This window comes from Moschus berezovskii, chromosome 9 (genome assembly GCF_049115385.1).
Source record: "Moschus berezovskii isolate FMDL1 chromosome 9, NW_MosBer_1.0, whole genome shotgun sequence".
Taxonomy (NCBI): Eukaryota; Metazoa; Chordata; class Mammalia; order Artiodactyla; family Moschidae; genus Moschus; species Moschus berezovskii.
The window spans coordinates 86,319,215-86,463,393 of record NC_142468.1 but is presented as its reverse complement, the minus strand read 5'-3'; the positions used below and the strand labels follow the sequence as shown (position 1 = coordinate 86,463,393).

Genomic DNA, 144,179 nt, shown 5'->3' with positions numbered 1-144,179 from the left:
TGGTGATGGACAGGGAAGCCTGACCTGCTGCAGTCCATGGGGTCGCAGTGAGTCAGACGTGACTGAGCGACTGAACTGAACTGAACTGAATCAGCTCTGAATATTCACAAGGCAGGCAGGGCTGGAAAGGACACCTGCCCGCAAGTGAAGTCCTTGGGGTAAATCACCAAAAAATGAATTGAAAACAGGGTTGATGTTCAAGAATCCAATTTCAACAGGCAAACTGTACTCACACTGTATAGGATCAAAAAGCACATGGAAACATAGTCCACATGAATAATTATCAAATCAATGCAAATCAAAACAACACTGAGGAATCACCTTACCATGGTCAGAATGGCCATCCTCAGAAAGACCCACAAAGAATAAATGCTGCAGAGGTCAGAGACAAAAGGGAATCTTCCTTCTTTCTTGGTGGGGGTGTAAATGGGTGCAGCCACTGTGGAAAACAGCATGGAGGTTCCTTAAAAAACTCAACACACAGGTACCATATGATCCAGCAATCCCACTCCTGGGTTCAGATACAGAGAAAATCATAATTTGAAATGACCTGTGCACCCCTATATTCAGAGCAGCACTATTCATTAGAGCCGAGATGGAGAATCAACACACATGGCCAGAGACCAAAAAAGGAAGACTGAGTGAGACCACTAGACACCAGAATACTCCTCACTCATGAACAGAATTAAATAATGCCATTGGCAGCTGCAAAGATGGACCAAGACATTACCAAGTGCAGTGAAGTAAATCAGAGAGAGAGAAATATCATCAGGTATCACCCACAGGAGGAATCTATCAATTTATACCAATGAACTACTATAAAAAAGCAGAAAAAGAGTTACAAACTTTGAAAACCAACTTACAAGTACCAAAAAAAATTAGGGAGAAGGGTAAAGTAAGACCTTTGCATTATCACATACACACTCATATATATCCAACAGATGATCATAAAGAACATACTGAGTTGCACAGAGAACCTACTTAACACACTGTTCGGAGCAAGAATAGATACACATCTAGATACATCCAAATCACGTTCCTGGACACCTAAGACAGCACAGTGGAAATCTGCACTATTCCAATATATAATAAAGTCAATACCAAAGAATGTTCAAACTACCGTACAATTGCACTCATTTCACATTTTTGCAAGGTAATGCTCAAAATCCTTCAAGTTATCCTTCAACAGGATGTTAACCTAGAAATTCCAGATGTGCAAGCTGGATTTAGAAAAGGCAGAGGAACCAGAGATCAAATTGCCAACCTCCACTGGATCGTAGAAAAAGAAAGGGAATTTCAGAAAAACATCTGCTTCACTGACTACACTAAAGCCTTTGTTCAGTTCACTTCAGTTGCTCAGTCGTGTCGACTCTTTGCAACCCCATGAGCTGCAGCACGCCAAGCCTCCCTGTTCATCACCAACTCCTGGAGCTTACCCAAACTCATGTCCATTGAGTCGATGATGCCATTCAACCATCTCATCCTCTGTCGTCCCCTTCTCCTCCTGCCCTCAATCTTTCCCAGCATCAGGGTCTTTTCAATGAGTCAGCTCTTCGCATCAGGTGGCCAAAGTATTGGAGTTTCAGCTTCAACACCAGTCCTTCCAATGAACACCCAGGACTGATCTCCTTTAGGATGGACTGATTGGCTCTCCTTGCAGTCCAAGGGACTCTCAAGAGTCTTCTCCAACACCACAGTCCAAAAGCATCAATTCTTTGGCGCTCAGCTTTCTTTGTAGTCCAACTCTCACATCCATACATGACCACTGCAAAAACCATAACCTTGACTAGATGGACCTTTCTTGACAAAGTAGTGTCTCTGCTTTTTAATATGCTATCTAGCTTGGTCATAACTTTTCTTCCAAGGAGCAAGCATCTTTTAATTTCATGGCTGCAGTCACCATCTGCAGTGACTTTGGAGCCCCCAAAAATAAAGTCAGCCACTGTTTCCACTGTTTCCCCATCTATTTGCCATGAAGTCTTGAACATCTGTCCATAGTTCTTGAGGCACTCTATCAACCTTTGAATCTACTTTGAACAGTATGAAAAGGTGAAAAGATATGACATTGAAAGATGAACTCCCCAGGTCGGTACTTGCCCAATATGCTACTGGAGAGATGTGGAGTAATAACTCCAGAAAGAATGAAAAGATGGCGCCCAAGTGAAAGCAACACCCAGTTGTGTATGTTACTGGTGATGGAAGTAAAGTCTGATGCTGTAAAGAACAATATTGCATAGGAACCTAGAATGTTAGGTCTACAAATCGAGGCAAATTGGAAGTGGTCAAACAGGAGATGACAAGAATGAACGTCAACATTTTAGGAATCAGTGAACTAAAATGGACTGGAATGGGTGAATTTAATTCAGATGACCATTATATCTACTACTGTGGGCAAGAATCCCTTAGAAGAAATGGAGTAGCCCCCATAGTCAACAAAAGAGTCCATAGTGTAGTGCTTGGGTGCAGTCTCCAAAATGACAGAATGATCTCTGTTCATTTCCAAGGCAAACCATTCAATATCAAAACAATCCAAGTCTATGCCCCAACCAGTAATGCTGTAGAAGCTGAAGTTGAATGGTTCTATGAAGACCTAAAGACCTTCTAGAACTAACACCCAACAAAGATGTCCTTTTCATCATAGGGGACTTGAATGCAAAAGTAGAGATACCTGGAGTAACAGGCAAGTTTGGCTCTGGAGAACAAAACGAAGCGGGGCAAAGGCTCACAGACTTTTGCCAAGAGAAAGCCCTGCTCATAGCAAATACCATCTTCCATCAACACAGGAGACGAATCTACACATGGACATCACCAGATGGTCAATACTGAAATAAAATTGATTATATTCTTTGCAGCCAAAGATGGAGAAGCTCTATACAGTCAGCAAAAACAGTACTGGAAGATGACTATGGCTCAGATCATGAACTCCTTCTATATGAACCATGCATATTTATTGAAGAAGAGAAAATAAAACTCAACTATCAATAATGAGTTAATGTTGAAATTTACTGTGGGAATAAGCTCCGTAAAAGGGCACAGTATCAGACAAGCTTTGTCAGGGTTGGGTGCCAAGAAGAAGGTCAGATTAGTGGCAGGAGGTAGGACACAAAATCCAGAGGTTGCACAACTCTCTAAATAGGCTCCATCAATGTCTTTAGAGCTAGAGTGTTTCCCAACCAAATCAAGACAAGGAGTTCATGACCAGGTTATGATCTACGTTAGAGAGTATGGGGATCCATCTTGTGCCTGTTATTTTGATAAGCACAGCTTCAGCAATATAGTATACATCCTGCTCTCTCATTGTCTTTTTCCCTCTCACTCTTAGGTTCTTTCTCTGTGTTCACTAAACAATTTGCAATAAGGTATACTAACTACTTCAGTTGCCCTTTGTTTTACAAGTCAATCACTACCCTGCTGGCCTTTCAGGTAAATAGGACTTACCTAAAACACTTAGCAAAACGTTAAGACTTACATAGTTACAGAAGAATCAGGCTTGTCCTCTATCAGTTGTAAAATTTCTATTGTTTGTAAGCATGAAATTAGAAGATGCTTGCTCTTTGGAAGAAAAGCCATGACAAACTTAGACAGCATATTAAAAAGCAGAGAGATTACTTTGCCAACAAAGGTCCATATAGTCAAACTATGGTTTTTCCAGTAGTCATTATGGAGTGAGAGCTGGACCATAAAGAAGGCACAGTGCCAAAGAATTGATGCTTTTGAACTGTGGTACTGGAGAAGACTGTTGAGAGTCCCCTGGATTTCAAGGAAATCAAACCAGTCAATCCTAAAGGAAATAAATTCTGAAAATTCATTGGAAGAACAGATGCTGAAGCTGAAACTCCAATACTCTGGCCACCTGATATGAAGAACTGACTCATTGGAAAGGATGCTGATGCTGGGAAAGATTGAAGGCGGGAGGAGAAGGGGATGACAGAGGATGAGATGGTTGGGTGGCACCTCCAACTCGATGGACATGAGTTTGAGCAAGCTCTGGGAGATGGTGAAGGATAGGGAAGCCTGGTGTGCTCCATGGGATCACAACGAGTCAGACGTGAGTGAGCTACTGAACAGGAACAACAGAGCGTGAGAGTCTATTCTCAATGTGCAAGGGAGAGAATGGATTTTTTCCTACGATTTAGCAGTTATTTCAATAAAATACTTAAGAATTGTTTCAGGAAAAGTAAAGAAACAAATGTTGACCAATATTCACTTGTCCTTTTAAAATGCACCAATAAAAATTTGAATCATCAGCCATTCTGACTGATTCTGACGAGATCGGGCGCGTTCAGGGTGATATGGCCGTAGACTCTGACTGATTCTGAACCAGGTGGAACCAACTTATGCCCTAGCATAATTATTCTCATTTCTGAGGATAGGTGGGCATATGTAATCCCCTAAACCATAGCTTTTGCTCTCAACAAAAGATTATAATCAAGAAAATATAATTATCGACAGATCAGATGTATTACTTCTGTTAGAAAATGTAACAGAGTGGGAGATATTCAGGAACTCTTACAAGGACCAAACAAATTTCATCGGCTTTGCTAAATGCCATCTTGCTTTTTTATTTCTTCTTTCTCCCTTTCTCCTTTCCTTCCCTCCTTTCTCCTTTCTTCAGACACTCATACTGAGCACACTGATTTCTAAGCTTACTTTAAAATTGAAGCATAGTTGATTTCCAAAGCTGCATTAGTTTTCAGGTGTACAACAAAGTGATTCAGTTTTGCATACATATCTATCTATCTATCTTTTTCAGATTTTTCCTTTAGAGGTTATTACAAAATATTGAGTATAGGTCCCCATACTACATAATAGGTCTTTGTTGATTATCTGTTTTATATATGTCAGTATACATATGTTAATCCCAAACTCCTAACTTATTCCCCCTCCCTCCCCTTTGGTAAAAATGTTTGTTTTCCATGCCTATGGATCCATATCTGTTTTGCATATAAGTCAACTTGTATAATTTTATTAGATTCCACATATAAGTGCTGTCATGTGATATATGTCTTTTTCTGTCTGGCTTACTTCACTTAGCATGAACATAGGTCCACCCATGCTGCTGCCAGTGGCATTATTTCATTCATTTTGATGGCCAGTAATATTCATTGCATATGCTTCCTAGGTGGTTCAGACTGTAAAGAATCTGCCTGCAGAGAAAGAGACCCAGGTTTGATCAATGGGTCAGAAAGACCCCCCGCTGGAGAAGGGAATGGCAACCCACTCCAATACTCTTGCCTGGAAAATTCCACAGACAGAGAGCAGCGTGGCAGGTCACGGGATCCCAAGGAGTCACTCATGGCCAAGTAACTTCACTTCTCAAGAATCAGACTGCTTGCCCCTTCTTGCTGGGAGGTCATCTGACAGTATGTTTCACCTAATCAGGGCAAACACAGGCATGGTCATCCACATTCCCAGAATTTCTCCACCGATATCTCCACAGATATTTTTGTTCAGAATCGGTGCACTGTGTGTATGCTACGAGTGTCTTTACACAGCTCTAAATGAGGAGGGAAACGTGTTATCTTCAAGCTGGAAATCCAGGCAGTAAGGAAAATCACTATATTCTTCCTGTGAAACCTGGATTGTTGCAGCGCTGCTTGCCACTTCCTAGTGGGAAGTCATCACCCACTGCACTTTCACCAAGTTCAGCTGAGAACAGGTGTGGAAGTCAGCACTCACAGAACACCCCCAACTGAACTCTTTAATCAGCAAATGGTGCAGTCTGTCCTTGGGCTCCCTTACACAGCTTTCTAACTACAGGGACATTTGCTTTCCTTAACACGGGATTTGGAACCTAATGGTAGAAGCAGCATTTCTTCGTGTGGCTGCAATTCCTTGCCTCTGGATCATTTCTAGTGGAATGTAAACTCCTTTGATAACAAAACTAGATGGCACTCAGCACTCTCAGACACACAGCCTGTTTCCTCATGGACAGACCCAGTATGACCCAGAACCCAGTATGGGTTCACAAGGCTCAGAAATCAAGGAAATATACTGGTTGTGACTTTAGAAATTAGGGTGTCTGTGCAAACCTGGAGTTCTCACATCTTAGAATCTAGACGGTTGCTGATTGACAGATGCCTGAAAAACACTCTCTTTTTTGCCTTTCATTCACCACAGGAACATTTATTTCACAGCATTCTGTTGCTGAGAGTAACAGACTGCTCGGATTTTCTTGCTTGGAGGTCATTTTTAAGTAAAACTTTCCCCTCACCTGTGTCACAGTAGGGAAAGCCCCCACACTCACAGGGAAAAGCAAACAAACATCAAAATGTCTGTTCCATTAAGTTTTCTCTGTAGTGATCCTAGGTCTGTCTGGAAAATTCTTGGATACTGCAGGGACACATACTGAGTGTAAACCTGGATACTAGACCTTCTTGGCAAAATTAGCATTTTCTCTCTGTTGGCCCTAAAAAGGTGCCGCCTAGCAGTTGCCTGAAAATCCATCCAATTGCTGTTTTCTTACTTGTGACAGTGATATCTTTGGTCAAACCTTTGGGATTTCTGAAGTAAGCAGGTGGCTTGCAACTCCTTGTGGCAGGATCGTTTCCATCGGAATGTCAACTAATCTAGGCAACAATAGGATGGCACTCGCACTCTTAGACAATCTCCCAAAGCCTGTTTCCTTGTGGCAGGCCCAATGTGACCTAGGAATGCATTCACAAGGCTCAGAAAGTGCAGGGAAACATACTGGCTATGAGTCTGGAAATTAGGGCCTCTGTGCAGACCTGGAGTTCTCACATCTTAGACTCTAGACTGCTCCTGATAGATGCCTGAACAACACTCCATTTTTATGTCTTTCATTAGTCAAAGAAACATAGCTTTCCCAGCATTCTGTGTGCTGAGAGTAATACACTGCTTGAAAATCCTTGCTTGGAGGTCATTTTTCAGTAACAATTTCCCCTGACTGTGTTACCATAGGAAAGGTCCCCACACTCACAGGGAAAAGCAAACAAACATCCAAACATCTATTCCATCAAGTTTTCTCTGTAGGAGAGATTAGCGATCCTAGGTCTGTCTGGAAAATTCTTGGATACTGCAGGGACACATACTGAGTGTGAACCTGGATACTGGACCTTCTTGGCAAAATTAGCATTTTCTCTCTGTTGGCCCTAAAAAGGTGCCGCCTAGCAGTTGCCTGAAAACCCATCCAATTGCAATTTTCTTACTTGTGACAGCAATATCTTTGGTCAAACCTTTGGGATTTCTGAAGCAAGCAGCCAGCTTGCAATTCCTTGGTGCTGGATCGTTTCCATCGGAATGTCAACTAATCTAGGTAACAACACTAGATGGTACTCAGCACTCACAAACACACTCCCACAGCCTGTTTCCTCATGGGCAGTCCCAGTATAACCTAGGAATGGGTTCACAAGATTCCAAAATGCGAAATGCGGGGAAACAGACTGACCTTGACTCTGAAATTAGGGTGTCTGTGCAAACCTGGAGTTCTCACATCTTAGAATCTAGATGGTTGCTGATTGACAGATGCCTGAAAAACACTCTCTCTTTTCTTTTTTTTTGGCCTTTCATTCATCGAAGGAAAATGGTTTTCCAGCATTCTGTGTGCTGAGAGTAACACACTGCTTGAAAATCCTCATTTTTAAGTAAAAATTTCCCCTCACCTGTGTCACAGTAGGGAAAGCCCCCACACTCACAGGGAAAAGCAAACAAACATCAAAATGTCTGTTCCATCAAGTTTTCTCTGTAGGAAGGATCCAGTGATCCTAGGTCTGTCTGGAAAATTCTTGGTTACTGCAGGGACACATACTGAGTGTGAACCTGGATACTGGACCTTCTTGGCAAAATTAGCCAATTTTCTCTCTGTTGGCCCTAAAAAGGTGCTGCCTAGCAGTTGCCTGAAAATCCATCCAATTGCTGTTTTCTTACTTGTGACAGCGATATCTTTGGTCAACCTTCTGAGATTTGTGAAGCAAGAAGGCGGCTTGCAACTCCTAGCCGCTGGCCCATTGCCAGTGGAATGTCAACTAATCCAGGTAACAGCAGTGTGGCACTCGTGCTCCCAGACACACTCCCGCAGCCTGTTTCCTCACGGGCAGTCCCAGTATGACCTAGGAATGCGTTTACAAGGATCGGAAAGTGCGGGGAAACACACTGCCTTGACCCTGGAAATTAGGTCCTCTGTGCAAACCTGGAGTTCTCACATCTTAGAAGCTAGACAGTTGCTGATAGATGCCTGAAAAGCACTCTTTTCTTGCCTTTTATTCTTTGAAGGAATGTACGTTTCCCAGCATCCTGTGTGCTGAGAGTAACACACTGCTTGCAAATCCTTGCTTGGAGCTCATTTTTAAGTAACAATTTCCCCTCACCTGTGTCACAGTAGTGAAGGATTGCATAACTACAGGTAGAAATGAAGAAAAAAACCCCACGTTTCATCCGTTTTTCTCTGTAGGAGGGATCCAGTCATCCTAAGTCTGTCTGGAAAACTCTTGGATAGTGCTTGGACACATACTGAGTGTGAACCTGGATACTTCTTGGCAAATTAGCATTTTCTCTCTGCTGGCCCTAAAAGGGTGTGGGCTAGCAGCTGCCTAATAATCCATACAATTGGTGTTTTCCTACTTATGACATCAATCAGTTCAGTTCAGTTCAGTCGCTCAGTCGTGTCCGACTCTTTGCGACCCCATGAATCACAGCACACCAGGCCTCCCTGTCCATCACCAACTCCCGGAGTTCACTCAAATTCATGTCCATCGAGTCGGTGATGCCATCCAGACATCTCATTCTCTGTCATCCCCTTCTCCTCCTGTCCCCAATCCCTCCCAGCATCAGAGTCTTTTCCAGTGAGTCAACTTGTTGCATGAAGTGGCCAAAGTATTGGAGTTTCAGCTTTAGCATCAGTCCTTCCAATGAACACCCAGGATTGATCTCCTTTAGAATGGACTGGTTGGATCTCCTATCTGAAATATGCAAGCAACTCAAACTCAATAGTAAAAATATCAAATAATCTGATTAAAAATTGGGCAATGGACTGGAATAGGTACAGGTACAAGAAAACTCAATATTGCTGATCATCAGGGAACTGCAAATTGAAACTACAATGAGATATCTCATTATACTTGTTATGAAAAAGACAATAGATAAGACTAGCAAGACAAATGCTTGCAAGGATGTGGAGAAAAGAGAACCCTAGAACGCTGCTAGTGAGGATGTAAATTGTACAGTCACTGTGGAAAACATTATGGAGGTTCCTCAGAAAGTTAAAAATAGATCTACCATATGATTCAGCCATTCTACTTCTCAGTATATATCTGAAGGAAGTGAAATCACTATCTGGAAGAGACACCAGTGCACCTTCATAGTCATTGCAGCATTATTTACAATAGTCAAGACATGGAAACAATCGGTATGCGTACCAATGAATGAATGGATAAGAGAGCTGTGAGATGCATAATGGAACATTATTCAGCCATAAAAAGGGAAATCCTGCCATTTCTGACAACATGGATGGAACCTGAGAGTGCTATACTATATGAAATAATCTGACAGGAGAAGACAAGTTCTGTATGCTCTCACTTATAAGTGGAGTCCAATAAAAGTGAATCTACAGAAAAAATAAATGTAGATATTGAAAAAGATGGGTGATAAATGCTATCACTGAATCTGCCATTTTTAACCTCAAACCTCTTCCCTTGTGTTTTAAAATTCTTTCATCAGGATGGAAATATAAGACAAGCCTCAACATATGAGCTATCCTCATCCTGAGGTGCCCTGGTAACCCCTTGTCCTGATTTGGGCATAAGAGCTCAAAATGGGACATAATGGGGTTCCCTTGCCCCTGCCTCCCATCTCCTAAGAGCTTGTAGTTCTTGGCTCACTCACTTCCCTGAAACCCAGGGACTCCCGTCTATGGTAGTTTTACTATGGTAAAACTGAAGCCCAAAAGTTCATATCTTAGCAATTTGATTCTATTAATATCTGAACTAACAGCTATTCAAAGGCATGTTTGCCCTCTGTATAACTCCCTATAAAACTCCTGTATATTTCCTGTATAACTCCTGTATAATTCCCTGTATAACTGACTCATAGATAACTCTGATTAGGTTGTCGATGAGAAAATATTCCTTGCCACATCAGTAAATAAATGATGTTGCAGCCATTAAGACATCACATTATAAGGCCCCCGAGGGAACTCAGGATAGAAAGAGAATGCCTGCCATCTAGCAGTCAGCTGCTGCAGTCACCCTAATGGTGCGCCTTGCGGAGACTCAGGATGAGAAAGTACAGGATACTGGCTCCAGACAGCTGAGGAGTGCTTTCAGTGAGCCCGGACTCTTGCATCTTAGAAAAGTGCTAAATGTCTTATCTTGAGATGTCTCGTTGTGTTTAATTAAGAGTAACCTTTTGCTATTCTAACCTCCTGGTCTTTGTTGCAGAAACATCTATACATTCTGGCTCCTCCCTTCCCTTCTCAGAGTAGCCCCTTAGAGCTGCCTGAGAGGCTGTGTCCCAGGCTTAAGTCCTCCACTTTGTCTGCCAAGTAAAACATTATTTTCAATTTTCAAGCTGTGCATTTTTTTTTCAGTGAGCAAGGTCAGATATTGTCTCTTCTTGGAGATTTCCATGGAGCAGGGCTCAAGAAAAGACGGCAACAGGCATTACCTATTGACCAGGGTCCAGGCTGATCACCCCCTGCATCTGGTTGCAGTGGACATATACGTGGGGTCAGCATAAATTTGGCATTCTTACAGACATAAAAGCCAGAAGACTTTACATTTACTGGTATTTCTTTCTCCTAAGCCCTGAACGTCACACCTATTCTTAGGGTAGAGGTTAAAACATTCTACTCTGTCTACTCCTTTTCCAAAAGTCTCTGTGTTCCAGAGGAATTGAAAAGAAACAGCAGCAGGAAATCTAGTACTTCTAAAAGGGAAATCTCCCTAAGTTATCTCAGGATGAAAGTATGAAGTCATTCTGTCAACTTGTCAGGGACTAGAAGGTGAATCTGGAGACTGACTATGTACAGCACAGGCACTTGACAAATTGGTATCTAGGCTTTTCCTTGGGGGAGATTTTTTTTTTAATTAACTTACTTATCTGTAGTTTTTGGCTGTGGTGGGTCTTCGTTACTGCATGCGGGCTTTCTCTGGTTGCAGCAAGCAGGGGGCTACTATTCGTGGAGGTGTGCAGGCCTCTCATTGCAGTGGCTTCTTCTGTTGCAGAGCACAGGCTCTAGGCACGTGAGCTTCAGTCATTACAGCTTTTGGGCTTAGTACCTGTGGTACACAGGTGAGCTCAGAGGCACATGGGTTTGTATCAGACTACAGATAGAATCGGGGTCGCCTGCATTGCAAGGCGGATTCTTAACCATCAGACCACCAGGGAAGTCCCCTTGGGGGAGATTTTAGTTGAGACTTTTCTCAGCTACATGGACAGTCCTCTGCTTTCCTCCTTCTCTTGTCTCTACCTCTACACCTGTAAGTCTACAATGTGGCCTTAACTCTGCATTTTTTTACTTATTGCCCTTCAGTTCAGTTCAGTTCAGTCGCTCAGTCGTGTCCAACTCTCTGCGACCCCACGAATCACAGCACGCCAGGCCTCACTGTCCATCACCAACTCCCGGAGTTCACTCAAACTCATGTCCATCGAGTCGATGATGCCATCCAGCCATCTCATTCCCTGTCATCCCCGTCTCCTCCCGCCCCCAATCCCTCCCAGCATCAGACTCTTTTCCAATGAGTCAACTCGTCGCATGAGGTGGCCAAAGTATTGGAGTTTCAGCTTTAGCATCAGTCCTTCCAAAGAACACCCAGCATTGATCTCCTTTAGAATGGACTGGTTGGATCTCCTTGCAGTCCAAGGGACTCTCAAGAGTCTTCTCCAGCACCACAGTTCAAAAGCATCAATTCTTTGGCGATCAGCTTTCTTCACAGTCCAACTCTCACATCCATACATGACCACGGGAAAAACCATAGCCTTGACTAGACGGACCTTGGTTGGCAAAGTAATGTCTCTGCTTTTTAATATACTATCAAGGTTGGTCATAACTTTCCTTCCAAGGAGTAAGCGTCTTTTAATTTCATGGCTGCAATCAGCATCTGCAGTGGTTTTGGAGCCCAAAAAAATAAAGTCTGGCACTGTTTCCACTGTTTCCCCATCTATTTCCCATGAAGTGATGGGACCAGATGCCATGATCTTCATTTTCCGAATGTTGAGCTTCAAGCCAACATTTTCACTCTCCTCTTTCACTTTCATCAAGAGGCTTTTGAGTTCCTCTTCACTTTCTGCCATAAGGGTGGTGTCATCTGCATATCTGAGGTTATTGATATTTCTCCCGGCAATCTTGATTCCAGCTTGTGCTTCTTCCAGCCCAGCGTTCCTCATGATGTACTCTGCATATAAGTTAAATAATTGCCCTTACATTCCAGCCAAAAAACTAAACACAACAAAACATTGGTGCTTGTTCCCTTCCTCAGTTTAATGTGACTCAAGCCATGTGCCCCCATTTTGGATTTTATACTTTGAAGGGTGGGTCAGAAATGAATGTGCCTAAGACTGATGCTAAAGCTGAAACTCCAATACTTTGGCCACCTCATGCAAAGAGTTGACTCACTGGAAAAGACTCTGATGCTGGGAGTGACTGGGGGCAGGAGGAGAAGGGGACGACAGAGAATGAGATGGTTGGATGGCATCACTGACTCGATGGACATGAGTTTGAGTGAACTCCGGGAATTGGTGATGGACAGGGAGGCCTGACGTGCTGTGATTCATGGGGTTGCAAAGAGTCAGATACGACTGAGTGACTGAACTGAACTGAACTGAACTGAAGTTTCCATTGATTTCTTCAAACGATGTAGTCCAATTATGGACCAGGAGCCCATTGCTTTTAAATAAAGTGAAGGAACAGGAGTGTTTAATCTTGCTTTCAGTGCTAGAATCAGCATAAGAAAAACAAAAGCACAGAAAAGTATAAAAAATTGTTGATTCATGATGTTAGTTCAATAAATGCATCCTTTCTTTCCCCCTTAAAGCAGCTGTGTGTTTTTTTTGTTGTTGTTATTTTGTTTTGTTTTTTAACTTTTCATTTGGGTCAGAGTTATTAACTTTCATTGTTGGGGCCACTATGAGGAAAGCAGGAGAGACTCCATCTTGAAGCCTGTCATCCATCTTAAAGGCAGGATGTAAACTGGGCTTGAACCCTGCCCAAGAGTGAGGAAACTATTGCTAATGAAAACCAGGTCTCCTGGAGACTTCCCTCCCTACAGATGGCAAATGGGGATTGTAGTTGAGGCCAGGCTGCCCCTGTTAGATTAACCATGAAACATACCCCCTTGATGTGTAATCATTGTTCTCCCCTTAACCTTTTTTTTTTTTAATTTTTTTTCATTTTGCTTGTAATTTTGTTTATTTCTTGTTAATTACCAAGAATTTAAAAGGCCCCCAGATTGCTGGTTCCTCTGACTGTAGGAGTTGCTTCATTTGGCTCTGCCAGGACTCTGATCTGGGGGCTCACACCTGGCCTCAGGTGTGGTTTGAGCAAAGAATCTGGAAAGAGGCTCAGTAGACCCACTTCTCTGCCGTATTAACAAGCCACCCCCGCCCCCCTACCCCTGACACACACCGCTGCAGCAGGCAGAGGCGATGGGAGCAGGCTCCTAATTGCTGCGGCATGCCTGGGCAACCATTGCTTTCTTGGATATCAGCAGAAGCCACGGAGTATAATAGGAGAGATCACTGCTGACTGGGGTCTGATCATCTCTGGAGCATATCGGGCTGCTGATCTAAAGTAAGCCTTGATGTCTGAAGCGCAGAAGGACTTCTTCCAGAATTGGAAAGAGAAGCTTGGAAGGAAACTTGAATGGCAGCTTCTGTAATGTTCCCCGCCATCCTTGCCCTATTTTTGTTGAGATAGTCCTTTATCCTTTAGTGCCCTTGAGTGATTTAACCCCACTGGATAGAACTGTCGCTGAGGACCTACTTTACAGAGGAAACTTGAGAAAACCTACATTATCAAGTACGCTTGGTCTCTTAACCTGTGCTTGTCTTAAAAGTGGCTCTGCATCTAGATGTGTAGGATGTTTTTTTTAATTGTAAGATACAGTATATGTAGAAAAATGTTCACAAAACATTTATAAACAGTGTAAAGATTCATATAAAATAAACACCAGGGGATCACCGGTCAGTCAAGAGGTAGAAGACTGAAGAATCTTTCGCCTCAGAACAATCCCTTCCTTTCCCTCCAGAAGGAACCACTATCCTGACATCTAAAGCAATCATTTCACTGTTTTTCATGCTTTTAGGCATCACTAAATGATATTGTTTATGGTAGCCAGTTTTGAGCTTTGTATAAATCTGGTAAAAACATCAGTCTTTTTATGACTTGCTCTCATCATTGTTGATACCTGCAGCTGTAGCTATCTGTATTTTGCTGTTTAGTTGCTAAGTCCTGTCTGACTCTTGTGATCCCACAGACTGTAGCCTAGCAGGCTCCTCTGTCCATGGGATTTCCCAAGCAAGAATACTGGAGTGGGTTGCCATTTCCTTCTCCAGGGTCCCCTTAACCTTAATTGCTTGTCCTCCCAGCACCTACTTGTTGTAAAATTCAATCATATACAACAGAAGGGTTGCTATCATGTCACCAGTCACCTAGCGGGGGGGGGGGCGGGTGGGTAAAAAACTGGGCCTCTCAGAAACATCAGGGTCCTTGTTGGGAACTGATTCCCCTTGGACCCGCGGGCGTAATAAACTGTAGTCCACTATCTTGAGTGTCCTCCAAGGTGTGTTTTGCGACTCCGGATTCCACATTTCTGGTGTGTTGGCTAGGAAGCCCTTGGAGAGAAAGGCCCGTTGAGCCTCCGCCTGTGACTCCCTGGGATAAGAGCCTCCAGGAGGGGAAGGCACTTCCCGCTAAGGATCGGCTCGTTTTAGTGACTTGTCCTTCCAGGCAGACTTCACAAGACTGTTGTCGACAGAAGGGAAGCGCACAGGTAGGTCCCACTGTAACAGTGGAAGAAGGAGCCTGATCAACCCCTTGGGGCTGGATGAGCGTGTGGTGGCTGTGTCCTCATAGGCTTGGTGGGGAATTGTTTACTGAAATAAGTGGTACTCTGTTAACTAGGCCTGTACTGACTGTTCATCAACGTATCTTTTGGTTTCCAAGGGACTGCCCCCTTTGCTGAGACACCTCCCGTTCTCCTTAGGGACTCTGGGATCTCCCAAGCATTGTTTGGGGTTGAATTGGGAACGGTGGCTTTGGACGTATGTTTGCCTGCACCAACAAGGATCAGACTTGTGCAGAGAGGAGTATGTGGAAGCCTTAATTGATTGGATCTGGCTGGCTTCCAAGAGAGCAAGAGGAGCACGAGAGGTAATGCAGAAGGAAAGTGAGAGCAGGATGGGCAGTGGAGAACCCAAGCCAACCGTTCTTGGATGATGATTAAAAACTTCAGAAAGGGCTTTGGACGAGAATGTGGTGGAAAGTTAACCCAGAATAAGCTTAAAAGCTTTGGTGAGATAAACTGCCCATCCTTTGGCGTAGGATGACCCTCAGAGAGAACCCTAAAATTGGACAAAGTTCGGGCTGTGTACTCTGTGGTAACCGCGTAGCCAGGCCACCCAGATCAGTTTCCATAAATTGACTCATGGCTACTAACTGCACAAAACCCACCCCCTCGGACCCGGGTATGTTACCTTGACAAAGAAGAAAGCAAGATTTTGCTGGCGCAGGCAGAACCCAGGCAAGAAAAGTCGAAAAACAAATATATCAAGATCCAGAGGAAGAGGAGCTTCCACTTCCTCCCCCATACTGGGAACACATGTGGACTCCCAGAGCAGGAGGAGGAAGTAAGAAAAGAGAGAGATTTTCCTCCCCCACCTCCCCCAGTGGAGATGGCCCCTTTCCCTCCTGCTGCGCCACCCAGTACGATGGGAGTGACTGTGCCAGCATTATACCCCCTTCCTGGTTCAGAGGAAGGGAAAAGGGAGAGCCGAGTGTTCAGAGCCAGATGAGGTCTACAAAGAAATCTCAAGAGAGAGAGGTTTTGCAGATGCCTCTTAGGGAAGTCCAGGCAGCACCGCAGGTGGGGTCAGTTCAGTTCAGTTCAGTTGCTCAGTCGTGTCCGACTCTTTGCGACCCCATGAATCGCAGCAAGCCAGGCCTCCCTGTCCATCACCAACTCCCAGAGTTTACTCAAACTCATGTCCATCGAGTCGGTGATGCCAGCAAACCATCTCATCCTCTGTTGTCCCCTTCTCCTCCCGCCTTCAATCTTTCCCAGCGTGAAGGTCTTCGCATCAGATGGCCAAGGTATTGGAGTTTCAGCTTCAGCATCAGTCCTTCCAATGAATATTCAGGAATGATTTCCTTTAGGATGGACTGGTTGCATCTCCTTGCAGTCCAAAGGACTCTCAAGAGTCTCCTCCAACACCACAGTTCAAAAGCATCAATTCTTCAGCGATCAGCTTTCTTTATAGTCCAACTCTAACATCCATACATGACCACTGGAAAAACCATAGCCTTGACTAGACGGACCTTTGTTGGCAAAGTAACGTCTCTGCTTTTTAATATGCTGTCTAGGTTGATCATAACTTTTCTTCCAAGGAGCAAGCATTTTTTAATTTCATGGCTGCAGTCACCATCTGCAGTGACTTTGGAGCCCCCCCCCCCAAATAAAGTCTGTCACTGTTTCCATTGTTTCCCCATCTATTTGCCATGAAGTGATGAGACTGGATGCCATGATCTTAGTTTTCCGAATGTTGAGTTTTAAGGTGGGGTCAGATGGGCACATTCATCCTGGCCCCACTGCTCTTTCAGTTCAGTTCAGTTCAGTTCAGTTCAGTCGCTCAGTCATGTCCGACTCTCCGCGACCCCATGAATCACAGCACGCCAGGCCTCCCTGTCCATCACCAACTCCCGGAGTACACTCAAACTCATGTCCACAGAGTCGGTGATGCCATCCAGCCATCTCATTCTCCGTCGTCCCCTTCTCCTCCCGCCCCCAACCTTTCCCAGCATCAGAGTCTTTTCCAGTGAGTCAACTCGTCTCATGAGGTGGCCAAAGTATTGCAGTTTCAGCTTTAGCATCAGTCCCTCCAATGAACATCCAGGATTGATCTCCTTTAGAATGGACTGGTTGGATCTCCTTGCAGTATAAGGGACTCTCAAGAGTCTTCTCCAACACCACAGTTCAAAAGCATCAATTCTTCGGCGATCAGCTTTCTTCACAGTCCAACTCTCACATCCATACATGACCACGGGAAAAACCATTGCCTTGACTAGACGGACCTTGGTCGGCAAAGTAATGTCTCTGCTTTTTAATATACTATCAAGGTTGGTCATAACTTTCCTTCCAAGGAGCAAGCGTCTTTTAATTTCATGGCTGCAATCAGCATCTGCAGTGATTTTGGAGCCCCAAAAAACAAAGTCTGACACTGTTTCCACTGTTTTTCCATCTATTTCCCATGAAGTGATGGGACCAGATGCCATGATCTTCATTTTCTGAATGTTGAGCTTCAAGCCAACCTTTTCACTCTCCTCTTTCACTTTCATCAAGAGGCTTTTGAGTTCCTCTTCACTTTCTGCCATAAGGGTAGTGTCATCTGCATATCTGAGGTTATTGATATTTCTCCCAGCAATCTTGATTCCAGCTTGTGCTTCTTCCAGCCCAGCGTTCCTCATGATGTACTCTGCATATAAGTTAAATAAGCAAGGTGACAATATACAACCTTGACGCACTCCTTTTCCTATTTGGAACCAGTCTGTTGTTCCATGACCGGTTCTAACTGTTGCTTCCTGACCTGCATACAGGTTCCTCAAGAGGCAGGTCAGGTGGTCTGGGATTCCCATCTCTTTCAGAATGTTCCACAGTTTATTGTGATCCACACAGTCAAAGGCTTTGGCATAGTCAATGAAGCAGAAATAGATGTTTTTCTGAAACTCTCTTGCTTTCTCCATGATCCAGCTCTTTACTACCAGCCATTATCCATATATAAGGAAAGGGGACTATTAACTGCAACTAAAGAGATAAAAAACAGAGAGGAAATTCTGCTGCTATTGGAAGCATTGTGGGAACCCGCTGCAGTGGCAGTAATGCACTATAGAGGCCACCAGAGGGCAGACACAGCTCAGGCGAAAGGGAACTGTCTGGCCAACTGAGCGGCAAAGCAAGCAGCCGCCCAGGACAGTATAGCAACCAAACTTATGGTGATGCCTGTGGTGTCTAGCCTACTAACCGCCCAAGCGGCCCCACTCTATGATGAAGATAGAACCACCTGAGCACGAACTGAGCAAGATTTTAGCTCGGTATTTTGTCATACCATGTCTAATAGCCTTTTGTGCAGATGCAAGCCGCGCATGTGTAAACTGTGCCAAGAATAAGGGAACGAACGTTCCATTTAAACATCTAGAAGTGGACTTCACCGAGGTAAAGCCATGCCAAGGATACAAATATCTGCTGGTGATGGTATGTACTTTTACAGGATGGGTAGAAGCTTACCCCACCAAGACTGAAAAAGCAAAGGAAGTGGCCCGATTCTTGCTGAGACACATTATTCCTAGGTTTGGGTTCCCTCTGAGTATAGAATCAGATAGTGGGCCTGCATTTGTGGCTGAATCACTCCAACTGGTCTGCAAAGCAGTAAATATTAAATGGAAACTACATGCAGCATATAGGCCACGAAGCTCAGGAAGAGTTGAGAAAATGAACCGGATCATCAAGGTGACTTTGGCAAAATGGCTGCAAGAAATTGATTCCCATTAGTGCTAATGAGGATCAGAATGACCCCCTGGTCCCACGGGTATTCCCCCTATGAGATAATGTTCGGGAGGCCTTCTCCACTTATTCAGGAATAAAGGGAAATTTATTCCCAAGAGGAGGGATGAGGTGTCACTGCAACTGGAACAGTTGGGGGAGGTAATCCATGATATCATCCCTTATGTTCAAGAAAGGATTCCATTTTCCTTAGGTACTACTGTATACCCATACTCACCAGGAGATTTAGTATTGGTAAAGGACTGGAAACAGCAGACGGTATCCCCCACCTGGAGAGGGCCATACACTATTGTACTAACCACTCCCAGTGTAGTTAAAGTTGCAGGTATCACTCCCTGGACTCTCCACACTCGGCTTAAGACAGCGGCGGAGGGAAAGGGACACTGGACCACCCATACTAATCCAAAAGAACCGCTGAAGACCCGGCTCATCTTCCATTGATGACCACAGACCCAGGATGGAGCTGCTGCAGATGACTCTGCTATTCCTAATCAGCATGACAACCCTACTGGGACTGTTTCTGTCCTGGGCCCACTTGGATGTGAACTTCCATAACACTTCTAATTGCTGTGTTTGTGGGGCCATGCCTTTGTCAGTGATCGATGGACTTCCTTGGTGGGTGTCTCCCCTCCACAGAGGGGACTTTAGCCCCTCGGTTCTTTTTTTGAGACAATAGCAGGAAACATTTCTTTGGTACCTCACAACCTGTGGCTTCTTTCTTGGTATAAACTGGACTCTAATCAGATTGATCAAGGCCATGGGGTGACATTTAAAGTAAATGCAAGCTTTCCAGAAGTAACAAAAGTCTATACATTTTACTTAAAAAATTAAAAAAGATAAAAACTCTATGGCCAGTAAAAAGGGCCAATCCATCAGGTACTTTGAACAATTTTACCAGATATGGGATAAATATATTTGGATGACTCCAGACAAAGGCCAACCTATTGTCCCAGCCCCTATCTGTTGGGAGCAAAGAGAACAAAAGATTGGATTTGGTGACTGCCCCATAGATCCAAAAGAATTAAAATATGTGGGATACTTGTCCTCTGAGCAATGTGAACAAACATAAGAGGTCACTTATTGCCCAGATTTAGCAGCTCGCTGGCCTGGCTCAGACTGGAAGTGCAACACTGGGATCTGATGGGTGGCCCCAACAGCACCCAATGATTGTATGGATTGAACTTATGGCCTTGGCTTCCAGTCAGTTGGGTCAGCCGCTACACTTTAGGATTTGCCTTTGCTCATGGCAGTAAGCCATCCTTATAACAAACCCCAGTAAATTTGCCTTATTTACATGCAGTGGGCAAGGTCTGTATTTCAATGGTATGATTACATAGCTGCCTTGTTTGTACCAACTATAGAAATAAAAGATACTATGATTAAAGTAGAAGCTCTAACTAACTTCATGAAACAGGCCCTTGTGGACAACACAAAGGCAATCCAAGTTTTAAATGAAGAACAAATACAAATGAGAAAGACAGTGATTCAAAATTTGATGACTTTTGACATACTTGGGCTTCCCTGGTGGCTCAGAGGTTAAAGCATCTGCCTGCAATGAGGGAGACCTGGGTTCAACCCTGGGTCGGGAAGATTCCCTAGAGAAGGAAATGGCAACCCACTCCAGTATTCTTGCCTGGAGAATCCCATGGACGGAGGAGCCTGGTGGGCTACAGTCCATGGGGTTGCAAAGAGTCTGACATGACTGAGCAACTTCACTTTCTAACTTTCACTTTCTTTGACATACTTATAGCCACCCAAGGAGGGACCTCTGCTATAATTAAAGTTAAATGTTGTGTATATATCTCTGATTTATCTGGCAATGTATCAGCTGCTCTAGACAACATGAAAAAACAGGTAAAAGCTATGTCAAATGATAATCCTCCTTATGGACGTTGGTATTTTCCTGGATCAAAGGTGGTTGGTGGAAAAATCCTTTCGTAATTATCTTGTTAATCATTGTATTACTAATTTGGGGGCCTGTATTCTCCAGTGTATAGCCTGCAGACGGACAGCCCTGCTGCAGTTACATAGTCCCCGTGTGCAATACCTACCCGTGACTGATGCCCATCGTTAAAGACAAGATGAGCACCAAGAGGGGGCAATGTTGGGGCCAGTGTGAGGAAAGCAAGACAGACTCCATCTTGAAGCCTGTCATCCACCTTAAAGGCAGGATGTAAACTGGGCCTGAACCCTGCCCAAGAGTGAGGAAACCATTGCTAATGAAAACCAGGTCTCCTGGTACAGATGGCAAATGGGGATTGTAGTTGAGGCCAGGCTGCCCTGTTAGATTAACCATGGAGACATCCCCCCTTGATGTGTAATCATTGTTCTCCCCCTTTAACCTTAATTGCTTGTCCTCCTAGCACCTACTTGTAAAACCCAGTCATACACAACAAAGAGGTTGCTGACGAACATGTAACCAGTCACGTAGTGGGGAGTAAAACCTGGGCCTCTCAGAAACATCAGGGTCCTTGTTGGGAAGTGATTCCCCTTGGGCCCGCGGGCGTAATAAACTGTACTCCACTGTCCTGAGTGTCCTCCGAGGTGTGCTTTGCGACTCCGGATTCCACACAATAGTAAGATTGAATAGTGATTTTATAATGATTATTTGCCTGATTTACCTGAATATTTATTTCTAAGAGAAGAAATTGGAAACTTTCAAAAATCTACTCAAAGCTTGCTACATATTTTAATTAGAAAGGCAAAGCCTCTCTATACTTTTCCACTGAATTTTCTTAATGTAACTCAAATCTGAGTATATATTACACATCTCAGAGATGGTGGGGTAGGGTGGGGAACACATACATATTATATACGAAGAATACACATACATATTTGTCAAATTAAAAAATCGTCACAACCTAAAATTTCAGAGTTATGTTTGACTTGGTGGGCATGTTTAGGACTGCAAGCCTGGAACACCAGCATCTCAAGGAACCCTGAGAGAGCTGTTCTGAGGAGGTGATGAGAGCGGCCAGGTTATACACAAGTTTTGAAACAAAGGGCAGGTAGTCTGAACATCAAAAGACTGTTGTTAATTAAAGAAAACCAGATATCTCAAGTTAAGGCATTTAGCGCTTTTCTGTATATGGGAAGATGCCAAGAGTCTGGGCTCACTGAAATCTTTCCTTTCATATGCATCTCAGCTACCTAGGGCCAGTATCTTGTGTTTTTTCACATCCAGAGCTCCCCTTAGGGAGTGGGAGTCCTATTGGCTGCTAGTTATCATGTATGTTTCTCCTTCCAGAGTGCCCATAGGGCTCAGGGACTCACACGGAGGGCTGGAATCGCTAATGACTTTGACATCCTTATTTACTGAAAAGGCAGGAATACTTCATTTCTCCGAGTTTTTCCACTGAAGACTAGGCCCTTAGTCCAAGAGAACTTTAAACATATTTATTTGTTCCCAGAAGGGTTGAGCAATGCTGAGAAATCTGTTGAACAATGCTCTACCCTCTTCATTAACTTGGAATTTGTTTCCCTGGGGTGTTACACAGGAGTATTTTCCTTTGTATTATTTATACTCAAAGGACTTATCAAGCAAATTAATATTGTGAAATGGATTAAAGGTAAAAATCTTTAAAATACTGAGGCAAAACTTTTAAAGCACCCATTTGAGGCTTGAAAATAATCATTAGTTTTCTATAGGCACAAAATAACAGGATGATTACAAAAGATTTCTTCAGTTTCCCAAAGCATCTACCCTAAAAATCTTGACCAGGCAACATATGGTTAGCTTATTTGTTGTCATTACCTGAATTTGGAAAAATAAAAGCACTTTTCTTTAAAAATTCCTCTAAATGGGAATTAGTGGAGAGATAAAAAGACAATGATTTTAAGGTGTTAAGGCAAACAGGAGGAGAAACTAGGGGTTCCAGTGACCTCAGAAGCTGCAGCTTCAGTGGCCTGGAAGGACAGAAGCCACACCAGAGAGGATTCGGGAGAGCGGAGCACCAAACTGTGTTTTCTAGAAATTTTAAGACAAAGAAAAGAGGAATGGGTGGTACTGGGTTAAAATGAGGTTGCTTGTTGTTTAAGAAAAATCTGACTATGCTTGTAGCTTGAGGATGGTTCAACAGAAAGGAAAGACTTAAAATGCTTGGAAGAGAGAAAATTGAGGAGACAGGAAGTAATGGAAGTAAAGGTAGGATGAGGGTACAACGAAGTGATGAGAGTTAAAAAAAGAAGCTGAATAATTTTTAAGTTGGGCAGGGCAAGGAAGGTCAATACAGGGTTAAAAAATTTGGGGGGTGGGGAGGTTGGAGTTCTAAGGCTGCTAATGTGCTCGCCAAAGCAAGGGAATAAATCAAGAAAGAGGACTCCAGAAGGCCAGATGCCCAAGAAGAGAGTGGCAAGGGTGAGGCACAAATTGTTAGGTAGTCAGTAGGATTGAGAGCCTCGCTCTTCTTCTAATTTCAACTTTAATTTCAACTTATTCCCTCACGTAGATGTTTCGCTCCGTTAGCCCAAAGCTCCAGTTTCCAGGCATTCAGAGGAATGCCTCCCTGGTCTGGAGGGTCATAAAACTTTTAGACCCAGGACAAGACAATCATTAGCTGCTGTCCAGTATATCAAAGAGAACTGCAGGTAAATCATTAACTCCTAAACATGCATCTGGTTCCTAAATAATGGTCTGGGGTCTTGAGATAGGGTTGAGGGATGGCGTCTCAATGTCTCGGAAACTGAGAAACTGGGAACCAAAAGAAAGCCATAAAAATGACAAACTGGACATTGAAACATTCAAACTGATTGGTCAAAAATGACATATATTAAAGTCATAAGCCAACCAAAAATGTACAGATCAATACTCGTAAAGATATAAGAACTGCTGTTATCTCCTCCTTTTGGGGTCTTTTCACCCTTTCTTAGCGTCTATGTTGAGAAGTTTGTATCTCTATCCTTTAAAATAAACTTTGCCTGTGTGTTTGTGAGTTTGAAGAATTCATTCTTTGGCTCCACGAACAGAACTTGGTTTTCACATCTCAAAGGTAATGCCAGGAGGGCAACCGTCAGTAGCAGCCTGGAGGGATCCAGGTTGCAATAGTTTGGAGAGCTCTTAGGGAAAGAAAGGGCTCTTGGGGAAAACGGAATTGATAGATGACCTGATATTGTCGATTATCTGGGAGAAAAGAATTATGACAGATCAGATGGACAAATGGAAAAGAGTCAAGATTAGGTACCAAGAAAACCATGCAAGTCAAACATAACTTCAGACACCTAATACATGGTGGATGCTATTTAAATACTTTAATATGTATACTTTTTTTTTTTTTTTTTCGTGTAAGATAAATTTTATTTTGTAATCCAAGAGGGGAAGCACAGCAGCTGCTTGCCATTCTGTGAATAATTTCATTCGGTGCCTTCCCTGTTGCTGAGCGTCCCTAGGCACCTAGCTGCCTCAAGACCCCACTTGTAGAAATGACCCAGGAGCACCTTTGCCAGGGCGAGTCAGCCTCGGGGAGCGCGCAGCGGAGAAGCAGCCATCTCTGAGTACCCGCTGGCGCTGCCTCCCAATCCCAGGCACTCTGACCAAGTGCTCGCATCCCTGACGGGGCTTGTGGTCCTGTTTATTACCGTCCTTCGATCCAGCTGTGGGCCCGATTCCTCAAATGGGTACAATGTGGAAACTGGGACTTCCATCACAGGGATTTTCCCTAAACACGGAGTCAGGATCAGTGTGGTCAGTAAATGTGCAAATAAATATTTTTTAAAAACCCCAAGCCGACATACTGATTCTGCAGTCTGCTGATGTTATCTGTCCCCTACCCCCCAAGTTATTATCTCTTTAATAGTCACAACACAGACTACAGAATAATGTGGTCGGTTTCTTTAAAGTTGGCTGAAACTGCCATCTGGCCTGCTGTATACTTTTATTAATCCTCCTCATTTAAAGAGGAGGAAACTGAAGGACAGGGAGATGAAATCAGTTGCTTAAAATCACAGATCTAATAAGTGACAAAAGCAAAGGTCTAATCCCAAGGTCTGGCTCCAGAGTCTTTCAACCTAACCACTAAAATAAACTGCCTCTCCAGGGAAGGAGAATGAGAACGAACAGCAGAAAGAGACAAGAAAGAAATGCTATCTTTATACACTCTGTGGCTATGCAGTGAATAACTTTTACTAGCCATAACTACATATTAACTTCCTATTAATTTAAAAAATTAATTATTTTATGAAAAACATGATGTGATTAGACTGTCAAGATAGCAGACAGAAGTGCTCAATGGGTTAAGCTTTCAGCCCACATGCAACATAAAAGGTAATACTCAACACGTATAGTCAACAGGTCAGGAAATAAAAGCAGAAAATATTAAAAAAATATGGAGTTGGGACTTCCCTGGCAGCACAATGGTTAAGACTCTGCTTCCACTACAGAAGGCATGGGTTCAATCCTGGTGGGGAAACTAAGATTCGACATGCTGTGCAGTGTAGAAAAAAATAAAATAAATGTTAAAAAAAATATGGAGGTAATAAGGAAAAACTGCTCGAATAATTGAAAGTGATTACCTCTGGGGAGGGGACTGAAAGGAAGGATCTGAGGGAGATGCCACTTCTTTTTATTTTATGTTTTATAATATTTGCAACATTTAAAAAACATTGTGTAGGAAATCTCCTGGTGGTTCAGTGGTTAGTGCTTCACACTCTCACTGCTGAGGGCCTGGGTTTGATCCCTTATGGGGGAACTAAAACCCCACAGGCCAAGTGGTGTGGCAAAAAACCACAAACAAACAAACAAAACCATCGTACACATATTAATTTAATAGAAATGAAGGAGAACGCAATCACCATAAGGACTGGGGTGGGGGCACTATTGCACTTGGATTGTTTTTTGCCTGAGTCCCAAAACTTATAGCTATTTTTTCCTAAATGAATACTTCCTTGTTTACCTGTAACTGAAATTAATTAAACTTTCACTATCAGACTGAGATCCCAGGAGCTTTATAAGTGATGACTGGAGAAATTTCTTCTTTTATATTTAAATATCAATAGAATGCATCACTAGGTTTTCTTTTCAAAGCAGAGAATATTTTAGGGAATTAGAATAATTAATTTTGTTGGCTTTTAAACCATTCTTGAACTGGAAATTAAAATTTGCAATGAAGTTTTCTAAAATCAAAAGTTATAGCAAGTGTATGACTTTTTTTTCTTTAATAACATACGTGTATCAATATTGTTTTCAGTTCAGTGAGTGTTTTTAAACTCAATATTGCCTACTCCTTCCTAAAAGGGAAAAAAAAAGAAAAAAAAAACCTTCAAATTCACAAGGAGAAAAAAGCAAATTATAAGCTTGTTATTTATAGTATGTAATATATATATGCATGTATAATTAACCTGTATAAAAGGAGCTAATTTAGTTAATTTAAGAACATTTTTGTGGGGGGAATATTTCACATGGTCTGCCAAGAGCTACAGTCTTATTAAACAGGCCTTTTATTGCTTATTCCTGAGAAAATCCACATCACATGGGACAGACTGTGAAATTACCTACATTGGAGGAACACTGTGCAAGCGTCTTTCTTAAAAAGGCCTGCAGAGCACTCAAATGAAATTAAGGTGCCACTGTTTTCCGTCATGTCTGCTGACATTACCTCTACTCTTTCTGACTCACCACAGATGCAAACGATGTTACCGACCAGACCTTAAGTAGTAACTGCAAAACCCTCAGAACCAGGAAAGGAGGAAACCTTCAGACTTGGCATGAAGAAATAAAAGAGTTACCAGCCAGTCCATTTCTACAGAGATCAAGCCAATAGGCACTGTCACCCACCAACAGTGCACCCAGAAGGGACTTCAGGATGGAGAAAGCCAAGAAGCATTCTGCATTTTACCCCAGAGATAGTTAAGATGCTGCTGCTGCTGCTAAGTCACTTCAGTCGTGTCCGACTCTGTGTGACCCCACAGACAGAAGCCCACCAGGCTCCCCTAAGGTAAAACATCCTGGCCCCTATATAATTAAGAAGCATATCTACGAAAAAATTTCAAGAATCCCAGATTCTTACATCTTCCCATTCATAGAAAAGTATTAAAATAATTACCTTGAGATTAGTAGTTATCTTTTTATGTTTGACCACGGGTTCCTTTTCACATTTATTATTTACTTATTATATATTTATTATTTACATTTATCCTGGCTTTCCTCTTATTTCTCTGAAGCCAGTTTCTCAATTTGGTGTTATCTGAGAGGCCATCTCCTGGGCTATGATTCAGTTAGGTCCCTGAATACAACCAAACTCACTTTATATTGTGTATTTTTCTTTCAGTTGACAGTGGCCATATTCCTTTGAGATCTTCAGCAGACAGGAAGAATCAGCCTGCATAGATTATTTAACATTTTCAAACTGGTTTATTAATACCAGTCATGTCTGACTCTTTGCAACCCCATAGACTGTAGCTGGACAGATTCCTCTGTTTATGGGATTTCCCAAGGAAGTATACTGGAGTTGATTGCTGTTTCCTACTCCAGGGGATCTTCCCCATCCAGTGATTGAACCCTCGTCTCTTGTGTCTCCTGCATTGGCAGGTGGATTCTCTATCAAATTAATTTAATTTAATGCACGGTTAGTCCCCATTTTCCAGATGATAAAACTGAGGCTCAGAGGTCATCCAGCCAGTTTTGGTGAAGCTAAACTTTATAACTTTATAGCTTCAGAAGCTCAGCTTCCAGTATGTTTTTCGGGTACCTTGGGCACACTCTACAAATTCTCTGGTCATTAAGTTGTGTTGTCTCTTTGCCAGCTGATGTTAATATCATCATAGAATCCTTCCACATTTGACATAGATTTGAAAAAAGAAAAGCTCAGGATTCAAGGGGCCTGGATCCTACTACCAGCTCTGCCTGTAACCCAGTGGTGTGCTCCAATTTCCCTAAAAGGTGAGGAGACTTCATAGCCCCAGCAGGCTCAAACTGAAGTAGATTTCACACCTTCTCCTCCCCAGAAGCTGCCTGACTCTTCCCAGGGGAACAGAAACTCCTGGCACCTAAGTAGTCTCCTAGGGTGAGAAGTGGGGCCATGTTAAAAAAAAAAGCAGTGGGGCCAGAATGACCATCCCAAACAACAATGAACCTGACTAGACAGTCTCAGTGAGATCCTCGGCTTCTGATGAGTCACAGACAGCCACCAAGCAGGTGGCTGCAATGGTCTGATACTGTTTAGGCTGGTTTTGTTGTTGTTGCTGTTTCAAATTATTATTTAAAAAATTTTAGTTGGAGCCATTTCTCATTACTTTCCATGACTCTGAGTAGGGCCTGCTCCATTATTTCTCTTCCTCTAAATGCTGGCACCTGAAATTCTAGGAGATTTCTGTTACTGACCACTACCCTTGGACCCTTTTCATCAATAGAAATTGATAAGGGGCCAGAGGAGAATTTCAGGCAAGAAACTCCAGCCCTAATCAGCTCCAGCCCCAATAAAGGTTGAGAAACATCACAACCTCAGATATGCAGATAATACCACTCTAATGGCAGAAAGCAGAGAGGAACTAAAGATGAGGGTGAAGGAGAAGAGTGAAAGAGCTGGCTTAAAAAAAAACAAAAACAACTAAGTACATGGCATCTGGCTCCATTCAGTTCAGTTCAGTTCAGTCGCTCAGTCGTGTCCAACTCTTTGCGACTCCATGAATCACAGCACGCCAGGCCTCCCTGTTTATCACCAACTCCCAGAGTTCACTCAAACTCATGCCCATTGAGTCAGTGATGCCATCCAGCCATCTCATCCTCTGTCGTCCCCTTCTCCTCCTGCCCCCAATACCTCCCAGCATCAGTCTTTTCCAGTGACTCAACTCTTCACATGAGGTGGCCAAAGTATTGTAGTTTCAGCATCAGTTCTTCCAATGAACACCCAGGACTGATCTCCTTTAGAATGGACTGGTTGGATCTCCTTGCAGTCCAAGGGACTTTCAAGAATCTTCTACTTCATGGCAAAGAGAGGGGGAAAAGGTGGAAGTAGTGACATATTTCCTCTTCTTGGGCTCTAAAATCATTGCAGATGGTGACTGCAGCCATGAAATCAGAAGATGTTTGCTTCTTAGAAGGAAAGCTATGATAAACCTAGACAGTGTGTTGAAAGGCAGAGACATTACTCTGCCCACCAAGGTCCATATAGTCAAGGCTATGGTCTTCCCAGTGGCCATGTACGGTTGGGAGAGCCGGACCATAAAGAAGGCAGAGCACCAAAGAATTGATGCCTCTGAACTGTGGTGCTGGAGAAGGCTCCTGAAAGTCCCCTGGAGATCAAACCAGTTAATCTTAAGGGAAATCAACCCTGAATACTCATTGAAAGGACTGATGCTGAAGCTCCAGTATTTTGGTCATCTGATGCGAATAGCTGACTCATTGGAAAAATCCCCTATGCTGGGAAAATTTAAGAGTAGAAGGAGAAAAGGGTGTTAGAGGATGAGACGGCTGGATGGCATCACCAATCCAATGGACATGAACTTGGGCAAACTTTGGGAAATGGTGAGGGACAGGGATCCTGGCGTGCAGCAGCCCATGGGGTCGCAAAGAATCAGACAAGACTGGGTTACTGAACAACAGTTTCATCACCAGGGAATAGAAGCAAGAAACAGGTATCCCTGCGAGCTCTTGGAGGGAAGCTACGTGGGTCCTTGACTGGTGTAACAATAGGGATGAGTGGGTTTGGCAAATGGTGTACCTTATTATGGGCTTCCTAGGTGGCACTAGTGATAAAGAACCCGCCTGCCAATGCAGGGGATGTAAGAGATGTGGGTTCATTTCCTGGGTAGGGAAGATCCTCTGGCAAAGGGCATGGCTACCCACTCCAGTGTTCTCGCCTGGAGAATCCCATGGACAGAGGAGTCTGGTGGGCTACAGTCCATAGGGGTGCACAGAGTTGGACATGACTGAAGCGACTGAGCACGCACACAGGTACCTTACTATGTCTGTCTACCCCTTTGGTGGTGCAGTGTACAGGGATCATGCATAGTACCCTGCTTTAGCTCCTGGCACCCCCAAAGCTTGTAGTCTGTGGCTTTTTTGTATCCTCTTGCTCAAGGTTGTCTCAACTGTGCATGTGTGCAGTTATTTTTAGTCACTTATAATTTCTTTGAATCCTGTGTCAATTCTAAAAGAGTGTGCTGCTCATAATCCAAGCATTGGTTCCCATGGACTTTTCTCTTAGTTTCCATCTCAACTGCTGACAGACACTACTTAGCCAAAGGTGAAGGTCGAATTTGTGTCATGCCCCAGGGGATCAGACACGTGCATTCCAGTCCCTGTATTGCTTTTTCAGCTTTACTCTTAAACTTTGGGCAAGTTATTTAAACTGCCTGGGCTTCAGTCGCCCCATTTCTAAAATATAGAGAATAGTCCTTATTTTAGGAATGAAAGGAATTTGGCACAAAGTTTGCACTAACAGAAATTCCTCTTCTTGGGGAAGTGGTCATGAGGAGAGCAGATTTAGGTAGGGAGAACTCTTTGTCCGTGCTCATTGGCATCCGACTCTTTGTGACCCCATGGCCTGTAGCCCACCAGGCTCCTTTATTCAAGGGATTTTTCCAGCCAAGAATACTGGAGTGGGTTGCCATTTCCTCCTCCAGGGGATCTTCCTTCACCCAGGGACTGAACGGGCGCCCCCTGTGTCTCCTACATTGGCAGGTGAATTCATTACCTCTGAGCCACCAGGGAAGCCGGAGGAAGGAGAGGGATGCAAACTAAGTCCCTGGGCGAGGATGCGCTCTCCTGTGGGTGGTGGAGGAGAGACTGGAAAACAGGGAAGCACAGAAAGGGTTCTTCCTGGATCCCTTAAGGTGCCATGGTAACGTGCCAAGACAGCTAAGTGGCCAGGGATTCGTAGCTTGGGCAGAGGGAATCTTACCAAAGTTTGAGAAATTTTATTGGGACTTCTGAAACAGGGATCCCGTGCATACACCATTTCGGCGCAAGGCCGAGTACAGACTAGCACCCGGCCATCCCTATCGCGCCGGTTCAGTGCAGAGCACTCGGAATCGCTCACTAAAGGCTCTTAGCTTCATTGGGGTCAGCAACCAGCTCTTCCACCGGGGCCGCGGATTGGGGGCGCTGCTCCCTTCGGGGCCGGGGACCGAGAGTGCCGGGCCAGCCTGTCGGCGGTCGGACTTCGCAGTCCAGCGCAGCACCGGGAAGTGATGACCACCGCCTGCTGCTTGACGCCAGCGGAAGTGCGAGCCGGGGGAGAGCGGGTTCGGAGGCGGGGCCCCGGGAAGGGGCGGGAACGGGGAGGGGCTGAGGGCGGGGGCGGCCGGCCGGGGCGGGGCCTTGGGCTGCGGGGCGGGGCCTGCAGCCGAGGGGCGGGGTTTGGCGGAGGTTGTTTTCACCCGGGCCTAGGTCCCCCAAGCCCAGCTGGGGCTGCGCGGCGTGGAGGTGTGAGCGGTCCGCGTACGGACGCTTGAGGCCGGAGCTAGCCAGGAGCGCCGGAGGGAAGCTGCGAGCGGGCGAGCGCGCGGGTGGTGGTGGTCGTCCGCCGCTATGTCAGCGAGGTGCTGTGCGGGCCAGGTGAGCAGAGGGAGACGGATCGGTGGAGACCTGGCCAGGAGCCCGAGGCACCGCGGGCTTCCCTGGGTGTGCGCCCTGCTTCCGCCGCCGAAAGTGGGGCGGGTGATCCCGCGCCGCCTGGGTGAGTGCCCCGGGCCGGAGCGCGGCGCTCGGCCATCGGGGAAACGCTTTGCTTCGGCGGGCGGACCAGAGGCACACGGGGTCAGCCCGAGAGACGACCCCGAGGTCTTCTCGTTGGGCGTTAGGTAGGAACTTGGCTTAGGGCGGGGCAGGCAGTGTTCGGGCGGAAGGTGCCGACTGTTTCTGGAGCGTGTCGCCTAATCCCCAGGGCACGAGTGTGTGGAGCCGAGCTCCGTAGGCCACCGGGCTCTGCCAGCCCTGTGAATCCAGGAGAAGACGCGGGTTTGGGCAACCACTCCTCTCCCATGCCCTGAACGAAACTCGGCTCGTTTGGCTCAGGCGGATTGCGCTTGACATCTCCCAAGGCTCCAGAGCTCTGGCTCTGTTAATTCGAGAACAGAGAAGCCTGCTTTCCAAACCGCAGGGCTCAGGTCTGGGCGCAGGGAAGAGTCAGCCCTGCTTGTTGAATTTCCCGACCCAACCCTGGCTGGACACGAACGCGCCGCCTGGGTAGGAACCTCGAGCCTTCTCAGCCCCCTTTCAGCTGTGAACTTGCCCGAGCCTGTTTGTAACTTTCGCGTATTAAACTCCCGAGATCTTAAAACACCTGTGCCCGCTTGGGATCGGCAGTGCGTCAGGGCAGAATTGGTAGTAGGTGTTAACCTTTAACGCTGCTTTCATTCCTTCTTGCAGAGTTAGAAAGGAAGAAGAAGGTAAAGTCTGCCAGACGTTGGGCTCCCACCTTTCCAGACATGTTGATTATCAGCATTTCTTTACAGAGTTTTAATGGTTCTTTTTTTCCAGTGAGTCTAACCCGGCTGTCGCTGCTTGCTGGTACATTCAGCCTTGCGACAATCAGGCCAGCCCATAAGGGATGCAGGGGTTAAGCTGTGGGTTTCTGTATAGTCGCCGATTAGGCTGGTAGATAATCCGACCTCTTTCCAATGGCCCTGTGAAGTTATCGCTTGGTTTTTGAGGTCTAATACTGTCCTTGGAATGAATTCAAGCTGGTCTTTTCAGAGATGAGGAAATTGAGGTTTTTGACTTGAGGTGGAATGACTTGCCCTCAATCAGGCAAAGCGACAAGAGAGGGCACTTAACATTTCTCAGGGCTCTGGAGACCAAAGTGGACCTCAGAAGGTGGCTTTCAGAATATTCCAGATCTCAAGAAGGCTTTGCAAATCGTTCATTGTGGTTGTTTTGAGGGAGTTCCATTTTGACGTGACTCCTCATTATATAGTGATTAGGTTACGGATATTTCGAGGCACCTGTCCTCCAGTCCCTTGAAAGCCCCTTGAGGCTTTCTGTAGCTCCCAGTGGGTAATTTAGAGCTCGGAAAATTATTGCCAGTACTCAAGTGGGTCTTGTAAAAGAATTATTGGTATGGTTGATATTTTGGCAGGGTTTTATGACTTGTTTCTAAAATCCCCCTCTCAGGACTTTGGAAAGAACCAAATCCTGGCTGTTCATCACAGGGAAGTTAACTTCTGCTTTCTTGGGACTGCTTGAGGCTTCACTGTGGTGGGTCTCAACGCTGGGAGGTGGGTGATGACTCTATGATTTCATATGAATGAAACTGTTGAATTTACATTAAAAAAAAACACAGCACCATCAGAAAGTATCTAAGTCTAGAAATCCTTAAAACTTTTTTGAGCACATGTGCATTGTTTTTACTTATATCACTTCTGACATCAATGTATGGACCCCCACCTCCTCCCACTCCACACCAATCAGTTCTCCAACTCCCTGGATATTAATTGGATGTACAACAATACAGTTTAATTCTGACATCACCTGGATGTCAGATATCCCCCAGGCTAGGGGCCTAATCCCACAACACCACCCTCCTCCCTGTCTGGCACCCCTCACACTTCAGCTGCCAATATCAAGTCTTCTGGGCCTTCCATCCCCAAGTAGAAGACCAAATAAATATTCCTGATTATATCACAATATCACAGCACCTACTATGTGCCAAGAGCTGGAGATAGGGCAGTGAGCCAGACAGACATCATCTCTGCTCTCAGTGATTGGTCCCACTGGGGCAGGGATGGGGTGGCGTTGTTTAACGTTGGAGCAATGAAACAATAATATACTGTAATCAGTAAACAATACTGATACTGTAACAGGTCCTCCTGGTGGGCAGAGCGGCCTCTGCAGGGTTCTTGGGGAAGTCTGTCTGAGAAGATGCCCTTGGAATTGAGACTGATGGAGAGGCACCCGTGTGAGGGTCTGGGTAGGGAGCCTTCCAGGGTGTTTGAGGAACAGTGAAGTGCTGGAAGAGTCCAGGAGGCTGGAGTGTTGTAGATGAGATAAAGAGGCAGGTAGGGCCAGGTGCGGTCGGTCACAGATGGAGTTTGGGTTTTATTTCTCTTACAGGGAAAGGTTGTTGGGGGATTTTGAGCAGGTGAGAACTGTGGCTTGATTTACACTTAGAAGATAATTTTGGGCTCCATGAAGATTTGAGTGTGTCAGGAACTAGTGTGGAGGTGAGAGCAGTCAGAACTGTTCATTCCGTGAATGCTTTTAAACTGCCGCCTCCTGGCTGTGAGCAGTGTTCTAGGCTTCAGCAGTGAACCAGAATCCTTCCTAGTGGAGCTTGAATACTGGCAATCTGCTATTGCTGTAGGCCAAGGAGAGGGTGTACTCCCTTAATTTAGGGCGTAGAAGTGCTGACGGTGGGATGCTGTTGGCCTCTGGGCATATTTTAGAGGTAGAGCTGGACTTTTGCATGGGTTAGAATTGGAATGTGGAAATAAGAGATTCTTATTCCGGGCAAGCTGAATAGATGATTGACACCACCCTTATGGCAGAAAGTGAAGAGGAACTAAAAAGCCTCTTGATGAAAGTGAAAGAGGAGAGTGAAAAAGTTGGCTTGAAGCTCAACATTCAGAAAACGAAGATCATGGCATCTGGTCCCATCACTTCATGGGAAATAGATGGGGAAACAGTGTCAGACTTTATTTTTTTGGGCTCCAAAATCACTGTGGATGCTGATTGAAGCCATGAAATTAAAAGACGCTTACTCCTTGGAAGGAAAGTTATGACCAACCTAGATAGCATATTAAAAAGCAGAGACATTACTTTGTCAAGAAAGGGCCATCTAGTCAAGGCTATGGTTTTTCCCGTGGTCATGTATGGATGTGAGAGTTGGACTGTGAAGAAAGCTGAGTGCCGAAGAATTGATGCTTTTGAACTGTGGTGTTGGAGAAGACTCTTGAGAGTCCCTTGGACTGCAAGGAGATCCAACCAGTCCATCCTAAAGTAGATCAGTCCTGGGTGTTCATTGGAAGGGCTTATGCTAAAGCTGAAACTCCAATACTTTGGCCACCTCATGCGGAGAGTTGACTCACTGGAAAAGACTCACCTGCTGGGAGGGATTGGGGACAGGAGGAGAAGGGGACGACAGAGAATGAGATGGCTGGATGGCATCACTGACTCGATGCACATGAGTTTGGGTGAACTCCGGGAGTTGGTGATGGACAGGGAGGCCTGGCATGCTGTGATTCATGGGGTCGCAAAGAGTCAGAAACGACTGAGTGACTGAACTGAACTGATTCCGGGCAACCTGAATAAATGATAGTGCCTCACGGAGGTGAGGAAGAAGATATTTGGTAAGGAAAACCCATCGTTTTCTTCTGGCTTTGCTACATTTGAAATGCCTATTAGAATTTAAATAGAGATGGCCAGTCATCAGTTGGATTTTTTAAGTTGGGAGAAGTTTGAGGTTGGAGATTGAAATTCAGGGGACCTTAACTGAAAGAATGTGTAACCCAGAAAATAACCTGGGCTTTGGACTCAGGTCTGGGTTTGAATTGGGAAATTTGGGCACTGAGGGCTGGTATGACTGTGTGTATTATTTATCCTCAGTTTTCCTCAGCTGTTGAATGGGTATGATAATACCTCCCAGGGTAATTGGGAGGATTACATGCAATAACGTCTCTAGTACAGGATTTGGTACAGAGTAAGGGACCCCCCAGATCTTGGTGGCCATTACCCAGTTGCCCTTGGACAGTTTCCAGGTCATTTTATTTTTGCTTTGACACTTTAGATTTTGCTTGGGTTCTTGGCATCTCGTGTGTTAGTTGCTCAGTCATGTCTGACTCTGTGACTCCATGGACAGTAGCCCACCAGGCTTCTCTTCCATGGAATTCTCCAGGCAAGAATACTGGAGTGGGTAGCCGTTCTCTTTTCCAGGGGACCTTCTTGACCCAGGGAATCAAACCCATGTCTCCTGCACTGTAGGCAGATTCTTTACCATCTGAGCCACCAAGGAAACCCCAGTGGATGCTAATGGAAGCAGAAATCACAGGAGGGTGGTCACTCTACACTTTTTTCTGGGTACCCAGCACTGTGCTAAGGCCTCTGGTCAGTGAACAAAGTGCATCCTTGCTCTGTTGGAACTTAAGGGCTAGTTGGGGCTGGAAGTGTGAGGTAGGCTCACTACTGAAAAATGACAGGACGCCCTTTCAGAGGTGAAATATGTAATTGGAAAATCAAGATAACTGCTATCAAGACAATTTGAGAGTAAGGCTTGGCAGATTTTACTCCAGGCAAGTGTAAGCATTAATGATAATAGTAACAATAGCTGAAGCTTATTTCATGTCCACAAGTGTGCTGTTTTTACGTATATTATATCACTCACTTCACAGGAACCCTGTGCACTCGAGGAACGTTCATTTTGGCTTCCTTTTGCAGGTGAGGCAACTGAAGTGCAAGAGATAAATCAGCTTGACTGATGTTTACATGGCAGTGGAGCCAGGCCTTCAACACTGCTCCACCTGACTTGAGTCGGATCTTTTAACTGGGAGACTGCTATTCCTTATTATTCTAAATACAATATGAATAAATCATAAGGAACTGCTGCTGATTGTTGTTGCTCACAATGGCCCTAATAGCTTAGTTGGTAAAGAGCTATAATGGTTCCCTGATAGCTCAGTTGATAAAGAATCCACCTGCAATGTGGGAGAAAGTGAAAGTGAAGTTGCTCAGTCGTGTCTGACTCTTTGCGACCCCATGGACTGTCGCCTACCAGGCTCCTCTGTCCATGGGATTTTCCCGGCAAGAGTACTGGAGTGGGGTGCCATTTCCTTCTCCAGGGGATCTTCCCGACCCAGGGATCGAACCCGGGTCTCCCGCATTACAGGCAGACGCTTTACCGTCTGAGCCACCAAGGAAGCCCGCAATGTGGGAGAGCCCAGTTCAATTCCTGGGTCGGGAAGATCTGCTGGAGAAGGGATAGGCTACCTACCCCCCTCCAGTATTCTTGGGCTTCCCTTGTGCTTCAGCTGGTTTCTTTAATCTGCCCGCAGTGTGGGAGACCTGGGTTCGATCCCTGAGTTGGGAAGATCCCTTGGAGAAGGGAAAGGCTACCCACTCCAGTATTCTGGCCTGGAGAATTCCATGGACTGTATAGTCCGTGGGATCTCAAAGAGTCGGATACGACTGAATGACTTTCACTTTCATAGTGACTCTAAGGCAGTGTTAAATACATCGTTATGAGGATGTCTTGTAGTTATTGGCAGTTGTCAGGAGTTTGGTGAAGTTTAGCTTCTTCCTCACAGCCGTCCAGGTTATAAAGACAGTGAGCCTCAGAACACATTCTGCCACTGGTGCAGATAGTTATCGGCAGGTAGGCACAGAACAGGTACACAGCCTGACCTGTGGCTTCTCGAAGTTGCAGCTCTTTGTCCTTCTTGGTGAACCTACATGCAGCTTGCGTGTTCACCTGGGGCAGATAACCTTCTAGACGGAAGAACTTGCCCAGGACTGCCGAAGCATAAGACCTCTTGGATAGATCAAACCCACGGTGCCCCTCTCAGGCAGAAGACTCACATTGTCCTTATAACCAGTTCATATAAGGGCAGGAATGCCAAGGTATTTCCAGCCAGATCATATTACTTGATTCCTGAGATTTTCCCCAACAAAAGTCTGTTTCTAACGTCTGTTATGTTAATTGTCAAAAGTCACCCAGAGACTCCCCATTGTCAAAGATAAATAAAGCTGGACGTCAGTTAAAGCAATGAAAACAGATTTTATTCGGTAATCACTCATTGACGGAAAGAGCTGAGCTGCATTCTGATTTACGGGTGCCTGGGAGTTTTAAAGGGAGGAGTGAGTGGGGGCCCAAGCAGAGTTAGGGAAGTGAGACGTGTTTGTTCATATGGGTGGGGGGATGAGGGCAGCAGGGTCTCCTAGCTAGCAAGTTAGATTCTGTTCTTCCACCGAGACTGGGAGATAGGCCCTATCTTTTCAGAGGACTTCATTTTAAAGGAAAGGAGTTTAAGTCCTTGAGAAAGACATTCCACACTTGTTAGGAAATGTGTCTGCCTGTTGCTGTCTGCAGGAGCGGAGGAAGGATATACAATTGTATAATGCTCTTAAGAAAGGGAGGTCAGGGCTTATCTTAACTGTATAAATTTCTTTTCCCAGCCCTGAACCTTTCTGCACAAGGACTCAGAAGGCAGCTGGGTCATCCCAGGCAATGGAACCTTAGGCTGCTAGAAGCCCTGTTAAAGTTTGTTCAAGTTTTTCATGCAGGGGTTTGGGCAGAGTTGCTGTATATCGAGAGTTCTTGCAATTTTCACCAATTCTCATCATTCCGCTGGTTAACAAAACCTGGGGTCATGGGAGTTAGAGATAACTGAAATCCCCTCAGGAGGTCCTTAGAGGGTGACCTCTGTTAACTGGAATTGGTCTATCCTCCTTATCAGGGCATCTTTTCATCTCTAGATTGTAGTTTAAAACAGATAAGCACACACACTTCAATCAATCCATGAAGACTTCTTTGAAGAGTAAATTACATACCAGATAAAGGTACTGATTTCCCTGAGGTGTCTCTCCTTTTTCTCTGTAAAACCCAAATCTCTGCATTGAAGGCCAAGCTCAAGGAGCCCTTTCCTCAGAAATGACCTTTCCCTTACTTTTTGAGTTCCCTCAGAACTTGCACCCAAAACCTGTCCATACCACCTACAACATGGTCGTCTGACGCACTGGAGTTGTTCCCTGGTTACTGCGTGGGTGCACTTCCTCTCTCCTCCTAGACAGAGCACGTACTGTAGACTAGCTTAACCCCCTGTTGTGTGTTTTTGGTTACACAACTCTTTTTCTCTACGACTCTTTGTTTACAGTGATTGGAAATGTTAGGTTCACATTATATCACATGTTGCTTCCACACTTGGAAGGGATCCAAGTGCAAAAGTTCATGCTTTTCACAACTGATGCTCTTTTGAACAGTGAGGGGATATTTATGAAATACATATCCTCGCCCAGAGAGAAACGTACTTAATATTTTGACTCAGATTTAACATATAATTTTATTTTGCAGAGTTGGGATTATGTTGTAGGTACTATGTTTGATTCAACTCTTTACTGAATTACAGGGCGACCAAGGCAGTTTTTTAAATGTACCAGCCACTCATTTGCAGCCACGCTTTTTATGCTTATACCCAGAAAATAGTGTAGTAGTCCTCTACGTTCAACTATGGAAATTTTTCCAGAGGCATTAAGTAAAAGTGAAAGTCAGCTAATAGGCTTATGTATTAATAGGAGTGTGTATGTATGGGTGTTTCAATTCCCAAAAGACTAAAAATAATGAAGAAAATCCCAATTTCAACTTTTTTAGATACCATTGACAGTATGGTGCAACCATTTTCTTCCTCTTTTTTTTAAATAGTCTTTGTTGAATTTGTTGTCATATTGCTTCTGTTGTGTACGGTTTGGTTTTTTTGGCCACAGTGAGGCAGGTGGGTTGTTAGCTCCCTAACTAGGGATTGAACCTGCACCCTTCAAACCTTCCAGTGCACCTTCCTGCATTGGGAGGTGAAGTCTTAACCACTGGACCACCAGGAAAGCCTGCTGGTTCAGCCATTTTTAACATCATCTTTAACTTTGGTCTTTTTCTTTACAGCTGCTTGTGCAGATACCATCTGTCTAGATGGTGTTTGGATCCCTGTTTTCTTGCTGTGTGAAGGACCCTGTTTTAGTTGCATTGAGTTTGAGTCCTGTGCTTATCACTCGTGTTGGCAGTTTTTTCTATTCATTTTAGAAAATGCAGTCCAGATGCAGTGAAATGGCTATATTGCTGCTCTATCTTACTGACAAAGGTGGTGATTTGACCTAGGTTAAAAAGTTACTTATTGCTAATACAGAAAGAGTAGTCTGGAGATGTCTCTGTGTAGTTAGCCAAGTTCAGGTTGTTGGAAAGGAGTCTATCACTGACCTTAAACAGTAAAGAGAGTGAAGATCACCATTGTAGGTGGAAAGTCAACATGAAAGTTGCTCATTCAGATTTGTTTTCTTGGGGAGCTTTCAAGCTGACCTGGCGAGCTGACAAATGGCTTAGGGCTGAGGCAAGTCTGAGTGGGCTTACTTTGCTGGGATCGGGCCGATCTGTTGGGAGTAGAAGGCAGCCTCCAAATCATCTCTCTGCTAATGAGGTAAAAGGGAAAAACATCTTGCTCAGTGCTTGCTTCCCACCTCTGTTTTCTCTGTCAATATCACCTGTAGATTTCCCAAAGATATTTAGTGTCTGCAAGTGTGTTAAATATGAGACTCAGAAGCTTTTCAGTTTCCCAGGTGTTTTCATGTAAATCACCATGTAGAAACCTTAGAAAGGACAGAGCAATAAGGCAGACATCATCTACTTGTATTTGAGAGCAGGACAAGTGATATGTGGCCTGTTCATCTATGATAATTTGACATTAAAAAGGAAGTCCTTGTACAATGTGGTACGTCTGCAGAGCTAGCCATTGGACACAATTCCATTTTATCCTTTGACTAAGCTGCTTTCTGTGTCTTTAATTATAATGGTAATTATAGATAAAGATCTTGTGTTCTTTCCTTCTCCTAAGTCAAGCAGCATTGTAAGTGAATTGTCATTACATATTGCTGTTGTTACTTGGATTTATGGCGAGATTGGGTACTGAGAGCAATGTGAATCAAGTACTCATCTAAAACACCTTGATTGTCCTTAACGATCAGGTTTTTCAGGTAGTCCAAAGTGAACCTTTGCAACCCTCATTAAAATGAATGTTAAAACATTTCCAGTGAGGACGTTCTCTTATTTTCTACTTAGTGTTTTAAAGATTTTAAAACATAACCTGGAAGTCAGTGTAGTGTGTGTACAGGAGATTCAAATAGTGGATTGTTTTGATTACACAAAACATCTGTTTGAATTTTGAAGGAAACAAGACTTTACTTTTGGCTTTTCTTGTGTAGTTTGCCTTGTGAGATTAAAGTTGAGCTGATGTTTAAGGAAAGCAGCTGTTATGGAAAAACTTAGGGTAGGTCTTTATCACAGAATAAACTTTGAAACAATTTGTGGGTTTGAAGTAAGGTTACAGGGTATAGTGATTAGACAGCATTTTCCCGCTCATGAAAACTGTCTAGTCAAAACAAAAGTAGGAAAAATGCATACACACAACCCCTTAAATCTTATTTATGCAAAGATAACTAGGAAAGATGGAAAATCAGGCTAATGTTTGTTTAAGTATCATTTTTTATAAACTGGCCAACTGCTCTTTGAAACAAAGCCCATGAGGTCTTTATGAGATTTATTTTCCTGGGCTTTGTATCTCAGTAATTCAGCCGAGGGCTGAGTCGCCCAATGTTCTGATCCTTAGTGTGTGTGGCTCACCAAAACTGGGGGAGAGTTCATTCTTTTGTTCCTGTCTCCCTGCTCACTGACTCCTCCGGTGATGTCTCAGAAACAATGGCAGTATTTTGTAACCATAGTAATGAAACTGTTCTCTCTAATAAGATACTCTGTTATTATGAATTTTCTTCAGCTTTCATAGCATTATTCCCAAGAATCCTAGGACATTGTTGACTTATTTCATTTGCTATTTTTTCTTTTAAATAAAGGCTAACAACCCCTAAAGCTATATGTCAATTGATAAATGTTCATTGGATACCTCAGTTCAGTTCAGTCGCTCAGTCGTCCGACTCTTTGTGACCCCATGAATCACAGCACGCCAGGCCTCCCTGTCCATCACCAACTCCCAGAGTTCACTCAAACTCATGTCCATCAAGTCGATGATGCCATCCAGCCATCTCATTCTCTGCCATCCCCTTCTCCTCCTGCCCCCAATCCCTCCCAGCATCAGAGTCTTTTCCAGTGAGTCAGCTCTTCGCATTAGGTGGCCAAAGTATTGGAGTTTCAGCTTTAGCATCAGTCCTTCCAATGAACACTCAGGACTGATCTCCTTTAGGATGGACTGGTTGGATCTCCTTGCAGTCCAAGGGACTCTCAAGAGTCTTCTCCAACACCACAGTTCAAAAGCATCAATTCTTCGGCGATCAGCTTTCTTCACAGTCCAACTCTCACATCCATACATGACCACGGGAAAAACCATAGCCTTGACTAGACGGACCTTGGTTGGCAAAGTAATGTCTCTGCTTTTTAATATGCTATCTAGGTTGGTCATGACTTTCCTTCCAAGGAGTAAGCATCTTTTAATTTCATGCTGCAATCAGCACCCTCAGTGACTTTGGAGCCCAGAAAAATAAAATCAGCCACTGTTTCCACTGTTTGTCCATCTATTTGCCATGAAGTGATGGGACCAGATGCCATGGTCTTCATTTTCTGTATGTTGAGCTTCAAGCCCACCTTTTCACTCTCCTCTTTCACTTTCATCAAGAGGCTTTTGAGTTTCTCTTCACTTTCTGCCATAAGGGTAGTGTCATCTGCATATCTGAGGTAATTGATATTTCTCCCCGCAATCTTGATTCCAGCTTGTGCTTCTTCCAGCCCAGTGTTCTTCATGATGTACTCTGCATACAAGTTAAATAAGCAGGTGACAATATACAGCCTTGACGTACTCCTTTTCCTATTTGGAACCAGTCTGTTGTTCCATGTCCAGTTCTAACTGTTGCTTCCTGACCTGCATACAGGTTTCTCAAGAGGCTGGTCAGGTGGTCTGCTATTCCCATCTCTTACCTAGCATAATGTAAATCAGTGGACTGCCATTCATGCTTAGGAGCAACTGGTGAATTGATGCTGGATGAACTTAAGTATAAGATTCCTTCTTCATACCTGATGGAGGTTTGTGTACCTCACCTTTTTTCTTTATGCTTGGGAAAGGGAAGGCAGCAAGCAGGCGGTCCCTTGAGGGAGATGAGCCTACCCAGGGGAGCAGGTGGAAAGCTGGGTCCCTGAGAGTGGGCTCTGGGTTTTCCATATAGCCCTGTGGTCACACACATATGTCTGTATGTATTCTAAATACTTTCCTAGAAGAGGATCCTTAGCATTTCTCGGCTTCTCAAAATCATCTTCTGACTTGGGAAAACCCCAATACAGCCTGAGATTGGAAAGACCAGCCCTGAAGAGAATTGGGTACTTCCTCTTTCCAAACAGAAGGATGCTGAAGCTTATTTACTGTAAGTTTTCTAGTAACCTGCCAAAATTTAATGTAGAGGTGACTCCCATCCCTTTGATTTCTCTCTTCCTTCTCCCTCTACTCTTTTCCCTTGCCCCTCTGTTTTTTTTTTTTTTTTTTCTTGTTTGTGTGTTGAATCTAATCTACAGGGGTTTTATTCTTCTTTGGAAAATTCTGGGGAGGCATGTCTAGTTCTGAAGAGATCCAGGTTGGGCTGTTTGTATGGCGATTGATGAGGTAGACTGTGAAATTGGAAGTTTTTGGAAGAGACTTTGAAAAGCATCCCTTTTAATTCTGCATCTGAAGCTTAGAGATCTTTTAAAAATGCCTCTGCCAATTTACATCTGGTGTGTTTGAACCTCCAGTGTTTGGGGGCTCACTACTCTTCCCAGTTTTTAAATGTTCTGAGCCTTGGTTTCTTTGTTCATCAAATGGGGGAAATTTGTGTGTTTTGCTTCCCTTATATGATTGTAGAAAGGGATGAAAACAAGTCATTAAACTCTGTCATCTGTAAACTGGCGATGCAGGTGTGTCAGGGTTCAGTGCAGAAAACTGAGACCACTCTGAGTAATTTAAGCAGAAGAGGATTTAATGTAGGTAAGGAGATGGCAACCCACTCCAGTCTTCTTGCCTGGAGAATCCCATCAACGGAGAAGCCTGGTGGGCTATAGTCCATGGGGTCGCAAAGAGTCGGACACACTGAGCGACTTAACTACTACTACTAATTAATTAGCTGTTTAAGAAATAAAAGAACTAGAGGAACAAGAGTCAGGGGGCCACCCTTTGAACTCTTGGCTTTAAGAGCACACAACTGCAGCAGTAATCAAGAAGCCTGGAAGCCCAGGCTGCTGCCATCACCACGACTGCCTCTCGATACCCACACAGATGGAGGCTTAACAGCAGAGCCCCATGTCTGTCCATTGCAACTGCCTGTCCTGTCCTAGAATCTTGCCTGGCGGCAGGCCTTGCAGCAGGAGGTGGCCCCCACCATGTTTTCATCTTCCAAATATTGTGAGTGTTGCTAATTGTCAGGTCCTAAGCAGCAAAGGAGTCTGAGAAATGTTTCATATTCCAGACTCTTTAGTACTGGAAGACCCATAGGAGAAGGAGGGAATGGAGACTGAATGAGATCACTCTCCATGTGGAGAGTAAGCTAGGAAGAACTAGTGTAATAACTCTACCCTAGTGTGTGCCGCACTGATCGCATCATGGCTTGACCAAATGACAGCCGCTCGAGTCGGGCCAGAGGGTTAAGGGGGTTGACTTAGAGGCAGGAAGATGAAACATGTGTCATGTAAACTGGTTTTCCTCCCCTAGTCTCTTTGTTGCCTGCTAATTTTCCCATATAGTCAGCTTGTTAATCCTCCTACCAATGTATAGTCCTAATCATGCTGTCCCTTGCTGATTTTTCAAACCCATTGGGGTTAATGTAATGGATTTTCTAAATTCAGGCCTTTGGTAGGCCTCTGTTAGTGGTTTATATCAAGGTAACATATTCCAAATAACATTCCTGATATTAGTAATTTGTGTTCTTTTATCTTTTTAATGCCTCCAAGAGTTTATCATTTTGATCAATGTTGTAAAAGAAACTTTTAAAATTGTTGTTTGTTTTCTGTTTCATTGATTTCTGCTCTTTATTTCCCTCTTTTTACTTACTTTGAGCTTAATCTATTATTATTTATTTTAGGTTATTTTGTTGACTTTTTAGGTACTTAGATTCTTATTTTAAATCTATTTTTTCCTCTAAAATGCGGAGAAGGCAATGGCAAACCACTCCAGTACTATTGCCTAGAAAATGAGTATTTAAAGTCATTTTATGTCCCACACATTTTGATATGCTGTATTTTCATTATCATTCAATTCAAAATATTTTCTAATTTCCCCTGTGATTTCTACTTTGATCTGTGAGTTATTTGGAAGTGTATTGTTGCTATTGATTTCTAGTTTACTCCTGTAGGGGGCTTCCCTGATAGCTCAGTTGGTAAAGAATCCACCTGGAATGCAGGAGACTCCGGTTTGATCCCTAGGTTAGGAAAATCCCCTGGAGAAGGGATAGGCTATACCCACTCCAGTATTCTTGGGCTTCCCTTGTGGCTCAGCTGGTAAAGAATCCACCTGCAATGCGGGAGACCTGGGTTTGATTCCTGGACTGGGAAGATCCCCTGGAGAAGGGAAAGGCTACCCACTCCAGTATTTGGCCTGGAGAAGTCCATGAACTATACATGGGTTGCAAAGAGTCGGACATGAGTGACTTTCACTTTCTTACTCTTGTGATCAGTGAACATACTGTGTATATATTTTTCTTTTTAATTTCCCACAGTGTGATACATCTTGGTGAATGTTCTATGTGCTTTTGAAAAGAACTTATTTTCTACAGTTATTGGATACTGTGTTCAGGTTGATTGCTAGTGTTGTGCTCATCATCTTTATCTTACTGATCCGTTCCGTCCGTTCTGTCGCTCAGTCGTGTCCGACTCTTTGCGACCCCGTGGACTGTAGCCTACCAGGCTTCTCCGTCCATGGGATTCTCCAGGCAAGAATACTGGAGTGGGTTACCATTTCCTTCTCCAGGGGATCTTCCCGACCCAGGGATCGAACCCGGGTCTCCTGCATTGGAGGCAGACGCTTTAACCTCTGAGCCACCAGGGGTCTAATTCTGTCAGTTACTGGGAGAAGGATGTTATGTTTTTCAAATATGATTGTATTTTTGTCTCTTTCTCCCATTAGTTATGTCAGTTTTCGTTTAATATATTTTGAAACTCTTAGGTATATATACACATTGGGGATTGATATGTCTCCTTAATGAATTGATCCTTTTGTAAAATGATCCTTTTTATCTCTGGTAATGCTCTTTATCTTCAAGTCTTTGATGACCATACAACCCTTGCTCCCTTTTTAAACACATTTTTTTTTTTAATTTATATATTTTTTGGTCGTGCTGGATCTTTGCTGCTGCGCGGGCTTTTCTGTAATTGGGCCGAGCAGGGGCTTCTCTCTAGTTGCAGGTTTCTCTTTGCAGTGGCTTCTCTTGTTGTGGAGCGTGGGCTCTAGGCACACAGACCTCAGTAGCTGCACTCCTGGGCTCTAGGGCACAGGCTAAGTAGTTGCAGCTCGTGTGCTTAGTTGCTTCCACAGCATGTGGGATCATCCCAGACCAGGGATGAAACCTGTGTCTCCTGCACTGGCTGGTAGATTCTTTACCACCGAGCCTCTAGGGAAGCCCCAAGCTACCCTTTTAACTCATTTGTGTTCTATATTTTATTTTATTTTATTTTATTTTTTTTTGTGTGTTCTATATTTTAGAATGTGTCTCTTATAAACAAATGTAGTTGGGACTTGTTTTTTGATCCATTCTGACAATCTCTACCTTTCAATTGGGTGTTTAGATCATTTACATTTATGTAATTATTCATGCTTGAGCTTCAGGCTATATATATTGGTGATCATTTCCATTTCCCCTTCTCTGTTCTTCGTTAACTTTTTAGGGGGAGGTAGGGTGGACATTTCATACTGTTCATACTGTTAAACTCTGGGAGTTGGTAATGGACAGGGAGGCCTGGCGTGCTCTGATTCATGGGGTCACAAAGAGTCGGACACGATTGAGTGACTGAACTGAACTGAGGGTGGACATTAAATTTTTTTCAGTATTCTATTTTCTTTATGGCCTTATGTTATTTTATTATGTTTTAAAGTTTTTTAGGCTGTACCTTACAGGCATGTGTAATCCCTAACCATGGGATCAAACCCGTGCCCCACTATGGTAGAAGTGTGGAGTCCTAACCACTGAACCACCAGAAAATTCCCCTTTATTGCCTTTTCCTTAAAATTCTGCAAAGATTATAATATGTAGTATTTTAAAGGATAAGAGTGGGTCAGTTTGCTAGCCACTAATTAAATTTTTTAGCAAATGATGAATTAATAGTATTTTCTGCTTTATAAAAATAATATATAGTTATCATAGAAAATTTGGAAATACAGAAAAGTACAAAGAAGAAAATGAGTATTATTTATAATCCCACAGAGAACAGACCCTGATAGGTTTTTGTTTTATTTCATTCTAGTATTAAAAAAAAAAAAAGTAAATTAGACTGGGAATTCCCTGGCTGTCCAGTGGTTAGGGCTCTGCACTCTCACTGTTGAGGCTCTGGGTTCTACCCCTGGTTGGGGAACTAAAAAGATACCACAAGCTGCATGGCTAAAAGCTAAATAACTAAATAAAATAGAGAAAATAAGTTAGACTAGACTATGCTTTGTGTACTGTTTTATATCTTCTTTTCACACATGGACATTTCCACATATGGTAATAATGAGAAAATTTTACATTGCATTTAATTGATCATGTTGACATTTATTTCACTAATTATCCTTTAGTAAATGTTTAGTATATTAAAAAAATCTTTTTTGTTTTTAGCCCCGTACCTCTTACTTTAGGTTAGAGCCGTGGAAATAATCCTTCCATAATACAACATGAATATGCATTCCTAAAAATCACACTCTGCAAAACAGAACAGTAAAAACCACAAGTCTTGTGGGGAAGATGGGTTGGAGCACAGCAGTGAATGTTTTGTCAGTGACACATTAAGAATTAAAGGAACCTAGTAAAAATGATATTACAGTTTTACAAATGTTAAATGTTTAAGAGATATATAAATACTATGAAAATTTGTCACTTGATCTTGAAAAAGACCTGAAATTTGCTTGTGGAAGCAGGTGTTGGAAAACTTGCAGCTTGTGAGTCGTTGTGAAGTGGTGGATGGAGGCTTTTCTGAAGCTGGGTCGGAAGTTGTAACACCAGATGTGCTTTAGAGTGACTCATCACACGCCACGCGCGGAGCGGAGGAGTGTGCCTCTCATGGTTTCTGTGTAGCTCAGTTCAGCTGGGCACAGTGTTCTGCCTTTGGTGTACGTTTCTCACAAACAAAACGGCACATCCTGTTATGCTCACATTGTTCCGGAACATGGCAGGACAAGAAAAAGTTTTCCTTGACCCTCTTAGGGTCTCTTGACTGGGTCTGAAAATTAAATTAACAGGGACAGATTATCAAGTGAAAGGCGTACACATTTATTTTATATACAAATTTTATGTGACTTGGGAGCCCTCATAGGGCTTCCCTGACAGCTCAGTCGGTAAAGAATCCGCTGCAATGCCGGAGACCCCGGTTCAATTCCTGGATCGGGAAAATCCGATAGAGAAGGGATAGGCTACCCACTCCTGTATTCTTGGGCTTCCCTTGTGGTTCAGCTGGTAAAGAATCCGCCTGCAGTGTGGGAGACCTGGGTTTGATCCCTGGGTTGGGAAGATCCCCTGGAGAAGGGAAAGGCTATCCACCCCAGTATTCTGCCCTGGAGAATTCCATGGACTGTATAGTCCATGGGGTCACAAAGAGTCGGACACAACTGAGCGACTTTCAGTTGGGAGCCTTCATAAGGAAATGAAGATCTCAGAAATAGTGAGATCTACTTTTATATTAGATTAAGCCAGGAGAGGCAGTTGTGGAAAAATGACTCAACTGTGTGGGGAGGTAAAAGGAAGATAAAAATTATTTTAACAAGGTCTCTTTGTAGAGAATTCTCTCCATCTCAACTTCCTGTCCTTGATAAGAATGTCTTCCTCCTGGTGCAGGAGGGTGCTTCTCATGTAGGAAGTACATCTCCTCCTTTCAGGAGGAAACACGAAGGTCAGAGTGCCCTCCTTGCACTTGCTGTTTCTCGTGAATCTTCACTCAGAGTAATCAGTATGCCACACTACTTTCTGGAGGGAGATGCTCTGGACTCCTTCCATATTAATCCTGGTAGAACAAATCCATATTTTCAGGGCAAGTATGGCAGAACCAAGTATAAAATGCATAGCTCAGAAGCCCTGGACATGGCAGACCTCCTTCAGGAAGGCTGACCAATTCACATGCCTGTTAGCAGCCTGAGGGAGGAGCTGGCCCCCCTGTCTCTCCTTGGACCAACTCCCAGAAAACTGGTGCTGGAAGTGGCTGGAAGGGTCTGCTGCTCCTCCTACCCAATTGTGCTCAGATTTCTTGTGCTATCGTAAGCGGACAACTCTTGAGATGTGGACTTCCTCTCTTCGGAAACAGCTCCGCTTCATTTTAGGGAGATCTGGTTGAATTCCTCTTCCTGCCAGCCTCCCCAGGCTGAAATGAGCTGCTGGCCCAGATCATGGAGAGAGTTGCCGTAGTTTTGTAGAATAGAAGAGGCAGCCCTGAAGGTGGCAATGGGCTCTGGCTCCTGGGGTGTGGAGGACCACAGTTGGGTATATGCAGCTGCTCCTGGTTATGAAAATCCTCACTGTCCATCCAAACGTTAAACTGGAAATTGGGACATGTTGACAAAGAGGAATTATACCTCTGAGTATGAGAAGTTTCAATCAGAAGCCAAATTACTGGAACTTCTGGCATACCCAAATCATTTTTAAAGGTAATTGGGCAGGTAGTTTGAGATTAGAGCCATCCTGGGGAGTTTTTGGTTGGCAGCAAGCCAGAGAAAGTCTCACTGCTGACTGTGAGATTCTGATCGGAGTAATGCCCATCCCTCCTTTGGGGGATTACCAGACTCAGACACCTTTCGGACTATGAGAATCTGGTCACTTATACAGTCACCTTCTGGAGCTAGATAAATCCTTAAGGGATCAAAGGAGAGACAGGCCCCAGAGCTCAGATTCTCTTCCAACTGCACACAGCTATTTAGCGTGCAGCAGCGCCTGCCACCATGGCCTTGCTCAGCCCCAGTGCCTTATACACAGTGGACATTTGGTAAATGATGAAAGAGAATGTGTGGGTAGTGGGCTTTTTCCGCTCTCTTTGCAGAGCAGTTCAATGAAGAGTGCTTCCCTTGTGGCTCAACTGGTAAAGAATCCGTCTGCAATGTGGGAGACCTGGGTTTGATCCCTTGTTTGGGAAGATCCTCTGGAGAAGGGAAAGGCTACCCACTCCAATATTCTGACCTGGAGAATTCCATTGACTATATGGTCCGTGGGGTCACAAAGAGTCGAACACGACTGAGTGACTTTCACTTTTCAATGAAGAGTTCATGGATACAGATTTTTTTAACATTTGTTTGTTTATTTTATTATTTATTTTTGGCTGTGCTGGGTCTTTATTGCTACATGGGCTTTTCTCTAGTTGTGGCAAGCGGGGGCTACTCTCTAGCTGTGGTGCACTGGACTTCTCATGCAGTGGCTTCTCTGTTGTGGAGTACTGGCTCTGGGATGCATGGATGGCAGTAGTTGCAGCACGTGGGCTCAGTAGTTGTGGCACACAGGCTTAGTTGCTCTGTGGCATGTGGGCTCTCTCTGGACCAGGGATTGAACCCATGACCTGTGCATTGACAGGTGAATTCTTTACCACTGAGCCACCAGGGAATCCCATGGATACAGATTTGAAATATAATCTTATAGCTGAAATTTAACTTTTTTTTTCCCCACTGTATTTTGCTGCAGTAAAATCAGTTTAAGCCTTTTGTCCCCTCCCTTCTCTTAAACTCCCAAACAGTTGTTTGAATTTTTTTTCCATGAAGTTCTGCTCTGTGGATCATGTGCTTTAACAGAAAGCAGTTTTAAGAATGTACTTTCTTACTTCTTACTAAGCCATATAGTTTGTGAAAGTTGCAGGTTGCTGAGTAAGGGGTATCAGGCTATTTAGATAGAGCTGGTTAACCAACAAGGCTCTCTATGCAAATTGTTATACCCAGCAGTGGCTTCTGGCTGCAGGCTTTGAAAAGCGTGAAGCAGTAAATTATTTCCTTATGATGGGATGGGTGGGGGTGAGCGGGGAGGAGAGGGATGTGGGTTGTCATGGGATTGTATTTTCTTGGAAGCCAGAGGTCCGGCAGAGCTAAGGCTCTGACTTCACTTTCCTGCTGTGGCGTGGCAGAAAGGAAGCAGGCTGCAGAGCACTGGAAGGGGCTGTCGTTTCTCCCATCTGCCCTTCATTGTGAGACCAACCATATTCCCAGATTTTAGATGCCCCGCTTCTCCTCCTCCCAGCACTGTTCTGCCATTCTCCCTTCCCAATCTTTCTAAGACTGAGAGGGATATAAATGCTTGAGTTACTATAAGCAAAACAGGGAGCTCCTCATCAAACACAGTTATCAATTCTATAAGGAAGGGTTGAAGAAAAAGCTGTAATTAATTGAGTTGTGGCATTTGGGAGGAATGATCTTAACTAGTGGGTCCCTGGGGCAGTGCTGTTTGTATTTTGGGTGAAGCAGTTCTTTCTCTTGAGGGAGTCCTGAGCTGGCATTTATTAATAGTATGCTTGGTAACATGCAGTATCTAAGCTAAGCCAGTCAGATGTCAGCAACACTCAACAGTCTCTGTAAAAATACTGCCACCACCTTTATTAACAACAGCGCACATGGCCACAGAAGGGTGGAATGGTGCTTCCCAGATAAGAACCACTCGGTGCTTTTTTCATATAGTTGAAAACTGCAGCATGGACTGGATCCTACTTCCTAGTGCATACAGAGATGGAAAAAGGGCACAGCAATGTAATAATTGGACCAACGCACCACCTTGACTCCCATAATGTGTGTTCAAGACTTGACATACAGACGGCAGGTTGTATTTTGGGCGTAGTTTACTTTACATGTTGCTCCGAAGTATCATATTAAGGTTGAGTGTTTAAGCTAGTTAGATAAAGTGTATTTGATAGGAGAAGGAAAAGCTTGCTTTATGGCCAGAGGGTTCATTTAGACATTTTTCCAGCGTGCATTTAGTTGCTTTTTTGTGTGGATAGTCCAGAGGCAGTACAGTTGAGTAGTTAAGAGCCAGTTCTGGTGATTGGCAGCCTGAGTCCAAGGGGACAGGAAACTGAGATGATCAGTTTGGTTCCACAACAGTTGGTAAATGATGTAATTTATTTTTATCTGCCCCACCCACAGTTTACATATGTAAATGAGGCTTTTCTTGACCAAAATGTACTGAGGTGAATGCTGCTGCTGCTGCGTCACTTCAGTTATGTCCGACTCTGTGTGACCCCATAGACGGAAGCCCACCAGGCTCCCCCGTCCCTGGGATTCTCCAGGCAAGAACACTGGAGTGAGTTGCCATTTCCTTCTCCAATGTGTGAAAGTGAAAAGTGAAAGTGAAGTCGCTCAGTCGTGTCCGACCCTTAGTGATCCCACGGACTGCAGCCTACCAGGCTCCTCCATCCATGGGATTTTCCAGGCAAGAGTACTGGAGTGGCTTGCCATTGCCTTCTCCGAGAACGAGGAGAAAAAAATGTGCCACTCATAAAAGTGGGTGCCAAGATTACAGTTAAGCTGTCGAATCAGTCTTTGTCAGAGTGCTGCAGTGGGCTCTGGGTTACTAGGAAGTATTGAAAGGGCCGTTTTTGGTACAAGCAAATTGTTAGAGGAATGGGAGCTCCAGTACTAAGAATCAACCATTTCCAAATTGTGCAGTCTCAAGAAAACTCAGTGTTGAAAGATCCATGAAACACTTAATGTAAACTTTACAGAGCATTTGACAGCTGACCAATAATTTAAGAATCACAGGGAACAATTTCAGCTCGAAAGTGCTGGGAATTTGCCCTTGGGGATGCTTTATTCCTGTTTAAATTAACAGGTGTTCAAAAAACCTCATAGTTTTATTTTTATTCTTAAAGTGGAGTTGGAGCAGTGCCCAAGCATTTACTTCTCTGTTGAGCAGAAATATCCAACCTTTTAAAATTATTTGAGATTTCCCTTTTTTCTTTTTTTGGGGGGAAGAGTTGGACTGTGAAGAAAGCTGATCGCCGAAGAATTTGAACTGTGGTGTTGGAGAAGACTCTTGAGAGTCCCTTGGACTGCAAGGAGATCCAACCAGTCCATTCTAAAGGAGATCAATCCTGGGTGTTCACTGGAAGGACTGATGCTAAAGATGAAACTGCAGTACTTTGGCCACCTCATGCGACGAGTTGACTCACTGGAAAAGACTCTTATGTTGGGAAAGGTTGGGGGCGGGAGGAGAAGGGGACGACAGAGAATGAGATGGCTGGATGGCATCACCGACTCTGTGGACATGAGTTTGGGTGAACTCTGGGAGTTGGTGATGGACAGGGAGGCCTGGCGTGCTGTGATTCATGGGGTCGCGGAGAGTCGGACACGACTGAGCGACTGAACTGAACTTACTTTATTGCTGTTTTTCAGTCTCTCAGTCGTGTCTGAATCTTTGCACCCCATGGACTGTAGCCCGCCAGGGCTCCTCTGTCCATGGGAATTCACAGGCAAGAATACTGGAGTGGGTTGCCATTTCCTCCTTCAGGAGTTCTCCCCACCCAGCGACCCTGAACCCACATCTCAAGCATTGGCAGGCGGATTCTTTACCACTGAGCCACCAGGGAAGCTCAACTACTTTCTTATTTGTCTAAAAATGGCTATATTAGATTATTTTTTATTTAAAGAAATTCCTTATAAAAATAAAATAGTTTTGAGATGTAGTTCACATACCATATAGCTCATCCATTGAAAATGTTAAAAATTCAGTGTTTTTAGTATATTCACAGGCTTTTATAGCCATCACTACAGCCTAATATTAGGACATTTTTATCACCTCTGGGATCATTAGCAGTTGTTCCCAGTTTCTGCTCAGACCTCTTCAGAACCCTGACAACCGCTAATTCACTTGCTGACTCGATCCATTTACCTGTCCTGGATATTGTATGTGGATGGAGCTGTACACGTTTCCATGACTTTTATGACGGGCTTCTTTCGCTTGTTTTCGAGATTCATCTGAGTAGTAGTCTGAGTCAATACTTCATTCCTTTTCATGCAGTGTACCACATTTTACTCACCCGTTTTTTCAGTTGATAGCTGAAAAAGACTCTTATGTTGGGAAAGGTTGGGGGCGGGAGGAGAAGGGGATGACAGAGAATGAGATGGGTTGTTTCCACGTTATGGCTGTTTCAAATAAATAGTTTTCCAAAGAGGTATTCACACCAGCAATGTATGTGGGTTCTAATTTATCTGTATCCTCACCAACAGTTTTTCCTCTTTTTAAAAAAAATTTGGATTATATCCATTCTAGTGTGTGAAGTGATATCTTATTTGGTTTGATTTCCCTAATAACTGAGGATGTTGAGCATCTCTTCAGGTGCTTATCGTCCATTCATATTATTCTTTGGAGAAATGTCAATTCAGATCCTTTATGGTGCCCAGTTGCTCAGTCATGTCCTCTTCTTTGCAGCCCCATGGACTGTAGCCCGCCAGGCTCCTCTGTCCATGGAATTTTCCAGACAAGAATAGTGCAATGGGACGCCATTCACTTTGCCAGGGGATCTTCCCAACCCAGTGATCGAACTGGGTTCTTTGCTCATTTCTAAACTGTTTTTTTTTTAATTTAATTTTAAGAGTTCTTTTTACATTCTAGATACCAGCTCCATAAGACATGTGATTTGCATGTGTTCCCTCTCATTCTGTGAGTCGTCTTTTCAGTTTCTCAATGGTATCACCTGCAGCTTGAATGCTTTTGATTTTGATGATTCATGGGGTCGCAAAGAGTCGGACACGACTGAGCGACTGAACTGAACTGAATGTATCTTTTTTTCTTTTCTTGCTTATGCTCTCATCTTTCCTCTAGAAAAGCTTTGCCCAACCCAAGGTTATGAAGATTTAGTCCTGTGTTTTCTTCTAAGAGTTCCATAGTTTTAGCTCATACGGTTAGGCTTTTGGTCCATTTTTCGAGTTCTTTTTTTTGTGTATGGTATAACGAAGAGATCCAACTTTATTCTTTTGCATTTGGATATCCAGTTCTAGCACCATTTATTGAAAATATTGTTTTTTTCCAACCTACGTGTTCATCAACAGATGAAGAGAGAATAAGATGTACAACAACACAGATAGACCTTGAGGCATTATGTTAAGTCAGAAGCAGAAAGGCAAATATTGCATAGTATCACTTATACTTGGAATCTAAATAAAATGTCATACTCACAAAAACAATAGAAAAGTAGTTGCTAGGGGTTGGAGGAAATAAGCAAATGTTGGTTAAAGGGTATAAACTTTCAGTATAAGATGAATGAGACCTGAGGATCTAATATTAATATAGAATATGGTGACTGTAGTTGAGAACACTCTTGCATAACACTATATATAATTGAAATTTTCTAAGGAGAACTGTAATGTTCTCACACACAAAAAGATAAATATGTGAGGCGATGGATGTGGTAATTAACTAGATGGGCAGAATCCTTTCAATGTATATCATAATGTGCACTTTAAATATCTTTACAGTTTTGTCAATTTTATCACAATAAAGCTGAAAAAAAGAGAGTATCTTTTTTCTTCAATGAATTAACTCAGCCCACTTGGCAGAAATAAATTAACCATAAATGTTAGGGTTTATTTTTAGGCTCTCAATTCTGTTAAGTTTTTGAAATTGACCCTATGTTGGAGGAATTGCTCATCTGGGGTTTGGACACAGTGGGACTGTTGATCAGTGGACTGGAGGTTGCACTTTGGGGACTGATGACCAGTCATTCTTAGAGAGTTGACTCATTTCTTTGTGTGATCATGAGATTAAGTATTTACAGAGGTCTAATTGTAAGTTACACAGGATTGTAGTAGATGTTGTTGGAGGCATGAGAGATGGTTTTGTTTGTACAAATCACAAAGTATAAATACTGTGGCAGTAGAAACTGGAGTCATCCCTATATCACAGTTAAACTGTGCTCCTGAGTCATGGAGTTGTCTGGACTGACTGAAGTACACTTCCTTGCTGTATGAAGCACTAGCCAGTTCTTCATGTAATACTGTCATTTATTAAGCAATAGCTTAATTGTAAAATAAATTTTGATTGGTTTTTCCAAAACAATTATTGTTTTTAAAAGTGCCAATTCCTCTTTTTTTCTTTTCCACGTTTAGTTTGGTGAGGCAGTTAAGAGTGCTGACTTTAAATCACACCTGCTTTTAGGGCCTGTCCTCACTCTTAATAAGCTATGAACATGGGCAACTCATTTCCTTGAGCTAAACTTCTCATTGCTATGGTGGGGAGAGTAACAAAAGTAAGTGTCTCACAGGTTGGGAGAAGTTGTCCGTGTGTGAGAGAGTCCATCCTGGCACTGGGAAGTGAATGTTGCAGAAATGGGAGCAGTTCCCTTTGTTGTTGTTTGTTGTTAGGTAGTCATGAAACCGGAGAAGGAAATGGCAAGCCACTCCAGTACTCTTGCCTAGAAAATCCCATGGATGGAGGAGCCTGGTAGGCTGCAGTCCGTGGGATCGCTAAGGGTCAGACACGACTGAGCGACTTCACTTTCACTTTTCACTTTCACACATTGGAGAAGGAAATGGCAACCCACTCCAGTGTTCTTGCCTGGAGAATCCCAGGGACGGGGGAGCCTGGTGGGCTTCCATCTATGGGGTCACACAGAGTCGGACACGACTGAAGTGACTTAGCAGCAGCAGCAGTCATGAAACATGCCCTCCCACCTCTCACCAACCCCTTGAGGAAAACTGAAATGCAAGGGGGAATAACTTTTTGGTTAGATGTGAGGTTTGGGTGATGGGACTGAGGATACTGAAGCTGCACGTTCCTGGAGCAGGTTGAGTTGCCAAGAAGAAGAAAACCCTTATGTTCCTTGTCCCTTTGTCCCTTGTGTAGTGGGAGGAGAGCTGGCAGCCAGGTAAATCTCCCTAAGCATCAGCTCTAGGTTTGAGTTGAAGGAAATGAGATGCCAGTTACTTTGCAACAACCAGGTTCAGATCCCAGCCTTTTAAGCCTCTGAGCTTTCGAGAGCGAGAAGAATAATGTTGGTACCTACCATGGTTGTTTGAGTGTTTTACTACATTTTCTGTCCTATGGTGTTGGAACTACTATTATCTCTATTTTGTAGATAAAGTGATGGAGGTGCAGAGATGTTAAGTGACCTTGTATTGCATGGAATGAGCATTTAGTAAAAGCTAATGTTGAACACTTTTATGTATCAGGAATGTGGGCTGAGGACTTGGGGCTCATGTTCTTACAGAAGTCATCATTATTGCTTTGATATGGAGTAATAAGTCTGTTTGCATTACTGCACCAGCCAGGAGATTCCTACCTACATTAGGGAGCAAGTTTCTGAACTTTGTTTACTTTTGCCCTTGCCTAGTGTTGACTTAAACTATGAATGTTTAATGTGGTGAGTTCAAATTCTTGTTTGTTTATATTGATCACTTTTCAGTTATTTGATAACTTCAAAGGTTAGTCAGAAAACTATTTCATTTTATGCAGTCTCTGAAGATATGACCCCTAATAATTAAATTAGAAACAAATTTTTCTATGTGTGTGACGTATTGAGGTGATATTTTAAGGGAAAGAGGATCTTCTGAACTTATGAAATTTGCTTTAAGTCTAAATATAATTTTTGTTTTCTGTCTTTTGCTTTTGTATCTTGTTGTGTAATTCATTTGGAAGAGGTTTTTTTTTTTTTTTTTAATTAGAAAGTGTGGGAGGTATTCTAATGTCAACAGCAGGGAAAATATGAATCATGGAACAGTTTAGAAATGGACATTTTGTGAAGAATCATTGATTGAGAATGCAGGCAACTTAATTTTTTTTTTTTTTACTTAATGTAATTGTTGAAAGAAGAAGGCTAATGATAAAATGTTTGGTTTGTAGTTCAGATTTTAGGCTTGCTACAAGTGCCAAATTCAGTTTCATTCTATTTTATGCTTAGTGTCTGTTTTTAAACTGGAGTCCAAAATAATTGCTAGGAACTTTTAAACATCATCCCTCTCTGTAAAATGTCATTGTATCATGAGTGCATCTCAGCACCTCTTGATGCCTGATCCATCTTACAGATGGTACCATAAAGGTTTGGGTTTGAGTGTTAGGACCTGGCTGGTTGAGTTCACATCTCAGCTCCTCTAGTTGCAGCCAGAAAGCCATCCAGAGGACCCAAGACATGGTGGCTACTAAGGGACTCTTGCCACAGTGCTGCTTCATACCACGTGGACTCCTGCAAGGACAAGGAGCATCACAACCCCCTTGAACTTGATCTGTTTTTTGTTTGGAGTGTTACTGACATTTTCAGTCATTTGGACAACCTTGGTGGATTTAAAGCAGACAAAATGGGAGCTAACAATTCCAGCCTCACTCCTTTGAACTTTATCCTGAAAAACTGGGATAAATTTGATCCCCCGAGCTTAAAGAAGACACCCCTGATCTTCCTTGTGATATTACATGGCCATGACAGTTTAAAATGGCAACAGGAGAATCTATTAAGCATTTCATAGAGATTGAGAGACTTTTAACTGCTGTATATAGTCCTAAAGAAGTAGCTGTTATGCCTTGCAAAGGGCACAGCAGGGACTGGAGTAAAGTAGCCAAGGGTAATCAGCTGGCTGACTGTCAAAAGAAATGCGGCGCTTTATGAAACCGCTTCACTGCAGATGACTTTGATCTGGACAAGTTCTATGAAACAGGAAAAACCACAATATACTGAGGAAGAATTAGAAAGATATGAGAAAAGAGAAGCAAAGATTACTGATAAAGGATGGTTAGAGTTTGAGGACATGGACCACAGCCTTGTCTAACTAAGTGAAACTATGAGCCATGCCATGTAGGGCCACCCAAGATGGACGGGTCATAGTGGAGAGTTCTGACAAAACGTGGTCCACTGGAGAAGACAATGGCAAAACACTTCGGTATTCTTGCCTTGAGAACCCCATGAACAGTATGAAAAGGCAAAAAGATAGGACACTGAAAGATGAACTCCCCAGGTCGATAGGTGCCCAATATGATACTGGAGATCAGTGGAGAACTAACTCCAGAAGAGGTGGAGCCAAAGCAAAAACAACACCCAGTTGTGGATGTGACTGGTGATGCAAGTAAAGTCCAATGCTGTAAAGAGCAATATTGCATTGAAACCTGGAATGTTAGATCCATGCATCAAGGCAAATGGGAAGTGGTCAAACAGGAGACAGCAAGAGTGAACATCAATATTTTAGGAATCAGCGAACTAAAATGGACTGGACTGGTTGAATTTAATTCAGATGACCTTTATATCTCCTACTGTGGGCAAGAATCCCTTAGAAGAAATGGAGTAGCGATGATAGTCAAGAAGAGAGTTCGAAATGCAGTACTCAGATGCAATCTCAAAAATGACAGAATGATCTCTCTTCATTTCCAAGGCAAACCATTCAATATCACAGTAATCCAAGTCTATGCCCCAAACAGTAATGCTGAAGAAGCTGAAGTTGAGTGGTTTCATGAAGACCTATAAGACCTTCTAGAACTAACACCCCCAAAAGATGTCCTTTTCATTATAGGGGACTGGAATGCAAAAGTAGGAAGTCAAGAAATACATGGAGTAACAGGCAAATTTGACCTTGGAGTACAGCATGAAGCAGGGCAAAGGTTAATAGAGTTTTGCTAAGAGAACGCACTGGTGATAGCAAACACCCTCTTCCAACAACACAAGAGAAGACTCTACACATGGACATCACCAGATGGTCAACACTGAAATCAGATTGACTATATTCTTTGCAGCCAAAGATGGAGAAGCTCTATACAGTCAGCAAAAGCAAGACCGGGAGCTGACTATGGCTCAGATCATGAACTTATTGCCAAATTCAGACTTGAAGAAAGTAGAGAAAACCACTAGACCATTCAGGTATGCCCTAAATCAAATCCCTTATGATTATACAGTGGAAGTGACAGATAGACTCAAGGAATTAGATCTGATAGAATACCTGATGAACTATGGACACTGTACAGGAGGCAGGGATCAAGACCATCCCCAAGAAAAAGAAATGCAAAAAGGCAAAATGGTTATCTGAGGAGACCTTACAAATAGCTGAGAAAAGAAGAGAAGCTAAAGGCAAAGGAGAAAAGGAAGATACACCTATTTGAATGCAGAGTCCCAAAGAATACCCAGGGGAGAAAAAAAGTCTTCCTCAGTGATCAATGCAAAGAAATAGAGGAAAACAATAGAAAGGGAAAGACTAAAGACCTCTTCAAGAAAATTAGAGATGCCAAGGGAACATTTCATGCAAAGATGGGCACAATAAAGGACAGAAAAGGTATGGACCTAACAGAAGCAGAAGATATTAAGAGGTGGCAAGAATACCCAGAAGAACTATACAAGAAAGATCTTCACGGCCCAGATAATCACGATGGTGTGATCACTCACCAAGAGCCAGACATCCTGGAATGTGAAGTCAAGTGGGCCTTAGGAAGCATCACTATGAACAAAGCTAGAGGTGATGATGTAATTCCAGTTGAGCTATTTCAAATCCTAAAAGATGATGCTGTGAAAGTGTTGCACTCAAGATGCCAGCAAATTTGGAAAACTCAACAGTGGCCACAGGACTGGAAAAGGTTTCATTCCAGTCCCAAAGAAAGGCAATGCCAAAGAATGCTCAAACTACTGCACAGTTGCCCTCATCTCACACGCTAGCAAATAATGCTTAAAATTCTTCAAGCCAGGCTTCAACAGTACATGAACCGTGAACTTCCAGATATTCAAGCTGGATCTAGAAAAGGTAGAGTAACCAGAGATCAAATTGCCAACATTCATTGGATCATGGAAAAAGCAAGAGAGTTCCAGAAAAGCATCTACTTCTGCTTTATTGACTATGCCAAAGCCTTTGACTGTGTGGATCACAATAAACTGTGGAAAATTCTTCAAGAGCTGGGAATACGAGACCACCTGACCTGCCTCCTGAGAAATCTGTATGCAGGTCAGGAAGCAACTGTTAGAACTGGACATGGAACAACAGACTGGTTCCAAATAGGAAAAGGAGATTGTCAAGGCTGTATATTGTCACCCTGCTATTTAACTTATATGCAGAGTTCATCATGAGAAATGCTGGGCTGGAAGAAGCACAAGATTGCTGGAATCAAGATTGCTGGGAGAAATATCAATATCCTCAGATATGCAGATGATACCACCCTTATGGCAGAAAGTGAAGAAGAATTAAGGAGCTTCCTGATGAAAGTGAAAGAGTGAAAAAGTTGGCTTAAAACTCAACGTTCAAAAAACTAAGATCATGGCATCCAGTCCCATCACTTCATGGCAAATAGATGGAGAAACAATGGAAACAGTGAGAGACTTTATTTTGGGGGGCTCCAAAATCACTGAAGATGGTGACTTCAGCCATGGAATTAAAAGATGCTTGCTCCTTGGAAGAAAAGTTATGACCAACCTAGACAGCATATTAAAAGCAGAGACATTACTTTGCCAGCAAGGGTCCACCTAGTCAAGGCTATGGTTTTTCTAGTAGTCATGTATGGATGTGAGAGTTGGACGATAAAGAAAGCTGAGCGCTGAAGAATTGATGCTTTTGAACTGTGGTGTTGGAGGAGACTCTTGAGAGTCCCGTGGACTGCAAGGAGACCCAACCAGTCCATCCTAAAGGAAATCAGTCTGGAATATTGGAATATTCATTGATGCTAAAGCTGAAATTCTAATAATACTTTGGCCACCTCATGCGAAGAACTGACTCTTTGGAGAAGACCCTGATACTGGTAAAGATTGAAGGTGGGGGAAGGGGATGACAGAGGATGAGATGGTTGGATGGCATCACCGACTCAATGGATGTGGGTTTGAGTGAACTCCGGGAGTTGGTGATGGACAGGGAGGCCTGGCGTGCTGTAGTTCACGGGGTTGCAAAGAGTCAGACATGACTGAGCGATTGAACTGAGTAACTGACTCAGCACCTCCTGATGCATGCTCCATCTTACTGATGGTGCCATAAAGGTTTGGGTTTGAGTGTTAGGACCTGGCTGGTTGAGTTCACTTCTCAGGACCTTAGGAAAGTTGCCTCACTTCTGCTGACCTCAGTTTTTTCATTTGTGAAAAAGAAAAAAAAACTGGAGTCAACATTCTTTTTAACTTTTTCTCTTTCTGTCACTCATTCAAAGTCAGAATAGCTTCTAAATTTTTTTTCTGATTCTTAATATAGTACATTTTCTTTTTTCCTTTTTTTTTTTTTTAATGTAGTACATTTTCATGCCAAAAAGTTTAGTAGTACTTTCTCATTTGTGAAAAGATGGCAAAAATGCTATTGAAAAACTGGTGAATTGTATCGGCATCACAGGATTTGAGGATGAAATGAATCTATGTTAGGAATTTAGGACCTCACCTGGCACCTAGAAACTACACAATACAATTTTCTACTATAAAAAAAAAGAATTTATTACTACTGCTGCCACAGCTTACAAGAAAAGTAAACAATGCCACATGCTGTTCAGAATGAAGAGGTGTGTGCCCTTCCCCCAGGCAAATGTCCACAGTTAACCGTCTGCTTCATTTGAAGAACTGCCCAGACACCCAGTGCGTTTTATCAGCAGCCCCCCTACCCTCTTCTGAACCAGGGCCTCAGGACAAGGTGACAGGGTTTGTTAGGATGCTTTTGTTCGGACAGGAGGCCTCGATGGTGCCAGACAGGACCAAACTCTCTGATACATGCAACTCCTCCCGCGACTGCACCCCCAACCTGAGAAACTTCCTGTTACTGTTCTTAAAATACATCCACAACAGGAACCAAGGGAGCTCATGAATCACGTTTTTCTACCAAAATATCACAGAAATGAAAATATTCTCATACAAGGTCCTCCTCCCCAACCCCAACCTTCACCTTCATATATTTAATCCTGGCTGTGCCACCAAGTAGGTTAGAGGGGAATCTAAGGGAGGTTCTCCTGGGGCATTCTTTTTAATGAAGTCACTCATGTTGGGGGTGATGTGCCCTCTGCCACAGAATGATGCTTGGATGCTGGAGACCGTGGCTGTACTTTCCTGTAACAAGCCTCTGGTATGGTGCTGAGTGAGGGTCGGTGAGGAAGATGCAGATCGATGGGCCTCAGATCTTGTGTGCATGAAGGTGCTTTAGAGGCTGTCTTGATTTTACGTCTCTGTATGGAAGCAGGTGGAAGAGGCTTCAAAACAGTGTACTCCAGTTCTCCTGGGGATGAGGTGACGTGAAAACCATTCTTGGAATTCTGATGGGCTTTGCAGTCAGAGGCTGAGGTTTCCTCATCTATAAAATGGGGATCGTGATACATCATAGTGCTCTTGAAGATTGAATCAAGGGATTCCTGGTGGTTTGGTGATTAGGACTCTGCACTGCCACTGCAGGGAGCACGGGTTCAATTCCTGGTTGGGGAACTAAGATCCCACATGCCTTGGTACCCCCTCCCCGCAAAAGGTTAAATCAAAAAATGTCTTGAAAACAGCTTAGTATAGTGCCTTGTTACAGAGGAAATGTTTAAGAAATTGTTTGTAGCTATTATTTATAATGAGTACCTGATGCGAAGAACTGACTCCTTAGAAAAGACCCTGATGCTGAGAAAGATTGAAGGCAGAAGGAGAAGGGGATGACAGAGGATGAGATGGTTCGATGGCATCAGAGACTCAATAGACATGAGTTGAGCAAGCTCTGGGAGTTGGTGATGGACAGAGAAGCCTGGCATGCTGTAGTCTATGGGGTCCCAGAGTTGGACACGAGTGAGTGACTGAACTCAACTGGGTAGAATGATCTCCCTGGTTGCTTAAGACACTGCCAGGTTTCTTTCTTTCTTTCTTTTTAAAGACACTCCTAGCTTTAATTTCCAGTGTTTTAATGGCAGAACAGCGTACGATTCTTTGCATTCTTAACTTGTGGAACTTGCTGCAAAGTTTGACGCTTTGAAGTAGGGCTGGGGCTGTGTTCTGTCCCTGGAGTTTCATTTGCTCTTCCTAGGCGCACCTGCCTATGTGCAGACACATATGTGTGTGGAGGTGCTTGTCACACATGCACACAAACCCACCCTGTGCTTCCCAGGCACTGTTGAGGTGGCAGAGCTGCTGTCTTTATCTTTCCTGTGTCACAAGTCTCCGGTCCTTGCACCTTCAGGGCTTTGCTGCTCACTGCTCTCATCCTTGTGGAGGATGAGAAAGAACAAGAATGAGTTCAAGGCTTTAGGTTCATCTCTGTAGTGGCAAGAAAGTTACACTCCATGTTTGTCGCATAGGATTATTATCAGGATAGAATGGAAGTTTCTGAAGGTGTGATTAAAATGTCACATTGATAATTAAACCTTGATACATTAAACAGAGATGGAGAGGGGTGACCCCCAACTGAGGCAGAAATCCCGGTTCTTCCACCTACTTTATTCTTTGATCAACTTTTCCATCTATAGTAGAGGTAGATGAGAACAACAGGGTTATGATGAACATTAAACTCTGTAGTGTATATAAAGAATCTAATGAGGTATTGTTGTTAGTCGCTAAGTCGTATCCGACTCTGCGACCCCATGGACTGCAGCATGCCAGGCTTAGGTATATGTTTTAGTTAATAGGTGCTCAATGAATTGTTTTTGTACACACTTGCCAGTAGCTGTTGCTTATGTTAATTTTATTTTTGCTGCTTATCTTACCCTATTTTTTCTAGTTTTCTCCAGTTTCTCCCTTGCCTTCTTTGGGAAAACTGGACTTTGGCTAAAATGCCTGGCAGTCAAGCCCTTCTTGCTGTCTAGTTGGTGAGTGGGACACATTTTATCATCAAAGGTTAAATGGATTTCTGTTTGTTTTCTGGTAGCTCCTTCTTTTTGTTTTGTTTTTCCTGCTTTGGAATGCTTCAAGTTATTCTGGAAACCAAAGGTACCAGGAATTTACTCTGTGAGATGAGTTTTAATTTGATTAGAACATTGACTCTCGAACTTGTCCTTGGGGTGAGATACTCTCTGTAAAGTGTGGAGTTCCTTACTGAGCACTGTGAGAAAGTTAGTGATATGAACTAGATATGATTATGTAGCAGAATGTGATTATTATATATATGTCCTATAAAATCCCAAGCATTTATTCATGAAAAAGCAAGCTAAATGTCATCTTCTAATTCCTGGCTTTTTATTAATATTTATGATGTGTTCTTTCTGTTTCCCATCTGTCCATACATAATTGAGAGCATGTGGTGAAGGCTTAAGGAAAAATATATGGAATTAAGAAATGAAAATTGAGAAAATGAGGCCATTATGGGGGTTTGTTTTAAAATGAAGGTTTAATTTTCATTTGAGTGTGGTGAAGCCAACAGATCAAGAGATGACTGCCATTGAAAAGATAGTTTGTTATAGGGGTCCCCATGCCATGCTGGGCCACACGGGGAAGCAGCAGGGTCAGGAGGCAGGAGGAGTGAGGGAAAGTCTTTATCGTGGCTTCCTTGGGAAGGCAGGGCAGGGTGAGCACGTTTAGGGTTGGCTGGTTTGGGTAACGTCAGTGGGCTCTGGGGCGTAGAGGAGGTGGTGTCTATGTCTGGTATGTTAACTCTGGGATGGTCATGGTGGAGAGATATTACTTCCTGGAGCCTAAGAGCCAGATAGTAGGGGTGATTCAGAATATGACCCTGGGTTGACTAGTTTACATGTGAGAGGTTTACTTATAGAGGATTTATTTGCTACATCTAGGGATTAGCTAGGGGGCTTCCCTTGTGGCTCAGTTGGTAAAGAATCTGCCTACAATGCAGAAGACCTGGGTTCGATCCCTGGGTTGGGAAGATCCCCTGGAGGAGGGAAAGGCTACCTACTCCAGTATTCTGGCCTGGAGAATTCCATGGACTATATAGTCCATGGAGTCCCGAAGAGGTGGACACAATTGAGCAACTTGCAGTTTCTTTCAGGAATTAGCTAGCCCTGAAAGGAGCAGACCCTTTTGGGTCAGTTAGGTCCCAGATACCAGAGCAGCAAGAATATAGAAAATTATATATATATATATATTTTTTTTTTTTTTTGTTCCTGCAAGTTAGGGAAAAAACTACAGTGATTTAATTTCAGTAACAAGCTCTTTGGCCCAGCATGTGACACAGGAGTGGGAGAAGGAACAGAGCATAAGACTCTGGGGTTGGAGTAGATGAGCCCACAGTTTCAGGTCTAGTTCCATGTGACCCAGTTTTGTTCTTATAGAGTAAATGTGTGTTCAAGGACCACCGTATCACCAGTTCTCAAGTTGTAGACACTGAACTTGCCTGTGATGATGAGAAACAGTGGCTGGAGACTGTGGGCCAGCAAAGCCTTTGCCATGCCACTGAGAAATGACCTCAGAACAGTGGTCCCTCTCTGGTTGCATGGTAGGGTAACTCTTCTACAGGGAGGATGGTACAGTAGGATGCTCCCCACTTCAAAGCAGCATCTTAGGGGGGTTTACTCCAGATAGTGTGGTTGGGGCCGTTGTAGATAAAGTGATCCTTGAAACTCATTTTATGGTATTTCTTCCCTTCTGATATCTTTTATTTTGCCAAGGTTGTCTTGTTCTATAACCTACCCCAAGAGAATGAATTTTATAAATAGCAAGGCATTGCGTATGTGGAAGGTAGTGAGTTAAGTGGGCTTTGTACTTTTTTTTCTGGGTCAGAAGATTTCTACTCTTTTACTCTTCACCTGTTAAGATTTTGCATAGTTTTCTTTTTTAAATCCATCCTGATGTTGAAAATCTGGAAAAACAGGGACAAGGTAAAGAAGACAAACATGATATAAAATCACAGCTCTGGTTAATATTTTAGTCTGTTTGTTTTCTCTATCTTTTCCCAGAGATGTGTCCATGAGCATTTTCTCATATTAATTATTTAATGGCATCTTTTTCAGGGACTGTATACTTGTCTGTCACAATCCCCTTGTCATATTGAAACAGTGCTTGATCCCCCTGGAGATGTGTGTCCCCATCTGCCATTCCTGAAGAGGCCTCCTGAGTGGAGACTGAGGAACTTGCTGTGAGGGAATGGAATGTCTTCCTTAAACACACGGCCGCGCCTGCCTTTGGCTTGTTCCATATCCACAGAACAGGAGGCTCTGCCACTGCAGAAGAGAAGCCCTCCCTGGATTCCCTGAGCTTGGGCGTGAATTTGAAGGAGCCACAGATCACCTGGGGAGCTTATTAAATGCAGGTTCTAATTCTGAGACCTGACGGGCTCCCAGTGATGCCCATGCTGCTGCCTCGCACTAGGCACCATGGAGCTCAGGTACTTAAGAACTTGCCAGTCATGTTCTGCTCTGGGCCAATCTGTTTGGGGGCCTTCCTACACTTCCTTTGACTATCCCCTGGTCCAGGATCTTGTCCGTGGTCCTGTGCTCACACCACATCCCCACCAGACCTGCTTTTCTCCTCGCTCCTGCTGCTCTTAGCTTCCCAGGCCTCCCTCTCCCGCCTCCACCACTAAGGGCTTTGACTTCATTGCCGCCCCCATCCTCCCAGCTTCCTGCGTGGGTGCTCAGGCCTCGTGCTGGCTGATTCCTCTTCTCCATAGAGGGTGGGGACTCCCCACTTCAGAGACTACATCCCTCAGCCCTACCGTGGCCCCAACCTGCCAACTCCCAAGCTTGGGCCCTTTGAACCCGGCCTTGGATTTCCCTAGGGGAAGGAGGGAGGGACCAGACAGATCCAGACTCTTCCCTGGAGCCCTCTACGCCATCCGCCCTCCGTCCACTCCACCCAGCTGGCTTGAGAAATGCTAGGTTTGACTGAACAAATAGCAGTAATTAAGGCCCATTTCCTGAACTGCCCACCCCTTGGGCCTGTTTACCTTGTAGTCCAGTAATAGTTCATTGAGTGTGTGTGTCTGCCTAGCTCTGTGGTCCCTCTGTTTGATTTTGATGCTGAGGTACTGTTCTTCCCAGTCTAGGCCTGATAGAAGGGCTCTATCTTTGTGGTTTTAAGCAGCAGAGGGAACACTACCCCCAAAATGAGTGACTTCTTTCATTAAAAAGAATGTCCCCAGGAGAACCTCCCTTAGATTCCCCTCTGCCCTATTTGCTGGCACAGTCCGTGCTCTGATGGGTGTAAAATAGGAAGGTTGAAGGTTGGGGTTGGGGAGGAGGGCCTTCTATGAGAATATTTTCATTTCTGTGATATTTTGATAGAAAAACATGATTCATGAGCTCCCTCATATGTGACCTTGGTTCCTTTTGCAGATGTATTTTAAGAACAGGAAGTTTCTCAGGTTGGGGGCGCAGTTGCGGGGGGAGTTGCACATGTCGGTGAGTTCTGCCCTGTCTGGTGCCATCGAGACCTCCTGTCCTTGAACAAAAGCATCCTGACAACCCTGTCACCTTGTCCTGAGGCCCTGGTTCAGAAGAGGGTAGGGGGGCTGCTGATAAAACGCACTGGGTGTCTGGGCAGCTCTTCAAATGAAGCAGACGGTTAACTGTGGACATTTGCCTGGGGGGCCGGCGCACACACACTCATTCCTTCCCCTTCAAGCTAGAATTGGGAGGGAGAGAGAAACTTCAAGGAGAGCAGAGCTGAAAAGAAGGCTTTCTGAAGCTTTGAGGGACCGAGGAATAGAGAAATTAACTGTAAGAAAGTGTTTTCTCAGGTGTAGGAAAACAGTGAAGCTGTTACTTCAGCTCTGAGAAAAGGCTGTGCCACCAGGCCCTTTCCTGTGGCCCCCAGGCTTTCCCACAGAGAGATGACTGAGGGTGACCCAGTAGGAGGGTCCCTGTGAGAACCAGGAGCTACCATGGGCCTCTGTCTCTTCCTTCCCTGCCTCTGAGGGCCGTCTGGTTGCAGTTCTGGGTTTTCCAAACCTGAGGTAATTTTCTGACATTTCTGTTTTCAATTTTTTTGAAATATCACCATTTATCAGGCATTTGGGAATTCTGAAGAACAGAATTATATGAAATCCTGACTGCTGGAAAATCTAGGACAGGAGGCATGTGCAAGTTTGTCCTTGCACAGAGTCACTGCAGCTAGTCTCATCTTCAGAGATAGCCAGCTTGTCATGGCCACAGGTTGGAGGTGTCTTGGGGAAGGAGAGTGGCCAGCAGTTGACTAGGCATGTGGGTTGTGTGGGGGATTCGGGGAGGGACTTGCTTGCTTTTCAGAAGTGAGAAGTGGGCACATCAGGGGGATTGGGCACTTGGCAGCCATAGCCTGCAGCTTCAAGAGCTTCAGCTTTGTGGCCACCCCAGGGTTGACTCATCGTAAGCCATAAAATGCCATCACTTTAACTATGCTGTGATGGAAACCTTTCACGTTGTATTAGACACTTAGACACTTACTGCCTTCCTGTTAAGAGTCGACAGACCATCGTTTACTCAAGGGGCCATGTTTTAGTAGTTTTGCATGTCTGTGAATTGATTGCACTATGGATTCAGAATTGTGGGACCCGCGGCTGAGTTATTAGCTCATCCTGCTTCCAGACCGCTGAGTTGTCTCAACCGATGTGCTTTTGCTGGTCCACAGATGCCCTTCATTAGATTTGTCCTCAGATTTCCTATCACGAAAATAAAGGGCCTGGACTGGATCAGAGGCTTTCAACCTAGGTGCTGTGACATGTCCCAGTTTGAGTAGGATTTTGGGGTTGCTAAGTTTGATATAAATCCCCTAGAGCTTCACAAGGGCAGTGACTGTACTACTAGCTCCTAGAATGATGCCTGGTCATTAAGAAGCACTTGGTAAATATCTGTTGTATCAATATGTAAGAACATTTGTAGTGTTATGTTTTGTGCATTGGAGTTGCACATGGGATTTCATTTGGTGAGAAAGGAGTGCGTTGCTAACCCTTTGAAACCGCTGGGCCACCTCAGCTCTGAGGTCGTGGCCACTGGAATTGTTGAAACGAGGTCATTTCTGTTCTCCTTCCCAGAGCATATTTGGCTCTGTGGCCTCCATCATTGCGCTTGGCAGGGTCTGGGGTTGGGCTGGAGGAAAGTACTTCTTAGAAAGGACTTGGCAGATTCTTCACTGTGGCATAATCTCCATGACACAATCAGGCAAATTTTGGGTTTTGTGATTCATTAACTGCTTGTTGATAAGCTGTTATGAAGTAGAACAAGCAGGATTTCTCCCCAACCTCTCCTTTTGATGAGAAGACTTAAAACTGACTTTATAAAAATGGTTTAAACCTAATGAGCACTTTCCTTCCCATCATCCTACACATTTCCATTTTGAATTTCAAGGTTTTGTTTTCTTATACCATTGTCCCCTCTAGAACTTGTTTAACTCGTCTTTCTCAGCCCTGTTCTGCTGCTGGTATTTGTGGCTTCAGTGGGTGCAAATGAATGTTCTGATTGCCTCCTTTGTTCCTTAATGGCAATAAAGAGGGCTTCAGAGAAGTGCCTCCACGCCCATGGGACAACTTTTTCCCACGTTGGTGGGATGCTTTCCTGGGCTCAGATCTCAGGAGTTTTTATTTATGAAAGTATTCTCCTTCAACAGGTGTAGTTACCATCCACACTAGAGCAGAAAATGAAAATATTATTGTAAATGAGGTATCATGATTTGCTCGCATCCCATCTTTACCTTTCTCCACGTCTCCCTGATGGACTGAGGAGAAGGGGTGTCTCTGAGAAGGAAGGACTGTGATGGTGTAGATGATAACTACAGGTGGCTTTCTTGGGAAGAGGGTGGTACCCTGTGCCAGGCTCTGTGCCAAGAACTTTCCCTTGAACTGATTCATTTATTCCTCAAAATAACCCTGTGAAGGAGGTACTTTTATACCCATTGAACAACGAGGTAATTGAAATGTGGAGAGGTAAAGAATTGGCCCAAGAGCCCATAACCAGGCTGCAGTGGAGTTAGGGTATGAACCCAGACAGCCTGGCCCCATTGGGAAGGGGGAAGGCAGTTGTCGGAGGCATTTCTGATTATCTCCACTTCTGTGTGTTGAGGGGTGGTGTGGTTGCTCTTGGCATGTAGTACATAAAGGCCAAGGATGCTGCTGCTAAACATCCCATAGCTCACAGGATGCCCCTCCACACCCCCCACGAAGAATTATGTGGCCCCCAATGGTGCTGAGTTTGACAAACTCTTCTCTAGATGATCTGTCTCCCAGGAGAGTTTGTTTTCTATTGAGCTGCCAGAAAGCAGAGTTTACCTTTTAACTTAAACTTTATAGATTCTCTCCACCAACCTACTAAAATATATCAAGTGTGGTGTTTTTTTAGAAGATATGTAAGCGGAGAGTGTTGTCAGGGAATGACTCAAAGAATCCGACTGCTGTCTGAGAGCAGAGAACTCGATCGGCATTCCTTTGGTGCTGAAAGTAACACTAACCTTGTGAGAAAGAGACTCCCAACAAGGGGGACGGTTTTGTCCAGATTCATTGTAACCTGAAAGCCAGTGCTGCCTTGGCAGGTGTTGGCTGATGGCCTGTCTTTGGCTCTCTCAGAGTGGGTCCCAGTGGCTGTGGGTACTCAGTGCTCTTGAAGGAGGGACACTGACCTGGACAGTTTTCATGGCATGCTATTGAAACCAGCACATTCCAGAATGTTGAAACCTGTGTCATAAAGCCCTGTCCCAAATTCCTTTCTGACAAGCCTACAGAGTCATGCCCTTACAGTTAAGGAAGAGACTGTGAAACCCTTGGAGCTTTAAGGAATTCTCTGAACTCAAAAGAGAAAAACTTAAGAATCTGAAATGAAGGGAAACACAAGAGCCAATTTCGGGTTCAGGCAAGTACACAGCTTCCAATTCAACTCCTTGAATCCTCAGTAGCCATTAATTTTTCCCATTTCATTTTTATTTGCTTCATAGTCTACCAAGCAGAGGTTTATTTATAGCAATTGAACTAAAACATGTTACAAGGGTTAAAGAAATTTTAAGCTGAGGTAAAAAAATTTACCATCTTAACCATATTTAAAGATACAGCACAGCGGGAATTTTCTACTTTTATGACTCACTTATCGTGATAGTTAACTCTGTTTTCTACCAGTTACATAGCTGAAGTAGATCTCATTTACTCACTGGCTGATTCATTTAGCAAATATTTGAGTGTTTACCACCCATAAGGTAGAACAGGAATGTCATTTTGTTTTCTTCTGAAATAGAAACTTGAAGTGTTTTTCTAATTATGAGATATGTGCCTTTAAAATGTATTAAAAAGATATGTGCTTGTTGCAAAGAGTTCAGAAAATATGGAAAAGCACAGTCACTCACCATCTTACAACTCTGTTAACTACTGGTTTTTTTTTTTTTTTTTTGAGTCTCTTCTCGTTTTTTATTTTTTTTAAAAAGATTTAGGATTTTGTAAGAAATTACTGTTACTTTTTTAAAATCTGTCAAGTACTACAGTAATGGAATAAATAAATAAGTTTTTTTAAAGTTCAATGTTAATAGACATAAAAAAAATGACTGAATCAGAAGACATTAAATAATGCTGACACACACCAGGAGGGGATTAGGCAAGGAAAGGCACATCATTCCACCACAAGAGATAAAGACCAGTCGGAAGTTAATGACCAGCCAAAGCTTTAGGTCTTGTGGTAGTTTTCCTAGCTCTGGAGGGTCATTACGGTGGAACCTTCTTTATGGTACTTAGCTGAAACAGCACTTGGAAAAGTTTACTCGGTGACCTCAAAGTATTATTTAAAAGAAAGCACTCTTGTAATAAGTCTGGTGTGTGAGGAGGAAAGGAACAAAAATCCGAAAAGGTTTGCTGATACTGGAAATCCTATTGTCATATTAAAGATTTTTTTTTTTTTTAAAAAGGTAAAATAAGGTTAATCGTCTTGACTGGCTGAACTGGAATTTTTGTAGTTAACAAAGTTAAAATTCCATGTAAATACTCCCTTTCTTTTAAACAGACAGTGTACAGATAAAATACTGCAATATTTCACTTCAGATGAAACTATATGCCAATATTTAGGGAAAAGGATCTTAGATGATTTCCTTATTTTAGATAGCCTAAGTCCTTGAAGACAGCACTAATATCTCTGGCTGACTGGCTGTCTACAATAGCAAAGTGAATATAAGTTTTGACAATGGTAAGAGGTTTCCCAAAGAAACTGTAAGTTCCAGTTAAACAGATACAGTTACATTACTGAAAAGTCTAACAGACATCAGCAGAACTTGCTATGGGTCAACCTCCTACTACCAATTTTCCTCACAAATTTGTGCCAAGACTCTACCCATTTTTTTCTGTCTGGACTCTAAACCTAGATTAGTTTGACTAAAAGATGGAATCACCCAGGTTCCATTTAAATTTTATTTGTGTTGAGAAACAACTGTCTGCATGAATAAATAAAGTGGGTTTTCAGGATAAAATGGTATATCCACCAAAAAAAGTTAAATTAAAAACAATTCAGGGGGAGGTAAGGGACAATATTAATATTAAAAAAATCATAAAAATGGCAATGGTAACGCAGGCAGCTCCCCACTCATGCCACACGATATGCCTTCATTAGGGTGTACTCCTTCCGGTTGGTATGAGCAGCCCAGATGGAGAGAGCAGAAGCCGTGAACTGTAAGGGAGCTGACACACAAGCCAGGCAGAAGGACCATCCGAATTCACCGGACACATTCTCGGGCAGCTCCAGTTTCTGGTGGAGTAGTTCAATTCCAGCAACATAACAACTCACTGAGCCCAGTGTACACAGACCTGCAAGGAGATGGAGAATGCCTGTGGCGATGGTGGGATACAGGCTTCGGCAGATACAAGCACAAAGTCCAATCAAAGCCCCAAAGCACATCAAACCTAGACTAACAAAAGGTAAAAGGAACTGGCAACGCCAAAGATAGGTCTGAAGCCGATCAATCCCACTATTGTGGTTTCCAGGCTCAACAAATTTCTCCATGAACTGCTCATTTAGTGTGAAACTCATGCATTTTGTGACCATATCAAATGACTCGCCCATCCTCCTGCTCCGCCAGCTTCGCCCTCAAGCTCAAACCATAGCACCCTACTCTCCCCGCGCCTCCTCTGACCTGTTAACTACTGTTGATGCCCTGGTGTATCCTTCTAGATTGTTTTTTGTTGTAGTTGTGGCAGATCTATGTCTTGTTATAATTTTACTCCAAATGCTGTCATACTCTGTGTTTTTGTGTTGTTAACTATTTTCAGTTAATGCAGTGTGGATATCTTTCCATGGGCTTCCCGGGTGGCTCAGTGGCAAAGAATCCTCCTGCCAGTGCAGAAGATGCAAGAGACATGGGTTCGATCCCTGGGTTGGGAAGATCCCCTGGTATAGGAAACTTAACCAACTCTAGTATTCTTGCCTGGGATGGAAAGAGCTTGGCGGGCTGCAGTCCACAGGGTCACAAAGAGTTGGACATGACTAAACAAATGCACGCGCGCACACACACACCTTTCCATGATGGCAATTTTTTTCTGCCATTTTTTTTCTGGGTACATTGGATTCAATAATACGAATGCACCATAATTTCAGTGATCAGTACTCCTTCCAGTACAGAAAGGAACATCCAGGTTTCCTTTCTTTTAAACAAAATGTCATGTTAGTGTAAGTTCATGTGCCCAACGCATAGTGAAGCCAGACAAACCAAAACATCAGAGTTTGGAGCAGAGAAAGGTTCAATGCAGGGCCAGTCAAGGAGATGGGTGGTTTGTGCCCAAACTCCCTGAAGAGTTCCAGCAAAGCGTTTTTAAGGTGATCAGCTTGTGCACAGTTCTCTGAATGGCTGATGGTGAGGTGACAGGGTGATGTCCTAGGGGTTAACATTACCAAGCCTTAGGCAGCAGTAGGTCTGGGGCTAGGTGCTTATGGACATCAAGTAGTTAGTGTCTTCCACTTGGTGGGGGTTTTCATATCTGGAAGAAAGCTGATCGCCAAAGAATTGATGCTTTTGAACTGTGGTGTTGGAGAAGACTCTTGAGAGTCCGTTGTACTGCAGGGAGATCCAACCAGTCCATTCTAAAGGAGATCAATCCTGGGTGTTCATTGGAGGGACTGATGCTAAAGCTGAAACTGCAGTACTTTGGCCACCTCATGCGACGAGTTGACTCACTGGAAAAGACTCTTATGTTGGGAAAGGTTGGGGGCGGGAGGAGAAGGGGACGACAGAGAATGAGATGGCTGGATGGCATCACCAACTCTGTGGACATGAGTTTGAGTGAACTCTGGGAGTTGGTGATGGACAGGGAGGCCTGGCGTGCTGTGATTCATGGGGTCGCAGAGAGTCACAACTGAGCAACTGAACTGAACTGAAGACAACTCAGGAATGTCCGTTAGATAGTGTTATCTATGTACTTCAGAGAGGAGCTAAAGCAGAGGGTTTAGAGGACGGTCCCATGGGGCCTATTGCTGCATTTCCAGGAATTAACATTGCACAGGAGGCATGTAGTATTGATATAGTAACCATTAGTTGAGTGAATGAATCACTTGGTCATTTCCACAGGATTAAGGGTAGGGCTTTAAAAATGGGATAGGACTTGGTGGTGAGGTGGGCAGCTTGGTGGTGGCAGGGGCTGAGCTGCTTGGGCAGGTCTCTAATAGAGGTCCTCCAGCTCTGCTGAAGCCAGAGGTTGCCTGGAGAGAAGTGGGGCATCCAAAGGGAGACGGCTTCTTTGGATCCTTGTTGAATGCTTTCCTTACCCCTGAGGACACGAGAGTGGAACAGCTTCCTCCCTTGCCACTCCCTCCCCACACAGCCGGTTTCCCGTCTGTAGGAAACCAAGGTTTCAGGCCAGTGTGGTTTGTGGTGCATCCTCTTTACATACCAGCAGTGAGGGAGCAGGTTTGCAAAGAGCCTACAGATTCAAATCCTGACTCTGCCACTTGCCAGTTCCGTAAGTGGGGGCGATATAACAGCTAGGGATAAAAGTTGTTGTACCTTACACAGGGCACGATGTTAGCTCTGGTTAGATGATATTATTATGGATTAAGTAAGCTTTACTAGGTTGCCCTGCATTCTATTCCTGTTTATTTATTTATTTGTGGCTGCACTGATTCTTTTTCATTGCCGTGCGGCAACTACCTTGAGTTGCAGTGAGTGGTGGCTGCTTTCCAGTGGCGGTGCACAAGCTTCTCATTGTGGCGGCTGCTCCTGGCTCTGGGCACACAGGCTTCAATAGTTACAGCACAAGGGCTCAGTGGTTATGGTGCATGGGCTTAGTTTCCCAGAGGCATGTGGGAACTTCCCAGACCAGGGGTTGAACCTCTGTCCCCCGCACTGACAGGTGGATTCTTCACCACTGTACCACCAGGCAAGTCCTGCCCTGTATTCTTTGGAGTGGGAGAAATCCAATAAGCCCTAAACAAACCAGCTTATTAACATATACATAGTATGTGTTGCTTTTTCTAAAACACGATCATTGTGTGAGTTAACAACTACCTGCCACCTGTATTTCTTATGCAGTAAGATACTTCTTTATTGAGCAAAGTAGTTGAGTGTTTCTAGCTTTCAAGGCACATCATTCCCACGCAAAACTACCGGGAACAGGCAGCACGTGGCACCATGTTGGCAAGAGTTGCCATTTACCACTCCCTCTGCCTCCTGATTGTAGTGAAGGAAAAGGTCTGTGTAAGCTCAGTGGGAGGATGTTTCTGAGCATAGGGTGAGGAGAATGAGCTGTAGAAGGTTGGTTGTGGAGACCCAAATTTAAATATATACTGCTGTCAAAGTAGAATCAGTTGTTCCTTGCCTATGCTGACCGCTGGTGTTTCACAGAAAGTCCTGAAACCTCAAAGGAGGAGGAAGGCAGGTGGGCTGTGACATGGCGTGAGTAGCATAGTATGTGTCACCAAAAGATGTGGAGATCAAAATTAAAAGAGAGCACAGTTTGCTTTCATAAAATATTCTGAACCTACTTTTATGTCTTGAGTATTTTTCTTCTATTTTCTTGGTGTTAATGTGCCCCTGGCTTGCACAGGAACACCTGGGTTCTGCTCCCAACAGCTTCAGCATCTCAGGTTTTTTAGGAACTTCCTACTATTGCTCCATCCTCTCACTATTTATTAAGGGACAATATTATAATTATCGTAGTTAACAAAAATCTTTGTGAAGTCTTTCCTCAGTTCTGCTGGGCTCCTACATTTCCAAGTCATGAAAAGGACTGAATGAAGGTCCATGTCAGATTTGAAGCGTTCTTTCGTTTTGAAGTTTGAACTTTGTTTAGATGCACTAAAGCCAACCAGGCTGTCCAGAGCTCAGTGAAATAAGTCTGGATAAATGCTGGGAATCCCTGGTGGTCCATTGGTTAGGGCTCTGGGCTTCCACTGCAGGGGGCATGGGTTTGATCCCTGATTGGAGAACTAAGATATCTGGCAAGCTGTGAGGTATGCCAAAAGAGAAAAGCGAATGTTTCCCATTTTGCTGAGGGGCTTACACGCCCCCAAACTAAAGCACTGGAACTAAAAACGTGCCCTGAGTTTGGAGTGATTCTTGTAACAAAAGTGTCCTACGCAGCTTGTTTGCCTTCCTAAGCGGAAAGAAGGGAACCCGAGGTAATGGGATGCCTGAGCCATGATGATGAATGTGAGTTTTGGCACTGCCTCAGGAGCTGAACATTGCAGACGTCGTATGGAAAGCAGTGCTGCAGGGTTGCTCATAGAACCCACGGCTACGCGAAGAGCCTTTGACTGCTCCACTTTTTAATTCTTCTCTTTCGGATTGATCTTTCTGCCTTCATGCTTTGGGCTTATTAACCCAGTGTGCTTGCCTCTTGCAGGTCATCTTCAACGTCTGAGAGTTTCTGGATGGGAGAGGCCAGGTCACCTCTTGCAGGGATGACCAGACTCTAGCAGGGGTGCCTCCGTGCCTCTGGCACCTGCTGCTTGTTGCCACTTGCGTTTCCCCTGTGGAGGGAGACTTTCAGCCTTAGAACCCACCTCAGGACCGCCATTGCCAAAGAGTTGAGCATGAGATGAAACCTCTTTCCCTGTCCTCTGCTAGGCTCCTTGGCTCTGCACATGAGGAAAGCCAAGTCCCAGAGCTGCACAGAGTTAGAGTCCAGGCCCTCTGGTTCTCAGACCTGTGCTCTTCCACCCGTGGGCTTCGGCAAGCGTGCTGGAATTGTGAAGACCAGACTGGGGGAGGGAGAGGGGAACTCGTACAAGACACATGTGTGTTTATTTACATGGATTTTATCATTCTGTGACATCTCTTTGGCTTTCTTCCTGATTTCTTGCTATTTCCAATTGGTGGTGGTGTCAGCAGGGAATTCTAGGTAATATAGGAATTGTGCTTCTTAATTTAACAAAAGAAGAGCCTGGAAGTTACTACTAGTCCTAACTCATGTTTCACTTCTGTGATCATTTCCTCATGTGCCTGGCATCAGTCTTTAGAAGAACTCTGAACCTGTTGACTTAGAAAAAAAAAAAAAAAGGATTGCACAATGTGAGAGCTGTGAGTCAAGTACTAGTTAGGGCTAAATGAGGCCCGCAGCCCGGGAGAGAGCACCTCAGATAGCTCTGAGAAACTACTCGAGAGAGGAAGGGGAGAAGGACAGTATGTATGTGATTTTGGTAAAGGGGGAATATGTACAATCAGACTTATCCCACGAGAGCTCTGGACAGCCTGGTTGGCTTTAGTGCATCTAAACTAAGTTCAAACTTCAAAAGGAAAGAACGCTTCAGATCTGACATGGACCTTCATTCAGTCCTTTTCCTGACTTGGAAACGCAGGAGCCCAGCAGAACTGAGGAAAGACTTAACAGAGATTTTTGTTAACTACAATAATTATAATATTGTCCCTTAATAAATACGGGATGGAGCAGCAGTAGGAACTTCCTAATTTTTAGGAGGTTTCTACTAGTCTTGTGAAGCTTCTGTTACTCACAGGAAACAGTCGTCACCACGAAGGATTTTAGTGCTTCTGTAGACATGAGGACATATAAGAATTAGGCTCATAAAATCAGCTCCTGAGAATATGTAACTATCTGAAGACCTGTCCTGCCAGTTTTCCTGGCTCAAAGATGCTTCACTTCTGCTCTCCACCCTGAACTCCTTCAAGGGGTGTTGAGGTCAGCCGCTACAGCAGCACGTGACTTAGTCCTTGCAGAGGTGGATGGCTAGCAAGCACCAAGGGCAAGTGACAATTTGTGGTTGACAAGCCCAAGGCCAGTGGGGAGGACAGGGAGGGAGACTGGTGTTTATTATTGTGGGGAGTGTGTGTGTGTATTCTCCTTAGATAAGAGAGGGAAACACACACTAAGGGGGAGGCCCAGCTCCCGGTAGCAGCAAGAGGCCGGCTTTTCCTTTCATGTGGACTCTGCTCACCCTCCTCCTTGGACAAAGCACCTTGCATTTAGAAAAGCCTTTTCTCTTCATGCTGTGGTTATTTCAAAGGAAGTCAGATATAGGGTGTGAACAGCTCTTTGAAGTTTTTTCTTTTTCAGTATATTTGAGGGAGGGGGAGTTCTTCGGAAAGAAAGAAATCACACAAGTCAATGCCACATTGCAAATACTTCTGTATCAATATCTCGAAACATAGTTACTTTTCCTAAATACTCTGTTTTCTTTTTTTTTCATCACAAGGCTGATATACACACACATGGTTCAAAACCCAAACAGGAGTGCAGAACTGTGAGACAGAGCTGTCTTATTTTCCTCCCATCAAGGCCCAGCCTCCTAGGCCCACCCTCCAGCTGATTGATGTTAGTGGTCTCTGTATCCACACACCCCACTTATAGACATGCATAACTATAAAGTATCTGGCTCTACTGACTGTGTCAGTTTACTGTCATAACCAAGTAGCACAGACCTGGTGGTATAAATAAACAACCGACATTTAATTGTTCACAAATCTGGGGGCTGGAAGTCCAGGATCATGAGAGGCTTCTCTCCTTGACTGGTAGACGGCTGACTTCCCCCTGTGGCTTCACATGGTCTTCCTTCTGAGTGTGTCCGTGTCCTGATTTCTTCTTATAAGGACCCCAGTCATACTGGGTTAGGGCCCACCCGATGACCTTGTTTAATCTTGACTACCTCTTTCAGGGCTCTCTGTCCAAATAGTCACGTGTAGAGATACAGGGGATTAGGACTTCAGCGTAAGACAGGAGGGATGAGGGTAAGGACACAATTCTGCCCATGACGCTGCCTTATTGTTTTAAACTGTGTCCTGCTGTGTGGAAAGCCCATAATTTATTCAGTCCCTGTGCAGCTGGAGAATAAGACTGTTTTTATGCTTTTAATATACTTAAATCTCTGTGCCCTTGTGTAATCATACCTGCAGGACGAACTTCTGGAAGAATTGTAAACATGGTCCCCCCAAAGGATCATCTTGGGTCCCTCTTGAATGTATACTGATTTCTTGTGGGGAAAGATTGTGTGCAGCATCTGCAAATTAAAGGCCTTCATAATGAGCTCTCTGTGATACAGTGTGGGTGTGAGAGATTCAGAGTACAGCATGTGCCATGTGCCCTTGGCCTTGTGGAGTGCGATCGTGAGCCCTTTCGTTTGAGGAGTGTGCTGTTAGGAATTTATTATATGTTATTTATTTAGCATCCGTTTATTGAGCCATTGATGGGCACTGTTTTGTTCATATGTTGTTTGTTTTTCGATAGATTTTATTTTTAAGATGTTCGGGGTTCCAGCAAGATGGAGAGGAAGAGACAGCGACTTCAAACATAATCTGTGCTTCCTCACCCTACCACAGTGCTCCCATTTTTCACACCCCCTGCAGAGAGGTACCTTCATTACACACACAGCTCTCCCACTACTATTCCCACCCCGGACAGAGTGGTACGTTCATTACAACCAGTGATCTACGTGGACACTTCGTTATCATCTAAAGTCCACTGTTTACATTAGGTTTCACTCTGGGTGCTGCACATCCTGCCTTTGTTTTTTCTTCCTTTTCGGTAGAAAGATTAGGTCCTTGGGAATCAGGAGTAACAAGACACAGACATTCATCTCCAAACTTGTGACAGCCCCGAAAGTTAGACTGGCGAGGGATTGATTTCTCCAGTTTTGAAGTTGTAGGTTTGGGGAGTGCCATGTATGCAGGTCAAGAAACAACAGTTAGAACTGGACATGGAACAACGGACTGGTTCCAGTTGGGAAAGGAGTACGTCAAGGTTGTATATTGTCACCCTGCTTATTTAACTTATATGCAGAGTACATCATGCAAAATGCCAGGCTGGATGAAGCACAAGCTGGAATCAAGATTGCCTGGAGAAATATCAATAACCTCAGATATGCAGATGATACCACCCTTAGGTAAAAAGTGAAGAGGAACTAAAGAGCCTCTTGAAGGTGAAAGAGGAGAGTGAAAAAGCTGGCTTAAAATTCAACATTCAAAAAATGAAGATCATGGCATCTGGTCCCATCACTTCATGGCAATATGATGGGGAAACAATGGAAACAGTGACAGACTTTATTTTCTTGGGCTTCAAAATCACTGCAGATGATGACTGCAGCCATGAAATTAAAAGGCGCTTGCTCTTTGGAAGAAAAGCTATGACAAACCTAGACAGCGTATTAAAAAGCAGAGATATTACTTTGCCAACAAAGGTCTGTCTAGTCAAAGCTATGGTTTTTCCAGTACTCATGTATTGATATGAGAATTGGACCATAAAGACGTCTGCGCACTGAAGAATTGATGCTTTTGAACTGTGGTGCTGGAGAAGACTCTTGAGACTCCCTTGGACTGCAAGGAAATCCAACCAGTCCATTCTAAAAGAGATCAATCCTGGGTGTTCATTGGAAGGACTTATGCTAAAGCTGAAACTCCAATACTTTGGCTACCTCATGCGACGAGTTGACTCACTGGAAAAGACTGTGATGCTAGGAGGGACTGGGGGTAGGAGGAGACGGGGACGGCAGAGAATGAGATGGCTGGATGGCATTACTGACTCGATGGACATGAGTTTGAGTGAACTCTGGGAGTTGGTGATGGACAGGGAGGCCTGGCGTGCTGTGGTTCATGGGGTCGCAAAGAGTCGGACACAACTGAGTGAACTGAACTGAACTGAAGTGACTTAGCACACGTAGTACTCTTATGGTTTGTGACTGGCCTAATTTTCTTTGATAAATAACTTTTAGGTTAGTAGAGCTCTGTTCTTTGATTCTAATGTTAGGCATGTGTGTGTATAAATGTGCACACATCTACATGTCTGTCAATATGTGTGTGTGTGTGTATGTGGTGGTGGTTTAGTTGCTAAGTCATATCTGACTCTTTTGTGACCCAGTGGACTATAACCCGCTGGCTGCTCTGTCCATAGGATTTCCCAGGCAAGAATACTGGAGTGGATTGTCATTCCTCCTCTAGGAAACCCAGGGATCAAACCCACATCTCCTGCATTGCAGGTGGATTCTTTATCACTGAGCCACCAGGGAAGTTTGTATGTATATGCACATAAATACCATATATAGAGTGAAAGTGAAAAATAAGGATGATTTTGTTGATTTAAAATAAAATGCACAAAATGAGAGTTGCAAGTTAGGTTTTCTCTGGGGGCAAACTGAGGACTGTAGCCTGGGAGACAGCATCTCTCTGATAGCTCTGGGAACCTGCTGTGAGGAGCTGAGGGGGAGCTAGGGTATATAGGAACTTTGCAGCAAAGGGCACGCAGTCTGAATATCAGAAGATTACTACCCCAGAAGTTTGGCACTTTTCTGTGTATGGGGAGATGCAAGAGTTGGGTCTCATTGAAGTTATTCCTTTGATATATATCTCAGCTGTTTGGGGCAAGTATCGTGTGTTTTCACATCCTGAGTTTCCTCAGAGCTCCTGGCTCACATGGAGACTGCAATTGCTGATGACTGTCACATACTCGCTTACTGCTATGGCAGGAAATAGTTCCATTTTCCAACTAAAAAATTAGGTCTTTACAATGATACATGACTTTAAAAATGATAGGATTAAACCACTATGCTTTTCTCTTCATTTTCCATAATCATATTCCTCTGTTACTATTTGTCTTTAAATGATCAATTAGGCTCACATTATATCGGCACCTGTTCATTTTTTCCTCTGTGGAGATGTAAAGGTTGATTCTACTGTGTGTAAGTTCTGTCATGTATCAACTGCTTCTAAATATTTCTTTTTCCATGTAGGATAAATATTTGATCACATTTGAATTTGAAATACAGTCAGACTGGTTATCTTAGACCGTGGAGCTTAAAGAGTTAGCAACCAGTGAATGAGGCAGTTGGGAAGGAATTTGAGAGGCAGAGGAGGGAGGCAGGGCTGGGAGAGGAGCCAGCTAGGTCAGTGGGAGGAGAAAACAGGGAGCTGCGAGGGAGAGAAAAGAAAAGTTGGGGCATATGAGTGGAAAGGGATCGGTAAATCAAAGACCGAGACTGCGGATGAGTGAACTGTGAAGGAAGGTGGCCTGTAAGAACACCATAAAGGCAGCAGTGTTAGGGTTCCGCTGTGTGATCTGTTAGCTCAGCGCGGTAGAGTAGCTGATCTTGCAAAGCAGTGGCCTGACCTTATGAGGCAAGAAGAGTCTTGAGGAAAATGGCTTAGAAAACTGCATGTAAAATGGAAAGAGTGCATTAAGAAATTTCAAGTAATGAAATAGTGCAGAATGACAAAGGGCTTAAACAACAGCGATTTCATTAAGTAGATTAAATAATTTGGGAAATGTGTATGTTTCCAAGGTCTGTCCTGATGGTTACAGCATGTTGTCATCTTACACCTGTGATCTCTTCTTACTGTAAGTGATGTTTATAGTGTAGCCTTCTAATCGATGCTTGTTTTGAAGCTATGCAAAACGCTGAACTTCCTGCTAAATCATGATCAAAAGATTGCATTGTTAGGTTTTTATATATAGTGTTAAAACACATAGGTTTGGTGGTTATTTGTAGTTTATGGTAGTCTCTTTTGTATTATTCCCTATTTACTAAATAGCAATTCCTCCCTAAAACCAGGTATGTCTGATTAGGCTATCCAAGAGATCACCAGTACATAAGTACTGTTACCACCCTTACTCTAATACACGAGGAGTCTGAGTCTTGAAAAGTAAGGAAACTTGCTTGGGGCTCATAGCTAATAGGTTACAGAGCCAGGTCCCAAATCCAGGCTGGCTGAATACTTTGAGCTTTTAACAACACTGTGTTCTCTTGCCCGGTGCTTACTAAAGAATAGTTTCCTTTTAGGGCAATGAAAATACTCTCATACTATATTGATGGATAGATATCATTGGACATTTGTCTAAACCCATTACATACAGGACACTGAGAGTGGACCCTTACGTAAACCATGGACTTGGTGTGTTATGAGGTGCCAGTGCAAGTTCATCCTTGGTAAAATTTTTTAAAATGTACCATTCTGGTGAGTGATACTGATAGTGGGAGGGACTTTACATGGTGGGAATAGGGGGCATGTGGGACACCTCTGTGCCTTCCCCTTAATTTTGTTGTGAAACCTAAAACTACTCTTTTAAAAACAACTCTTCAAGGAAAAAAAAGCTAACACCAGACCCAAACCTGAAAACTTAGTCCTGTTTTATTTAATATTCTCAAGTCAAATTATGTCCAGTTGTATTGATCACTTCATGGCAAATAGATGGGGAAACAGTGGAAACAGTGTCAGACTTTATTTTGGGGGGGCTCCAAAATCACTTCAGATGGTGATTGCAGCCATGAAATTAAAAGATGCTTGCTCCTTGGAAGGAAAGTTATGACCAATCTAGATAGCATATTAAAAAGCAGAGACATTACCTTGCCAACAAAGGTCTGTCTAGTCAAGGCTGTGGTTTTTCCAGTAGTCATGTATGGATGTGAGAGTTGGACTATAAAGAAAGCTGATCGCTGAAGAATTGATGCTTTTGAACTGTGGTGTTGGAGAGGACTCTTGAGAGTCCCTTGGACTGCAAGGAGATCCAACCAGTCTGTCCTAAAGGGGATCAGTCCTGGGTGTTCATTGGAGGGACTGATGTTGAAGCTGAAACTCCAATACTTTGATGTGGAGAGCTGACTCATTTGAAAAGACCCTGATGCTGGGAAAGATTGGGGGCGGGAGGAGAAGGGGACGACAGAGAATGAGATGGTTGGATGGCATCACCGACTCAATGGACATGGGTTTCGGTGGACTCCGGGAGTTGGTGATGGACAGGGAGGCCTGGCGTGCTGCGGTTCATGGGGTCGCAAAGAGTTGGACACGACTGAGCAACTGAACTGATTGACCCATAAAGCCCTGTCGTGCCCCACTCATTCGCCGAATCTCTGATAGGTGCTTGTGTCTTTTGTGCTTCCTGTTTGTGGTATGGATTTTGACAGGTCTCTTTCTCGGGCTCAGCTTCTTGGTTTTCCCATCCTTCCCACTTCACTTGGTTCTTCTAGTTGGCTTCTTGTGCTCTTCCCTGAATGTTTTTGTCTGAGTTTTCACAGTGCTTCAGGTGAAGTGTGCCTTTTCTGTTTAGCTATTGGACCTCTCCCAAGCCTCACTATGTTTATTAAAGACAGTATCAGACCAATCCTGGTGACAGCTTCATTCACACACTCAACTGTTCACACGTGTCCTATGGGTGGAGCACTTCGGAAGGATGGTAGCTCACCTGCAGAGGTCTGGGCTCAGTAGGTCTATACAGGAGAGGCTCTGAGAAGATGCTCTGTGTTCCTTTCCTAGTTGGCCTGCTGCTGTGGGAATGCTGGCTGCTCCTACTGCTGTGGCCCCAAGATCCGTCAGTCCCGGAGTACGCGCTTCATGTACGCGCTCTACTTCATCCTGGTCGTCATCATCTGCTGCATCATGATGTCCGACACCGTGGCCAACGAGATGCGAGAGCACGTGAGTCAGCCCCTGCCACTCTGCCCATCACCGACGATGGTTAATGAGGGGGTGTGGGAAGCGTTCAGTGAAGAGCAGGGGGCGCAGCCACCCAGGGTGGTTTGGGGTTATACCTGCTCTCCCTGAACCTTGCTGAAGCCTCTTCAATGCTTTCTTTCTAAGCGGGCAAACCCTTCCCCATCTTGATCTTTAGTGGTCGGTCAGATGCCTTCCAATGCTTTTGGTGGAGAAGATTGTGTGTGTTGTCTTAGCTTTGTTGATGGCTGTTCCTGATTAGATGTGCAGTCTTTCCTTGTAGACTTTTGTACTTTTCCCTTGTCCTAAGGATGACTGCCGGTGTCTCCAGTCACAGCTATTATATAAACATTTAACGTGGCCAGTGTGGTAAAGCCTAGACCATCCCACAGATGATGAGGAGTCGGCTAAAGGGCGGGTTTTACTTTTCTGTTCATGTCACTTGTAGGGTGGGTGTTTCCAGGGTTGAAGGATGGATTTTCTTCCAGTCATTGCCTGGGTGGTATCTGCAAGGTATCCCTGGTATGTGATGCTGAGAGACACACATATAAGACCTTTTTCTGGAATTTCCTCATAACGGGCCTGATGATGGGGCATTGAATTGGGGATTCTGCGGGATCCCAATAAATAATGCCATCCTTCCCTTCTCAGGTTCTGAACAAATTGACAAAAAATACTACAATCAGCAGGTAGATGCAAACATCACTTTTATTCCCCCAAAGCTGGTATAAGCGTGACTTATATTTGCAAGGAAGGGGGCTTCCTACTACTGAACCCCAAAATGAGTCAGACTTAACCCACCTGGGGGCCCCACCTGAGCCAGGGAACACTTCCTTTTCATGGGCACGTTTGCTGCAGGCGTGTTCTCTGGGGGCAGCTCACCTCAGAGGGAATGGGGGAGAAGAAGAAAGGCTGACCAGCCAGACCCCATTGCCCCACAGACTTAGTGCTTAGCACTGCATCTTCCAGGGACCCAGACCCATCTTCCCTTGCCCAGAGGGGCAAGGTCAGACAGTGCCCTACTGGAACCATGGAGATGGCGCCACCAGGAGCAACTCCCAAGGAAGTGTTTGTTCCCCCCAACCTTAGGCTGCAAGTGCAGACTACTTTAAATGTACTCAAGGGCTTCAGAAAAACCATTTTCTTAGAAGTACTTGTTACAGTCTTACCCATTAGTTAAGGTAAGCCATTGGAAGTTTTCTGTAGGGTAAGGCTCTTATTACTGGGGTTGTATGGTCTGGAATATATTGGAACTAATGTCAAAACTTGTGAAATTTAAATTCTCCTCTGATTGCTTTAAACAATGGATCTCTGCTCAATAAGGCCCTGCATTGGGAGCTGTGGGGCCTTCAAACTTGAGAGAAAAGGAGCTTATAACTCAGAAGACTGGTATAAAGTCTCCTGAGGCTTAAAACCAGGTAGAAATTGTGCCATATGAGAGGAAGCATGAAGTGCTGTGAAGTTTGTTGGCAGGGAGACCAAGGGCCAAGGCTGCTGTGTTTGACTACACCAGGTCCTGCTATATCTCAGGTGCGTTTGCCGCTCATCTCGTCCTCTCACCATGGTTTAATCTTGAATGTTTGTGACAAGAAGTTTGAGAGGAGGAATATTTGCAAGAGTAGATTTAACTCTTACTTTGATTGCTTCAGCTTTTCAGAGAACTTAATGTTCTCTTTTTAAATGAACAAGCATTGGCTTAGGGACCCCGTGTGTCCCTCTGGGAGAAACTGCCAGTGTGTCCATGGGACGCTTAAGAAACTTTCAGTCTCTGTAGATTAGGCTTTGGATCTCAGAAACACAATCTCTCTAGGGAGGAACCCATCAGAAATGTTACTGGAGGTAAAGCTAATTTGGGAACGACGGGACATATTTTAGGATGTGAGTTTAATAATAATCTGTAACATTTGATTGCCATCCAAGTAACCTACCTCACAGAAGAGTCCTCAACAACTCCAGCCAGTATTTATGGCTTCTGGCTATTTGCAGAACATTTAAGAAACAGAAGATTTGTTTTGTTTTTTTTTTAAGAAAAAAAAAAAGGGGGGGAGAAACAGAAGGTGCTGACCAATGTTGGTAGGGAAGGCTTCATGAAAGAGTGACTCGTGTGTTAATAACGAGAATTTCAGTTGCTGATATCTGTTGGGTGATACCACGTGCCAGGTTTTATTTTAAGCATTTTACTTGAATCATTTCGGTTTATCACTACTATACTCAACCTGAGCGACAGGTCCTGCCACTCTCCCTGCTCTACAGATGAAGAAACTGAGGCTCGGAGTCATTTACGTACCTTGCCCAAGGTCTGCATCTCCAAGTGGTGGAATTGGGGTTTGAACCTAGGCTGACTTAGTGACTAGGCTCTGTGGGAAGAACCAGGACAAGGCTTGTGTAGAAGGACAGGGAGGACACATGGGCAGGGAAAGTGACTTGCAGGAATTTCAAGGCTAAGGTGAGGCATTTGGCTATGGTCTCACGGCAAATGAGAAGCCACTATAGATTCTTGAGTAGGAGGCTACTGTCACAGAAACAGGCTGGGATACTTAGGGAGGTGAGGGCAGCAGTGGTTTGTGTGCCGAGCAGAGAGTGGAGGAGGGAAGGGGCAACCCTGACTCCTCACAGAGGCTTTTACAAATGTTTCTGTGCCCGTCCCCTGAATGTACTTATTTGAAAATGGTTTGGCTGGGCTTTCTGCATAGGGAATGAGGCTCCCGTGGGTGAAACCAACCTTTTTCCATCTCTGAGACCTCACAGGGTTGGCCGGCCAGCTGGTCACAAAGTCAGTTTGTTTCTTGGCCTGTGGAATAGAGGCTGACTTCATCCTCAGGCCTTGCTTGAGGGCAGGCGCTGAAAGGTCCCCTTGTGGGGACACACACAGGGCTTGGTCGCAGTCCTTGCCCACTCTTTGCTGGTGTGGAGATGTCGAGGATGTGAGAGAAAGAAGGGAAAGCACATATCCTTTCCCCGGTCTGCATGGGAGTGTGTAATTGCCTCCCACCCGGCAGCTTTTCCTTCGTGCGCAGTGGCCAGGGCTCTGTCCAGAGCCTCGCAGGCCTCTGGTGTGAGGGTGAAGGGCACAAGGCAGCGCCTTTTCAGTTATTTTCAGTTTTCGCCTTCGCTGCAGAACGTGGCGGGTGTTGAAGTCTGAGCAAGAGGGAGCTGCCAAGAGCTGCCGGGCCAGACTTCGTCTTGCCTCTTCTCACCCTTTCTGCAGACCCGTGGGAGTTTTGTAATCGAATCCCGCTGACCCTCAAAGTCAGATCCCCTGGGGGGGTTCTCAGGCCCTTTGCTGGATCCCCAGGTTGGGAAGTCTGTTGTGGGGCTAGAACTTTTGCAACAGTGTGAGAACTTCTCGGGTATAATTGTTCTCCAGTTTGTGGAGGACCCACCCAAGGGCTCTTGCGTGTGTGCTTAGTCACATCAGTCGTGTCTGACTCTGTGCGACCCCATGGGCCATGGCCCGCCAGGCTCCTCTGTCCGCGGGATTCTCCAGACAAGAATACAGGAATGGGTTGGCATTTCCTTCTCCAGTGATAAAGTATGAAGTGAGTGAAGTCGCTCAGTCATGTCCGACTCTTTGCGACCCCATGGACTGTAGCCTACCAGGCTCCTCCATCTATGGGATTCTCCAGGCAAGAGTACTGGAATGGGGTGCCATTGCCTTCTCTGCCAAGGGCTCTTGGGTGGGGCTAATGGCGACCCCCTCCACGAGGACGAATGCCACTCGCTGCACCTCCCGGGACTGCTGCTGCTCGTGCCCCGTCTCTGCAGCAGGCCGCTGCTGACCCGAGCTTCCCCTCAGCCCCAGGCAGGTCTGTCAGTCTCTTGTGGGGTCACTGCTCCTTTCCCTGGGCCCTGGTGCGCACAAGGCTTGGTGTGTGCCCTCCTAGAGTCTCTGGTGGATATGAAGTTTGATTTTAGATGTGACTGTGCCCCTCCTACCGTCTTATTGGGGCTTCTCCTTTGTCCTTGGTCGTGGGGTATCTTTTTGGTGGGTTGCCACATTCTCCTCGGAGAAGGCAATGGCAAGCCACTCCAGTACTCTTGCCTAGAAAATCGCATGGACAGGGGAGCCTGGTGGGCTGCAGTCCATGGGGTCGCTACTAGTCGGACACGACTGAGCGACTTCACTTTCACTTTTCACTTTCACACATTGGAGAAGGAAATGGCAACCCACTCCAGTGTTCTTGCCTGGAAAATCCCAGGGATGGGGGAGCCTGGTTGGCTGCCGTCTATGGGGTCACACAGAGTCGGACATGACTGAAGTGACTTAGCAGCAGCAGCAGCAGCCACATTCTCCTGCCAATGGTCGTTCAGCAGCGAGTTGCGATCTTAGTGTTCTCCCAGGAGAAGATGAGCGCACGTCCTCCCTTCTCCCCCTCAGGAGCCGCCTCTTTCTCATGAGCACCCTGATTCTGCCCTGCTGGTTGACCTGGGCGTGATTTCGTCTTCGCCTGTGAGCATTCTTCCCATCTCAGAACAAGTCATCGCTGTCAGTAACTGTGTAATTCACTCAGACAGAGTCTTGAGATATTCGATGCCTGTGGGGATTAAAAATCCACTTTAGAACATAAGAGAACAACTGCAAAATGGGTGGGAGATGTAAGCCCGGCACCGCCGAATCAAGATGTAACTTCTGTGAGGGGGATGCTGACCCTGAGGTTTGGGCATCCTGGGAAGCTGTGCGAAGGCAGGCTCTTCTTGTTTCCTGTGGGATAGGAGCTCTGAAGACTAAGCCGGTGCTGGACAAGGAAGGACAGGGCATATGCGGCCCTTGGGGCTGCCTCCCTGTGAGCTGTGTGCCAGGTCCAGGTAGGAAGAGCCCGCAGGTCCCTGCATTGAAGCATATCAGATCCGTCTCCTCCAACGCATGTTCACTTGGTCCCCAGGCTGACTTTGATGGGGTGGTAGGTGGTGCCTGAGATGGCTGAATCTTTGTGTCTTACTTGTTTTTCAGAACCAAAACACATCTTCCATATTGCGGAAGACCGGTGTTTGTGTTGTAGTGTGTGGGTTGCTTGAAAATTAAAATTTGAAGAATCATTCCTTGTATTGAGAGGAGAAGCTACTATGATCTTTGGTTTTGATAGCAGTGGTTTTTTTGGTTCCTTCCTTTGTTGTAAAAAGTGTTAACATTTTATAGTCTTACTTGATCTCTTTTGGAGACATGTTTTGCTTTATATACATGACTTTCTGCTGGTGAGTTTAGGTCATTTTCCTCTGAGCAGGATTGTAAAATTACATCCTTCCCATGATTGGATGAAAAGAGCATTTTGGTTCTTTTCAGCACAGGATGATAATGTAGGCAGAAAAGGAAGGCTGGATGAGATCCCAGAGGTGAGGGGCTGCCTCAGGCTGCAGTTCCTCAGTGTCTTAAAAGCAGCTTCTGAATTCCATTCTTTCCTTGGACTTGAGAAAAGCCAGCTGCAGCCCCACCCATTAGCCAGGGCCACACTCAGAGATTTCAGGTGCCCCTGAAAACCTCCTAGCCCAGGAATTGTTTGTTGGTTTACAAGCTCTTCTTGTCTGGCCCGCAGATTTTTTTTGTAATGTGCAGTTGGCTGCCTTTAGAGAGCCAAGCGTGCTAGCTCACCGTAGGCCCTGTCACTGGATGCTTACCTCTATCCTTACTTCTTGCTTCCCAAGAAAGGCATTTGGATGTGCATCTCCTGAAACAGCTTAAACTCTGAGTTTACGAGTTTCTGAAAAGGTTTGTACGTATCAGAATGGACCCCAGGCTCATTGCCGAGCCTGATGAGGAGGGAGGTTGCTGAGTGTGCTCAGTGGTCTGTGCGGATCTGTGCACACAGGCCCAGGCTGGACCCGAGAAGACCCTTCCTGCCGTGGCTGGTCTGCCCTTGGCTTGCTGGAATCTGGCGTTTTTATCCAAGGAGCCGTCAGAAATTGTCCTAGTCACTTTGGTCCAGTGGACTCAGTGGACTGATCAATCTCAGGACCAGTGTGGGGTGGAAGTGGGGCACTGTCGGGATCTGAATCTGGCCCCTGTTCAGTTACACTCCCAGGTTACAGCCATCACCTCCCCCACTTTAGAAGAATGTTAAGTGTATGTTCTAATCACGATTTCTGCAGTTATTATGAAATCCAAATTTGCAAGGGAAGGGGAACAGGGATGGATGTTGAGACTGCCAGCTATGGGTTTAGGCCCTTGGAATGGAGGTAGCAGGATGGGCTTAAAGGATATTTCTCTATTTATTCAGAAAATCCAGTCTCTCTCAACACCTCCTCTAGAGGTGATGTATAAATTATCTATGGCCTGTATTTCCCAGTCATTTTCACTGTTCATTAGAAGGAAAAGAAGATGTGTTAATAGGAAATTCATGTATATTAGCTGTATTAGCATAAGATTATTTGGAAGTAGATGGATGAAAATGAAATAAAGAAGTACTATTTATAGCCAGGCTTGTTCCAAGCCACATCCGTATCTGGAGAGTCCCCTCACCCCCCAGCCCCACCCCGGGCAGGGAAGAGGTCACGTCCTGGCCTGATCGTTTCCCTGAGGCGGCGCTTTCATTTCTGGCTTTGGTTATTCACATCCTAAAGGGTCTGCTGGTTGAGGCACACTTTTCTCAGAACAGGCCCGGGATCCTGACAGATCATCCTCCCCACTTTAGGTCCAGTGCTGACCACATACTTCCCCACGAAGGTCATGAAGTGTTGGGTTTCCAGTCTGCTGTCGGGCATCCCTGCTTCAACCCCACCAGGCTTCCCGATGTCACATTCCAGTTCTCTTTTTTAGACTTGGATTGCCCTCCTGTCCCCGGCTTCACATGTTCACTTCCCTCAGACTTCTTTCTCTGGATAACTATCCCCATGGGTGACCTGAGGATGTTGTTGGAACTTGTATTTCTCCCAGATGGTGCTCCATTTTCAAATTCCAGAGTCGCCACAGGCTGTAGAGGAACACAGAAGCTACTTGCCTCCGAGAAACACTTAGATTTCAGAATGCTCTCCTGAGTACACCTGTGGTCAGTTCAGTGATGTTTAGCCAGCTTTGGTGGTTCCTAGAGTTGACAGAGCTTTGATCCACTATGTCAGAGATGCTGAAATTCAGTAATGAGCTGTTCTACTTGTTATGTTCAACCTGCATTATTAGGCATTAGGGATAGTATTGTTTTATGGAAAGCCCTCCTGTTCCCAGTCCCTTGCTAGTCACAGGGGATTTAAAAAAAACAAACAAACATGAAAGTTACTAGTTAAAGAATCTAGTTAAAAAGATAATAGATGGGGGGAAAAAGGATGCAGCTTCTATTTATGTCTTCTCCCCAGTGAAGAGAATTCTTCACAGATATTCTGTGGTGTTAAATGTTAGGCAGAGAAAATGTTGCCCTCTTTTGATGGTATAATTTGAGTAAAACATTGTTTCACAGTGGCAGAATCTTCCATTATAATCCTAACCAATCTCCTCTTTTGACAGATGAGAGGGGTGGCCCAGGGCAGTGAGGTGGCTTGTCCAAGGCCGTGACACCAGGTAGCACTGGACAAGGACCCAGGACCGCTGGTCCCCTGCCAGGGGCGCCTCTCTGGTCTGTTCAGCTGGGTCTGGTTGTTGCTGAGACATTCACGGAAGTAGCAGGAGAAGCCTTAGCAAACACCCTTCCTCACGATTCCTGACCTTTCCTTCTGAACTCATGGCGAGAGAGAAGCATTTCCTCTGGAAAACATGGGCCTCAGCAGCTTCCTTAGCTTACCTTACCCACCAGCCTCCTTCCCTCTTGAGAGCCAGAAGCTGGGCTCCAGGGACGACAGTTAGTCTGAAGTAGAAAATAGGGGTGACCACAAATCTACTATTTACTTATGCGGTGGCTTTGCATGTGAAATAGAACCTGCCTTCAAGTTGTGTTTGGTGTGACCATCTTTTCAAAGTAAACCGCAGCAGTGAAAAATATCCACTTTGGTCACAAACACCATGTAATTTATCACAGCAGAATGACAGGTATTCATGCTAAAGCTGGGAAGGATCTTGCTTTGATTTTGGTCTTTACTGGTTGGATGTTAAGAGAACCTTGTACCTGAGACCTTGCAACAGGTGTTGCTGTAGCGTATTCAGGTTATAGGGAGCAGAACTCTATAGTCTCAGCTGGTATTTTCCGTTTTGTATTAGAACAAGTGTTGAATTAGTACCCCCAGCCCACCCCCCCAAAAAAATTGCTGACCCAGTTATCTGATTCTGGAGTTTTTTAAATTTTTATGTTTTTAATTTAGCTGAGATAGAATGCTTTTCAAAAGTCCTCCTTCTGAACAGCTGCTGAGTTCATTGTACTGCTGTTGTTCCTTATATGTGTCCAGCGGATCAGCCAGCATGTTTCTGAGGTTAAAGGTTGGTCTGGGCCATTGAACTTCAAGTTCTCTGTAGAATACAGAGGGGGAATTCTCACCATGGCCTGATCAGAGTTAGCCAGGGGTGTGCTGGCAGTGAGATTCCATCTCTTAAATCTTCTGGGTCCCCTCCACTCTCAGTTGGGTGACTCTGGGGACACGTGTTTCCAAATAGTTTTACCTTAGGTCCACATTGCATCCAGACATAACTCCACCTGGAGAAGACCATTCCTGTGGCCCCCGCATCCATCACTTCTTTCGTGGCTCAGGCCCCAGCCTTCAGTACTTAATGAATCTGAGGAAATGATGGTGGGAAGCGGATTTGTTCTGCAGGCAGTGATCTGAACTAATGTGAAACCCTGCTGAGAGCCTTTTTGAGTCTGAACCAAAGACAAAGAGGTTTGACCCTTGTCCAGTAATAATGAGCTCCCCAGGAGCCAGAAAACAAGAAACAATAGTTATTGTGCTTTGTCTGGAGGATCCATTATCCATAAGCTTTTGGGGAGCATCGGATGTTAGTAGGATCTCCGTTTCAGGATGCATCTCACTGTGGGCGAGGGAGGATTAGATGTGAGAACTGGAGTTTTCCTAACCCTTTTTTCTGTCATCATCAAAAGTGTCTGTTAAGTAACAATCTGTAGAGGCCTTGGCGCTCTCTGCAGATAAATGGGACAGACACGGTCTTATGGCTGGAAACAGCTCTGTTGTGACAGGGCCAGAGGCACAGACAAATGGCACAACATAAGACAGCAGCCTCAGATTGCTGCGAGCAGCAAGCATAAACATTGTGAATAGTTGGGTCTTGATACTTGATAACGGTTTAAAAGACTGATCGTGTTACTTGGTGAAACTGTAATCTGAGTTCTTGTTTAAAAAAAAATCTTTTAAGTCAGGTAACTGATTCCTTCCTCTTTGCCTTCCTCCCTCCCACCCTCCCTTCTTTCCTGCCTGTGTGAGTGCCAAGCACTGTGCCAGGTGCATGGGATGTGGGCGTGAGAACTGGGCCTCCTTATACACTTTCTGTGTGTAAGGAAGGCGCCCCTAGCACCAGGCCACATGTGCACGTGGCTGTGTTTGAAAGTTAAAAATATCTGAATTCCATTAGTGATTATTGGAGATGGTGGTGTCAGCTTCGTGGTCCCTTCTGTTGACCTGTGGGGTCATGTCAGAACTCAGGAATGCTTCCTCCCCATGCTTATGTGGGAGAACTGGAAGTCCAGGTGAGGTGGGAGGTTTGTAAAAGGGCTTAGGGTGTCTTGCCCTCTAAAGCAGGGTTGAGCTTAATCACAAAGAAGCGTTGGGTGTTTGCAGGGGGTGGGGGCAGGGGGGGAGGTTGTGGTTTTTAAATTTCAGTGAGGCTGTTTCTGCAGTCTTAAAATTAAGTCTAAAATTATATCTTGCAACACACCGGCTTTCATCAGTGTGGGTTTTATTTTTGGTTCCACAAGTCGTGTTTGTATAACAGATGTGAGGGGGTTTTCTTCCTACTATGTGGGCTTCTGACCCACAGAAAAAAAGCACTGAGCACTGAACTCAAAGACATGTCCTCCACCACCCCTTACACAAAGCTTTAAATTAAACCCTTAAGCTGTAGCCCTGAAAATAACATATGGCAGATGAACAGTTTAATTCACTTAAAGCACCAAGTTCCATTTGGGGGGCAGCAGGGCGTGCTCTGGAGAAGGCAGGATACTCGGGAGGACTACAGCCAATTGATCATGACCAGTTGAGCTGATTGCCTGTCTGCTGTTCCTTTGACTGTTGATCTGTAGAGTAAGTCATCACCAGTTGTCATTTGCTTTGAGATGCTAATTTACACTTCAGCAGTTAGCACAGCTCCTCAGCTCTACTTCCTGGTCCTGGGCTGGGCAAACCTTTTCTGTAAAGAGCCAGCTAGTAAACATTTCAGCTACGAAGGCCCTGTGGTCCTTAGCAACTACTCAACTCTGCAGCCAAAGCAAAATACCAACAAATGAGCGTGGCTGTGTTCCAATAAAACTTTATTTACATAAACAGGAGCTAGCTGGTTCTGACCCACAGGCTTTCCTTTGCTGTGCTGGCCCATGGTTGACCTCAGTGGCCCGGTTTGTGTCATACGCAGTTGCTCTCCCCCTTCCCTAAAGGGGAAACTTGAATGGGCTAAGCTTTGTGCTGAGGGTCCTGGAGCTCCTGATTAAGTTGCAGGTACCAGGCTGTACGAGCCATGTTCTGGGTTGATGACGAGACAAGAACAGCACAGCAATAAATTTAGTGAGACACATTTAACAGCATGATGTTTTTACTCGTGACGGATTTACTCATCCTGGCCTTTTGAGATACATGGTAAATCATTCACAGGTTAAAAAAATAATAATCAGCCCTTCTTTCTATGTAGCCAAACCAAGCATTTTGGTGATTGGGAAGAAGTAGGATGGAGAAAATAAGCATGTGGGTACCCCAGTTCTTCTCCTGGGGGCCCCCAATTCCTGGTCCAGTGTAAAATGAGAAGGTTGCTGGGCCAGAAACCAAACTGTGTGTATGGCTGGGTTCTTAGCCCTAGAATTGGGGAACAAGTGACCAGGGGCTCTCAGAATCTGGAGGGTGTAGGTTTGGTAGTGTTGACTAGAAAAACATGTGCAACCTTTAAGTTGAGTGTTGGGTTTTTTTCAGTGGGAATGTTAGGACTCGAGCCCAGGAGACAGCATCTCAGGCAATCCTGAGAGAGCTGACTCTGAGGAGGCAGGGGAGGAGCCAGGCTATGTACAAGTTTGCAGCAAGGGGGCAGGTAATCTCAATACTGAAAGATAACTCTGTGGCTCAGCTGGTAAAGAATCCGCCTGCAATGCGGGAGACCTGGGTTTGATCCCTGAGTTGGGAAGATCCCCTGGAGAAGGGAAACTCTACCCACTCCAGTATTCTGGCCTGGAGAAGTCCATGGGGTCGCAAAGAGTCGGACACAACTGAGCGACTTTCGCACTTTTAGGTGGCTCAGTGGGTAAATAATCCACCTGCAATACCGAGACTCAGGAGATGGGGGTTCAATTCCTGGGTTAGGAAGATCCCCTGGAGAAGGAAATGACAACCCACCCCAGTTTCTTGCCTGGAGAATCCCATGGACAGAGGAGCCTGGGGGCTAGTCCAGGGTAGAGGACTGAAGAGGACTCTTCAGTTGCAAAGAGGACTGAAGGAACGGAGCAAGCACACACTTAAGAAAAGCCGAATCTGTCATGTGAAGAGATTTAGCCATCTTTTCCATATGGGAAGATGTAAGTCTCCGGGTTTGCTGAAATCATTTCTTTCATATGCTTCTAACTATCTGGGGCCAGTCCTGCTTTCTTTATTGTTCACTTCCTAATTCCCGTTTACTGTAAGGGGTGTCCGATGAGGCCACCTCTCACATTTCACCAGCTCCTCAGCTCTAACGGGGAGGAAGTAGCTGATGGCTTCTAAATAGCTGGCTTTGTTTCAGGCTCAGATATTTGCATTTGAAAGAGACTTGAGCGTAGAGCAGGAAATATTTCATTTCACAGTAGAGTTCCATCTTTTGGAGAACATTAGGTTTCTGTGTCCTACCTAAGGCAAAATCATGGATTGTTGTTCAATTGCTAAGTCGTGTCTAATTCTTTGTTACCCCATGAACTGCAGCACTCCAGGCTTCCCTATTCGTCACTATCTCCCAGAGTTTGCTCAAACTCATGTCCATCGAGTCGGGGATACCATCCAACCATCTCATCCTCTGTCGCCCCCTTCTCCTCCTGCCTCCAATCTTTCCCAACATCAGTCTTTTCCAGTGAGTAGGCTGTTCATATCAGATGGCCAAAGGATTGAGCTTCAGCCTCAGTCCTTCCAATGAATATTCAGGGTCAATTTCCTTTAGGATGGACTAACTAATGTGGATAGTAAAAATTAAACCATGAAAATATCCGTAAAGTAGAGCACACATGGCTAGCATTTCTCTAGAAAGTTAGCTTCTTGTTAGCTTGGATTTAAAAAAAAAATTTCTTTATTCATTTACTTATTTTTGGCTGTGCTGGGTCTTCGTTGCTGTGCTTGGGCTTTCTCCAGTTGCAGAGAGCAGGGCTACTCTCGATGCACAATGCGCGGGCTTCTCATTGCAGAGGTGTCTCTGGCAGAGCACGGGCTCTAGAGTGCTGGTCCGGTAGCTGTGGCGCATGTTGCTCCATGGCAGTGGGACACTCCCAGACCAAACCTGTGGACCCTGCGCTGGCAGGTGAGTTCTTAACCCCTAGACCACCAGGGAAGCCCTAGCTTGGATTTTTAATGTGTTCTATTTGCTGCTTGAATCTCCATGACCTAGAAGAGTACCTGTACATAGTAGATATGAATGAGTCAGGGAATGACCAAGCCCTGTGCTGTGATATCTAGGTATATTTGCATAACCTATAGGGTGGGATGAAGAGAACACCTGAAAACTCCCATTTCATTGGGCTTTCAGTGGCTATTTACAGAAAACAGCCATGAGCGTGGTTGGATTTGCGTATTCAAATCACCACGCTAGTCCTGTTCACACATTCAATGGGAAGTTAGCTGATTTGGTGCTGCTCACTTAGGCCATAAGCACGTCTTACCACTGGTAAGCGGTCTGACTAGAAAGCCCTGCCTGTTTAGACACTTGTCCTTTTCAAAGAAACCCCAGCATCTGAGTGTTCAAGAGAGAACTGTCATTAGGCCTTGCTCCTCTCAGGGGGCACAGAGTCCTCTATCAGACCCTGCATCCTGTGGGAGAGTGTGTGGGTCTCAGGGGGCACAGAGTCCTCTATCAGACCCTGCATCCTGTGTGAGAGTGTGTGGGTCTCGGGGGGCACAGAGTCCTCTATCAGACCCTGCATCCTGTGTGAGAGTGTTGTGTGGGTCTCGGGGAGCACAGAGTCCTCTATCAGACCCTGCATCCTGTGGGAAAGTGTGTGGGTCTCGGAGGGCACAGAGTCCTCTATCAGACCCTGCATCCTGTGGGGGAGAGTGTGGGTCAGTAACTGTGTCTTCCACCTAAAACAAAGTCCAGGCCTCCACAGCTGCAGTCTTATCTCTGGGCTTAGGTAAGGATTTGTCTTCTGGACTCAGGGCCCTGGTCCACCCTTTTCCGCTTGATTATGGGGGCCAGTGCTTACTGAGAAGCTGACCCTATGGGAGCAGCAGAGACTTTCCTGGCTCCGACATGGGGTGGGGGGCTCCGTTGGCTCCTCTGTTCGTCTTGTCTGCTCTCTCTGTTACCCATTACCCTAGAGTTTTCAGCCCTCCCTGGGAAGAGTTTGTCGGCGTCTGTTAAAATTTGACCACCTTCATGATCCAGCTTTCATCTTCTGGATGTCAGTCCTCCGTATGCCTCTACGTGTGCAGAGAGAGACACGCAGTGCCCACGATACAGGCCCTATCGGTTATACCTTGCTCCTAAGGGTGAAAACGCAGAAACCATGTGAATATCTGCCACTAGGGTCACAGAGACTAAATTACGATGGGTCTGGGCTGTGGACTTCTGTATAGACGTTTCAGTCAGTTCCGTCGCTCAGTCGTGTCCGACTCTTTGCGACCCCATGAACCACAGCACACCAGGCCTCCCTGTCCATCACCAACTCCCGGAGTCCACCCAAATCCATGTCCATTGAGTCGGTGATGCCATCCAGCCATCTCATCCTCTGTCGTCCCCTTCTCCTCCTGCCCTCAATCTTTCCCAGCATCAGGGTCTCTTCCAATGAGTCAGCTCTTCACATCAGGTGCGCAGTATTACTCTTGGCAAAGTATTGCAGTTTCAGCTTCAACATCAGTCCTTCCAATGAGCACCCAGGACTGATCTCCCTTAGGGTGGACTGGTTGGACCTCCTTGCAGTCCAAGGGACTCTCAAGAGTCTTCTCCAACACCACAGTTCAAAAGCATCAATTCTTCTGCGCTCAGCTTTCTTAATATAGCAGTTTAAAAGGTTACAAATAGATTTATGTGTTGAACATGCAACAGTCTGTGGGACAAAATGAGGGGGGAGTAACAGAGCAAAGGGCCTACAAGGAGGAAGCGGTCAGGTCAGAGTTGGAGTCATGATGGTTAGGGGGATTCAGTTACCTGCATCTGTTGTGATTTACGTCTTCTCTGGCGACAGGAATGTAAATATGTGTTGCTTGTATGTATGCTTACTCGCTCAGGCGTATCTGACTCTGCGACCCCATGGACTGTAACCCGGCAAGCTCCTCTGTCGAGGGGATTTTCAGGCAGGAATACTGGAGTGGGTTGGCATCCTCTTCTCCAGATTGCTTGTATAATGGTAAATAAATATATTTCGGAATGATGCTCACGCTTTTAGGTTTGCAGTTAGATTTCTTGAAAGCAGGGGTGAAAGGCCTGTTGGGGTGACTTCCTGCCCAGTATCCAACCCCTGGACTGTCTCCTCTCCTCAGCCTTCAGTCTCTGCTCTGGAGGATATTCTGACTACTGCCCCAAATGACTCTTTGTTGCCAGATCCAGTGTTGCTTCTGGCGTCTCATCAACTGGTGGTATTTGACACGCTCTGCTCCCTGAGAGCTGCTCAGCTTCGCTCTGGCTCTGTATCTTTTCAGTTTCCTTCTTGTTTTTTCCCCTTGCTTCCCAGTCCCTGAATGTTTGCATTCCTCAGCTCTCTGGGCTGTTCCCAGCTCTGTCTCCTTCACCCCCCGCTCCTCCACCTGGGTTCCTCTCCTGGTACATTTCTTCACTACACTGAGTGCCTCCTTTGCCGTCTCTGCTGGTTCCTACCAGTCCTTCTCTCTGGTCCTGCTCTCTCGCCCTCTGCCCACGTTTCCCCTTGATTCTGGCAGCCTGTGCTTAAGTGAATCACTGCCCCTGCATCCCGAAACCGCCCCTCTCCTGTGCTTCCTACCCACTGCTGGCCCACCATCCAACCCGCCGCCAGACTAGAAATGGGGAATCTTGGTCCTTGGTCCCTCTGCCTTCCCTCACAGGCTGCACCAGTCAGCACATGGGACCTGTCTATTCATGGCCCCAAGCCCCACCGCTGTTGCCGCATTGAAGCCGTATATGAGTTTTCACTGGGACTAACTCTTATCCCTCCTTCAGGGTTAGCAAGTGGAGTGCTTCTTTGTACATTCTGCCTTCATAAATCCTAATTCCCTGAGCAGATTGATGGTAGATGCTCCGTTTCCCTTCTGAGGAAGAGCCCCTCATGTCATCATTATTAGTCAGTTCTCTGCAAGCTGTCTTGTTTCAATTTAAAGTTTGTGATTGGAATTGTTTTCTAACTATCTAATCAAATTTGTGGCGGTTTGATTCTGAAAGACTCATGGTGGAGGGGGAGCTGTGAACTCTAGCATCGTCTCTGTCTTGCATGCTTCTGAGAGTCTGGGGAGTTACTATTGGGGACATTAAGTTCCTGACTACAGAGGTGACTGGATCAAGAAAAACCAGGCTCAGTGGAATTTTAGTTCCCCTTATAACTTTTAATGGGCTTCCCAGGTGGCTCAGTGGTAAACAATCTGCCTGCCAGTGCAAGAGATGCAAGAGACACAGGTTTGATCCCTGGGTCAGGAAGATCCCCTGGAGTAGGAAATAGCAACCCACTCCGGTATTCTTGCCTGGGAAATCCATGGGCAGAGGAGCCTGGCGGCTACAGTCCATGAAGGTACAAAGAGTCAGACAGGACTGAACAACTGAACACCCACATATGACTTTTAATAATGACACATTGTAAACTTTTCTCCTAAAAATATTTAGAAATCTGAACGAAAGAGAGGTGGCTACTGATGGTTACTTTTTTTTGTTTGGCTGCGCTGCATTGCATGTGCGATCTTGGTTACCTGACCAGGGATGGAACCTGTGCCTCCTGCCTTAGAAGTGCAGAGTCTTAACCACTGGACCACCAGGGAAGTTCCTGGTGGTTACTGTTTTTAAAAATAGCCCCCACAATCCAGAAAGGGCCTCAAAGGTAATAATTTACAAAGAAATGATGGCTAGAAGCTGATTTTAGCCTTCCCCATTTTGCAACTCCTGTCCATGGGTGGGTAACAGACATGGGTGGGTCTGGACACTGGAATTTTTCCACAGAGGAAACTAAACTATCTTTAAAAGTTTACAAATAATTGGAATGTCAGAAAGGGGAGAGAGCCTTGGTTCTGAAGTCTATTTCAAGTAAGATACTAAACAGAACCTGTAGATCTAGTTCTTCTAGGTTTTGTGACATCACTCCTGCTCAGCTCTCCCAAAGCTTTCTTTGCAGCTTGGTTTCATGCAATGCCCTAAAAATTTGATATAATGGAAGGTAAGACTCATTAGCTTTGCTAATGTGCCATTTACTCATCTCTCTAAAGTAATGTTATGGGGACATGATGCTCCTTTTCCTCTTCATTTCTGTAAGAACCACTCCCAAATTCTATTCTTTATTTCTAAGTTTGCATCATGTGGGCCCCTGGCCAACTAGACCTATAGGCCTTCTAACCCGGTATTATTTCTTCACATTTATTTGCCTGAGATTGAAATTGTTTTAAGGGCATAGCCAGCATCTCCCCTCAATAGACAAGTTATGTGGATTTTCTAGTTAACATCTCTAGGCTTAATATTTGTGTTGATGTTTTGAAATGTCTTTCCTGATTTGGAAGTTCAGATATATTTTCTTTTGAGTGGTGACTAGGTCTCTGAAAGACAGGTAGTGAGTACTGTTTTTAGAACTCAGTTCTTATACAGGCATACCTTGTTTCGTTGTGCTTTACTTTATTGCGTTTCACAGACACTGCATTATTCACAAACTGAAGGTGTGTGGGAACCCTGCCTCGAGCGAATGAATTGGTGTGCCGTTTTCTGAACAGCATTTGCTCACTCTGTCAGACTTGGGTAATCCTCGCAATGTTTCAAACTTTCTAGTTACTACTGTTACATGTTCAGTGATCTTTGATGTTACTGCCATGACTCACCAAAGGCTTAGATGTTTGGTGTTCTTTAGCTATAAAATATTTTAAAATCTTATATTATTAAAATTTTAAACAATTTTAAATAGCACATAATGCTATTGCACACTTAATAGGCTGCAGTATAGTATAAACTTAACTTTTATGTGCCCCGGAAAACCAAAAAATTCACGTGACTTGCTTTACTGGGTCGTTTGCTTTATTGCATTGATCTGGAACCGAACCCACAGTGTCTCTGAGTTATGCCTGTATAGATGTGCCAGGGAAAGCTTCACCTTATTGAAAGTTGCCAGTACAGTTGTTCCTTGGTATCCTTTGGGGGTTGGTTCCAGGACCCTCTTGGATATCAAAATCCACTGATGCTTAAGTCCCTTATATAAAATGGACTTGCATATAACTTAGGCACATCCTCTTATATACTTTAAATCATTGCTAGATTACTTAAAATATCTAATACTATGTAAATAGTTCCAGGTACATGGCAAATTCATGTTTTGTTTTTTGAAAGTTTCTGGGAAAAAATTTTTTTTTTAAATTTCTTTTTGTGGTTAGTTAAATCCATAGATGCAGAACTGGCAGTTATACAGAAGTTCAACTGTATCTTTCAATATGAATCCTTTGGTAAAGTGAATAGAGTGTCTACTGAGTTCTAAGATGTTCATCTGCCCTCTTGTTTAAATCAGAATGCATCAGCCAATCAGGGGTTCATGTAATGTGCCTGACTCCCTCCCCCGAAAGTTTTTTTTTAATATATAAAATAGATAATAACTTAGAATTAAGTACGTTTGCTTAATGGCTACTATGGATCAAGAACTGTGATGAGCCCTTTTTACAAGGATTTACTGATTTAGTTCTCAGAGCAACTTCATGAGGTGGAAGGCAGTATTATTTCATTGTACAGATAGGGAAACTGAGGCTCAGCTAGGGTGTGTAATTTTCCCAAGTTATTAGTGGAATTAGGGTTGGAAGTCCACATGAGCTCTTTATTCTCACTGATACTTTGTGACTTTGAGTTTGGTTGCTTAGTGGTTGGGAGGAAACTCCTTGCCCTTGGGTCTGTACAGAACTAACACAGATGCAGTGTCCCTGGATGCCCAGAGCCAGACACAAGAGGCAACATCCTTAGCAGGCCCGTCCCCGCCAGCCCACAGTGTGGAATCTGTGTGATGTATGTTTTCTTTTTCTAAAACTGGTCTGGCGCTCGGAACAGCAAATATTTAATCAGAGCAAATTCCCGTTACTAAATCCTGCCAGCTTGTTCTACTTGGAGGTTCTTTACCCAAAAATATTCACCACATGCTAAAGGCTATACGACTTGAGTCACCCACAGAGCATAAGGCAGGTCTTAGTATTTAGAGCAGGGGGTTGTTTGCCTACTTTTATTGTGGATGAGATATGCAGTGCCACGTACTCACCCTTTGATGAGCCTAAGGGCCCCTGGCGGTAAGTAAGGGTTTGGGGAAGGGGAGTTTGTGGGGGATGACAGGGTAGGTGCTCATGCCTGCTGGCAGGAGCATTCTTCTTGAAATGATCCGAGAAGAAGAAAGAATTGGGTGTGGGTAGGGAGGTGGAGAAGAATCTGACTGGGAAAAATGGACTGGGTAGATTAAAGGGACGCTGACTCCAAAATCACTGCAGATACTGATTGCAGCCATGAAATTAAAAAACGTTTACTCCTTGGAAAGTTATGACCAACCTAGACAGAATATTAAAAAGCAGAGACATTACTTTGTCAACAAAGGTCCGTCTAGTCAAGGCTATAGTTTTTCCAGTGGTCGTGTATGGATGTGAGAGTTGGACTATAAAGAAAGCTGAGTGCCGAAGAATTGATGCTTTTGAACTGTGGTGTTGGAGAAGACTCTTGAGAGTCCTGGACTGCAAGGAGATCCAACGAGTCCATCCTAAGGGAGATCAGTCCTGGGTGTTCATTAGAAGGACTGATGTTGAAGCTGAAACTCCAATACTTTGGCCACCTGATACAAAGAGCTGACTCATTTGAAAAGACCCTGATGCTGGGAAAGATTGAGGGCAGGAGGAGATGGGGACGACAGAGGATAAGATGGCTGGATGGCATCACCGACTCAATGGACATGGGTTTGGGTGGACTCCGGGAGTTGGTGATGGACAGGGAGGCCTGGTGTGCTGTGGTTCATGGGATTGCAAAGAGTCGGACATGACTGAGCAACTGAACTTAACTGACATGGGTGTGTTACGGCAGGAGTGTGGGGGCGCTGTGCAAAAGGGATCAGCTTTGCTGATTGGGGGAACAGAGAAGGTGGGGGAAGAACATTACAGAGCAGTAAATCCCACATGAATAAAACAAATAAGGTGGAGGCATGGTGCCTCCTTTTACAGATTAAAGCAACATTACCTCCTTATTACTTTACTAGCGTGTGAGATGAGTCCAATTGTGCAGTAGTCTGAGCATTCTTTGGCATTGCCTTTCTTTGGGACTGGAATGAAAACTGACCTTTTCCAGTCCTGTGACCACTGCTGAGTTTTCCAAATTTGCTGGCAAACTGAGTGCAGCACTTTCACAGCGTCATCTTTCAGGATTTGAAATAGCTCAAATTTCATCACCTCCACTAGCTTTGTTCGTAGTGATGCTTCCTGAGGCCCACTTAATGGACAGGGAGGCCTGGCGTGCTGCAGTTCATGGGGTCGCAAAGAGTCAGACACGACTGAGCAACTGAACTGAACCTCCTTATTACCAGTACCACTCATAGGGTGCAGCTTTTGTTTCCTGCTACAGGCTCTGAAACATTCACTTGTACGGGGTCCCCCATGACTTCAGTAGATGAAGATTTTAACCGTGTGAATTTGCTGTGAAACAGCTGAAAATTCAAACTCCTTCAGAAAGCCCTTGCTAGGGTCTCTCATGACCTGCGGGGGGTGCATCCTGTATCTTAATTGCTGTTTTCAAGCAGTTTCCAGAGTCACCTTCTCACTGGAATGCTCCAGAGTGCTTCCAACCCTATATGTTAAAAACAAACTCCCAGAGCTCTTTTCAGTTCCTAGGGCTTCCTTGGTGGCTTAGAGGTTAAAGCGTCCACCTGCAGTGCCAGAGACCCAGGTTCAATCCCTGAGTCAGGAAGATCCCCTGGAGAAGGAAATGGCAACCCACTCCAGTACTCTTGCCTGGAAAATCCCATGGACGGAGGAGCCTGGGAGGCTGCTGTCCATGAGGTCGCAAAGAGTCAGTACATGACTGAGCGACTTCACTTTCCTTTTTTCCTTTAACCCTACTCCCCCTCCACCCTCAATACTTAATAAAGGCAGCAGAGAACCCTCTCCATATCCTTCAGTTCTGCCAACTATGACTTCTACCCATAGACTTTGTATTTTTTCTGCTACTAGTTTACCTTCTTTAACTGTTATCCGGACTGTTGATTCAGTGGCCTTCTAATCCTCCTGCCTCAAACTTGTACATTTTCTCACGTTCTTCCCTTTGCAGCCAAAGGCATTCCAGCTTAAATAGCTGTTTCCCCTTCCTTACAGTATGGGAACCAGTCGTCTTGGCGTGCCATATACCTGGCCCTTCCCACCAAGAACATGCTTTCTTTTGAGCTTTATCTCTTGCCAAGGAATAATTTTTTAGTATAAGTATGCCCCCATGCAATATTTAGCCTAAGTATATCCCAAAATATTGTTATATTAAAAATTAGTTGTTATTTATACAACATTTAAATTTAACTAGACAGTCTGTGTTTTACCTGGCTTGGTCAAAAATAATAGTAATGTCTCTCTCTGTTACATCTTGCTGTGATCTAAAAACACTGGAGTTACGGGAACTTGCTGACCACAAAATGTTTAGTATTTCTTTATGAAATCTTTTATAGCTATGCATGAAAGTGGAACTATTATAATAGGATTTTAGAAGCAATGCATTTTTGCCCAAGGCACTCATTAAAAAAAAGAAAATCATATTTGAGATCTAGGTATAATAATGATTGCAGATCTTTTCTGAAGGAGAGAATCCTCAGGGAGGAAGATGAACTTCAATTACATTTAGTCTTCCTTCTGTTTATGGAAATCTTTTATTTTAAAACTTTTTTAATTTTTATTTTTTTGGCTGCGCCAGGTGACTTGTGGGATCTTAGGTCTAGGATGGAAATTTTGATAACCTCGTTGTTACTGTTTCTTTAGGATCTTTTGTTAGAAATGAAATTATCGTGCTTCAGTTTTACCTTTAGTGTTTTGTCCTTTTCCCCCTGGTTTTAGTTTTTGTTTTGTGAGTAAAGGCTATAATGTGATTTTTCAACTTATTTTCTGTTCTGAAGAGTGTTCAGCTTTGATGTTGGCAAGAAACAGGTTTTTCTTTTTTTTTTTTTAACACTAAATCTTTATTTTCTGACATTAATAGAAATGTGCTGCTTGTTCTCATAATGTAAGTTTTTAATTATTCTGATAATGTAAGTGGGTTTTATATTAAAACTTTCTAATTATACTGGAATAAACCATTGTTGACATTTATCAGATTAAGGTCCGTAAATAAGTCCAGTGGATCAAGTAAAAATCCTCAGTTCAGTTCAGTCGCTCATCCTATTAACCACCAATTCACAGAACAATATATTAAATTTTTAAAAAGATGTGAATCCTACTAGTAATGAGCACTATGGGCATTGAAACAAGAGCCTGGTTTTTAACCCTTAAATGTGGTGCTCAGGCTGGGAATGTGAGCAGTCTCAAATATTGCTGGTGGGATATAAACGCAGCCTTTGAAAGAGTGATTTGACTTTATTGCTTGAAATTTTAAAATGTAGCTACTACCTGACCCATTGATTTCATTTCTAGGTTAGGAGCTTATCCTATGTAAATAAAGGCATATGTGCACTTAATCTCTGTATTTACACATTTTCAGAAAAATTACCCATGTATCATAAGTATAATTTTTAAAAATTCTGATGCTGGCTTTCAGAATTCATTAGGGGTAAGTGAAGGCTGAGTGATACATTATCAGCACTATATCTCTAAAAGGATTCAGAGAAAGTTAAGGAAAAGGTCTTTGGAAGAGAGACTTTCTTCTCAGTCTTAATTTCTCTTGGTACATGGTGTATTTCCCATTGGATTTTGACTTGCAGGCTGAAAGAACTTTACGTAGTTTTAACAAAGACTTTCTTTTTCTTCAGATCCCTTATTTTGAAGATATTTGTAAAGGCATTAAAGCTGGTGACACTTGTGAGAAGCTGGTGGGGTATTCTGCAGTATACAGAGTCTGTTTTGGAATGGCCTGTTTCTTCTTCCTCTTCTGCCTCCTGACCTTGAATATCGACAACAGTAAAAGCTGTAGAGCCTACATTCACAATGGGTGAGTCTTCGTGGGGATCGTTTCTCCTTTCCTTGAACTCAGAGCAGCATTCCAGGGTGTCTGCTACTCGTCACACCCTCCGACTGCTTTCCTTTAGTTGAAATTGTTGACAGTGATTTTAGAGAAGGTGGAAATCACACTTTTCACTGCACAGTGGACTGAGAACTGAATTCCTGTTTGTAACACCTGATGCCACAATGAGAAATGCAGTGGAGGTAAGCTTATTTCTTGTACCAAGACCTTCTCCCAGGTCATTTCCACCCTGCAACAAAATGGTTTTGCACAATCAGAGGCCAAACATTGAGTCTGTCTAATTATGGGAGGAGGCAGTCCCCAGTCACTTAATTTCTTCCCCTCCATTTGAAGTGAACAGAATCACGGATCGACACACTTACCTTCTAAGAGGTCTTTTGTCCTTCCTTGAATATCATTTGAATACATTTCCTCTGTTGTTGGTTTTTTTTTTTCCCTCCAGCTTTTGGTTCTTTAAACTTCTGCTGTTGGGAGCCATGTGCTCAGGAGCCTTCTTCATTCCAGATCAGGAGACCTTTCTGAATGGTACGAATAGAGGGTTGGGGGTATCTATTTATTGAGTTTTTACCCACTTTGTAAAATTGTTCCAAAGCATAGTCCAGGGTGCCTTTGATATTTTAGATTACTAACTTTCTTGTAGCTTAAAAAAAAAACCTGCCTCACCTTCCCACGCGTCATTCGCCCTCTCTACTTCCTGTCTCCCCCTCAACACCCCCCATCCCACCCCCACCTCCCTGGATAGGTGACAGAACCTCTAGTTACTCTGCAGGCTGAAGAATTGAGGTTAAGGTTATTGGCCTGAAGGGAAAATGAGGCACTTGGAAAACTTGTTGGAAAACTAGTTTAGCATGTCGGCAGCGTGACCAGGGAGACCTTGTTCTTTCTGCCCTGCACCCAAACCCAGGGCTTCTTAGCAGCTTTAAATCTGCTTTAGCTACAGTGGACTAAGAAAGGCTGTGTCTAAGATAGCGGGGTCCTCTAGGCTATGTCTAAACCTGACTGGTGTGAAACTGTAACATTGAACTCTATTCAGTCAATTCTATTCAATTCAATTGTATATCCTTATTGATGGAATCTACCAGAAATATTTAATATGAAGCATTCAATCATAAGTGAAACAAGGGGCCCTTCTTTATTTGATCTAGGGAGGGAAAAAATAAAGCCTGCGTTTCAGAGGTTCAAAGCACTGTTCAAACCCAGTGGATTCACTTTCCTAATTAAGATAGTGAAAGTATTCACACTGTGAATGAGGATAGGTTCTCAAAGAGCCACATGCCAGGTCCAGCGAGTTTCTTAGGGTCACACTGCTTTTGTGCATTCCTCAAGGAAGTTGTATCCAAGTTGTCTTTTTACCTGAAATACCGGTAACTAGTTTTCTAGTCCCCACAGAGGTCCTTGTGTATATTAGAATAATATACTTAGAATGGATGGGACCTAGCAGTTAGTCCACTAACTCAGCTCAGTTATTTTATAGATAACCCAGAGATGTGAGATACTCATCCAAGGTTTGAGCTGCTTTGTGGCTGAGCCTGAAGTAGAACCCTCATTTCTTCACTGAACCTTGATGGGTCTCTCCCCAGTAAAATTCAGATCCTGGGTTTTTCTGGCAATGTGTGATTTTACTTTCAAATGGGGGGTTGTTGTTGCTTTTATGAATTAACTGCATCTGTCAGGGTATCTGGCATTTATTTATGGCCTGGAGGTGAAGCTTGGATGCTGTGGTGCCAGACTGCCTGTGCTCATATCCCAGCCACATCCTTTACAGGCTTCAGGACCTGGTCAGCTTATGTAGACTCATTTTTCTCATCTGTAAAGTGGATATAATAGTGGTACCCACCTTGTACAATTGTATGGGAATTCAATGTGTTAGCGGTACAGGGAGCCTGAGCTAAGAATTAACCACAGTCTTTACTCTTGAATAAGACACTTGGGACCATCACCTCATCTGCTTTCAAACGGTCTTCTTTTGCAGCCTGGCGCTATGTGGGAGCTGTCGGAGGCTTCCTCTTCATAGTCATCCAGCTCCTCTTGCTTGTGGAGTTTGCACATAAATGGAACAAGAACTGGTATGTGCCTCTGTGGAAAGCTTCCACGTGAACTCACGATCTGGCTCAGAGAAAGTGCCCAGTGTCGACAGAAGCCCTACCCTGAGTCGTATTGCCAGAAGGCAATGGCACCCCACTCCAGTACTCTTGCCTGGAAAATCCCATGGATGGAGGAGCCTGGTGGGCTGCAGTCTATGGGGTCACAAAGAGTCGGACACGACTGAGCGACTTCACTTTCACTTTTCACTTTCATGCATTGGAGAAGGAAATGGCAACCCACTCCAGTGTTCTTGCCTGGAGAATCCCAGGAACGGGGGAGCCTGGTGGGCTTCCATCTGTGGGGTCGCACAGAGTCGGACACGACTGAAGTGACTTAGCAGCAGCGGCAGCAGAAGACTGCTTACACCAAAACTGATTTGTGCTGGTTCTTTCCCTTCCCTCTGCTCTTTGAACCTCTTCCTTTACTCCTCTCCCACGCTGATTTTCTCTCATTCCTACCTTCCTTTTTCCTGCGTCAGTTCTTTTTACTTTTTCTCCCTCTCTCCCTACACCCTCTCATTTGGACTCTGAGACTTAGCCATGGGCAACCCCCCTGCTGATGCCTCGAAGCCCAGCTCTGTGCTGTGTCAGTGGCTGAAAACATTGAGTGAGCTTTATCTTAGGCCCCCATCGTTGGCAGGTTAAAAAGGAAAAAGTAGTTTGGAGCTGAAAGTTCACTTTCAGCAAAGACTATTTGATGAACTAGTTCTTTCCTCTTTCAAAATAGTTTTGTTGCTTCTCAACTGCCTGAGAGAAGAAGGGCCCCTTCATTAGGAACTTTTGTTGTGCTCACTTAGAAAGGCATCCTGACTTTTAAAAATGTAGACTCTAAGTGCCTTAAAAATAGGATTCAAGTCCCAAGATGTGTGGCAAATGCCAAACTATTAGTGGCTCATTTTATTTATTGCTGAGCTACATTGAGGAAATGACTAGACAAGGGTCCGGCTTCTTCAGTGCTAAGGCCGAGTTGACTTTGTTACTCTGGGCAAAGCTCTGTCTGACTTTATAAAATATGAGTGAAAATAACTGCCTGCTGTGTCTAGTAAGGCTCTTGTTATTTTGTAGATTTTGTAGGCATCATGTTATTTTATACTGTTTGGGGGTAGGGGAAATCTGAAAGTTCTATATGAATGTGAATTAATTTTTTAAATTTTGGATAGCATAAACTATACTGTCCACATTGTCTCAAAGCACTTTTCATTCTGATTATATTCTGCAGCTTGGTAGTTGTTGTTTTGTTTGGGTTTTGTTTTGTTTTTTAAAGATCAAATCATGAGATGCATGAATGAAAAGACACTGCTAGTCATTTTATTATTTGGTAAATACTAGAGTATGCACCCAAATTCCAACGTTAAAACTGTTTATGGCACATCAGATCATCTTCCAAGTAGCACTACAGTCGTGTTTTGGTATTTTTCAAGTCTTAATCCCATGGGTGGAGGAGCCTGGTGGGCTGCAGTCTGTGGGGTCGCTAAAGGTCGGACACAACTGAGCGAGTTCACTTTCACTTTCCACTTTCACACATTGGAGAAGGAAACGGCAACCCACTCCAGTGTTCTTGCCTGGAGAATCCCAGGGATGGGGGAGCCTGGTGGGCTTCCGCCTATGGGGTTGCACAGAGTCGGACACGACTGAAATGACTTAGCAGCAGCAGCAGCAATCACTATGAAAATACAGATTTCTAGATTTGAATTGTGCTCATATAAGAATTTTTTTTTAAGTGTATTTGTTTTTGGTTGTGCTGGGTCTTCACTGCTGCCCAGGCTTTTCTCTAGTTGCGGTGAGCAGGGGCTACTCTTCACTGTGGTGCCCGGGCTTCTCTTGTTATGGAGCACAGGCTCTAGGGAGCACAGACTCAGTAGTGTGGTGCACGGGCCTTCGTTGTTCTGCGACATGTGGAATCTTCCCAGACCAGGGGTTGAACCCGTGTCCCCTGCATTGGCAGATTCTTATCCACTGTACCACCAGGGAAGTCCAAAATATAAGTTTATTGTTGCATGCTGTCCTATATTTTGAGTCATCCTGGAAACCTAGTATGTTTGGGGTTTCTACTAGATCTTGTCTTGAGGCTGCAAAGTTTTCCTAAAGATAAGTCTAATGGGTGACTATGGTTTTCTCTGACCCTGTTTTCTCAGTTGTACAGCAGAAATGTGTGCAGTAAGTGAGAAATGCATTTTAGTTGATTCAATATCATACTTTCCATTGATTCTTAATGGACTTTCACTCTGGATTTTTTATTAGACAAAATATAATATGTCGCTTCCAAGTTTTTCTGAGATTTTCACAAACTTCGAGTCAGGAACCTGGTAGTAAAATGTTAGTATCTTTGATTCTGAGGGCCTGAGTTGCCCATTAAATACTGTGTTCTCTCGAGAATGCTTGTGCTGCTTTATTCTGACTTTTAATGTTTTGATTGATTCTGAAGCCATTTTCTAGGACTGATTATCGATGCCAAGTTTTAACAGGCATTTTGGAAGAGTTTGATCACTTTAAAAACTGTCCAGGAGCCACCTAATAGGAATGGCTTAAAAGCTTTGCAGCAATTGATGTTGCTGTGGTACTGGCTGTGGGGCCAGGATCCCAACAAAATCCCTTTTGTCCACATACTCATGGTTTCTTGATCTGCCTAAGATTAAGATTAAGCTAGGAAATGTACACATATTTTTATTTTTATGTTGGGATTCCCTGGTGGCTCAGATGGTAAAGCGTCTGCCCGCAATGCCGGAGACCCGGGTTCGAGCTCTGGGTCGGGAAAATCTGGAGAAGGAAATGGAAACCCATTCCAGTATTCTTGCCTGGGAAATTTTTATGTAAGTTCATAAAACTTATTTTTATGTAAGTTCATTTAATTTAGGTTTTTTTTTAAATGGAGATTCTTGCTTTCAAGGTTAGTCTAGAAAATATAATACTTGTATTTCTCTTCATGGATGGAACAGCCAAAGTTTTTCTTCCCTTTCCTCTTTTCTCCTTTTGTGAAGATCTTGAGAAAGAGATAATCTCAAAGGCAGTAGGAGAGAAAGGCCATGGGACTGGATACCAGGCAGCAGGTTTTAATGTCCCTGACTGTCTGGCTGTTTTACTGGAGGCATGTGTGTGTGTTCAGTTGCTCAGTCCTGTCTGACTGTTTGTGATCACATGGACTGTAGCCCGCCAGGCTCCCCTGTTCATGGGATTCTCCAGGCAAGAATACTGGAGTGGGTTGCCATTCCATCTTCCAGGGGATCTTCCTGACCCAGGGATTGAACCCAGGTCTCCTGCATTGCAGGCAGATTCTTTACCATCTTTGAATCTTAAGGCATATGACTTGACTACTCTGGCCTCAGTTTTTATACCAGGGAAGTGATGTGTTTTGTTCTTTTGTTAAAAGAAAAGCTGCTGCTGCTAAGTCACTTAAGTCGTGTCCAACTCTGTGTGACCCCGTAGACGGCAGCCCACCAGGCTCCCCCGTCCCTGGGATTCTCCAGGCAAGAACACTGGAGTGGGTTGCCATTTCCTTCTCCAATGTGTAAAAGTGAAAGTGAAGTCGCTCAGTCATGTCCAACCCTTAGCGACCCCATGGACTGCAGCCTACCAGGCTCCTCCAGCCATGGGATTCTCCAGACAAGAGTACTGGAGTGGGTTGCCATTCCCTTTTCCAGGGGATCTTCCTGACCCAGGGGTTGAACCCAGGTCTCCTGCATTGCAGGCAGATTCTTTACCATCTTTGAATCTTAAGGCATATGACTTGACTACTCTGGCCTCAGTTTTTATACCAGGGAAGTGATGTGTTTTGTTCTTTTGTTAAAAGATAAGCTAGGGCATTTAAAAATGTTTGTGTGAAAATTGATTCAAATTTAGCACTCTCCAATCTAGCAAGTAGAAAGGAGCTCTGAGGAGCTGTACAAAATAAAAGGACTTTTATAGGCAAAAGGGAACAGAGACAAGGAAGTTACATTAGGCAGAAAAGCAGTTTAGTTATTGTGAGGTAACTTTCCTATAGGGGATGGCAGGTCCTACCAATCAGACTACCTAACTAGTTAGCTAGACTATGTAATTAGTGCTGAGCAGGAGATTTCTGGTTGGCTGGTTTAAGATTCTGTTTCTGGGAGAGCTGATGCTCTGCTGTGTTGGTCTGGCGACATGGGGCTTAGCATTAGTGACTTCATTTTAACTCTTTCATCTTGGTTTTAACACTTTCCAGATCAATTTTTGTGGTTTGAGGTGTCAGTTCTATAGCAAAACTGAAATCACAAAAAATAGACGGTACGGTCAGGTGTTTCTAATGAAGACACATCTTCTAGACTTTCTAGATTTAAAAATTCACGTTGTTGTTGGCTTTTGTTTTCCCTTAGCCCTCATCCCAAGCCTGAGCCCAGCCACCTCTTCTAACCTGAAAACCTGCTTGCTTCTGTGTCTGTACTCTTCATCCTGCTGCTTGGTCCTTTTCTAACCTTCATCCAAGTGCTCGCATTGAGCATTGATTCAGAACTTTTGGAGTGCTAACTCTGTGCCAGGCGCCAAGACTATAGTCGTGGCATTATTTGGTGTGTCTGCAGGGGCTTGTCTCAGGCGCCGAGAGTATAGTCATGGCATTCTTTGGCGTGTCTGCGGGGCTGTCTCGGGAGGAGCAGCGGAGTCCGGAGCAGCAGGTAGCGGCCCCTTTGTCATCATTGCTGCAGCAAGTTGTCCTCTGACAGTTGGCAGTCCTTGCACCGGCATTCTTTAAGCACCCATTACTTGCCAGGCACGTGTGACAGTAGGCGGTGAACGCAACAGTGCCCTGCTCTGTGGAGTCTATATTCTCCTGGAGAGGAGAGGGGGTCGCTAATAAGTCTAATCAAGCAAATGAGTAATAGGTTCAATGGCGGAGAGTGTGCTGTGGGTGTGAGAGTCGGGGCAAGCAGGGCAGGGAAAGGGTTTCATTATAAGATATGAGGCAGACAAAGGAAGTTGGGAAGAGCCTGGGGCAGGGCTGTGCTGGCTTGTCTAAGGAGCGAGGAGACATCCACTGCACCTGGACCCCAGAGGTGTGAGGGGAGGGAGCAAGGGATAAAGTCATTCATCAGAGATGGCCCTGGACCAGATCATGAAAGGTTTCTGGGGCCATCACGGCAGATGGCAGGGCACTGGAGGGACAGAATCTAATGTGCATTTTAAGTTAAGAAAAGACGAGAGGAGGTCGTAGGTGCAAGTGAGGAGACTGGTGGAGGTGATCCAGGGGAGGGATGCCATAGCTTGGTGCTGGATGGTAGCAGCAGTCAGATGCTGATAGTCTGAAGTGGGAACCAAGGGAGTTTGCAGCTGGAGTTGGAGTGATGCTGGGGAGAGGGGAGGAGCAGGGAGTGCAAGACAGTGGTCAAGAGCACTGCAGTTCTTTATCTACCCCCACCCCTAATGGGATTGCCATATTCTGAGGTTGGGAAGATCATAGGAGAGCAGCTTTGGGGATGGAGGTGTGAATACTGGCAAGTTAACCTGGACCTCCTAAGGTCCACAAGCCAGTTAGACCTTCAAGTGGAGACGTTAACAGGGATGATATGAGCCTGGAGTAGAGGGGAGAGGGTTAGGGTGGAGGATTTAACCTTGGGGATCCAAGCAAAATTAACTGTTAAGAAAGTCCTTCTTACACTAATAAAATAGCCCCAAAGACTGGTGAGGACACAGCTGGACCCCCCACTTACACCCTGGTCAACAGTGTTCACTGTTCTCTTCATAATCCATTTTCTCTCCCTGCCAACAGGTAGTGTTTGACTCTTCGCTTTCCCTAAGTCTCACTTTATCTTCATGTGGTTTGTGTGCCTTCTCTATTACAATAACTCCACAGTCATTGGACCGCCTGGCTTGGAGTCAGGAGTATGATGGTCATTATCATTGTGGCCTTTCCTCTTTGTTTTCTTTGTCTCTGGCCACAATAACTTCTCCATCATTCAAACGTTTCAGCTGGACTGCTTGAACACTTTCCAACTCTGTGAAGACATTAAGCAAGTTGCCTGCTCTCGAAGTTTTGTGAGATGTGGTTACAAAGGGCAGTTGACCCCTAAGGCAGATGAGGTGATTCAGACCACCCCCTGCTGTAGTTCTGTCCTTTTCTTTTAGCGTCAGTAAGCACTCGTCTTTGTTCTGAACAATCTCTGTGGGTTGTTAAGCCACCACATACTTCTCCCATCCCTTTAATAATGTTTGTATAAAATAATATAATCTTTACACTAGTCTCCTCTTCTAGATTCTTTATTATAAATCCCATTAAAATGTTTCCTCTTTTTTCTGGCTGATTTTATTCTTCACTTTTTTTTTAGAGGGGATGGCTGTGCTCCAAGGCACGTGGGATCTTAGTTAATCAACCAGGAATCAGACCTAAGCCCCTGGCAGTGAGAACACTGAGACGTAACCACTAGACCACCAGGGAATTCCTGCCTTTACCTTTTTTAATGTCAAACTCGTCCTTAATCATACCTGGCATTGTTTGGGAGAAGCAGTACTGGTATAGTCTTCAGTGCAAGGACGAAAGAGATGAGGTCAGCCAGTCTTTCTCTGGGTGGAGTTCAATTACCTCTCTCTCCCTAAACAGAAGATGGGCATCAGCAGGAGCTGCTGGCAGCACTTGGAGAAAGAGACTGGCACCTCTGGACTCTGTATTTCTGGGAAAATTCAGAGAGAACTCCAGCACACAGCCCACTTTATAATACTGCCAGAACTTGTCCTGGGGTAGTTGACATCCAGAATGGGGAAGCTAAAGTCTGTGAATATTGATTTTAGTTACTGAATACACTTGAGTCAAAGACTGAAGTTTTTCAGTGTTAAGAAAAAATTCTAAGCTTGAGCCAAGAATTTTTTGCATATTCAGCTGTATCGTCTAGTTTTTAGTTGGTAAAATGATTGTTTGCTGTTTTTCATACACTAAGTCGTGTCCGACTCTTTATGACACCATAAGACTGCAGCACCCTAGGCTCCTCTGTCCTTCACTCCCTCCTGGAGTTTGCTCAGATTCATGCGCATTGAGCTGGTAATTCTGTCTAACCATCTCATCCTCTGCTGCCCCTTTCTCCTGCCCTCAGTCTCTTCCAGCATCACGGTCTTTTCCAATGAATAGGCCCTTCGAATCATGTGGCCAAAGTGTTGGAGCTTCAGCTTCAGTCCTTCCAATGAGTGTTCAGGGTTGATTGCCTTCAAAATTCACTGGTTTGATTTCCTTGTGGTCCAAAGGACTCTCAAGAGTCTTCCCTAGCACCATAATTCAAAAGCATCAATTCTTCAGCACTTAACCTTCTTTATGGTCTAACTCTTACATCCATACATGACTACTGGAAAAATCATAGCTTTGACTATATGGACTTTGTTGGCAAAGAGATGTCTCTGCTTTTGCATATGCTATCTAGGTTTGTCATAGCTTTCCTTCCGAGAAGCAAGCATTTTTTAATTTCATGGCTGCAATCGCCATCCACAGTGATTTTGGAGCCCAAGAAAATAAAATCTCTCACTGCTTCCACTTTTTCCCCTTCTATTTGCTGTGAAGTGATGGCACAGGATACCATGATCTTAGTTTCTTGAATGTTGAGTTTCAAGCCAGCTTTTTCACTCTCCTTTCACTTTCATCAAGAGGCTCCTTAGGTCCTCTTCGATTTCTGAAAATAAAGTCTGTCACTGTTTCCACTGTTTCCCCATCTATTTCCCATGAAGTGATGGGACCAGATGCCATGATCTTTGTTTTCTGAATGTTGAGCTTTAAGCCAGCTTTTTCACTCTCCTTTCACTTTCATCAAGAGGCTCTTTAGTTCCATGTTTTCCTGCCATTAGAGTGGTATCATCTGCCTATTTGAGGTTGTTGATAGTTCTCCTGGCAGTCTTGATTCCAGCTTGTGATTCATCCATTCTGGCATTTTGCATGACGTACCCTGCATAGAAGTTAAATAAGTCGGGTAACAATATACAGCCTTGACATACTCCTTTCCCGGTTTGGAACCAGTCTGTTGTTCCATGTCCAGTTCTGACTGTTGCTTCTTGACCTGCATACAGGTTTCTCAGGAGGTAGGTCAGGTGGTCTGGTATTCCCATCTCTTTAAGAATTTCCCACAGTTTGTTGTGATCCACAAAAACTGGTAAAATGATAGGTCTTCTGAGTAACTCCTTATGATGGTCTGGGACCTGACAACGTTAGCTAATAATGCTTGAAGGGTGGTAGATGTTGTTGGAGAATCAACTGACCTGTCTTCCCCCAACCCCTTTCTCTTCTCCACTTCTGGAGAAACAGGACCGCAGGCACAGCTACCAACAAGCTGTGGTACGCCTCTCTATCCCTGGTGACCCTCATCGCGTACTCCATCACCACGGGAGGCTTGATTTGGATGGCTGTGTTTTATACCCAGAAAGATGACTGCATGGAAAATAAAATTCTCCTGGGAGTAAATGGAGGCCTGTGTCTGCTTATGTCAGTGGTATCCATCTCACCCTCTGTCCGAGATCGTAAGTATGAGATCCATACTTCCTTGTTCATATTATAAATGTCCTTGACCATAATTTTGGAAATTATGGTCAGTTCTTTATTTACCACAGGTGGGTCAGCAGTAGGAAAGGTGGGATTCCAGTGTCCTCTTTGGACCCTGCACTGGGCTGAAGGTGATAGTCAATCATGCCTTTGTCAAAGATTTGAGTATAATGAAGTCAATAAATAAGAAGATAGATGTTACTTTTGTTAAATAATGTACTACAAGGAGTGTTTCAATGGAAAATGCCTTTAGTGGAGATTTAGCTCTTCCCTATAATCTCTTTGTAAAATCTGAATGAATGAGAAGGAGCTGTTTGGGGCTTATCTTTGACTTAAGACCCCTGTGGAACACAAATCAAGGACAGCTTGGCCCCAGAATCAGGAAGCAGGAAATCCAATCCTGGCTCAGCCATCCGCTGGTCCCAGGAGCTGGCCTTTCTCAGATCCGAGTCCTTCCTCAGCAAAGCCAGTAGAAACCTGTGAGCCTGATCTTGCTCATGGTTGTTTCAAAGCCAAAAGAAAGAAATGACTGAAGTTCATTATTGAAACTGAGATTGTTATTACTCACCCAGTTCCTTTAACAGTTAAGAATTTCCTAAAACATTATTAGTATTCAGATCAAAATATTCGTTGGGTTAAATTATACCCTTTGAAATAGTTGTAATTTGGTTTAGTGCCATTGTTACGGTGAGTCTCATTCCCATGCCAAAGAGCACCATTGGAAAGGGCCTATTTTTTACCTTTATTGGTCCTCATAATTTGATAAGTAAAGTTCTGGAGATAAATTTAATCAGAGGGAAGACTGGGTAAAACTAAATCTTTTTATGTCCATGGGTGGTTGAAAATTTCACCGAAAAAAAGGATTAATCCCTTTTATTGCATCTTGGTTACTCTTAGCCATCTGAACAGTACAATTTAAATATTGTAACATAGAAGGCCTTTTCCCAATAAATGCTGAGTCCCATAGCCGCATTCTTTGGCTTGGACCAATTCTGGTATTCCCAAAGGTTTCGTGTCCATTGACAGATGAGAACTCTTCCCCAGTGTCATGGATTCTGAGTATCTGATGGCTTTGTGAGTCTGGAATCCAGGTCCTCCCTGTAAAATCATCATTTGCCCCACTAGGCTATGTGATCTCACAAATTAACTGTGGTAGTTTTTTTCTGGAGACCTTGTGATTTAAGAACTAATGTTACGAACCTTAGGGAGACCAGGCAGTATGTTTCAGTACAACTGTAGTTATTATCAAAATAAGGTGTTGGGCGAGAACTTGGCAGAACTTGGTGTCTCAGAAATGGCATTTAGGTTCAGCATGTCACTCCCTCCCCCAAATGATTTTAGTGTTATATGAGAAATACGTTACATACCTCTTCTTACCTTCAAGTGTGGGGCTCTGGGTTTGAGGGATATTATTTGGGGCAGACCTTTTTTTTCTGGGGGTTGTGCATATGCTCTCTGACCATTGATTTACAACATGGTCCCTTGTCATTCTCCAGGACAGCCACACTCTGGGATACTGCAGTCGGGTCTCATCAGCTGCTATGTCACGTACCTCACGTTCTCAGCCCTGTCCAGCAAACCTGCAGAAGTGGGTAAGCTGGCCTTGTAGGGAGACTGCTTGCGGGGTGAATATTGTCATTTGTGGGGTGAGGACTGTGTCTCCTCAAACTACCATTTAAGTATCAGATGCAGTGCATCAAAGTAGTGAGGTGATCTAGACTTCTTCACTAAATAGTGTCCTCAACATGGGACATGCACCTGGACCTACCTTCTCCTGAGGCTTCCTGCCCTGCAGGAGACATTAACTCATGAGGGCTAGTGAGTTTGCTTGTAAGCTCAATCTGCATTTTCCTGCTCAAAAATAATCAAATAATCAAGAAATTATCAGAAATATTCAAGATATTTCTTTTTGTTCTCTTTATTATTGCTGTTGTTTTTAGATGGTTATTAATTTACTTTCAGTGATCATTTCTATGACTCTAACGGAGTGGAAAGAGTGTGGGGGAGTGGTTCTGCCACTTCAGTAACTTATATAAAGTGAACTATTTTAAGAAGATAATTAAGATTCCTCTTTTACAGAGTAGTTTTTAAGACTTCAGCTGAGTGCGTGTGTGTCTGTATATGTACAGTTTCTGGCATATCAGAGGTGCTGTGTAAAGGCTACCTATTGTTTTTGTAGAGTAGTTGCAATGGATATTTGAGAACTATCGAAACACCATTATAAGTTGTTATTGTATGAGCGCTTGAGCTTTCCCAGCAAAGGACCATATTTTCTTATTTTGATCTCCAAACTCCTTATGTTTCATCACTTTTTTCACTTTTGTGATATGTAGATGTACACATAGATGTCTACTCATATATACACAAGTATATATAAATGTGTGTGTGTTTGGGTATATTTTATCTTCTATAAATCAAATACATATACTCTTTTCTCTAGAGTAGAAAACTGATGTTTTCCTTTTTTAAATTTAGAAAGCAAATGCAAAGATGTTTTTGAAAGCGTTAGCATATATGTTCAGTATGTATGGGTCTTGCCTTTATAGCTGTTTATAGTACAATATGAATATAATTATAGGTCTTTTGTTAAGTATGGTCTATCCTGGATATAATTTTTTTTAGAAAAAAGCTCTGTAAATTTGACTTCAAGTTTATTTAAATCTAGTCTATTTAAAACTTTTATGAGTATTTTGACTATTTACATATTAATCTCTGGCTTTAACTTAATGGGGTTTTTTGGTTACAGCATTTTTCTTCTCAATGGCAGGTATCACTTAAATACAGAAAAAAAACTTTTATTTTTAATTTTGGGTGGTAGTACTTAAATAGCAAAGTTCATATTTTGGTCAGGTTTGTAAAGAAAATTTTCATTGGCCTAAGAATAAAGATTCCTTAAGCCACAGCACACAATTAAGTTTACAGTTTCAAGTGGGAGTACAAGTAATAATTTTAGTGCAACTTCAACCCCTTAGAATGTGCATGTTTGTAAAATGGTTTGTAGCCTGTTATTTTATATTTACGTTCCTTATTTTGGGGCTGAGAAAATAGAGCCAGCTTGGGTGTTCAGAACTGAAGACTCTGTCAGATAAACAGTAAACAACTAATGATGGTAGTGTGACAGGAATCTTGTTATGTAGCCTCTACAGTTTTATTAGACTCTTGCCTAGAAAATCCCATGGATGGAGGAGCCTGGTAGGCTGCAGTCCATGGGGTCGCTGGGAGTCGGACACGACTGAGCAACTTCACTTTCACTTTTCACTTTCACACATTGGAGAAGGAAATGGCAACCCACTCCAGTGTTCTTGCCTGGAGAATCCCAGGGATGGGGGAGTCTGGTGGGCTGCCGTCTATGGGGTCACACAGTCGGACACGACTGAAGTGATTTAGCAGCAGCAGCAGCAGCAGCCACTTGAGAAGTTTCCCAGGTTACAGCCTAAAAGATATCATGACCGTCCTATTACTGACAATAGAATGACTTCTTATCTGGGTGGAGGCTGTTGTCCAGACAGCAGTTCCTGCGAGTTCTGTTTGATTGTTGGTTCGTCTCCAAGGAGGATAGACCTGGAGGATGCTCTCAGTTACCTGCATGCTACCTGCTGCCCAGTCAGCCAGTTTATTGTTATCATTTAGTCCCTAAGTTGTATCTGACTCTTTTGTGATCCCATGGACTGTAGCCCACCAGGCTCCTCTTCCTATAGAATTCTCCAGGCAAGAGTACTGGCGTGGGTAGCCATTTCCTTCTCCAGGGGATCTTCCCAACCCAGGGATTGAACCTGTGTCTCCTGCATTGGCAGGCAGATTCTTTACCACTGAGCCATGAGGGAAGACCCATGAGCCAATACTTTTTACTATTACTCCAATAGTACTGAAAAAGAACATGACTCTTAGAAATCCCTGGTACTGAAGACCCCTTTAGCACTAAGCTGACACCCAAGGATCTTATTCTGAGGATGCCTAGGTGGGATAGGGTGCTTTACAGAGCAGCGATCTAGTCTGAGTTGAGTTGGATGGTAGAGGAAACATTTCCAGTGCTGAGTGTTCACTGTTCTACACTGCATGCATTTTCCCAAAGTGAATGCATCCCTGAGTTACAGAGGGCTTTTCTAATATGGCAATGATTCCTTTTTGTTTTTCTTCACAAGTTCTAGATGAACATGGGAAGAACGTCACCATCTGTGTGCCTAACTTTGGTCAGGACCTATACAGGGACAAGACCTTGGTTGCTGCACTGGGAACTGCTATCTTGTGTGTGTGCATCTTGTATTCATGGTAAGTGTTAGAAGTTACCTGAGGCCATCTTTGCAGACTTGAAAAGTACAAGAGGAGAATTTACATAAGTTTTAGCAGTGTGAGGCAGTCAAATACCATCTGTGGAAGAGGGAGAATGAAGCCTGAAGTAAGAAGGTGGTATTACAGCATGAAATCTAGCTGTTTGGACTTCATATTTCTTTGGGGTAAATAAATATATACGGTATGTTGCGATTCTTTAAAAGATAGTTGAGTATTACTTGCTAAAGCCCTTTTGGAGAGTAAGGGAGCGCAAAGTCAGGAAGAGACGGTATGTGCCAGAATGTTTTGGCAACTTTCTATTCCAACAGAAAAAAACGTTTGTTCTCTTGTTGATGGAAAGAGTACAAAGTACTCCATACACAGACATTTTGTGCTTGGTCCAGGAAAGACAGGAAACATTTCTTTTATGCTAAAACTCACATTACTTTTAAGGAGAGAAGTCATTCCTCCAAAAGTAGGTGTGATGCATAAGCAGGCTGCGTTTTAGGTGCTTGGGGTGGGGTTTATTATTTTTAAATCTATATTAAAAAATACCAGAGGGAGAAGAGGAAAGGATAGGAACCATAAATTTCTTATTCCATTTACATGTCTCACTGGTGATCACGCTTCCCTTTGGCAGTCACCCTTTCATGTTTAGGTTTTACTCCTGTGCTTTACATTTCGGTATATTTCAGTATCTAAAAATTTCAACCAGTCACAGGCACGTTATAGTGATCCTTTGGCCAAAACTGAACCATCCTTGGTAGCTTGTATAAGTAGAATGTCTCTCTGTGCATGTTGGCATTTTCTCTTACAGCTTCTAACACCCCTTCATGCTGTAGGGAAGGACCAACAGACATGGACCTTGATGACAGACATAGGCAGGAGAACTGAGTTTTATGAAGCATGTGTTCACAGTCATGCATCAAGCTTGCAAAGGCATGCAGTGTCGACTCTCAGCCTGTCTGTGACATAGTGGCAGCTTCTCCACACTGCAGCAGAAGCGACCGTGGCGAGCACTTTCTGGCCTTCCATTATTATTAATTCCATATGTGTTCACTGTTTCGGGCCCACATCAAGGCATGTTTTCAGGAAAACCAATAAGGCACCCACATTTTAATCCTGATTCTCAGTCCTTCCTTTCTTAAGTTTTTCCTTCCTGAGTCTATTATTTTTGGGCTCTGTGGGAGAAATGTCAGCAACATGGCTAATTTTATGATCTGTCACTCACTTTTTTTCTGTATTGGCATGTAAAAAATATTGGTGAGTCCAGCAAGGAGACAGTAGGTTACTAAACTATAAGTGTAGAATATTTCATTTTTAGAATAAAATGTAGTTGTATTTACATATGAAGAAAAAGTCCTGGAAGGAGATAAACCAAGCTTGTAATGGTGCTAGTATTATGTATATAATTTTTTTGTTTTTCTATTTAAAAAAATGTTTTTTTTTTCACATGAGCTATTGCTTATTTTGTTTTTATTATCAGAAAAAAAAAAGCTGTAAAGATATTTGATAGACTAAAATCAGGTGTTTTTGTGAGTTGCTGAATGCCTAATCCCACATGATTAAAAATGTTTGCTCCCTTAGATAAAATAGGGCTTAGATTTGCTATCAGTGGAAAAGACGCAAAAATATTATTTAATATGGTGATAGAACTGCCACCAGTGGTTTTGGTTTGTGGTGTGTAATTTCCACTCTATACGTTGCTTTTGAAATTTAGCGGCACCTTAGCAGAAGTTGGCAAGGTCTAGTCTGAGATTCCCAAAAGAACTTTTGAAGCTGACAGCTGCTATGTAAAGTCTGTCTAAATGCCAATAGCGCACGTTATTGAATGCTGGTACTCAATCTGCAAAACCGAAGTGCTCGAAGGATGAGGAGTCAGAAAACAACAGCCACACCAAGTGGAGCTGAGGAGCAACCAGGCAGGTCTGTGGCGGTGATGAACTCGTGGCCTGAATATGCCACCTGGTAATGGCACTTGATCCCTGGGGGTTCAGTGCAGTGCTGCACAGCGAGGGGGACCCTGGGTGACTGGTGTCTGCTCTAAGTACCCACCGCAGCTCCAGGAGGAGTGGGCTTTAAGAACTTTATAGCAAGCAGCCTAGAGTTCAAAGGAGCTTTGAGTTCTGCCCTAGGAGGGCCTTGAAAAGGGGAAATGTGGGAGGTGGTACAATTTGGAGGGTTTCAAATCTTGACTTCCGAGACTCAAAAAGGATTGAGAAGTTGGAAGATGTTAGCAAAAGGAGGCTGCATTGCCTGGGCAAAAACTGTCATTTGAAGATGATTGCAAGAATGTCTAGATTTCTCGATAGAATCTGTAGGAAGACTAGCTGGTTGTGTGCATTGCAAAGAGAAGAATTCACCCATTTTCTTTCTTTTTTTAAAAAAAAATTATTTATTTTTGGTCCTGTTGCTATGAGTGTGCTTTCTCTAGTTGTGGCGAACCGGAGCTTGTCTTTGTTGAGGAGCTGGGACTTCTCGCTGCAGTGCCTTCTCCTGTTGCAGAGCACAGGCCCTAGGGTGCACAGACCTCAGTAGTTGTGGCACAGAGGCTCGGTAGTTGTGGCTCACGGGCTTAGTTGCCCCAGTGCATGTGGAATCTTCCCCGACCAGGGATTGAACCTGTGCCCCCTGCATTGGCAGACAGATTCCCAACCCTGGACCAGGGAAGTCTGAAATCGCCCATTTCAACAGAAGTCCAAGACTTCTTGGGACTTTGGTAAGATCTTAGAGGCTCACTGTGCTGTGTTCTCTCCTAACTGGAGTATCCCTACCCCCGACCCCACCACAGACACACAAACTCTCTCTCTCTAATGCTTCTTTGGAGGCTCTCAAACTCTCTCTCTCTCTCTCTAATGCTTCTTTGGAGGCTCTCATAATGAACTCCAGTTTTGCTTTTTGGCTTTCTGCCCCAAGTCCTGCTTCTGTGGCACTCACTGTGAGGATGTTTTACTCTTGGCTGTCTTAGCTTGGAAGTAGGGTTCAGCCAAAACCCACACCCTGGCTTTCCAACTGAGGCCGCCCCTTCCCCTGTGCCCAGGCAATATGCTGTAAAGAAATGTCACAGTCTGGACCCCGTCAGGAGTTCCCTGGTGGCTCTCTCTGTATGTCTATGCCCCTGTGCCCTCTTAGGCTGTCACCTGCTCTGTCCTGCCCTAGCTATTCCTTCAGTCCCTCCTTGGTCTCTAATAGATTTGTTAGTCTGTTGGCTTTAAATTCACAAACTGTCCAATGAGACAGGATTATGGAGTCAATCAAGTTCAGTTCCCTCATAGAGTGGAGTTTCCTGGAGGCCCAGTGGTTAGGACTCTGTGCTTTCACAGCCAAGTGCCTGGGTTCGATTCCTTGTTGGGGAACTAAGATCCCACAAGCTGTGCACCGCCCTCCACCCCACAAAATTTAGTTCCCTCCATGAACTTACAAGGAAACTGAGATGTGGAGCCTGCTCCTATATGTCTTGCCCAGTTACGGAAAACTGTCCTTCCACCTCCTTTGCTGAAGTATTGGGAGAGACATGTTCATAGTCATTTTTCTTTCCCCTGGGATGACTTGGAGTCATGTCATTTTACTTAGGTGGACCGATCAGCTAGGTGACTTACATAATTGCATGATTAGGAGGCATTTGTGCTATAAAATGTTTCTGGCTATATTAGCTATACTTAAGAGAAAAGAAAATAAGTATTTTTTCAGTTGTCTAGGAATTTGAGTACAAAATTGGAAAAACTAAAAATCTTTACTTAGGGTCAAACAACTTGCTAGTTCAAATGGGATACTCGCAGCAATATGGCAGCCCATTTGGAAATAATTGCAAGATTAGTAAGATGGCATTGGAGGGACTAGTTTAAACTGAAAAAAGTTGGCACATCAAGGAGGGTTACCTATACTGTTGGTGTGGGATGGACCTGCTGCTCTTTTTTTTTTTAAGAATTGGGGGGTATATTTTTGGGAATCCTGTTACTCTAGAACCTGCCATCTAGAAATCTTCATGTCTCTGCAGCAGGGGTGTGTTGAGGGCCTCTTCCTACAAACTCTGGTTTCTCTTGGGAGCTGAGTCTCTAGCTCTGTGTTACACTGGGAAGGTAGTTGATTACACTAAGGCTGAGAACAGTCACGTGATCTCTCAAGGGCCCTGTAAGTTGGTCAGGGGCAGAATCTGTGGTCTCCAGCAGGAAAGTCTGGATGTGTTGGCTGGAGATTTTCTGTGACTTAGTGGAGTTTGGCCAGTTCCAAAAGCAGCTGCAGCAGATGTGGAGGGGCATCTGCATTACAAATCTTTCTTCCAGTGTGCAGGAGGTTCAGAGCTCAACAGAGGTTGGGAGGGCTTGGGGGTAGCGGGGTCACAGCAATGGGAAGATGCTACTGGCTTTTAGTGAGTGAGGGCTCAGGGTAATAATCAAATAAGGTTACTAGACATTCTGTGTCCAGTGAAGCTCTGCCCCAACCAAATGCTGTCAGGCTCCTCCCACCCCCACAGGAAGTACAGGGTTAAAGTCACTCAGGCCTGAGCCCTGGAAGGGAAGAGGTTATGGATAATCCGGGAATTGTCTTGTGCAGACCAGATGGTTCTAGTAAAAGCCAGAGTGCCGACAGTAAGAATTTCCCAGGCTTTTAAAGAGTTTGTAAAAAACAAAAACAACAGTATTTTCTCAGTAATCCTAAGAAGAATGTTTTGTGGATAAAGGCTATGACTGAATAAAGATCTTATTTTATACATTTACTTATAGAAGTCCATATATATGATGAACTGATTATAGGGATTTTTAGAAGTAAGAACAAAAGCTCCCCCTCTTAGTATCCTCCGATGATGAAAGTGAAGTGACAGAGGTGCCAGGACCAAAAGTTGGCTTTTCTGAAACCATCTTATTCCCAAGAAATTAGGAAATGGAATATTTAGTCATACTCCTTTAAAGAATAAACATCATCTTTCAGATGAAAATTCCAGATATTGATCTCTTCCTAAAGTTAAGTCACATGACCCCACATGGAAACGACAGACTGTATTAACTCATAATTCATATGTGCGAAAAATAGCACCTCGAGTGCAGGCACCAGGTGTGTGTGTTTCTTGGGCACACAGCCATGGAATTGTTTCTGTCACTCCTCAGACCAGGCTCAAGCCAGGAAGTGGTGGTGGAGTGGGCCTCCGTTAACATCCATCTGTTCAAAGCAGAACTGAAAGTGACGCTGTTGGACTTGAGTGGACAAGAGAAACAATGATCTTGGATCCCAGAGGACCTTTTTATGAGGGAAGCTTTTTATTGTTTATTTGCATCTCATTGATCTCTTCTCTCCTTGGGAAAGAGGATGAGAATGAGTCGAAATGACAGTGTTCCCTTTTTGGTTTATTTGGTTGAAATGAGTCTGGAATTCCTGCCTCTCCACTAACAGCTCCCACTGTGCCACCCTCTCCCCTATCCCTGGAGTGGCAGGAGGAACGGGATTGTTGTATGTCTCACTGAGTTCCCAGTGCTTAGAACAGGGCTGGACACAGGGCACACCTTCAGTAAACATTTGCTAAATAAATCTGCATTGATTATTCATGTTCACTGTATATTTACACATAGAAATGTGCTTAAAATGATTCCCCACCCCAGGAAAAAGTAAATACCGTTTTGTACCTCTTTAAGCCAGATTTTACAACATTTTACTTCTCTAGGCAGGAGGAAAGTGGCAGGAAGAATTTTTTTAAATGACATTGATAGCTCCTCTATACTGAATTTCTAAATAGAAAAACTTGTCTGTCCAAGGATGATTATCACAGAAAATTGTGACAACCTTTGCTTTTCATGCCCTTGAGTTTTATCACCATTTCTGGCTTCTTTCATTGCTTTTAATCTCTTCTAAGTGAGACTAGTCAAAAGGAGGGGAAAGATAAAAGTGAAATCTGAAAAGTATGTTGGCATTTGAAGGAGGAGAAGCAAAAAACCAAAGTGAAAACCAGAATAACAGGATCAAAAGACAACTTTTTTTTTTTTTTAAGCTTCTGTTTGCATAAAATGGTCTAATGCAATCCATGGAAGAAGACATAGGCTGTTGAGTTGGTCAGCCAGTTTTGGAATAAAGTGGGATATTAAAATAGACAACTTTTATTTAAGCAGGGCTATCAGTTAGAGCGAGCCTCCTTGGAGTCCTGGCCAGGCAGCTCTGCCCTCCTTCCATGTGTTATGTGACATATGAATATACTCAAATGACCTTTCTGTTTGTCTTAGTTTGACATCGACGACAAGATCAAGTTCCGATGCTCTGCAGGGCCGGTACACAGCTCCCGAGCTGGAAGTAAGTTCATTTCCTTTTCTTGGCCCTGTTTTATCTCGGAAGACCCATTTTCCAGGAGGACTTCTTATGTGTTTACTTGCATCTTTAGTGGTCTGCATCCCATGGTCCCATTTTTTTACTCAGGAAGGAACACGATTCCTGCACGGAAAAAGAAATGTCCTCAGTGTACTAAAGGATTAAAATAAAAGTTGTTGATTTTTCTCCAACAAATTCAGCCTCTGGTGTGGCATCCGGCCACCCCGCTCCCACCAGAGGCCTGGGTAGCTTGTCAGTCTGCTCTCTGCTTTTTTCCTCTGTCGTAACAGAATGTATGTGGGTTGTTTTAACTTCTGGTCCCTTCCCCTAGTGTGTACCTGTCTGTGTTCTCCATCCGTGGCACGACTGAGGTCAGATGGCGGCTGCTGGAAAGGGAAGGGGAGGGACACCCTGTCTGTACGCGCTGCTGGGCACTGTTTGTATGTGAGCTTATTCCCTGCAGCACCTCCAGCATGTGGGCATTTCATGGGGTAAAGAATAACAAACAGTGAACAGAGGTCTGTTAGTCAGCAGAATATCTTTTTCTTTCTGATGCAAAAGTCCTTTTCTGAGGCCCTTGGTGGAACATCCACTGAGGTCACAAAAGGTCTAATCAGATGGAAGCAGCCAGAAAGAGACTCCGCCCTGACTCCAAGAATGGAAAGAAGAGGCGTTTCCAGAGACGGCTTAGGCCTTGCTGTGTTCTAAGCACTGCATCTGTGATTTCATCTTCAAAGAAACCCACGGAGGCTTTTATCTCCGTTTTCCAGCAGGGTGGGGGACAAACAGAAAAGTGAAGTCCTTTAAACTTGGGATTCGCCAGCATGTAAACCATGTAGTCTGGCTCGAGTTGGTGCTGTTCTCCCAACCACCGTTGCCCAAGATCTGGCTGCCTTCTGCCAGCTCTGCTGCTGACCCTGCCTGGCGTCCAACCTCCAGCTGCCTTTCCTTGTGTGGAGCAAGAGCCCTGGGGTCTGTCCAGATAGGGCGCTTTGCTCTGGGGATAAGCCTCCCTCTACCTGACCTGGACAGAGAGGACCGTTAGGGGTTGTCAGTCTGCCAGCAGCATTCACGAGCTTTCTGTCACTTGAAGAAGGAGCAAACTGTACTGAGTCTGAATGGGTTGCTGCCTATTCTTCAGAAGAGAATGGCTCTAGAAGGCAGGCGGTCATGCTCTCCACTGACTGGGTGACCCCCTGCTGAGGCTGGACCGCTCTGACTTCAATATCCCTATTGTGTACAGAGTTAAAGTGCAAAGAACAGCAAGTCTCCGCATTAGATTTAAGAGAATGTTTTTCTTCTCATTCCGAGGAAAGAGCCCCAGTGTTTCCCTCTGAACCAGAGCGCCCACAGGATGGAAGTTGGTTCGCCAACTCCTTGCATCATGTTTCACAGGATAGACCTTTGAAAGAGAGAGTCAGTCATTGCTTGTGGTAACTTCAGCTTCAAAAGAATTGGGGCCCCAGCAGAACATGTCTTGGGCCCACTGAATGAATTAATGAATCTTAGACAGTATCCCTTGATCCAAGATTCTGTCAAGACCAGTCCCTCTGTGACAAGTTTCCTTGACACAGGAAGGAAAAAGGGCTTGGCTTTGAGGGGTATAAATGGGACAAAGGCTTGCCCCAAGCTCTCTGTTCTTTATCATAAAACTATTACCAGCCAAGAGGCGTTGAGGACCCCACACCTTCTCGACTGTCCTGCTATGTGTTGTGTTTCTTATTCTGTTTACCAGAGTCTTTCTGGAATCAATGTAGTAATTTTTTTGTAAACGCAATTTTAAAAAATTAAGTTTGTTGTTTTGAGTAGGTCAGAAGCATGGTACGACGTTTGGAAGGAGCCACCCCATGCATTGCCGTCCCTGGTACCCCTGCTCCCCCTAGGCAGCCAGTTCAGAGCCTGATTCTAGCAGCAATGAGGATGGGCCTCCTGGCTCCAGATCCCTTAGCTTTCCCGTTTCTGAGTCTGTCTTTACCATCGAGATACCACATGCTGCCTGTTGCCCCTTGTGAAGCACAGACCTGGAAGTTCCCACCTGCCCAAGTTCCTGTCCCACCTCTGTCACTAAGCTTGTTTCGTGACTTAAGGCCAGGTCTTCAACCTGGCTGACCCCAGTTTCCCTCACCTAAATGCAGGATAATGATCTCAGCCCCTGGCGCCAAAGAGGATCAAGTAGAGCAGCAAGAAGAGCAGAGCTCCAGGAGGGAGGGGACCTTATCTCATTCACTTCATGTTCCAGGCTGAGTTTTCCAGAAGTAGCCACCAGGGCAGAGCCTGACGTGCAGGATATTTATTAGGGAGTCTTCCCCGGCTGGCTCAGAAGACTGTAAAGAATCTGCCTACAATGCAGGAGACCTGGGTTCAATCCAAGGGTCAGGAAGATCCTCTGGAGAAGGGAATGGCAACCCACTCTAGTATTCTTGCCTGGAGAATCCCCTGGACAGAGGAGCCTGGCGGGTACAGTCCATGGGTATCAGACATGACTGAGCAACTAACACTTTGACTTTTCAACACATGTGGCGGAGGGAAGGGGAGTTGAAGGGCACTGCAGGCTGGACAGAGCCACTGCTCAACTCACGGGTGCTCAGAGCAGATATGACCCATCAGAGCTGTCCCCCAGGGGTTGTGGCTGCACCCTTACACCCCTGCTAGGAGCTCTTATCCTGCGTGGGTTGCCCAGGAAGGGCTTGCTTGAGGGTGGGGCGGCTCCCAGCTAGGGCAGAACCTGGAGCAGCCGGCCAGAGGCTCTCAGGGGTTGAGCAGGCACTAAGGGGACACACTGGAAGAGGCTCTGGGTGGCTCACTTCCATGTCCTTGCGTTTCCCATCTCACCAGCCCCCAGACCGTCAGGGAAGGACAGACACTTAGTAGAACCTTTCGAAGGGATGAAGTGTGCAGTTCTGGATTTGGGATGTAGTTCAGATGGGGGAAATTTGGCACATAGGTGGCCTTAACCGATGTGGAGATGGAAGCAGACAGCAAGCCTCCTGACTTGGCTGGTTTTGCCCTCACAGGTAGCCCGGTGTTGCTTTTGCTTCGGCTCTGAGGGAGAGGGTAAGTGGACAACACTCCGCCTGGGCCTCCGTGATGCCCTGCAGACCTGTACCACTCGTCTGTAGGCGTTTGGGATTTAGGCACAAATAACTTGAGTGGTAAGAGGAATTCCTTTATTCCAGAGCTGGTTTGTTGTTTATATACTTTACATGTTTTTCCCAAAGGGTCTTTGAGATTTGTGTTGGTATTCTGGCAGATGAGGAAAAGTTGATATTTTTGGCTCATATTTATAAGTTAAATTACACAGTACATTTTTGAGGAACAAGAAGTTACATTTTTTTAAAGGAATACAAATTTGGAAAATTTCTTTCATTCAGCTTCCTCTTCTTGGAACATTCCAGGGGCTTGAAAACTCTTGCTCTGCTGTCACTTTCTTCTGAGTTTATAAGATTGTGTTTAAAAGCTCTCTTCTATTAAAATAGATGTGCCAGTAGGTAACTCATCCTATTACAGAAGGCTCTAGGGTGAGGTGGGAGCTTGGGGCTTATGACATAGATGAGATAGCCTGTGGGTACAAACGGTGCTTGACCGCTTTCCAACTCAACAGCCCCTGGGTTGGAAATTAGCAAATTTGTCTTTGCGAAAGTGGTAAGCATCGTTGTGTTCACTCACGGGGCTTGTGCTCACTTTGTGGTTCACAGACGCGGAAGAGAAGCGGAATATGAAGGAGGGCCCACGGGTCATTTATGATGAGAAGAAAGGCACCGTCTACAGCTACGCCTATTTCCACTTCATGTTCTTCTTGGCTTCCCTCTATGTGATGATGACAGTCACCAACTGGTTCAAGTGAGTGGCCCCTCATCTTAGATGTTTTAGAAGTTGATTTTTTAAAACATCCTATTCTTGACAGCCTGAAAATCAGACCTCTTGAAGTCAATTAACCTCTTCTCCAAGACCTGCTGCACTCGTCTTCCCAGAAACAGTCTAAGTTCCTGGCAGTCTTTTGGCATACTTTTAACCCTGGAAATTGGTGATGCTTACTGCAGCCTTAAGAAAATAGGTTAATAGCATATGGACAGTCTATGTCCATAGTAACAGTAATGGAGGAAGAACTTAGAATTCTTAAGCAATCATCTGGCTGTTAGAAAAGAGATGATACTCTTTTTTCTACTTTGTCTTTTTTTTTTTTAACACTTTCATTACAAGTTTGAAACATCTCAAAAAAAAAAAAAACTAATGTGTAAGTATGAAAAGTAGCATGGGCCCTCCACCCCAACTCCATAACCACTGCTAATCATATGATGCATTTCCTTTCATTTCTTTTTTATGCATTTACAAGCTTATAATTTTTTAAAACATAAATGTGATTACACATATTTTCTCCCTTGAGGGTTGGGTTGTTTTTTTTTTTTCACTTACATGATGAGTCTGACTTTCCCTGTTACTACATGAAGATTCTTTTTGTATCTTTCTTTGATCCAGAGTTTCTGTTGGATCAAAATTTGGTGTATGTTATGATATACCTAAGGGAGACATTAGAATAACTTAGGATAGATATCTGGGCTTCCCTGATAGCTCAGTTCGTAAAGAATCTGCTTGCAATGCAGGAGACCCCGGTTCAATTCCTGGGTTGGGAAGATCCCCTGGAGAAGGGAAAGGCTACCCACTCCAGTATTCTGGTCTGGAGTGTTTATTTAGACTCATTGTGCAACAAACATATGAGTGGCTCCTCTGGGCCACACTGCTGTGGGTGGCAGGCCTATATTCTAACGCAGGAGGTGGACAGTGGTCCACGTCAAATACGGTGTGTCAGACATTGATGACTACTGGAGAGATGAATGAGGAAGAAGAACAAGGAGTGGGGCAGGGGATGGTGGGGCAGAGAGGGGAACAGACTGATGGGGAAGGCTTCCCTGAGGGAGAAGACGGCATTACAGCCTCTAGTGCTTCCCAGTGATACTTGGGAATTCCTGGAACATTTCGGCTTGGGAAGCTTGAGAAAGGTTGGAGGCAGAAAATAACTGATATCAAGGATGTGTTAAAACTGGAGCCTTCTCCACTCCTAGTAGGTAAAAATGGTACAGGCACTTTGGAAAATAGTTCTCAAAATGTTGAACACAGAGTTGTTATATGATCCTGCAATTGTACTCCTAATTATACTCAGGAGAAAAAAACACGTCCATGCAAAAGCTTATACACAAATGTTCATGGCAGCATCATTCATAATAGCTAAGTGGAAGCAACCAAATGCCCATCAGCTGACAAATGGATAAACAAAAGGTGCTATATCCACACAATGGCATATTCCTCCATGACAGAAAGGAATAAAATACTGTTACATATTACAGCATGGAGATACCCCAAAAGAGATATGCTGAGAAAAGCCAGTCACAAGAGGCCACTTGATTCCATGCTCGGTGACATGTCCAGAACTGGCAAAGCCATACAGACAGAAAGTGGTTAAGTCATGCCCGGGGCCAAGTGGAGGAGGAAATGGGAGGGCAGCTAAAGGGTGCAGGGTTTCTTTCTAAGGTGATGAGAATGTTCTAGAATTGACTGTGGTGGTGGTTACACAAGTCTATGAATATGATAAAAATCATGTACTTTAAGTGGGTGTGAATTATATTAATATCTGAATTGAGTTGCTAGGGAAAAAAGAAAGGCTGGGGGTGGGGAGTGGAAGCAGGGAGAGACACACTTGGTGGGAAGAGACCTTTTCACCGACCTGTTCTCTTCCTGCTCTGACCACAGCTGGGTCTCTTGTTTCTGCAGCTATGAAAGTGCCAACATCGAGACCTTCTTCAGTGGGAGCTGGTCCATCTTTTGGGTCAAGATGGCTTCCTGCTGGATCTGTGTTCTCCTGTACCTGGGCACGCTGATTGCCCCCCTCTGTCGACCCTCTCCACAGTATTCCGTGTGAGGATCTGAGTAATCTCCTTGGTTCTGCCGCCGGAAGTGATGCCCTTGAACAAATATCCCAGGAGTCAAGCAATGACTGGTACTTTGTGACAAGCTGGCATTCCCCTGGCTGGCTTCAGTGGGTCTGAAAAACCTTCAGGGGAAAAAAAAAATCATTTGATTAGCTTTTTTAAATTCTGAAATTCAAAAAGAAGCTACCAGTTTCTCCCCCAGAGAATTGAAAATTTCACCTAAATTGATGAGTATTTATAGATTTTCTATATGTTTTACCCTTAAATATTGGGATAGTGGTCAGACGAGTATTTTCCTTCTGCATGTTTTTTACCAAAACAGAGTTTGGGGAATGACATCTTATCACAAGGATAAAAGCTTACTTTGTGTGGCCTATTACCTATCCCTGAAATAGACATGACAAAATCTGGAGCCCTTTGCCTCCAATAGAAGGCAGACTGCTCAGAAGGCTCCACACCTCAGCCTGCAGAACTCCTGCTCACGGTCCCCTGGTATTTATTGGCTCCAAGAGGAAGCATCTGCTTTTCACTCCACCCCTGTGCTGTCTCCTCCCAGCCCCTACACATTTCCCTTTTAAGTTGTGATGCTGGGAATCACAGGCTTCACCCTGCCCTTTCCCTTCCCAGAGGTGCCCTCATCCCTTCGGGCTCAGCATCTTTCTTATAATGTGAAAAAGCACAATTTGCCATCACCACCCATGTGATTCCCCCCACCAGATTGTCACTGCCTAATTCGAGTTACTGCCTTAGTAACTTGCTTTGTAACTCAGATCAGGCGGTGATGGAGTACTTTGACCCTTACTCATGGTGTTGTTGACGTGATGATAGAACAATGTTTGTGTTGTTTTCTTTGCTATAGTTCTTGTTTGTGGATTGATAGTCATGATGCTTTAGGACCTTACCTGGAAAGTTGCTTCTTGACTGAAGCCCTCTTTCCATTACTGAAGTCAACCAGTTTCTCTTCCACTCGAGGCCTTTGAAATTGTAAAAGCAAAAGGGCTTTTGTTTTCCAGATCTGTAATGTGACCACACCATTAAGGTCCCTTATGATTTTGGGGGTAGATTTCCTGAGGTGAGAATCATAGGCAGCACCTCAAACAGGGCTGACCAGGTAAGGCCTCCAATTATACAAATTGTAGAAGTGACCAGATACACTTAGAAGGAAAGGTGGGTGGGGAGTTATTTCATTAAGCCATGAGCAAAAGCCACAGAAATTTCCTAAGGTGACACTTAAGAGAGATTTGACTCTAGGCAGCTGTGTAAGAAGATCTCCATTTTCAGTGTTGATGCTCTCGGCCAGGGAGGAGTTTACGCAGTGGAAAGTCCGCCGGAGACACAGTGGGAACCCACCTCTTAGTATTTCATGCAGGATGGAAAGAATCCTCTCGGCACCTGGGCAGAGAGAGTCCGACAATGAAAAGATTCGGCCTTTACTTTCTGTGCCCTGCTGTGTGCGTTGGGTCCCCCATAAGCTGGGCTACAGGGTGCCAAATGCTGACCTGGGAAATTAGTCCCACTCTCCATTTCCACTCACCCCTTTGCCCTCCTCTCAAGTAAATGGGGGAGTTGGGTGGAGGCAAGGGGCATCCAGTGGATGAATTCCTCCAGAAACTTGCCTTAGTTACAGTGCTGGAGATTCGCTTTTTAAAGGCACTCATTGTGTGTGTGTGAGAGCGCCTTGTTTTGTACACTCGATCAGGTTCTCCCCCCTCCCCTCCCAGATCAGGAGCTCTTCAAGCTTGGTCCCGAGATCTTCTGTAGGCACAAAATGAGTGGTTGCCATGTGTGGCCCCACAGTGAAGCCTGTGGGGGTGGGAGCTCTGTGGTCAGACAGGTGGCGGCAGTGGGTTGTGTGTGTCACAGCACCCTAGCAGGGGCCACTGCAGTGGCTGGTGCAGTGACAGGCTCTGAGTAAGCGAGGCTGGCTTTACAAAGATCACGAGGACAGGCAGGTCAAGAGCTGGGGTGCGTCAGTGGCTGGTTTTGTTGTGTTTTCTTCCTGCTAGGGTCTAGCATCCAACCCTGTGACTTTCGAGCTGGTCCTCCCACATTTTCCAGCTGCTTAAGACTTTGTTGGTGCCTGATAATGTTCCTTTCTGAAGGTCGGTCTGACACAAGAATAGTTACAGTCACTCTGATTTTTATTCTCAACTGAACATTTAAGCAGTTTTATCCGAATGATCAAGAGAGATGTGGACGTTCTCTGAGGACTAAGGATGTATAAATAAGATGTTGACTTTAATGATTATTAATTGTAGTAAACAATACTCAGGTGATAAGTCAACATTCATGGGTTTAAAGAGTCTACGTTTTTGTGCTATTATGTTTTAAGAAACTGGAAACATAGTGCCAATTGCTTTGAGTTTCTGTTAAGGATGATGTTCATTTGATAAATTCACTGATAATCTTTTCAAAATAATAGACTTTGCTTCCTACAACTTTTTATACGTGATTTAAAAAGTGCATTCTCAGAAGCTGCTGGTCAGATTCCTTTAGCGATGAGAGCTGAAGATTTTTTAAAACTGTGTGTAAGCTTCCTCGGTGCTGTTCATGCGATGTGGAAATTTTTTCACTTCTCACTTTCATGAGTAAATACACATAAAGAGAGGAAGATATTCTTCTGGGAGTGTTGCTGTTTATGTCTAGATGTGTCACCTGACTGAAGACCAGAGACTTTCTCACCAAAGGCTTTCGGAAACCCTACTTGGTCCTTACTGGGTTGATTTTTTTTTTTTTTTTTTAAATACTGGTTAGTTGGTTTTGTTTTTGTCCTCACAGTTTCTTGGGAATTGGCTTGAAAGAATTGTTTGCCAGAAGTCTTTGGAGCGCCTTTGGAGCGTCGATGGGCCGTGTGTATGCGGGCTCATGGAGGCTGGGGTTACTGGGGTTGTGGGATCCTGGTGGCCAGCGAGGGTGCTCCCACAGCCGTTTATTTCCAGTTGCTGAGAGATGCCTTCACTATGGTTGACCTCTGTGCAGTGCTAAGTCCCCCCACATTGTCTCCTTCTGCCTTTTTAAGATTATTTGCTTATTTATAATAATTTTGGCCAGAAGTTAACTACCATTGGTGCTTCCTGTTACCCTGCAAAGGGAATTCCAGAGCCTGTATGCATTTAAGCTGCCTAGGTCTTTTTCTCCTCTGATTGCCTTTCTAAAGAACATCTCATTTCGGTGTACATTCATGTCCTACCCCTCTTGAAAATGAAAGGGGGTTTTAGATATAACTAAGAAGGATGTGATCTTGGGACAAGATCCCACATGTCCAGAGAGCACCCTGGGCTCTTCATTGAGGATGGCGCCAATACCCCTGGGTTCATGACATTCTCTGTAGGGTATTCTTGATTTACTAAATCCCTCTGGCTTCGTTCTTAATTGTGTTTCCTGCCATCCTTAATATATTTGTAAAGCCTCAGACATTTTAATCCAGTTTTGTATTTTAGGCAGAGATGTGCTCTCTAATATACTCGCTTAGCAGGATACAGATCTTTTGAATTAATGCTAACCATTCTAAAGATTTCTCTCTCTTTTTTCCCTTCCTCAGTAAATCATTTACAGAAGTGTTCATTTTGAGAGGATGAAGTATTTGGCTTTTACCAAAGAGGTATTCTTTTTTTAAAAGCAAAATCCTTTCAGCAAAAACTTGGGGAATGGTGGATTAAGAATGCATTTGTCCACATCCACTTCCATAGGTGTTAATCATGTTTATGTGAGTAAAATGCAGGAAAGACCTCTGTAAGGTAATCCTTTGTGGTGAAGGATCCTGGGAAATTCTCTCAGGTAAAGAAAGCTTGCAGCAGATGGGTAATATATGTCTTGAGAGCTATTTATAAGAAATTTAAGGGTTGTTTTGTTTTCCTTTATTAAAGATTTAAGGTTATTTTACTTTAAAAAAATACAGAAGTTTTATAGTCATAACTTTGTTACTTTAAAAAACTTGTCTGAAATAATTAGATGTAGTCAAATTATGTGGTTATGTTTTGCTATTAGAATTTGAAAATGTAGTATGTGTGGTAATCTACTGTTTGAAATTTATAATGGTCTCAGATATGTTTGAGTTTTGGTAACTTTTAAAACTAGTTATTTTGTTTTAAGTCACAAAGGCACCTATGGATTTATAATTGGGATTTTTTTTTTGAGTGCTAATTTTTCTATGAAGCAGCTGAAGTTGACCAGTCTTTTCCTGGGTAGAAAACTCAAAACTTGTTAACTCTGTACTTTAATAAAATTAAAAATTGAAAACTATGTGTTTTTTTTCCTTCTTCTTTCTGTTGAATATATTTATAAATAAAGTCTGCCAGGTACCATTTTCCAAAGATGTCTTCAAATGTTAATTCAATCTCTCTCAAGTTTCATACAGTCTGTTCTGCTTCTAGAAGATACAAACAGGAAAACCCAAGTTTTTTGTCTTCTTCCTTGCTGAAAGCCTCTGCAGCCTGCTTTCTTCTTATTATTATTTTTTTAATTTACTTTTCTGTGAAGGGTTTTCGCTGCAGTGCTCAGAATCTTTAGTCATGGCATGCAACTCTTAGTTGCTGGACCAAGGATCAAAGCTGGGCCTCCTGCATTGGAGCATGCTGTATGACAATGCTCATATTTTGGCAGAAGTCCTCTTATCTAACTGACTGAGATTAGGAGACACTTAAGAGTCAGAAATCTTCTGTTTAGCCAGAGGATTTGGCACTTCCTTAAATCTTTGAGATCTTAATAAGAGGCTTTATCTTGACCTTGAGGATACATTTTTACTTGTGGCATCTTAGAAATGATAAGTAGTTAATAAAACAGTGTGGTTGGAAAGATATTTCATTGAGTGTGTTTCAGTGTGTTGTTAAATGAAAAAAATTGTTCAGTGTGATCCAAATGCTGCATGTATGAACTCTTAAAAAAAAAAAATTCTGGCACTTGTTAAAACAGTAAGACAGAAATTTCCTGGTGGTCTAGTGGTTAGGACTCAGCATGTTCACTTTGTGCGGGAGTGGGTGGGAAGGTGGGGGGACTTGGGCAGTGAGGGTGGAGAAATCAACTCAATACAAGGATAAGTGGGGATTGACAGTCAACAAGCAGAGGAATGACGTGGTTGGATGGCATCACCAACTCATTAGACATGAGTTTGAGCAAGCTCCGGGAGACAGTGAAGGACAGGGAAGCCTGGCGTGCTGCAGTCCATGGGGTTTCAAAGAGGTGGACATGACTGAACAACAAGAAAAGCAGAGGGAGGGGATCCAGTAGATGGAAAATTACAAGAGGAGACCTCAGGTAGAGAGATTCTTTCTCAAGATAGACAGGCCAAGTGTAAGCAGATAGGGTAGGGGGCCCCCAGAGAAAGAACCAGGCATAACTTTAGTAACAGAAGCCATTTTAGGCCTGAGCTATTTTGTGATCTAAGCCTGGCCACAGTGCCTGCCCTTGCAGAGGGATAGGTCTCAGTAGTTAATGATATTAAAGGAACAAAAGAAGGTAAGAGCTAGTAACTGCCAGGACAAGGAGATAACCTAACTTCATCAGAGACAACATGTCAGTTGTAAAGACTCTCAGTTCTGTTTCAAAAGTCAAGGTTAATCCAAAGCACGTCAACTCCACAGGAGTCCTCAACCATCAGATTAAATGGAACCTAAGAAATGATGGGCTTCCCAGGTGGCACAGTGGTAGAGAATCTGCCTGCCATGCAGGAGACGCAGAAGAAACACATTTGCTCCCTGGGATGAGACGATCCCCTGGAGTAGGCAATGGCCTCCAATATTCTTTGCCTGGAAAAGTCTGTGGAGAGAGGAGCCTGGTGGGCTGCAGTCAATGGGGTCTTAGAGTTGGACACGACTGAAAACAGGATACACACAAGGGATGATGATGATTTTTTCTGATCCTCATGACTCCTATCAACTACAGCCTGGACTCTGTCAATTGTTGCCCCAATTCTATGCCGTATTCTCTGCTCACACCCCTTCGTGAATACACATGTCTCCTTAGCTTAAAGCTTACAAAGTGTTTTTGTTCAGGGAGACGCTGCTTTGGGAAAGATCCCCAGTGTTCTCCTTACTTGCTGCAAATGATAATAAAGCCTTCCTTCTCTCAGTCTTTGGCGTGTTTGTATCTTTTGGCTGCGAAACCCACCAGGAGGCAAACCCAGTTCCTGGGTAACAAAAGGACTTTACATCAAAGATGGGGGGAATGAAGAACTTCAGATATCAAGGGTGGGGAGTCTTGCTAAGCCAAGGTTGTGCTGCCCTGGCAAGGACAGAATGGATGTGGAAGGCTAAGGTTGAGGTCTGGTCAAGAAGAGAGCTCAGAGGAGCCTGGTTTGGTCAAGGAGACGGACTTGGTCACAACACACATGCTGTGCTCGCATGCTCAGAGAAAATGTACCCAAAGTGTACACCTATTGTTTTGCCCCCACCCTTCATTTCCTTCATATTTTGGGAACTGTTCGCATGGTTGTAGTAGGAGCAACTATTTTCTTTCCATATAATTGTCATAGTTAGTTGATTCAGGATTGGACTTTTCATTTAAGTTGGGTGATCAGTCTCTCTGGAAGTTTGGACTTGAAGTGAGGAGTCGGGAAGCTTAAACGCTGTTGTTAGTGTCTGGTTTAGGTATTATGGACACAGGGAGAAAGCCAGATCTGAAGATCTGGGATTAAAATGGATGTGCAGAGGGGCAGGTATGAAAGAGGGAAGGGGTGGGGCAGAGAGAATGGGCTTCTGGGTTTTCAGGGTGTTCTTAATGTTCCCCACTCGAATCCCATTCTGGAGCCTCTGTTTGAAATAGCAACGATAGCAATTGTTCATTGAGCACTTGATGTATGCCTTGTAAAATTCTCATAATGACCCTGTGGAAATAACTTTTCTTAAAATCCGTCCTGCAGTTTTTTTTTTTTTTTTCAGAGGTGGCCAAATCTTACCCCGTCCCACCCATCTTTCCCATCTCCTTTTCTTTACCATTTTCCATCCCTCAAGGTTTTCCCTTTTAGGTCAGTTTTTGCTTTTAATACACAGAACTTCCTCTTGGTTTCTGTGTTGGCATAGGTATTATATCAGTAAGGAACTGCCTCTGAGTTATAACAGAGTGAACCTCAGTGTCTTAAACACATGGGATTTTGGTTCAGCATCCCAAGGATGTCAGGCCAAAGGTTACTGTGAATTTCTGGCTCTTTTGTGAACTCCAGGGGTTACTTTGCAGATTTATCTTATTTACACTTCAAGAAGAAGACCAAGGAAGAGCTCAGGGCCCCCTGAAGAGAAAAGCACATTGCATATTTCAGCACAGGAAGCATAAAGTTCTGAAATATTTTGTTATTGCCAGAAAACAGGAAGAATTTTAAAGACCCTCTGATGACAAGCTATAGTTATTATGTCCAGTAATAACTATTACCTAGAAGTAAGTCTTGTAATCATTATTGTAGGTTTATGTGTATTTTTCTGCCTTTTAAGGGGAGAAAGTGAGTGAAAAGACTCTTGAGTTAGAATTACAATATTAATAAAAATCCAAAAGATACAGGTAATTAAGCTTAAAATCAATGTTTAAATGCTTAAATTACTAAGTTTATAAGGTTAAACTTTTTAGGTTTCATGTGTTTTAAATGTTTAGAAAGTTTTGTCTATGCTAATGTGAGTCATCTTCCTTGGGTTTTTGAAAGGTTTGAGAGAATCAAATGTATTTAAATTGTAGTTTGAAATTTATAAGACTTTTTAAATACGATAAACGTTTTATCACATTTATCACATTATTAAGCCAAAGTATTTTTCACATTTATAATTCACATTTTCACATTCACATTCCTCGGTTCTTTGTTTCATCACAACAGTGATTTGGGGCAATGGACATTAAAGCCCTTGGCACTCGGCACATCACAGGTCTTGGGTCTTGAACAAACCGTGGCATAGCTCTTAGACAAATCAGTGTTACAGCTCTATTTTATTTAGAAGATAGCAGGAGAATCCATCCTTGAAGAAGAGAGGAGAGTAGAGGAGCATGCCAGAGTGCATTGGGGGGGGAGGCGGGGGGCGAGCGCTTGGCTCCTCCTTTTATATGTTTTCTTCCCCCGGGCCTGCTCTATGCAAATTGGGCTTAGTCAGGCATGCTGTTCTACCTGCAGTCCTCACTCCGGTCCTCGGACCTTCCTTTGACCTTCCTCTGTTCTATTTTCGCGGGCTTTTCTCTTCCTCGTCTTTTAGCCACTGCCATTTTAGACTCCTTTTCCCTATTCTATCTACCTAACAAAACCAAATGTATTTATCACATTGATAGGCCAAAGAGATGTTAATCAAAAACAAACATAAAATTAATCAATTTGCAAATAAAATGACATGAGTTTAAAAGGTTTTAAGTTATTTAAAAATATATATATATAATTTAATACATGAAATGGAAGTTGAAACATTTCGATACATAAAAGCTGTCTTCAAACATAAGAAAAATTTAGATTCTTTGGGTGTGTCAGTCAGTATAGACTCATACGCTGTGGTAACAAGGAAGTCTAAAAATCTCAGTGGGTGCAATGACTAAAGTTCAGTTCTCACTCACAATGCAGTTCAATTATCGGCTGTCTGCAGCTCTGCTCCAAGTTCTCTTCATTCTGAGAGCCAGACTGATACAGCAGCCCCTATTTGGGACACTGCTGATGAAAGTGGCTGGATTCGCCACTCCAAAATATACTACTTTGGAAAAAGGCAATTGAGAATATATAAAACAATTCTTTGCCCTCCCCTATTTGTCTGAAAGCGGAACATAAATTTAGAAAAGCATCCCTCCTCCCCCCCTACCAGGAAGGACAAGCATTAATCCCTGGAGATGACTTCAGACCCTTATCCATGGAGAAGACATTGACTTAAACCTGCATAATAAACTTTCCTCTGATTTGCCATGCTTTTCCTGGTCACCTCTTCATCCTTGGCTTGCCCCTTCATCCTTTTCTTTGCCTTTAGCTAAAGATGGTATTTAAATCTGGGTTCTAAGATACTTTTTAGAGTTACTAATTTTTCCTGTATATTTCCCATGTATACATGATGTATAAAATAAAGGGTAGCAAAACATCCCACCCCAAAATATGCCACTTGGATGTATCTATTATTTTGAGCTATAGCAAGTAAGGAGCAATGCAGGGAGAGGCTTTCTCTGAATGCCCCTTGCCTGCTTATAGACAGATCCTCCAAAAGGGACTCAATAGTCATACTCTGTTGACTAAAAAGATGCACAATGTGAGAATTTTGAGTTAAGTGTTATCTGGGGCAAAATGAGGATTTCCGCCCAGGAAACAATACCTCAGATAGCTCTGAGAAATTGCTCCAGAGAAGTAGTGGGGCAAGTGAAGTGAAGTCAAAGTTGCTCAATCGTGTCCAACTTTGTGACCCCACAGTCCATGGAATTCTCCAGGCCAGAATACTGGAGTGGGTATCCTTTCCCTTCTCCAGGGGATCTTTCCAGTTTAGGGACTGAACTCAAGTCTCCCGCATTACCAGCTGAGCCACAAGGGAAGCCCAGCCCCTATAGAGTTAAGAAGCATCTCTGTGAAAAACTTTCAAGGTCAATATATGTGCTTTTGGTGAACAGAGAATTCACACAATCATGAACTTATTTTACAGATTTTCTGCTA

General features: G+C 44.0%; 1 protein-coding gene and 1 pseudogene across 4 annotated transcripts; one reads left to right on the top strand and one right to left on the bottom strand.

Moving 5' to 3' along the window:
- Positions 1–31,024: 31,024 nt before the first annotated feature.
- On the top strand, positions 31,025–138,838 carry SERINC5 (serine incorporator 5). 4 transcript variants are annotated; one of them, XM_055435358.2, is made up of 12 exons: positions 31,030–31,218; positions 84,839–85,000; positions 107,356–107,534; positions 108,010–108,092; positions 109,540–109,633; positions 117,879–118,090; positions 119,609–119,704; positions 122,255–122,381; positions 128,591–128,657; positions 131,687–131,726; positions 132,368–132,512; positions 134,439–138,838. In XM_055435358.2, exons 1-12 carry the CDS (start codon positions 31,192–31,194, stop codon positions 134,584–134,586), a joined length of 1,380 nt encoding a protein of 459 aa, XP_055291333.1. In that variant the 5' UTR covers positions 31,030–31,191; the 3' UTR covers positions 134,587–138,838. The 4 variants fall into 4 exon arrangements, with proteins under 4 accessions (XP_088696028.1, XP_055291333.1, XP_055291334.1 ...); XM_055435359.2 differs by lacking the exon at positions 31,030–31,218 and adding an exon at positions 31,287–31,463; XM_088839903.1 differs by lacking the exon at positions 31,030–31,218 and adding an exon at positions 65,409–66,608.
- Positions 72,745–73,221, bottom strand: LOC129562354 (claudin domain-containing protein 1 pseudogene; annotated as a pseudogene).
- Positions 138,839–144,179: the final 5,341 nt, after the last annotated feature.

Excerpts from the sequence above, each read along its gene's own strand:
- SERINC5 (XM_088839903.1), top strand. The coding sequence starts at position 66,528 with ATGCAGGTTCTAATTCTGAGACCTGACGGGCTCCCAGTGATGCCCATG. Across the intron at positions 66,609-84,838 it reads CTAGGCACCATGGAGCTCAG|TTGGCCTGCTGCTGTGGGAA; the intron begins GTACTTAAGAAC and ends TTCCTTTCCTAG. Across the intron at positions 119,705-122,254 it reads CAGCAAACCTGCAGAAGTGG|TTCTAGATGAACATGGGAAG; the intron begins GTAAGCTGGCCT and ends TTTCTTCACAAG.